This window comes from Myotis yumanensis, unplaced genomic scaffold, assembly GCF_028538775.1.
Source record: "Myotis yumanensis isolate MYYU_CA2020_CCGP unplaced genomic scaffold, mMyoYum1.0.hap1 SCAF_17, whole genome shotgun sequence".
Classification (NCBI taxonomy): domain Eukaryota; kingdom Metazoa; phylum Chordata; class Mammalia; order Chiroptera; family Vespertilionidae; genus Myotis; species Myotis yumanensis.
The window spans coordinates 17,057,871-17,202,049 of record NW_027223768.1 but is presented as its reverse complement, the minus strand read 5'-3'; the positions used below and the strand labels follow the sequence as shown (position 1 = coordinate 17,202,049).

Here is a 144,179-nt window from a genome sequence, read left to right as displayed (position 1 = left end):
TTCAGTGAAGATTCAGGCAAGTGATTGGAAGGAGCTCTGGTGTGAGCCAGGGATAGCTGCTAGGTTTCCTAGAGGGAATAATGCCTGGGAAGTGTGTGTGTGATGGTTAAGGTGATAGTAACAGACTCAGCTCAAAAACAAGAGCCTCAGGCTCCCAAAGGCCTATCATCAGTGTGAAGTCACTGCCAGAAGGAGCTGGGATTCCAGAATAATTGAGGGAACTTCTTTGGCTAACCCTGGAGCTGGTTAAGTCAAGTTAGCTCAAGAATGAAGTCTGCTCAAGGGAGTGGGCAGAGGCAAAGGCAAAGAAAGGAAGAGGAGTCAGGAGATAGCAGAGTGGATTTCTTTTTTAAAAATTTTACTTATAATAATAATTATTATTAATCTTTATTGTTGAAAATGTTATATACGTCCTTTCCGCTCTCCCCCAATTGACATCTTCTAGCCTGCCCCCGCCCCTGCCCCAGGCTTTCACCACCCTATTGTTTGTGTCCATGGGTTATACATATATGCATACAAATTCTTTGGTTAATCTCTTCCCACTCCTCATTCTTCCCCACCTGCTCTCTGAGATTCAACAGTCTGTTCCATGCATCTATGTCTCTGAATCTATTTTGTTCATCAGTTTGTTTTGTTTATTGGATTCCACATATAAATGAGATCATGTGATACTTGTCTTTCTCTGACTGGCTTATTTCACTTAGCCTGATACTCTCCAGGTCTCTCCATGCTGTCTCCAAGGGTAAGAGATCCTTCTTTTTTAGTGCTGCATAGTTTTCCATGGTATAAATGTACCGCAGCTTTTTTATCCACTCGTCTACTGATGGGCACTTGGGCTGTTTCCAGATCTTAGCTACATTCTTTCTGATTGGTGGTTTGGGTTTCTTAGGATATATTCCTAGAAGTGGGAGCAAAGTGGATTTCTTTAATGTGGGAGAAATATACTAAGAATGAAGAAGGGGCACTTTGGAGTTCAAAGGGTGTGCCTGTTTCTCCTTCTGATTAGACATTTATCTTAGAGGTATGCTTAATCTGTTACAAGAGCCTTTTCTCCTTTCAGTCATTCTCTGCTCTCCCACTCTCAAAAGGGCAATGGATACCTGAGCTTCAATGTTAAACCTTTAATAAAAATGGGATTTACATATTTCCCAAGGAGGGCATTGCAAATGCTTCAAAATAGAAGGAGACCCCCAACATTTTCAGTAGGATAATTTCATTTTTGCAAAAGCTGAAGAAATTCCTGGGTGACGTTAGGATGGTAAAGATTTTGAGATTAGGGACTATGTCTCTCCTATTAGTACCCAGAAACACTGGGGCTGGACTTCTTAAGAATGGGCTAGCACAGGTGATCTCAAATATGAAGAATCTTCTAACGAGTGACCAGCTGACTGTTCACATGACCTAACCTTCCTTGCCCAGCTCCGTCTCCTCTGACCCACCTTCTCAGGGTCATGGTCTGCCCATTCAGCTCTCAATTCTCTGTTTCCTTCCTACTTGGTCCTCCTGGTAGTGACCTACCTCCCTGACTCTAGCCACAACCCAGTAGCATTCCAGCCACCACAGATGTCATCCCAGAATTTTCTAAATCCAGCATCTCTCAACAGGACCTAACAGCACTTGGCACTTAAAAAGCTGCTTAAAAAACACCTAATGAATTAAATTCAACTCTTCTCCTTACTAGTAGCGAATGAAAGTGGGATTTCTCAAATTATCATATATGTGAATATATTGAAAAGACTTCTAAGCTATAGCTGGAGTCTGAAGACCTCTAGTCACTGTGGGGATAAGGTGACAGACCACCAGTTTTGCTAGCTGTGTCCTATCCAGGCTGTGGGAGGGATTAATGAAACCTCCGCGCCTTAGTGTGTGGGTTGTGGTGATCACCAGAACGAAACAGGGAGGACAAAAAAAAAACAAAACCAACAAAACCTTATCACACTTGATTAAATCATAGCACAAACCTAAATGTCATCTAAAAAAAATTCATTTCTGTGGAGTGGCCTGTTCCCCATAAAGCTGGATAAATGAGATATCTCTGTATCTGATTCTGTTTTACCAAGAAACACAATTTGGGACTTTTAAGGAAATCCTCTGGGCTTCTGTAGCCATGTCAAGACTGGCTGTGGGCCACGCCTGCTGCAGACCGGAATACTAAAACCCCTCTGCGTGGTCTATTCTCTGCCTTACAACAGAAACCGAAGCCAGGTCCCTGCAGGACCATTCATCGTCGTTGCTGTCGCTGCTGGTTAACAGAAATGTTTCCTAAAAGGAAGTATTTGGGAACCCCTCCCCCGCTGTGCCCCTCTGATTCTTCACCCTTCCCTTCCTGCCCTGTGCACCCCAGCAGAGGAATCTGTCACTCGCAGCACCCACTGAGGAAAGCAGCTGTGCCCTTAGACAACAGCGTCCCCCACACGCAACGGAACACTCACCCAGGAGAGCCTCCTCTCCAGTGCAAACGGAGTGTTTGCCTACTTTTCCCAGAACCAGAGGTAGCGTGGCTCTCCTGGGACTGACCTCTGGGCCCTTGGTGCTCAGATAGGCTGGTGCCTGTGTCCTGTGGACACTGCTGAGAGCCACGGGACCCCTCCTGCTTCCAACATACCCATCGGGAGCAGGTTGTCCAAATGCAACGATCTCAGTTAGTTTTCCCCCAAGCACGCAGACTCCAACTCTGCCCACACCCCAAAGCAAGGTTTCCCAGACTGGGCGTGCCAAGAAGATGCCTAATCCCAGGCTTCAGTATGTTGGCCGGGCACCGCTCGAGAGCATCGACGATTTGAAGTTAAAATGCCTGGAGGGTGTATAATCACAAGGGATTTTTGAAAAGAGCTATTAGTGGGCAGTGTGTTCCATCCTCACCCAGCCCCACTGTGACCCTAGGGAAGAGAGGGTTTGATCTGAGCCTCCGGGTTCTCAGGGTGTGGAGGGGCATCTGACTCACACCCAAGGCATCTGTAAGATGAGGGACTGCAGCTGATGGCTGGGCTACCCCCAAGTAGAGGCAAGGGAAATAGATGGCTGGCCCTGCTGCAGGTGCTGAGAGACGGTGGAATCAGAGGGCGGGAACCACTTCTGCTCCAGTGGGATTCTGGGACATCCCCAGAGACCCCTCTCATTGGCTTGTTTCACTTAGCCACTTTTGGGCGGCGTTCTGCTCTGAGAATTTCATCTAAGCTCCAAGTCTTCTTGCACAACATTTTAAATAAGAGTTTGGATGTTTGCTGACCTCTTTAAAGCTTCTGTGGGCCGCCACTCATCCTCCTCTGCCACCCATCCCACCGGGTGAGGAACCCCTGACTGAACCCAGTCACCCCGTGTAGCCAGCACCATTTACAGCAGGGTTATGACATTCTCTGTGTTGTTCAGAGCCTCCCCCTGGACCACTGGTCCTTGGACAGTAGTCTCATGCTCCCACTACCCAGCCTAGACCCCTTCTCCCAGCACCTGCCCTGGAATGTTATTGCTGTTGTCTCCCTTTGAGACTTGGTTTACTGCTTTTTTCCTTCCTGGACTATAATTTTTTCCATTTCCCCTGGTCAGATGCTAGTCACCCACCTCAAATGGTCTATTCCAAACGTCTGGGGCCCCTCAGCTTCCCACCCAGCGTCCAGCCATCTCTGTCCAGGGAGCATCCCTGTGAAAATATTTCTAAATCTTGCTTAAGGATAGGATCCAAGTTAAAATAAAAACTGCCTGTGGGAGCAGTAACCTTGAAACCATTGTCTTTCATTTCCATTTCCATGTTAATAAGTTTCTGGTCTTTGCCTCAGAGAAGACTTTGTCAAAGCAAGTTTGAGAATGAAATAGCACCGAGAGGAAATGCTCTGCTGACAGAGAAAAGGGGAGTTCGGAGGGTGGAGTGTAAAATTATTAAATTTTTTTTTTCTGTTTCTCATTTCTGCCTTGGACCCACACAAAATGGAATGTCTAAAATTTAGTACAGAAAGGGCTTTCCTGACAGAAAACACTTGGGTTACTGCTGAGAGTGTTTGGGGATGGTGTGGCACGCTGCCATGGCTTCAGTACCAACTGCCGCTAACAAGAATTGTGTGTTTATGGTGTTGATGTGTGCTGATCAGCGGGAGACTGAACCACGGTGCTCTACCCGAGTGTGGCCCCTCTAAAGACGGAATGGATGTTCTCAGGGGGTGGGTCAGAGACTTGGGTCAGCAAGCCGATCAAGCCAGACAGGCCGACGGGTTTTCATACCCAACAGAAACCCGACTTTCCAAAATGTATTCACATCTCATCATTTAGGGATTTATGCCTGCAAGTCCACTGCCATTGAAGAGTTATGTGCCTGCATTCCCCCCTCCCCATCGTAGGGATTACAAACCCCTAATGACAGTAAATTATTCTCCCCCACGCTGGACATGATGATTACTCTGTGGAATTTTCTAGGCTGTTTCGTAAGGCCCTGCGGCACTAATGAAGTGTTATTTATACTGCACACTGATTTTCTGTTTTGTTTTGCTTGAAGTTTCTCCTTGTCCCATCTTTCTTGATTTATCATACATTTAGCAGGCCTAAGTATGAAAGCCATTTTTCTGTCACTCTTCGGACTTTTAAATGAACAGGACTTTTTATGAAGTGTAATTTTCAATAACAATGAGATATTAGAAACCCCTCTTGGGGTTCCTGTACCGTTCCTGCCCGAGTTTCTCCTGTTTTCCCCTCCTCCCCTGGTTTCCCACCAGGACTGTCTACGATTGCCATGGCCTCTGATATATGGAAGTGAAAGGTCAGAAAAGCTTCCTCTTACTTTATTAATACCCAATACCGAGGAATAGCCCTAGAACGCGCACAGCAAGCTGTGCGTGCAAATTAATGAATTAATGTCTTAGCTTCATCAGAGGCTCTGGGAGGGTTGAAAGGCTAGGAGGCAGTGGACTAGTTTTCCAAAAGATGGCAGTTTCCTTTGATATTAGTCTCCTTTATACTTGTATGTACAGTGAATATTTTCCAATCATTATCCCTTAAAAACAAAAGACCATGTACTTTCTATCAATCCATTTGTATTAAAATCATCACTCCACCATTTTGGGGCTGTGTGATTTGAAGGCCCTTATAGAGCTTCTAGAAAGTGGGTATAATATAAGGAAGCACCATATGAAGAACATATGGTGAAGCACGTGAACGGGATGCACATAATTGACATAATAAATGCTCAGTAAATGTTGCCTTCCCCCCTTCCCCTCTCCTCCTCTCCTTTGCCTGCTTTTCTCTTCTCTCCTCCATTTCCATCAGTGGCATTAGAATGAAATTAGTTTCTAGAGCAATACTAATTGTTTGTTGTGTGGCAGACAAGTTTGCTTGCCTTCCCAGCTGCCATCACCTCCACCCCCATCCCCACCCAAAACCCTCTTCTTTCACTTGCTAAGGGATGTGGACCTTTACAGCCTCAGGCAGTGAATCAGGTTTGATATGAGCCAATCACAGTAATTCATCTCAGAAGATGATTTGATTGAGGCATAGACATGTGGCTTAACACCAGTCAGTAGTACATGCAGAGAAATATGGGGGGGTGGGGGGCGGCATTAGGAGTGTGGTTTCTCAATAATAAAGAAGAGATTTATGGAGACTATCCCCTTCTCTTTTTAAACAAATGTGGTCATGTCTTCAGGGGACGTCTGAAACAGCTGTGCCCTTGAACACAAAATAGCATCAGCACATATGGCAGAACAGAAAGAGGGACACCCCAGTTGTTAATGGTATCACTGTGTGGCTGAACACCCCTTCCAGATTCCCCGCTCCGTTAAACAACATGTGCCTCGGGATTTCAGGGACTTGGGGCGCATATTCTGGTATTTGCAGCAGAAATCGGCTCACCGCCAAAGTTTCTACAAAACTCAAGTTAAAGTTGTAGCTTCCTTTGTATAAGATCGTGCAAGTTACCTACACCCCCAAGCCTCAGTTTCCTTTTCTGTATCATGGAGACAGTAATTTTACCTACTCTGTAGATTGATACGAGGAGTCAATACATGCACACAGAATAATGCTTGAGGTGACATCCCCAGTAAATAATTGTTAAAATGATTTCAACGGTTCCCCCAATTCACACACAGAAAACCTAGGTTACACCTCCTGAGGCAGACACAGCTCGCCACAAAGGAATGGATAAGATGTCACTGATCTCTAATGTGTATTAAATTCTGCTCACTGGGCAGCTAGATAGCTGTTCTCTTCCCTTCTCATTTTCTGTGTGTCTGGGCCCAGAGAGAGGTTGGACACCCCATCACACACACACACACACACACACACACACACACACACACATCAAAGGAAAAATGAATGGGTTTAGTGTGCATGTGACCCAGTCAGGAATCTGTGGTCTTGCTGCGAAATGTGAGGCCAAAACAACTTTTTCATTTTGGAAGGAGGGATGGGCAAACTGGAACTCTAAATTTCCTTTCAGAATAACTCTTTTTGACACTGTACCCCAAAGTCTCTTTCTGTGCCCCCCTCTAAGTTCTTCCTGTAACGAGCCCTATTGTTCCTACCATGATCTCTAAATCAGGGTCTCCCACATGATCAAAGATTGACTCTGCTTTTTTCTTTTCCTTTTAAAAAATCTTTATTGTCGAAAGTATTACAGATACCCCCCCTCCCCCCCCATTGATCCCCTTCTAGCCCACCCCAGGCCCTCACCCCAAGTCTTCCCCACACTATTATCTGTGTCCATGGGACTCTGCTTTTTTCTTATTCCCAAATACTATATAAAACTAGCCTTGTTTTCTTAACCTTCCCTGGGATCCTTTCCTAGGCTTTTAGCGTTTGTGTTTCCTTTTCTTTTTCACGTTGCCTTGACTCTCTCATGCTTGAACTTTTCCTTAACTCTCTCATCATACCTGGAATCTCAGCCCCTCACTCTTTGTGCTTATTCCCTATCATCTCAGTTTCCCAGAAGTCCATACTGAAATTCCCAGAACTTGACACTGGCAAACTGCCTGTCTGCACTTACTAGTACACTAGCAGGTCGGCCCAGAATCCAAGCAGAACAGATAACGCCAGCTTACCTTCTCCTAAATTTAAAGTGGATTTCAAGCAGGTCAAACTCGTGGTTTAAAAAAGGCATGTGGACCGCCAGCCGCGAGTTTGACATGCTTGGTGTATTTATTGCTCTGGATCAGAAGGAAAGTCAGCCTGATTTCCCAAAGAAACCCTCCAGGGTGACTGGTGGTTGTCCGCAGCAGAAGCCCCTCCCAATGGTGGGAAATTTGGAACTATATAGGTTCAGCTCCCAAAGGCCAGATAACTGTTTCTTCTGGTCCCTACGTATTAGGAGAGTAGTCTTTACAGCATAAAACTACAGCCTTGTCATGAAGACACAGGACTCTTTGGAACGTGCTTAGGTGGCCATGGTGGCAGAATCCAGTGATCCAGACCGGAGGCCATGGCAGCATCCTCTGCACACTCGGCTTCCCGTCCCAGACCTTGCCCTCTGGTCATTCCATCAATCTGAGAACTACCAGCGACCCTTCCAATCATTCCCTTTTGGCCCAAGTTAGCTCATCTCCATTTCTTTTGTTTGTAACTGAAAAAACTGGAGTGGCACATTTTGCTGCTTCTTTTATTTCATTATGTCCTGGAAACGGCAGACTCATTGCAGTGAGAGGGACATGGGATCAAATTCTCCCATTTACTCGGTGGCAACCTTGGAGAGTTAAGCTAGCATCTCTGAGCCCCAGCCTTCCCATCTGAAATAAGGGAAAAACAACAGCAAGCTCACAGAATTATTGAAGGCGTTCGATGAAACTTTATGTGGAAAACACTTGGACTTTTCTTATAATTAAAATTTGGTTTTGACTTTCAGAAACTTCCAATGTAGTTAGGGAACTATGGCATGCACACATATTAATTGTAGGCAGTGTTTACATGGATGCCTAACAGTATCTCATGCTGTTGCATTTAGTGGCCCACTTCACCTTGGCAATAACCCTGTAAAGTAGGTATCAGTACTTACAGTTGAAGAAACGGAAGCTTGTAGACAGGCTAGGAAGTAGTGAACTGTCACACAGGTGGAATTCAAACCCAGAGCAAACCCAGGGACCTGTCCCCCAGGCCCTGTGACCCTAACTGGCTTACCCATATGACAAGTTATTCTGCTTCCTGAGGATCACACAGAAGGGCCAACAACAGGTGCAGGCGACTCATTCTGCTGAGTCCACAGCACAGAAGAGAGCACAACGGTACCACAATCCCAGACTATTGGGACAGATGTTATCATGTGTTGTTGTTGTTTTTCTTCTGTCAGTTCCTTCCCCCCTTTCTTATTTATTCTGAAAACTCAGCCAAGCATCTGATTTTCATGGACTGGGTCAGGTATTTCTTCTAGGTTCACCCACAATGTACACATCCCTACACACACGTCCTGTAAGTAGTGGCTCATTTCTCTGCTTATAGCCGCTAGTCAGTGGGCCCCATGAATACAGGGACCACATCTGTCTAATTAATCTCTCTACTCACAACTTCAAACACAGTACCTGGCACACAGGAAGTTGTCCATCAGTATTTGTGGAGTGAAATCCCCAGCAGAGAAAACCACACAGACAAATCTGGCTGTAGATAGACTGTTTGGAGTAAAAATATTTTGCAATTTCACAAAGTCAAAATATCCTGGTCCCTTCCAGAACTTGATTGCAAAAATAGAGATGATCAAGATAATTAGAACATAGGCCAAAGCAAACTTAGGGGAGGGTGTGTACAAGAGATAAGGAAATGAAGTTTTATGAGCGTGTTTAATCTGAAAATAGAAAGCTACCACTTTACCTCACTATGATCACAAACAGTCATTTTGAACAGATAGTGGGAATTATAAACTTAGTACAGGTGTGTGTGTGTGTGCGCGTGCACGCACGCGTGCGTTTATGTGTTCACACATTCTTCTATGAAATTTTGTGATTAATCATTGTGTAGACAATTGGAATTTCATGAGCCCTGGTATTTTTGTCCTAAGCTATTCTCCCGAAAGTCTCACACTCATAGAAATAATTTTGGCTCTTTTTTCGACATAACGTTTTGATTACTCTGGCTCCAGCAAGTCTGGGGTTTGTCCTCTATCTGCATGCTTTTTGAGGACAAAGCTTTTTGGTCATGACAGACCAATATATGCACCTGAAACAGTTTTTGAATAATTGAAGTGTTAGACTATGTGCCAAGAAGAAGGATACAGAAAGAGTTATAGGAGTGGAGACAAGGCAGGGCAGCCCTGGCTGGTATGGCTGAGTTGGTTGGGCATCATCCCATGCACTGAAAGGTTACCAGTTCGATTTCTGGTCAGGGCACATGCCCAGTTTTTGGGTTCGATCCTAGGTAGGGAGCATACAGGAGGCAGGCAATTGATGTACCACTCTCACATTGATGTTTCTCTCTCTCTCCCTCTACATTCTTTTTTCTATAAAATTCAATTTAAAAGTCTTTTAAAAAAGACATGGTAACTAGCCAGCAGGAATTATTAGGGAAGTCCTCCTGGGTAGGCGAGTAGGGGTCATGAATGCCTTTGTGTGGTAATTTAGTGAGACAGAGTACAACATGGCAAATATTCTGGAGTAGGTAGAAGAAGTGGGTGTGGATCGCTTTTGGAAAAGATGGCAATGTAGCAACAGAATGTAAGGACAGGATGGCATTTGATGACACAGAGAGCCTGGGAGGGTGCTGGTTCTACCATTTTTAATATTGTTAACACACAGTAAAATTGACTTTCTTCATGTGCAGTTCTATGAGTGTCACACATGCGTAGATTCATGTGGCCCCACGACAGTCAAGACAGAGAGCTGTTTCAGCACCCCTGCTTAACTCCTTGTATGGGATACCTCTCTGTCCCTACTCCCTCTCCGCGTAGCCCCTGGTAACCACTCATCTCTTTGTCACTACACTTTTGTCTTCTCAAGAATATCATACTGATAGGGTCACACAGTACGAGTATTTTGAAACTGGCTTCTTTCCATCAAATCATAAACAAAGGCTTGAAAGCCATCTCCCAGGCATCGTCTACCGACTGGTCTACAATGCCAGGGCATTCCACCATTCATTGAAGCTCCCCTTGCTCACTGGCATATGACAAAGTCAGAGCAGGTTCTGAATACAAGTCTGCTTGACCACAGAATCAATGCATTTTTATATAGCAAAGAAAGTGAAGCCGGAGACCTTGTAGCCACAAAGAACCCTATTTGAATCCTGCCTCTTTCACTTACTTTGATGGATTTCTTAAACTCTCTAAGCCTCACTTTTTTATGTAAGAAATAGGGATAATAAGAACTACCCCCATAGAATTGTTAAGAGTAGGAAAGGAGTCAGCATGCAAAGTTTTTAATCCTGTCCCTAAAATCCTATCCCTTCCTCAATAAATGGCAATTGCTATTGATTTATTAATAAATAATTATATTTTGAACATATTAGGTAATATATTAAATATATACTTGGACATATTAGATAAATTGTATTCAATATATCTTCTCTTTTATGAGCAAGAACACATTATCATGGGTAATAAGTTTCCACAATTCACATGGTCTCCAACATTTGCAATTAAATCAATTTTGAAAACGGCACTCAGGGTAGCTCCAAATTAGACTGCAGGGTAGGATTCAGGAAATGAGACATAAAGAAGAAAGTTTCCTCAAAAAATGAATTAAAATCTGGTTAGGATTTATGCCATTCAGGATGTATTGGAAATGATAGAGGGTTAAATCTCAGCCATCCTTACTCCAAAGAAATATATGAAGCAGAAGTTAATTTCAGAAACGTTTTCATTTCAAAGTATTATTTTAAAATTTCATTATTAGCATTCTCACTCTGCTGCTGGGAAGTAAAATAAAGCCATCAGCCCTGTCCCTCAGAATCAGCTGCTCACTCCCTTCCGGCAAATACTGTAAGCGAAGGCTTTCCCCAAGGTACGTGTCCTTTTTCTTTTCTATTTTTTGGAAGAAAACAACAGATGAAGAAACAAAATACCCCTTTTTCTAATAGTGATATTTAGTGACTATAATCATTATAGAAAGATAATGTTGAAAATCAATCTGTAAAGAATTTATCAGGTGCACTTATTCTGTGTTGAGCAATATTGTGAATTTAGATTAATACAATACAGAGCATTACTTTTTTAGTTAAGACAGGACTGGAACACATAAAGCAATAAGAGGAAGGTTTTTTAAAATAATTAAACACTGGAGATGAAACATAAAAGTAACACAAAATGGCCCTAACCGGTTTGGCTCAGTGGATAGAGCGTTGGCCTGCAGACTGAAAGGTCCCAGGCTCCATTCTGGTCAAGGGCATGTACCTTGGTTGTGGACACATCCCCAGTAGGAAGTGTGCAGGAGGCAGCTGATCGATGTTTCTAACTCTCTATCCCTCTCCCTTCCTCTCTGTAAAAAATCAATAAAATATATATATTAAAAAAAAAGTAACACAAAACGAAGGCCTCAGACCTCCATGAAGCTAACTTGGAGAGACAGAACCACTCCCTGACCAAGTATAACAAAACACATAATGTGTTTCTAAAGGGAGAAAATGTCAGTCTGAAGGGACAGTCTGTCAGATCATAGATGTCTGAAGGCACAATGGGCTGCATTGGCTTAGGGATCAGGCAACAATGCCAAATGGAGGACAGATACATTTCCAGGAATGACATCTTATCATATTCATGTCCGTATCTCCAGTGCATAGTACTTTAGAAGGCTCTGAGGATAGTGCTGGACATGAGAGATAAGTCCCAAACTCTCATAGAGCTTAGATAAATAAAGAACGTCTCAGATAGTGACGAAAGCTATGAAAGTCCATGTTATTTAAAAAAAGAAACAGAGAGGAGGAAGATGATCAGGGTGCCTACTCTGAGCAGATGACAGATGTCTCGACTGAGACCTGAATGACAGAAGAAGCCAGCCAATGAAGGATCTGGACAAGTGCTGCAGGCAGTGTGAACAGCTAATGGGAAGGTCCTAATAGGGAACAAGCTTGGTGTGGTGGTGGAACAGAAAGAAAACAACTGTGATTTTGATGTTGAGCAAGGAGTAATACAAAATGGAGTTGGAGAAAGAGCAGGGGCTGTATCTCTAGGTCCTGATGAGTGGAAGTAAATTATTCTAAGTGTGCTAAGGCACTGAACATTAACCAATGTCCTGATGTTACTAATCTTTTTGGAAGACGGCTTTGGCTGATGTCTGCAGAATGAATTGTAGATGGGCAAAAGAGAAGGTAATTGCAGTGTTCAAAGGGAAAGCTGATGGTAACTTGGACAAGGATGACGATTTGTTGCATAAATGAGTAATAAACACCATTGGTACCCAGACACATAAAGAAGAATCAAAGATAATGACAAGATGTGACACTTGGGTGACACACATTTGAAAGATTCTGTGAAGGCTAGGGTCACAAAAGTTGGAAGGGTGGGTGCCATCAGGGAAAAAAGGTAAACCTTGTTTGGGATATACTAAGACAGAAGTGGTGATGAGATACATGTTCCAAGGAGTCTGTGGTTAATACCAGATTGAAACTCACAAAAACTAAGAAAACAAATAGAAATGGTTGTTAATAAATCATTCTAATAAGTGTGGTGGTAAAATCAGGAGAGTGAAAAGGGATTTAAGGGACAAGAAGAGAAAGGGAGATCTCCTTAAGAATACTTTTAGACATTTAATAAAGAATGTTATAGTATTTCATGTAAAACTACAGAATCATTTCTCTAGCAGGTGAGGGCTGCACCTGTGTCAGCCGGGGGTGCCAAGCTGACCTTGAATAGGGACCTGCCATTTGTTGCCTTGTCACTCTTTTACCCTAAGAGACAGTAGGATCACATCAGTCCCCAATTTACATCAAAGATGTTATGTGTCCAATCCCCCTCGATGAAATGTTAAGTTCTTTAATGCCTCCATTTATATTTCATTCATCTTTATGTACGCTGAATTTTCTCACCCAGGGCCTTGCATATCAGGTGGGGCAAATGTAGGTTTACAGTCGTGAGTGTGCAAAACACGGTTTATTTATTAATGATTGTATTATTTTGCAAATTAACAACTGTAAATCTACTTTTGCCCCACCCTGAATATTACCAAACAAGATGCTGACTTAAGCTGACACAGTCTAGTCTAGCCACTCTTTAAATGGATAGTTCTCACTATGGATATTGCTGCCAACCTAGGCTATTTTTGACCTGATTTGTATGGATAACGGAACTTTATGAGGAAAGACATCAGGTTGTTATAGAAGTCCTGAATAGTTGGTCCTGGACAATACAGAAAAGGAATTAAAGGTCTGTCCTCCTAAAGGAAGGTCCCAAGAGAAGGTAAGAAAAATACCACACTAAATCAGGCAATACCGATAACCCAAGAGTCTTAAACACAAAGAATTGAGAAAAAGTCCAGGATGCCACCAATATCACAGTGGATGCAAAATCTGAAGACTTGGACTTGTGTCTTGAACTTGTGACTGCTATTAGGGACAAATAAATCCAAGAAATGGTCAAAAGTATGTCCACTGCTACTTAGGAGTACCACCTGAGAAGCACATCTAAAAATAAGGTGCTAACAGGAGACAGGCAATATCCCCATGAAATTCAGAGATCCAGGTGCCAGATGGCAGTGGCCACCAAAATGTCACCCAAAAGCACAAGCAACCACAACCCTTGGGCCTCCAAAGAAGCTATTCTTGCCTCATGGATTCCTTCTACATTCCCCCATATTCATTCCTAGCTTGTGACTCCCTGGGGGCCTTCCCATGATGAGTCAGGGAAGAACTTCCTCTTTTCTCTTGAGTGATGTGGCCTCACTCAGAGAGGATGTTGTCCAGTTACCTTACTTTCTCCTAATCCTGGCCATGCCGAGGGGTTCAAGTGAAAACCAGCCCAATGGTAAATATGTGTTTCATAGTCGTATGCCTGCCATTAGAAGGTGTGTTAGACACCACATTCGTATCCCATAATAGAATGTGTTTCTCTCCGCTGGTATGTGACTTAACCTTTCCCATTTCTCTGTGCTAGGAGCAGTTTATCTCCCAAAGAAAACAAATAACACTGTCAGAAAGTTTATCCTAATAATTAGCTTGAATTTATTGCTCTAAAAGCACTGAATCGTTCTCCTTCATAGGCATTGGGAACTTGAAAACATTCGTGCACCATTACCCACATCCCTCCTGAATTATGGTTTAGCCATGCAGAGTTGAATCTCTCATTATTTCCTCAGCCCTACTCCCAATCCTGCAAATCACTCCTGTTTTTCTATATGTTCTCCATCAATCACCAGCATCTCTGTGCATTGAGGGCCCCAACATTTAAACCTCTCAGATGCAGGGCCTCATCGGAAAGCCCCTATTTCTTTCCCAAAACTCAGCAATGCCCTTAATGATATATCAAATGTTGACTTAAAATTCTCTGTAATGTACTCCATGGGTGGTTCCCATAACTCAAATTTCTTGGTGGATAACACGATAAAAGGAAGTCTGCTTTACTGTAATGCCCGAGAGAAGGAACTTCTGATATACCCATCTAGCTCTTTTTCCATTCTGCTTTGTTCATTTACTCAGTGAGGTTCACATCTCTTTGTGTCTCTGGCTTTGAAATATTCCTAACACTCTTCCCTGAGCGATGCAATCAGGGGTATTTTATTTGTTTCTTTAATCCAGCTTCAGGCTGTGTCAACTGACGCAGCCAAGTGAAACTTCACCTTCAAGACTAAGCCATACTGATCGGGACAGACACTTGACAGTTTATCAGTTCACCAGTATTCTTGGAATTCTACCAATGGTGACTTTTCTTACTTAAAATGTATCCCTTATTGCTCAGAGCTCATTCATTTGATTGGCAACACTCCCCGCTGTGACATTATTCCTTAGTTTTGCTTTGCTTGGCAGAAGCTCTCACATGATTTGACACCACATAATCACTAATTTAAAACTTACAGTCAAAGATGACACACAAGGATTTGAATTCTGTAGCAGCACTCCAGTCATTAGCTTAGATCTTTGTTTCCCTTGGAATTCATCGAGTTCTAAATATTCTGACCAAAAACTTAAAAACAGAGAAAAAAAAAATATTCTCTGTGGTCTTCTTTGCTTACCAACAGATAAATGTTCATTTTAAATGTGTAAGTTGAATAATAGCTACCCAGCCAACAGTGGGATGAAATCTAAACACTGAGGGAAAAGAAAATCCGTGTCTGACCAGCTTGTCATCTGAGACCATGAGAACCTAGATTGTGCCAAATATGAAATTCTTACTAACCTTACCACATACCTGACATCAGAATAAGTCACTCAGAAAGAGTCTAGCCAACACCATGACTTTCTCTAAACATTTCCTTCAAGCATCCTTTAGTGGAAGTTTAAATTTCACATCTTCAGGCTAAAATGAAATTCCTTAAATCTTTCCTTGCATGACTTGTTTTGAAACACAATAAGCTTTCTCCTGATTGACCAAAATTATTATGCCTGTGTGCAGTTTCCAAGGTTTAAAATGGAAATAAATCTTAGCAGGATAAAATGTCTGGCACTTTTCTTTGCTGGGTGTACAGAAGGGGATGGGTGGGGAATATGCTCCTTGAAGATTCTAAAGGGCAAAGTCTTGGACACTGACTGCCCCGCCACCTCTCGAATACCTCCGCCATCACTAGCTCCAAATCACTCAGGTTTGAGCAACGCCTGAGCGTTCCTTCCCCCCAAGCTCACAGGGACATCCCATTGTCTTCATGCTTAAAAGACTTTTTTCATGCTCAGATATTTCCAATACTTTTTTTCTAATTTTTTTTTTATGGTTCCTTTTTAAAAACACTATCCTACCCCCTAACTGACTAGTATCTTTACTTTATCAGTATAGAGATTTTAAAAAATCAATAGTTGAGCCATCAGATTTCTAAGTGACCTACTAACATATCAATCAAAGCCTTTACTAATAAAATAATCTAAGTAACTACCTATTGGCACAAGGATGGTTGAAAAAGTCATTTAAGCCCTTATCTATAATAATAAAAGCGTAATATGCTAATTAGGCTGGAGGTCCTTCCGGACGTCCTTCTGGATGACCTTCTGGATGAAGCTGCGGTGGTGCGGGCTGAGGCAGAGGCCCCTGGCTGCCACTCTGAGGCAGAGGCAGCTGCGGCAGTGGCAGGAGCCAAGCCTCTTGCGTGAATTTTGTGCCTCAGGCCTCTAGTCTATAATAGTAAAAGCATAATATGCTAATTAGACCAGAGGGCCGAACGACCTTCCGGACAACATTCAGGATGACCTTCCGGATGAAGCCGGGCTGCCAGGGCCGAGGCCAGCCGTTGTGGCTGCGAGGGCTGAGCCCTTGCACGAATTTTGTGCACCGGGCCTCTGGTATGAATTGTAACTGTCCCAGCTCCTTTTATTAAATAGTTCCTCCTTTCCCATGGAATCTGTCATACCACCTCTATCATGTATCGAAATTCCATGCATACATGCTCTGTTTTGTGAGCCGTCTAATTTGTTCTATCAATTAGTCCATTCATATACAATACCTTTCTAACTTTAAAATAACTTTCTGATCATTATATTCAGAACCACAAATATTGCCTCCCTTTCTTTTAGAAACAAATTGGCTATCTTTTTGCCCTTTGTTGTTTTACATAAATGTTAGAATCAGCCTACCAAAAAATCCTGTTAAGATTTTTTTTAAATTTGAGAATACAGAGCTTATTTATCTATATTTATAATTGTTATACACTTATGTTATTTCATTAGAAACATTTTGATGAAATTTTGACACTATCACTAATTTCTTAGGACAGTTTCCTAGAAAATAAACAGTTAAGTAGAATATGTTCACTCCCACACCAAATAGTGTGCTATGAAAAAAAAATAAGTGTGAAGAATGGGTTGAAAGAGTAATATAATACATTTCATGCATCAAACATCTAGATGGAACAACTGGTAACATTTTAAAGTAAGATGCAGACATTGTGACACACCTAAAAATTAAGATATCCTGACATCTGTTAAAAATAAGGAAATTTTCCTTTATAACTATAATACTATTATTGCCCTCGATAAATTAATCATAAGTTTTTAATAAAACTTAATACCAGTGCATATTTAAATTTTCTCATATTTTCCACAAATATCTTAATATGTTGAGGGGTTTTTAATGAACAAAAATCCAACTGAAGTTTACCCATCATATTTGGTTCGTATCTTTTTAAAAAAATATATATTTTTATTGATTTTTTACAGAGAGGAAGGGAGAGGGATAGAGAGTTAGAAACATCATTGAGAGACCTGCACACCTCCTACTGGGGATGTGCCCACAACCAAGGTACATGCCCTTGACCGGAATCAAACCTGGGACCTTTCAGTCCACAAGCCGACGCTCTATCCACTGAGCCAAACCGGTTTGGCAGTTCATATCTTTTTAAATCTTTATTAATTGAGAACAGTCCCAATACCTGTTTTCTTTCTTTTTAAAAAATATATTTTTTCTTGATTTCAGAGAAAAAGGAAGAGGGGGAGAGAGAGAGAAACATCAATGATGAGAGAGAATCATTGATTGGCTACCTTCTGTGTCCCCTACTGGGGATCAAGCCCCCAATCTGGTCATGTGCCCTAAATGGGAATCAAACTGTGACCTCCTGGCTCACAATGCTCAACCACTGAGCCACACCTTGGGCACCTGTTTTCTTTTTAATAATATTGAATTTTGAAGAAACCGGACCACTTGTCTTGTAAAACACCTCCAATCTGAATTTTCTCGGCTAGTTCCTTCCATCTGGATGATAATTATCTTGCTTATTTTATCTCCTATATTCCTATAAACTGGAAGTTGGGTTTAAAGGAGTAATTAGCTTCAGGTTAGACATGTTCAGTGAAGATATTTTTTTATAGGGAATGCTGTGCACAACACCTCACATTATGCCAGGTAGCACTTACTATTGGTGATGCCAAATATGAGCACTTGATTAAGATGGTAAGGGTCAGATCTTTCCATTGTGAAGTCATTTTTTTATTATTACAAATAGAAAGTTAAATGTGGGAAATAATGTCATTTCTCTTTCAGTTTTATTGAACTATAACTGACAAATAGAATTGTAAGATATTTAAAGTATGCATGATGATTTTATATACATATGTAGCATGAAAGGATTCCCATCATCAAATCACTTAACTTATTCATCACCTTACATATTTATTTTATTTTATTTGTGAAAACAAAGTTCTACTCTCTTAGCAAATTTTAATTAAACAGCACAGTATTATCTACTATAGTCGCCATGTTATGTATTAAATTTTCACTCCTTATTCATTTGCTAACTGAATGTTTTTACATTTCTATCTGCTTCTCCTTTCCCCCTCCTCATCCAACCCCTAACAATAAGCATTCTACTCTCTGTTCCTATGTGTTTGACTTTTTTTTTTTTAATCCACAAAAATGATACCATGCAGTATTTGTTTTTCATCTGTCTGGCTTATTTCACTTAGCATCATGCCCTCCAGATTTATTCAGGCTATTGCAAATGGCAGGTTTTCTCTCTTTTTAAGGCTGAATAATATTCCATTGTATAGTTATACACCACATTTTTTTAATTCACTCATCTGTTGGTGGACACTTAGGTTGTTATATTTTATTTTAAAGAAAAAATACAGGTATCGGGACTGTTCTCAATTAATAGAACATGCCTTAGCAATTATGAATAATGCTACAATAAACACAAAAGTACAAATATCTCCCAGATAGTGATTGCATTTCCTTTGGATTATACCCTGAAGTGGAATTGCTGGATCATATGGTAGTTCTATTTTTAATTTCTTGGGGAGCCTGCATCCTGTTTTTAGTGGCTGCACCAATTTATATTTCCAGCAGTAGTGCACAAGGATTCCTTTTCTCGACACTCTCTCCAGCATTTGTTATCTCTTGTCTTTTGATAATAGTCATCCTAGCAGGTGTGAGGTGATATGGTTTTGATTTGTATTTTCCTGATGATTAATGATAAGTACATTGTCCTGTGCTTGTCTGCCATTTGAATGTTTTCTTTAGAGAGATATCTATTCAGGTTCTTTGTCCATTTTTAAATTGCGTTATTTGTTTTCTTGCTATTGAGTTGTATGAGTTCCATTTATATTTTGCATATTAACCCCTTATCAGATATGTGGGTTGCAATTATTTTCTTCCATAGGGTTCTTTTTCGTTTTCTTGTTAGTTTATTTTGCTGTGCAGAAATGTTGTTTGATGTAGTTCCGCTTGTTTATTTTGTCTTGTTGCTTTTGCTTTTGTTGTCAAATGCATGTTATCAAGATGCATATTAAGAAAATTACTTCCTATGTTTTCTGCTGGGAGTTTTAATCTCATCACTCTAGACATGTTTCCTTTCTTTCATAGCTTCACTTTCCATGTCTATGCTAATGGTTCTCAAATAATTTCCTAAACCAAGATCTCTTACCCAAATCTTAAGTCATACACCTAACAGCCTATTGGGCATTTCTATTTTGTGACTCAAAGACACCTCAAACTCATCATGTCCCAAATAAATTCATTACTACCTAAGCCTTCACCATTCCCAATCCTATGCATCCTCATAAGCACTGCACTGAATGGTTTATCTGAAACCATACAATTATCCAAGCCCCAAACCTGGTCATCGTTCCTGCCTCTTTCCCCTCTACCTTCCTTAATGCCTATATAATTCTTCCTCTTTGATATCTGTTGACTTTGTCCATTCATTAACATTATTACTGCCATTACCTGAGGTAATGTCTTCATCATTTTTCACCTGGATTATATCACACCCTTTATCTTCTTGTCTGCAATAATTTCCCCTTCCCAATCTATTACTCATACTGTAGTCAGAGTAAATTTCCTAAACCATGACTTAATCATGTCCCTCAACTGCTAACAATTTTAACGACTCAATATGCCCTCAGAATAACTTCCTTAACAGGAATTACAAAACCAGTAGTTTAGCCCCTTTCTAATTCACTACTCTCCTACCTCATACTCTACATTATAGTCATACTGAATCTTATACAGCATTTATGAACAATTCTAGGACTTCATTCGTGTTTTTCTTCCTTTTTACATAGTGAATTCCCCATAATTTTTTAAGTCTCACTTTAGATCTTCCTTTGTCTTTAAAACCCTTTTTGATCCCCTGTCTCAAGAATGAATTAGGTTCACTCTCTGTTGATTCCATTTACCTGGTATTTATTTCTCTCATAGATTTTTTTATCCTATTCTATTTGATAATGAGTTATTGGAGATAAATGACATCTTCACCAGTTTCCTATCATCTGGCACAGAACCTGACGTGATAAGTACTCAATGAATAGCTATTAAGTGAATAAATGAATGCATGCATACATATACAAATGAATTACTAGTCTTAAAATTTTATTCCCAGTTGGTAAGCTATCTATTGGTATGTCCTTTTATATATTAAAAAGTATGAGCATTATTTCAGGTTGATATGATTTATAAAACTCAAAATGTCAAAAAATTCAAAATTATCTTTATTTTGGACTGAAAGTTTTCTAAATCCTTTGAAGTTGCAGGAACATATTTTCAAATGAAAGTGGAACTTTGCTAAGTTCTACTTTGTAGATAATAGTAAGTAATACTTAATGAGCACTGTTTCGATCAATGTTCTTAGCACTTAATATGTAATACGTTATTGAATCCTCACAATGGCCCAATGATATTGCTGCTATGCAATTTTATAGATGATAATTTGAAGCAGAGTTAGATTTAGCAACTTCCCCAAAGTTACACAGCTAATAAGCAGAGCTGGAATTTGAACCCAGCCAGTCTAGATGTAAAATGCTTTTGGCTTGAGAGCTTTTATATGTGAATGCTCTTGCTGTCCTTTGATTTGTCTTCCAATCCTTGCTATAGTTACATATGTGGAACCTCTTCCATTTAGTCTCTATAAAACCAACTCAGAACTTTATCCTTTGAAACCAAAAGCACAAGTGCTAATATGTATTCATTATAAGGCAGAGTAACGCCTCCACATTCTTTTCCATAAATTTGAGCAAGCATGCATATGGCGCCGCATTTCCTTCCTAAGTCTCAGGACTGACTAAATAATTTGCAGGGACCCCTGCAAGATGAAAATGCAGGGCCCCTTGTTAAACAGATTGTGAAGAATTTCAAGGTGTGGACAGCAGAGCACTAAAACCAGGAGTGAGACCCTCCTGAGCACAGGGCCCTTCACAGCTGCACAGGAAGCACGCCCATGAAGCCAGCCCTGCGAAGTCTCCTTCCTAAGATGCATGGACAACAATCCCCTGCCTGCAGGTGACAGTCACCTCACAATGCTGCTTAGCGTTTCTGTGCATCAGACTAAAAATTCCGCCCTCCGCTTTAGAACCAGACCTTTAAATTGTTGGAGAGAGCAACCCCTCATTGCCACGTTCACAACACAGAACTTAGGTCATCTAGCACACATAAAGCATCTACATGTTTTACTCACCCAAGCACTTCTTTCACAAGTTGTGCGACAGAAATGTGTTCCCATTTTACAGATGGAAAAACAGACAGAGATTAAGTCACTTCTATAAGAGCACTTAGCTAGTAGATTTGAGGAGCTACTAGTGAAGCCCAGAGCACCTACCCTCAAAGACCATGGTTTTTCCATTATACCAAGTACTTTTGTGGCAGTGGAAAAGAGCCCACTCTGTTATGGACTAAGAAGTTGGGTTCTGAGGCAGTTGTTGTCCTAAGCCAATAAGTCCTTCCTCTTATTTGCCCTGTGTATCTTCCCTGTCGATCCCATAATTTTTAATCATGGGTGCCTGTGCACAAGACAATGTATGATTTTTTAAAAAAAGAGCAAGGCTACCTTCTGAGGTTTGGCGAGATCCCTGCTGGGGTGCTGTCACGGTCACTTGTAAATATCAGGGGCAAATGCAGACTATTAGGAATTACAAGGCCAGCTGTTGTGTTATATCATTAGACTTTTGAAACCAACTGGGAAAAACCTACTTCTGCCAAGAGGCAAGTCTCCAGGCTCTGCAACAAATATCAATTCCAATTTGCTTGAAGTTGTGCAGGGTTATTATTTCTTCTTTTCTGTTCCTCATGGTTCCAGAAGTGAATTCTCTGCACATTGGTGGAAGTTTAACCTGAACTATGTCACATTTTTCATCTAGATTGAAGAGGATGGGCATTTACGTGTGCCCTCTAAAACAGTGCTGGGCACACATTTTCCATTTAAATGGAGGAAAATGTGTGTTTATTCCTGCCCTCTAAACCACAGCTGGGCATAAAAGGAGAACAGTCCATAATTTGCAGAACCAATCATCTGGCCTTCGACAATGGAAAAAAAGGAATTGTAATTTGTTATTCTCTCTTGCGAACAGTTCTGTTGTCCAGTTAAGGTTATTAGCCATCCAGAAATTCACACGTGGTTCTCCTTGGCAAAACTGGATTGTGAGTCTGACGGCAACTCTGATGATTTCATAGTGTTTTAGAATCATGAGGTGTTACCACTGGAAAAGATCTTGATGATCACATAACCGAAATACCTCATTTTGCAGATGAAGACATTGATGTTCAGAGATGTTTCAAGGTGGCTGAAGTCATAGAGCCAGCATCTGAGCTGGTCCTGGAAACCAGAGCTTCTGAGCCCAGTCGAGTTCTCTTTCCATTACCCCAAAGCTGCCTCACTGGACTTAGCTGAGGTGTCAAACTCCATTTGCTTTTACTCTGCCAGTAATTTCCAGTTTAGCAGAGAAACCCTCTGAAATAAGAACACATAAATGAATCAAGTGTTATTGAGCATATACTTATTTTTTTAATATTAACATAGCATTCAGTATGGTGCCTTGTACATAAGGAGACTTCAATAATTCTTCTATTTATGTATTCAGTCCATGCATAACCCATAACAGGTGCTTATGAGGATGGAATTTGTCATGCATTTCTAGGAAGATAAATAAGACATGCTCCCTGCCTTAAAGGAGCTTACCTACAGTCCAGTGGGACAGAGGATAAGCAATTAATAATTGTTAAATTAATAATAATTACATGAACATATATCCAATAATAAAGACACAATAAAAACATCACAGGAAGAAAGATGAACTTGGCGAAGGGCTTTACTGAGTAAGTGGCATGTGGAGTCAAGTAATGTTCCAATCCAATGAGATGTGAGGAATAGCCCCGCAGACAGGAAAATGCACGGCCAAAGGCACATGGCATGGAGGTCACATGATATTCTGGAATCTGGGAGGAGGAGAGGCTGAACAGCAGGTGAGCTGGATGGTCCCATCAAGTTCAAAAATAGCTCTGATGTGGCACCGTCAGAATGATCGCTGGACACCCTATTCTAATCCAGGGCCCTTTGCATTCCCTTTCTCATCTTTCTGTAGAAAATAGGGCCACTCTTCAAAATAAAACCGGCCGCTGCAAGAAGACATAGTAAAACCTTGAATAATTTGCTGTAACTCAAGAGTGAGGGACATGACTGCTCAGAATAATAAACTATTCTTTTAACAGATTTTTAAACTCAGGTGGTAACAAAAAGTAAGTTTAAAAGGTGTTAAACACTGGTGCTTCAGGGTCTATTTTTAATTAATATGCTATTGTTAATATATAAATACATTACCTCAATACATAAATAGTTGCTATCTAACTATTCTTTCATAAGTAACTAAAAACTGCTTTCTTTCTTAAATTTCAAACCATTTCCATGGGCTCTGATCTGCCTCCTAGTCTAGCAGGTAGGTACTGATGTATGTATGTACCTGAATTATGTGTGTATCCCTTGTCTCTGAGCATGCCAGGGATACGAACTCATTTCCCAGATTCCGAGACTGCCCCACCCATGTATATTTATGGCCATCAGAGCTTCGGGCAGGCTGGGCAGGTCCTTAGCATGAAGCTGCTTTCCAGAGCACCAGGTTCTCCTCTCCTCTCTGGCACTAGGGATTCCACTCTGGCTGGGTGACAAACAGCCATGACTGCTACAAAATGGAAATGCAAGAAGGTAAGAATGGATCCCTGAGGACCTTCTCCTGGGGTCAAGTCTCTTGGGTGAAACTATAGCACAACACTAAGAATTATTAGTCTCTCCTCAATTAATGTTCTCTAGAACAAATCAGAAAAAAAATGCTTTCTTCTCAAATAGGCTAATGCACCATAAAGTGTTACTTATGGTGCACTATAAGGAATGTTTCTTGACCTCAAAAGAAAGTCGGCTTGGATATCTGCTTCCCTGGAATAGGGCATCTATCCATTTTTAATTTATATAATATGAATATCCTTAAACTCACTTGTAATTATATAATGATATAGTTGCACCATAATTATACAGTGATATAATTTTCCTGTATTTTGCACCTACTTGCTCATGGGGTAAAGACCTTTGGGGAGACTCACTTGTTTTGACAAAACTAAATAAACTCTGGCTCTGGATCTAGGACATAGAACTTTAATTCTTAAAAAACAAGTTTGTCAAAAATAAAATGATAATAATAAGATTTTAAAAGTCTAGGAAATGTAGTGATTACAATGTCATTGGAGATGTTCAAGAGTATTAGTTATTAGTATTAGTATTAGATGTTCAAGATGATTAGTTTCTGTAGTATAGTGGGTAATTAAAGCACTTTGGAAAGTTTAGAGTATATCTTCACAGTGAAGAAATGGAAGGAGAAATTAATTTGAGAATTTTTATAGTAAAATGAAGGAAGAGAAAAGATTAGGTTGATGGAGTTGCAGGTTAAGGAAATATTTTCAAGTCATAAATTTAGCAGCATATTGACATATGCAATAAATGAAAGATTGAAGAAAGGTAGGCTAGGACAATGACATAAACACAGTACAAGGTGTGTATCTTCCTGAAGGGGTGATAGGAGAGAAGGTCAGAATAAAGGACAAGGCCTGGCTGATGTTGCTCAGTGGTTAGAGTGTCAGCCCACACACTTAAGGGTCTTGGGTTCGATTCCTGGTCAAGGGTGTATACCTGGGTTGCAGGTTCAATCCCTGGTACTCTGGGGCGAGTGCGGGAGGCAACCAATCAATATGTCTCTCTCACATTTATGTTTTTTCTCTTTTTCTTTCTTTCTCTCCTGCTCTCCCTCCCTTTCACTCTCTAAAAATTAATGGGAAAATATCGTCAGGTGAGGATTGGCAAAAAATAAAAAATAAAATACAAAAGGAAAACATGGTATAGAAAGGGAAAATTAAAAAATACTTCCTTTTTATTTTTTTGGAAACAAAAATACTGCAATCATAAGTTTTAAAATAAAAAAAATACAAGCAGATGTTTGCAGATGCAAACATTCAGCAAATATTAAGTATCTGCTATATACTCAGCACTGTTCACCCATGAACTTATCTTCCTGGCAATGACTCTGAAGTATTTCTTTTGCTCCCCACTTTTCCAGTTAAGAAACTGAGTCTAATAAGGGCACTACCCATGGTTTTGCTTTCTGAAGTTTCAGTTACGTGCAGTCAACCATGGTCCAAAAATATTAAATGGAAAATGCCAGATATTTTGAGAGAGAAACCACATTCACATAACTTTTATTAGAGTATATTATTATCATTGTTATTATTGTTGTTAATCTCTTACTGTGCCTAATATGTAAGTATGAAGTTAGGTATGTGTGGGGAAAAACATAGTATATATAGGATTTGGTGGTATCTGTGGTTTCAGGCATCCACTGAGGATCTTGGAATGTATCCCCATGAGTAGGGGGGGGGGGACTACTGTACCTAATTTTCCTAAGGTCACACAGTTAACTCTGAAACAGGCTGGTGTCTCCCAGGAGCTCTTTCCCCCACACTAGCCTGCCTTTCAGAGATGAAGGACACAGTCCTGTCCTCAATGGATTCACCACCTACTGGGTGAGAAAGACAAGTGGGCAATTACTATACACACCAGTGCTGGGAGCTGCTAGCCACCTGGGGACCATCAGAGAAAGCCCCATAAGATATAATTGTTCAACATATTTCTTTGAAATATTTAGTAAGAAGCTATTTCTGCTCTTCAGCGCATTTTGATTTTTAGCTGCACCTGCTTTTGTGAAATTCTCGAAGCCTCGGAGAAAGGCGCCGTCTGGGGCAACTGGGTTAGACACCTTGTCCTCCCCATGCAGTTCTCTCTGGAGCCACCGTGTGGTATTGTTGTTCAATTCAAACATCTGCCTCTTTTAGCCATGTGGCCTTCCCCAGGACTGGTTCTCATCTAAGGAGCATCTTTTCTGAGTCGTACCTGTCAGTTTTGTATGGGCGCCTATATTCTCCCCCTGAAGTGGGCCTTTTAAAATCTCCGTGTTGTCAGATTTCTCTGGAAGCTGAGGGGAATGGCTGACCCAAAGTGTGTGTTCAGACAGAGCCAGCCGGGCACATTGGCCCACGTCACAGCTTCAAGGAAGGGGGCCAGCTCTGTATTTGTTGGCTGGCCACCTTTCATCATAGCAACCTTGGGATAGCAGCGCTCGGCCTGCGGTCCAGTCGGGGGCGCCCTCATGGCCGGGCCAGCGTAGCGCTATGTGGACGCATGGCCAAGCTGCTTCCTCGATGCTCTTCAGCTCTTCCCTCGTGACAGCCATGGAACAGCACATGAAAAATGAGGTCTCACCTGGTAACTCCACGAGGCAGGGCAGTGCAGTAAAAGGAGCACCCTGGGCTTTGGAATTGACATCGAAAGTCATGGAATCTCCTTGGAAAGCTCTGGAATATTTCAGGCCTCAAATTTCCCATCTATGCTCAAAAGATTACCATTGTTTCCTACCCACGGCCATCACCAAAATTACTGTTTATTAAGCTTTTATCAACATAGTATCTTGCTGTTACCTCTGACACCCAGGGGACAATTGCTCAGATGCCACCTCAGCTTGTTTGTGAGGAGAGCTGACACGTGCATGCACTAAGACTAATAATAATGACCCCTGGTACTCTGGTTTGACTCAGGAGCCTTCCAAGTGCCTCTCAGGCACCCTCCCAGCAACTCTGTAAGGAAGGTATTGCTAATTGCAGACCAGGACACCGAGCTTCTAAGAGGTTGAATGACTTCTCGAATCACCAAGCAGCAGAGGGAAGGTGGAACTCCGGCTTCCGATTGTCAGTGCGCCTCAGCCACACCAAGCTAAGAGGCAGAATGTTACAAACAAAACTCCTAATATTTCAAATAATGAACAAATGCACATTCAATAAATAGAGTTTGGGATCAAAGACAAAGACATAACAAGGGGTGGGAAATGAGGGAAACAGACTTCCATGAAATGAGTGGGATTTTAATAATCAAAATGTCGTACATGCTTTGAACTTCCTTTAAGCAGAATTCTTATTAAAAAAAAAACCCCATAGCTTGGGAGGCAGCAGGCAAGTTGATTCCATGGTTAAAAAAAACACACACACACAAAACCTCTCATCCGCTCATGTTTGTCATGATGTCTTCCATTTGAAAATGTGCTTTGCACATGTGAGTGCCTAATAAGTGCTCGTTGCTAATGACAATGAAGACTGATGAACTGAAATCACCTTTGGCACCAAACTTGTCAGCTTCCCCGTGAGTAGCACATGAGGAAGAACGCTGCATCCCATTAACGGCTTGCTGAGCGTTCGGGTCTGCAAGAGTCACTTTTTGAACCCACTGCGGTGGGGGTCCGAGGGCTGATAACACGAGGCCCTATACGCCCCGTGCCAATCATTCCGATGAAAACTGAAAAATTCCGTCAGTCATCTGGGGTTTTATCCACATGACGCAGAACATCTGGATGAGTGAGTGTTTCCAGTTCTCACCAGGATAGTGCCGTGTCCATGCTGACATCCACTCTCAGAGACCGGTATTGCTCCAAGATAAATAAACATTTACATAGCATGGCACGTTTGGGGCCACGAGAGGATGCTTCGTGCCTTCATTCCCACAATAAACATATTAGTACGAGGAAGTGCCATGTGTCGCCAAGCGTTCTGTTGATACAAGAGACCAAATGTGCACAAAGCACTCCAGCCTAGTGGAGGAAGACAGTGATGCCAATACAAGGTCATAAAGGCTGTGATAGAGGCATAAACAAAATGCCAAAGGAATGAAAAGCAGCGACAAACTCCTTGTGCCTAAGAGAGTTTGCAAAGCTTGGAAGATGGGGTGGCGTTTGAACAAGGTCATATGATACTAAACGGAGTAGGTGTGAGTGTCCTAGGTGAAGAAGAAAGGCAGACAGAGTGATGTACATGGAGACAAAGAGATACTTGAAAACACTTTCTAAGACAAAGGAGAAATTAGGAGGTGGGGAGGGAGAGCATAGGGTATGTCTGCTTGAGGGCCTGTGTGTTACACGGCCAGGAGGTCCATGGGCAAGAGGACATGCTCACTCTCTCCGCTCCCCTCTCCTCACTCCTGCCCTTGGCAGACCACAGTCTGATTGTTCAGTATCCACAATGCCTTGCCCAAATGGCCCCCCAAATATGCTTGAGGACCTACACAGTTCTTGTCCCAAAATCCATCTTCCAAAGGTAGATCATGCTACACAGAATTGAGAGAGATGAACGACCTTGGATGTGTGAGCTGAGTCCACATGGTGTGTATGAGGTCCCTCAGACATGGGCTGGAGCTGGATTTAGTGAGGGAAGGGGAGCAGGCTGGGACCTGGGCTGGGAGCCAGTGATCCCCACTCCACCATGAGCAAGAGTGGAATTCCCAGGAGTCAGGAAAGCTAAATTAGGACCTAGCCTTGCAGATTGTTATAAAGGTAAGATAATCAACATCAGTATTATATGACATGTATTATTTAACACTTTGTTACCTTGCTTCATAACTTTTAATTAGCAAAATACATGGTACATGAGCCTTCATTGATACCCTTGACCTGGGTTTTGTCAATTTTAGGAATAGTTTGTATTTGGGGAAACTGATTAATGAAGAGGTTGGGGAGATATGTTGGGACTAGTCTGTGAAGGGTTTTATGGGACAGGCTTAGCATAGTCATTTATAAAACTAGGTATGAGATGTTACATGGCTCAAATCTTTCCTTTTCATGTTCCCTCCAACTGCTCCTGCCCTCAGAGATACCTCTCTTTTCTAAACTACTGTTATAATTATTATCCACAGCATACAATTTGGTTCTTAATTATGGAATATCCATTGGATTAATGAATATCATCTTAATTTCCCAACCTGACTATAAGCTCTAATATAAGATAAGAAATATGTAGCATTTTTTAAATCTTCCATGAATATCTTATATAGTTTTAGGGTGGTGGTTTTGCTAATAACTGCTTAACAATTCATTGCAAAAAGTAGTTGATGAAAAACAAATTTCAGGGTCACAGCGGAGCTATGTTACAGTGTCAACCCTATTATATTCCTTTATCCCTTCTGGACTGGCTATATAATTTGCAGCACCTGGTGCAAAATGAAAATACGGGGCTTCTTGTCCAAAAAATTATTAAGAATTATCAAGGTGATAGTAGAGCATTAAACCAAGTCTAGGGCACTTCTAAGAGTGGGGTCCCCTGTGACTGACTGCCCCGGTCTGTTTCCCTTTATGTGTTTAAGAAAAGATGCCTTTCCTTTATGCTTTGTTAGTAAACTTGGTGGAAATGATCTTTATAAGTCTTTCCCAAAAGGTCCAGTAGGAGGCGAGACAATTTTCCATGGTACAGAGATGGGCATTTGTTTAGTATCATATTTATGTACCAATGTGTTATGATATATATAACTAGAGGCCTAGTGCACGAAATTCGTGCACGGGTAGGGTCCCTAGGGCTGGCCAGCGATCAGGACCAATTGGGGCCTTCCGGCTGCCAGCCAGGGCCTCCCTTCCTCGGCTGCCAGCTGCTGGCCGGGGCCTTCCTTTGTTCCAACCTGCCCCCTGGTGGTCACGCATGTCATAGCGAGCGATCAGTCTCTTGGTCAAACTCCTGCAGGGACAATTTGCATATTAGGCTTTTATATATAGAGATAGTTATGCAAATGTGCTATGGGGAAATATAATTTGCACATTAAGCAATAATTTCATGTTTATTATTGTTTGGGACAGGGCTACTTTAAAAAAATGGACTGAATTAAAGGAAAATATTAAGTAAGAGTACAAATGCTATGCAGATGTTATGGAGAATATGATATGGTGCTTGACTGACTGAAGTTTGGAAACAGTGGAAAAATTGCTTAAGTTAAGGTGGCCTAATGACCTAAAGTAATTGTGACGTGGCATTCTTGGGCCACAACTGACCTTGGATTTTCTGTTCTGGCTGATCCATTTTTTTGTGTTTGGCTGGTAAGATGTTTTAGTTTTGAAAAAAGAAAGGCCACTGAATCTAGGGCCTGGGGACGACAGTCACCAGACATCTCCAGGACCTCAGAGTCCATCAGCCATTCGCCACGCCCTTTCCTGATCCTATTTTGTAGACGGAAAAGACTAGGAGCAGAATACTTGAAACTAGTCACAAAGCTCTTCCTACCAATTTTCCAGTAAGCCCGCCACCCCAGTTTTTGCTCTTTCCAATTTTATACATTACATGCAAAATTTAGCAGAGATTATTTGAGATAATTGCCTGAATTGATACCTCTTTAAAAAATCTAAAGTGCATAAAAGGGTACAAAGTGAAATTCCTAATTGTATTTGATCTTATCAGCAATCCAGTAAAATATCAATATATTCATATTGCCAAGTGGCTTGCCCAAGGTCACCTAGAGGGCAAGTCTCTGAGGGAAGGCTTATACCTCGCTCTTTTAATTCCCACGTTCAAACCATTTTCACCATTCTTTGGTAGGCCACTGAGCACCAAGGCCCCATTATTCCATCCTAGAATGATGTTTCTTCCTAAATTCACCTAGGACTCGTGCTCCAAATTCCTAACAAATATTCATCTTAGGGATTTAGAAACAAGAAACCAGAATTCCTGGGAAATCTTGGGAATTCCCAAAGTCACATTATTCTTCAAATATTCTCAATATTCTTTATGTTCTTTACTCATCACTAGGGATGTCTTAAAAATATTTAATAAATTCACATTTATTATCAATTATGAATTTATTGTTAAAAATAATAGATATTAAGTCTGGTACTACTAAAAAGAATATAGCCTTATGCCAAATATTCAAACACTGGAAAATACCAGAAAACATAATTGGGTAATATTTAAATAATATAACATTTAGATCTTCTAACAAGGTTAACAGCAGTGTACGAAAATCACATGTCAGTATTATTAATTTAAAGACTTATTTTGCTTCCAAAACTCTGCTATTTTTAGAAATCCTACTCACAGAATTTGTATAATTCCATGTGATTAAACTTGCTATTATTTATTTTATTTCCAAGAATGACTCACTATTAGCAGCACACAGGGTCACGAGCAAACACTTGGCTTGGAAACAGCTACAAGCAAGACTGACGAGGCTGTGATCTCTCCTGTGCGCTCCTGTCCTGGTCCAAAAACGCCTGTCTTAAACTCCCACACCACATGTCACCATTTCCTGCGATTCTTTTGACTCAGCAACTTCTCTGTGTTGTTTATTAATTTTAATTCTCTCAGGAGATAATACTTTTCTTCCCATTTTCCTCATTCCTCAGCCTATTTTGCCTGGGATTCGGGATTTAGAAGAAACTATAAAGGTGTAAAAGAAAGGCTGGAAAGAAAGTTCCAACGCTACCTAGGACAGGCAGTGATGGGGGTCATGAGCGTTTGGATGGAGCAGTCAGGTCAAATTATTTGTGTTCCAACAAAGAGAGGAGGAACAACTACATAAGGTTTTTAACAGCACTTCCTCCGTTTTGAAATAAAGAGCCTTTGAAAACTTGTATGAGGCAACGAGTGTTCCACATAGACTTAAAATGCACTGTCTTCCCAGGAAGAACTATTATTTAGGAGTTAATTGCTAGTTGCTTGTTTAGTCTTTTCTGTGGCTGTCAGATTACTGCCGAGTCCCCCCCTCATAAACAAGACACTTCCTAGCATGTCCTCTGCCGACCAAACGGACATGTGTTTCCCATTTAGACATTTCATTACCCCAACTGAAAACAAATCAGCTGTGTCTTTGGGATCTTATGGGGAGAAGGTTGGGATTTATTCCTGGACAAGCCTGAGGAAAACATTACCCTAATGGATGAAATATGTTTGGACTAAAGGTTTCTTAAAAGTGTTCAATGGGTCTTTCCCAACTTGATCTGCTGTTCCTTGAAAAGGCAGAAAAATGCAGAAAAGTCCATTGGCATTATCCTAGCTTTGTCCTTAAATGAGGAGTAATGGATAAACCTTGCTTTGGTTTAGATAAGCATCAGCAGGAGTAGTCACTCTCTCTCTAGAGATTACTCACACACCATGGGCATCGTGGTCTAGAACTCCTGTTCTCTCTTGGCCGTCTGCAGCAACAGAAACCCACTTCCTGTTTTCCAAGGCCAAACTCCTTCCTCAATTCAGTTTTTCCCAAGAAGACTCTCACTGATGTCTCAATGCTCCATGTGGTCAGCAAGAAAATTAGTTCTGGAAAAAATATTTGACTTTCTGCATAGAAAATAATAGTCTCCTTAAGACTGCAAGCCCACTGTGGAGGAATTTTGGCTTATTTTGTGTTTTGTACCCTGATGGGGCACAGGAAATAGGAAAATAGATTATTTTCCTTGGCCCCCTGGCGTGTGTCAGGTTGAGCAGTTAGACAATTTTTAGAGTGCACGCTGGGGCAGCAACAACATGAAGCCACTCTCAAAACTGTGTCGGGGTCTGAAGCATGAGGAAAGTTCATCAATGCTAATGGTTTTATTCTGAAATCTATGTGGTAAGAATACCCAGTGAGCAAAATATATTGGTGGTGGTGGTGGTGGTGGTGGTGGTGGTGGTGGTGGTGTGTGTGTTAGTTTGATTTTGCCATAAAGAAACTTGAGAGCTGATATACTCTTCTACTGTGCACCTGAAGAACAGCTAGCTACCAGATGCTGGCATCTTGCTGGCATCCTGCTCATATTGGTGCCATGCCATTCAAGCACTGGAAATACATCGGGATGGTGGGAAAAGTGTATTTAAAAATGAACCTCAGACAGATATTTAATTCAAATTTAGAATGAAATGTAGACGTCCTTTCTCTGTCACTCACATTGGTGAGCATCCATCTGGAAAGAGTGGAAAGAGTACAGGATACAAGTCTTCCCACTTTAGGCAAGGCCCTATAAGGACCCTGTGTCTCTTAGCAGAGAACATATCAGCAGAACCATTTGTCTGTAGTTTTATCTAAACTATTTTCTAGCTTTCATATTCCATAGTTTGAAATCTATCCTTTTACATTTTAATTTTTAAAAGTAAGACCCTAGGTTTCCTTATAATTGTCATTCTGTGATATCAGGTGACACCTTACTTAACACCATGACTTGCATTCATGTGAAGTGTAAGCATGTTATCAAGTACATTAGCTATTCTCTCAAGGCATGGATCATTTGAAATTTTGACAAGCATAAAGTTTTTGGGTTTTGGTTTTTGGTTATTGTTTGTTTTTTACTTTTGCACAAGTAATTGATTAAAATATTGAGCAAAGTGGCCCTAGCTGGTTTGGCTTAGTAGGTAGAGTGTCAGCCTGCAGACTGAAGGGTCCCAGGTTCGATTCCAGCCAAGGGCACATGCTTGGGTTGTGGGCTCGATCCCCAATAGGGGGTGTGCAGGAGGCAGCCAATCAATGATTCTCTCTCATCATTGATGTTTCTGTCTCTCTTCCCTCTCCCTTCCTCTCTGAAATCAATAAAAATATATTTTAAAAAATATAGAGTATATTGAGCAAAGTGGACCTACCACAAAGTCTTGAAGTATGCTAATGAAGAAAGACAGTCTTTGGCTATAGTTATTCAGCCAAAAATTATAGCCAGTGATACTATATTATTATCTATCTCAGATTCCTTTTATTTTTTCTGTTGAGAAATGCAAAACTTACTCAAAAATCCTCTTGGACATTTTTAATTTTCTAGCTACCCACCTGAGGCCAAAACCATCAAGTAGAATGCAGAAGTCCTGCCATAATGAGTTTCCTAATTTTTAAAAGGCTTCCAAAAATGAAGATGAATGTGTACTTTAGAATATTCTAATCTACCAGTTTGCTAATCCTGACCATTTGAAGGGGCATAATGAATACATCCTATCTTAGGAACATATTCTCTCTCTCTTCTCCCCCCCTATCCCCCACTACCCCTTAAAAAGCACCCATTTAATTGTTTTCTAGGAAGCAAAGTTATACAAGACTTCATTTCAGCAGGGCCTTGGACTAACTGAAAGATCACAGATGTTACTTCAAGCTGGGTTCACTTTTCTAAAGGATCCTTAAGGAAGTTAGTGCTGTCAGGATGCACAACAGGACAGATGGAAGGACACATGTCCACACCCAACGATCCTGCACAGTCATGGGTTATAGTGTCTGAGTGTATGAGGATAGCAGCCTTTAGGAAGCCCAGCTGCTCAGTTCAGATTTATATAGACCAGAGCAGGCCTGAGCATAAGCTGGTCTGAATATTTGCCTGAGATGATCAAACTTATTGTTATACAATATATTATACAATATACTGTATTATTATTATTGGGTACAGTACATTCAGGCATCTCCCTCAACCTCCAAGGGTCAATGTCCAGGTATGTTCCCGAACTTAGTACAGTGGGATAAGGACAAGGGTCTTCCATCACTTTCTGTAAAATTTCTATTGGGGAAGGGGACTTCTAAACTTTGGAGGGACATTTTTGTATCCAGGCAAAAAAGGCGGGAAAAACCAACCCTCCAGTTTAAGAGTAGCTAGGCAACAGGAAAAACATCATGTGTGCGCTGCTTGTGGGGAGCAGGGCCATTGCGCACATTCTATACATCCCTTCTTTTCCTTTCTGCATTTTCCTCCTCTCGCTGCCTCACTTCCCTTGTCTTTGAGTTCCTTCTGCTCCGATGCTGCAGAGAGAAGCCTGGGCCTCCGAACCTATGTCCCAGGTCTCTTTCCTCTGCGACTGAGTGGTCCCTTGAGAGTACGAAAGAAAATGGAAATCCACGATGTGATTCAAGTAGTTCATTCATGCTTCGGGTAGGTTGTCTCACTTCTGATCTGTAGCCCAAGTATCATTTCACAAGAGAAGGAAAAAGACTCGTAGGGGATAAGTAACTTCCCGGGATTACTGTGCAGTGACACACTAAGCAGGGACTGGAAACAGGGCCATGCTTTCTTATTACATCACCGGATGCCCAGAAACCTCCTATAGAGCGCCTGCAATGTCTGCTCTGCAGTGGGACTCACACTTTTGCCGCAGCTCATACTTCACAACTATGTTCTTCCTGTTCCTTCAGGACCATTCTGGAATGATAGTGGCCAATAATAACTTCTAGGTACAGGTGCCTCTGCAGCCCAGGTAGTGGGAGACTCCTGGAAACCCAAACTGTGAAGGCAGGAATTCAGGTGCAGTAGTTAAATGCGGGAGATATTTGTGGTAGACGTTTTTCAGTTTGTTTGGGTGAGTTAGAGTATAGGCAGGATTCTTTTTTTTTTAGTCTTCTTAAAAATGTATTTAACATACTTCTTCCCTGCCTGACTAAGGCAAAGTTTAGGGTTACAAACACACCCATCCTGGCCTCACATCTCCCTCTGCGGAGGTTGCAAGGTATACATTACCCATGCTTTTTTCTTTTCTTTTCACATTTAACAAATTTTGAAACATCATAAGCACAGAAAAGTACAGGGCTGACTATCAGGAACATGCTGTGCTTACCAGCAGCTATTGTCAAACTTTAATAATTTGTCATCTTTGCTTCTCATATTTCTTTTATTTACCTTCTTTTTAAAAAATCATTTTTTGTTGATAGTATTATAGATGTCCCCCACCCTCCCCACCCCTGTCTTTGTCCCTCTTCCCCCAGGCCCTGCCCCACCCCAGGCCTACAGGGAACTATTGTCTGTGTCTATGGGCTATGCATATATGTATATAAATTCTTTGGTTAATCTCTTCCTGCCCCATCCAACCCCCTTCCCTCTGAGATCAGTCAGTCTGTTCCATGTATCCATGTCTCTGGACCTATTTTGTCCGTCAGTCTATTTTGTTGATTAGATTCCACATATAAGTGAGATTATGTGATATTTGTCTTTTTCTGACTGGTTCATTTCACTTAACATATTTCTGCTTCTCATTTTTTTTAAGAAATAAAACATTTCAGATGTATTTGAAGCACCCAATGTGCCCTTCCCAATCCTATCTCCTACCTCCTCACTCAGAAATGTTTTTTTCTGAAGTTATTATTCTGAAATTGTTTTCATTTCTATTGCATCTTTTTTAATATTTGTATTACATATATGTTTATGAACAATATATGATAACAGTGTGCATCTTCACATTTTATATAAATAATATCATATATCTTTCTGCAATTTGTTTTTTATTTTTTTTCCTTCAAAGTTATGTTTCTGAGAGATATCAAAGCGCATGTGGGTAGCCATGGTTCCTTTATTCATTTTTTAAATTTCTGAATCGTATTCCATTGTATGACTATATCCCAGTTTATTTATTTTCCAGCTGATGGACATTTTATTTGTTTCCAATATTTTGCTATTGCAAACCATTCTGCAATGAACATTCCTGGTCATGTGTTCCTGTGCACATGTGTGAGTTTCTCTAGTTGTCCAGTTTTGCTAGCCTTATTTTACCTCTGCTGAACTGAGTGACACTAAACAGATAAATATGTGAGACTCCACAAAATAGTTTTCAGATGCCTTCAATTTGTAGATGACCTGTAGAAAAAGGATTCTCTCTTTTTATAACTAGAATAATATTTTGAGCTATTTTGTAGGAACTCTAGAGTGTCAGGCATTAATTTATTGAAAGTGTTATTTATTTAAAGTGTTAAGTATTTATTTGCTATAACATTTAATTTTAATATCCAAAGGGCACAAGATGCCAACTAAATATTACAATATTTGAATATTCAATGTGGAAAAATTAGAATGTGTGGTCATTGAGAGTTGTAAGTCTATGAATTATAACAAGGATCTTGAAATGCAGGTGGTATAGAAGGAAGGATAAAAGGAAGGAAGGAAGAAAGGAAGGAAGGAAGGAAGGAAGGGAGGGAGGGAGGGAGGGAGGGAGGGAGGGAGGGAGGGAGGGAGGGAGGGAGGGAGGAAAAGAAGGAACAAAAAAGAGAGAGAAGAAAAGGAGGTGTATTAGGTTGGGATGAGTTGAGGTAACAAATAGATGTTGTCATGCAATGCTTCATCAGAATACAGCTTTATTTCTCTGTCATATAACACTCAAAGATGGTTCCAGGTCAGCGAGGGTTGCAGCTTTGCTTTCTGTCGTCACTTTTCAGGGTCCCAGGTTGCCTGCTGCTTTTTGTCTTTAAAATGTGGCCCCTAGCGTTGATCAGAGGTTGTCAGATCAGTCAGGCAGATGGAAGAAACAAAGAAAAGTTCAAATGGGAGCCAGGAGCCCGGGTTGAAATCATCAAATACCACTTTGGCTTGCATTCCATTGGCCAGACATGAGTCACAAGACCACATCTAACTATAAGGGATGCTGGGCAATGAAGTGTACCTGTGCGCCCAGAAAGATGAGTAAACTGTCCGAATTCTAGTTCTCCCTTCCACAGAAAAGAGGAAAGAAGTTGGTAGGGTTTTAATTGAAAATATTGCAGCCAACATTTGTAAGAAGAAATATTTAATACCAGTTGAGATGGAAATCAATTTACAGTTAAAGTGCTTTCTCTCTTCCCCCTTGCTCTGTGCTATTTTTGTCTGCCTACATTTCCTTTCCTTCGTCTTCTGGGCAGAAAAGGTCCCACTACTCAATCCACATAGTTTTGGTGAGAATGCATCTGACAAAAGAGAATAGAGCTTTATTTTAGCCTGGGCCCCATAGAAATTATAATTGGTGGTAATGGCTGACATGCCGGTAGTTTATTTGGGTAATGATCCCATGGAACAGGGCTGAGCAGCCAGGGGAATAAAAAGGTAAAAAGGGGAAACCAACACAAGGAGGTGTTATCAAGGTGGACACCACTGCTATGGGGACTGTAGTTGTGTGCCTATAGATCAGTGGTTCTCAACCTTCCTAATGCCGCGACCCTTTAATACAGTTCCTCGTGTTGTGGTGACCCCTAATTTCATTGTTACAAATTGAACATAATTAAAGCATAGTGATTAATCACAAAACAATATGTAATTATATATGTGTTTTCCGATGAATGACCCTGTGAAAGGGTCATTCAACCCCCAAAGGGGTCGCGACCCACAGGTTGAGAACCGCTGCTATAGATGGCCGTGGGTAGCATTTATCCATTGGTTCATTGAGGTTTTGTTTGCAAGGCTGATGGAAATAGCCTGGGGACTGAGGGCTACAGTAGCGCTACAATAGTGACTAGAACTTGAGGTGGCGACAAGAGGAGCTGCACTGATGCACCGTGGTGCCTGATGCAGGCAGGTAGCCCTGCTCTGTATACTCAGGACACCTCTACCCCCAGGGCACAGTGCTTGGGTCATGGGTGTGCAACAACCAAGCCAGGATGCTAGAGTTCTCTCCCAGCATTTCTATAACAGGACATTGTTCCTCAGATCTTTCTTCCAGAGCTGAATGGATGTCAGTCTGCATCTGCATCTGCACTTCCCCTCCTACATGGAGAAAACCTGCCTGCAGACGTGAGAGACAGACAGAGAGTTCTGTGGTGTCAAATCTCATCTCCAGCCCTTGAGGTTCTAGAGCTTCCATGATTCCTATAGCTCCTCCTTTCATTCTATGACCTACTCCCATCCATCTAATAAATCCCCTAATTAAACCATCTCAACCTAATTTGAATTGGGTTTCTGCCAGTTGCAATTGAAATGTTCCTGGCGGTATAGAAACTGATGGGTAAAAGTGGAGTGTTATTTATCAATGGCCTTCTATCTCTGTCCTTGGTTCCAGGCCCAACTTTCATATCTTCACTTATTCGATATTTATATTTCGGTTTTCAAATTCAATGATACATCTAAAACTGCAATTGTCATCTCCTGTTTTTGTTGATTTTTGTCAGTGATTCATTCTCCTACTCCCCAGGTTGGAAACCAGTGTTGCCTTGGACTCTATTCTCTTTTTCTTGCCATGAAGTCTTATTGATTCTTTCTTTGCAAGATGTTTCCAATTCATCTTTTTTTTGTTTTGTTGTTTTTGTGTGTGTGTCCCCTCTATGTTCTTCTGCTTCTAGTTCCTGTTCTAATCTAATTTGCCTTCATTTTTTACCACAATAATTCTGCTAAAAATTTTTTTGCCTGACTTTTTTCTGCTTAATAGCCTGAGGAAAAGTCCAAACTCCTTTGACACACAGCACCCTGCAAGATGAAGGCTCTGCCTCAGTTTCCAGTGTTTTCTTTCACTCTGCTTCAAAATTAGCTCTTCATCCCATTAGCCATTGTCCCCGACACAAATTCCCCATTCCTGTGTCTCTGCCTTCATCCCACTTCACCTTCCCACTTGAAAGGCCACCCCCGCCTCTTCTCCTGCCCAAATCCTGGCTGATGAAACTCAGGTCCCTGTGCTGCTCCAGCCCATAGTGCTTTCTTTCTCCCTCTTCTTCCCTCCTGTCTGTGTTATGTGTTTAATACATTTATTGTCTTGAACTGTGGCATACACTTTGTTCTTGCCAGAGTTGCCCTTTATTCAGACTTTAATTTGTATGAAAACAGCACCCATGTCTCCTAATTTGGGTTTTCTTTTCCTCCACTTCCACACACCCAACACTAGGCATAATAGGTGCTTAAGAAATTTTACTTTGTTATTTCTTTACTCTAAAATAAAAGGCTATGCTTTGTCTGAAGTCTGTTCTGTCATGTGATATCGGTATTGTGGATGATAAAGATGTGGGGGGAAAAATAGCTAAACACCCCTAAGTTTCTCTCTATACTTCCCTGCTGTACTAATAAATGTGCCCTGTTCTTCCCACCATTGCCTTTGCTTTTTAGGAACAATAGGCTATTTTCCTTTTTAGGAAATAATATCACACTCTGATAAAAAGTTCTCTTGTTTATAAATCTCTCTTCCATTCACTCTTCTCCAAATGTAATTTTAGACAGGCAGATCTGTTTTTGAAGTTCAAAGAGAAAAGAATCAGCAGACTCAACGGCACATAACAAAAGACAATGTGTGGTATCCTTGTTTCTTTTTATTGGAAAGGAATCATTTCTATTCTAGCGCAAACAATGTATATTTTACATCATAAAGCAAGATATAATTTACATATTACATTTCTTATGAGATCTTTATACCCTAAATGTCATTCCCTTTTTTATTCGGTCACCTCTTCTGGTTCCATTTACCGTGCCACATACCCCATAAATCAGCACCTTGTTTCCAAGGGATTGGGGACACAGACAGAGAGTTTGTAAGTATTCATCTGTATCTGAGTATAATGATGGTGAGGAGCAGGGGTATGCCTTTGAACTCTGGCTCTGAGGCCCTCTCTTGACGCCTGGCTCAGGAGCCAGAAGGCTACTCCTCCAAATCACATATGAACTCCTACTTATGTCAAGTCAATAATAAATGAACAACACCGAGTGCTTATACCATGGGTATACTTCTTGATCAAGTGCTTAGATAATAGATGCTTGTGGTATGCATTCACCAACAATGCCAGTTCCGATGGCTGACCAGTACTGGTTCTTCCATGATATTCCCAGACATCTCTTGCTCAGGGAATATTGCAATATTGGGTAAAATTGCCCAGTTTCACCTAACATTAGGGTTATGGGTTCAGACTTGTCTGTTCACCACTGAAAATGGATGTCAAGATAGAAGCTTCAAGTGACTTTACATGACCCTCTATCTCTTGGCTGCCTCTTCTAAGATTTCGTCCCTCTTAGCAAATTTTTTTTAATGTGTGATTTCTGTTCCCTGCACTGTAATCCAGATCCTCTTTCAGCCATTCTTCCCAAACCTCCAACTCTAAAAGTTTACCAATTTCTTGGGTTGCACTGATTTCACAAAGAATGTTTTAACCTGTTAGGATGCACTGTTCCCTTGAAACTCAATAATCCACAGCAGCTAATGGGACAAAAGAATCCAGGGACTCTTTGGGAAGCAAGTAATATGTGTTGTTAGCCAGCTTCTGTGAACCATTTGGTAAGAAATGTTTGAATAGTAGGTGAAAAGAAACACACACAGGAAATGGGTTGATGAGAACAAAATGCATCAGATGGGCTTCCTTCTTGTTATAGAGAAAAGTACAGAATCAACATTCAAAATACATTTTCAGATTGGGGGATATTTTGACTGAAAAAAATAACACCATGAGCTCAGTCTGGTAGGCCAAAGCAAGAAACAAATATGTTCTCAAAGTGCATCTTAAACCCCAATTCCTTGCCTGTCACTGAAAGTTGACATATTTGGCCAAAATCTATCTGAAGCTTTTAAATCACTGATAACTAAAGCTATTACAACCAAGCTGGCCAGGATGAAAATGTAAATTGAAAATGTGTTTGTTCTGTATATCTTAGATTACTTTGGTCTAATGATGTGAATCCTGAGAGGTCTATAAATATAAACCTACTTCTCATTTCCAAATGCAAAATTATAAGCATTAAAAGCAAGGTAGCATTTCCTTGCTAGAAAACAAGGTACTGTATCCTTCCATTAGCCTTGAAAACTTTTATAGTCCCCTTCCTTTCATGGCTACAAAGTGCTGGAAATACAGAGAATATGGGAAAGAATGAAGGAGCAAATGAATAGGGCCTCACAACACCCCTGTGAGGTAGGTAAGTATTGTTAAACCCATTTTACAAAAAGGTAAACTGAGGTGCCACTTGGTAATGGGGTTTGGTCAAGTCCACCTGACAAGTCACAAAAGCACAGCTGGAAACAAAGAGAAAGAAACAAAGAAAGGTCAGTCCTGGCTCCCAGCCCTAGCCACTAACCTTTATTTCAAAATATTAGAAAATAAAATAATTGCCTTTTTTGAAGTTTAGACAAACCTTTAAGTATTCCAATAAACATGTGTCTTTCAGATTCCTGTTAAGTAGAAAAAGGGCAGATGGCCAAATGGCTTTTCCTCCGCTCTCTAAGTGTAATTCCCATGATAGATCAGGACAGACCAGCATTCCACCAGAGCTCAGCCTCTAAACTCAAGGACATTCTTAAAGCTTCACATAGTTTCTCATTTATTTAAAGCCCTCCTGTGAAAACAAGACCTGTTCTCCAACAGCTGCTCTGTAAGTTGCTCTGTGGACCTTAATGAGAATTTTGTGGAGAGCAAGAAAGGAAACAAAATCCCCAATAAAAAGTCTCATCACTGTAGAGAGAAGGACAGCGGTGATGTTGTGAAATTTGCTTTCTGTTGTGTTTGAGAAACTGCAAACTTGAGCTTGCAGGAATATTTTATATATATATATATAAAATATATAAATATATACAGTATATATATATAAGTGTGCATCTGATGACCCTTAAGGCACCAATGAGATATAGGCTATGCCTTTCACAACTCGGTCTTTGTTTTCCAAGAGAAATTTCTCTCCCTCATTCAAATGAAAAATAGTTCGTCTACCAAATAGTCCATGACAGCAAATCCTTCAAAAACAACAAACATCTTTAACTTAAGATGGCTGATTATTAAGATAGGGATGATGGTGATATCATCTATAGTTTAGAGCTTAAATCTAGAGCTTATTGCTTAGAATGAGCCAGGCACAGCCAATCAAACTGGAACAGACAGGCCAGTGACCAGATGTTGCACATGACTGTTTTTCTCCCCCACCTACTCCCTAGTAGCTGATGGAAAAACCTTTCCATGACCAACAGAGATGGAGACAGGGAGAAAGAAAATCATGCCTGGCACAGATTCTTTAGAAAGACTGGCTTTTCAGAGCTTCCTAGAGCTTCTGTGCAGAGAACTGGGAAGAAAGACGGGGCAAGGCACTGAGGTTTCAACTCATCGATGAGGAGACTATAGGCAATTATTCTGATATTTATATATATATGGCTTCTTTGGCTATCATAGACTTTTTAAAACCCATATAATCATAGGGAGGGGTGGGGGGGCTGAACCCAACTGAAGAAGCTCGGAGTATATGAAGCAAAGCATGGAAAGAAGGGAAAACAAAACGAACACACCCAGAAACAAGTGTTGCTGGTGTCCCAGAGGGAGGAGGAGTGTTTGGTAACTAATTTTCATTTGGCTCCTCTCCTGTGCTTCTCTGCCATGGTCCCAATAGTTTAGTTCTGTTTTTTTTTTTTTTTTTTTTGGTCTGTTTATTTTTATTATTTTTTTCCAGCAGATGAAGAAATGACAGAACAGGATAGGTGTCTTATGGTTTTTTTTTGGATTTCTTCTTAGGCCTGTTTAATTATTTTTTTTCCTCAGTTGACTGTTGGCACCTGGTTCCTCTGTAAACTATATTCCTTGGCCTTCAGTCTCAGGTTGGCAATGCTGTTGGCCATGTTGATGCCCTGTGCAGGGCTATTGTTGGCACATGTGGCAGAATAAGTAGCCATGGCACTGTAGGGACAAAGGAGAGAGCAGGGAGAATAACAGGCATTAGTTTCACAAAGCTGTAAGTCTGTGCCCCAGATGGGTGTGACTCTCAGAACGGGGGCCGGCAGGGGCAGGAGGGTCGGACGAGATGACCTCTGCGGTCCCTTACAGCCCCAGATTTCCATTAGTCTAAGGCACTTGGCGAAGGGTGGCAGTGTTGGAAAGGGCAGGGCAGAGCAGTGGAGAGTGGACCAAGGGATGGGGGAGAGAGGCATTCGCTGTGTTGGACTCAGTGAGTCATGATTTATTTCTGGGGTGAGAGAAGAAAGCTGCTTGTGCTGAATAACAGGTGTGTGATCAGCTATCCAATTGAAACCTGTTCAAAGCCCTCTTCCTGCCTACATCCCTGACATATGGGAGCAACGAGAAAGAAACGGAGGCATTTGAAGAGAAAATTTTTGCCTCCCTCACTCTAGGACGCCGGCGTTCACTCTAACACATTTTAGATAATCAATAGATACCATACTACATACTATTCTTGGAGAATCAGTTAAACAACCCAAGGTAACTTTGTGCCGTTCCCTGCACAAAAGCACTGCCCAATCAAGAGGGACCCATTGCGTTTGGCCTTGATTTGATAACTTTTCAAAAGGATTTGAATAGCTCCGGACACTGCTTTTAGGTCAGTCATTCTGGAGATGTTTAAATCTCCTAGATGAGCTAGCAAAGGCTTCAGTTTTAAGATTCCCGACCTGTTTCTCACTGTTCGTATTCCTGAGAAAAACCTGAAGTTTTGTTTTTTGTTGTCAGAGATTGTAACTAAGACCTAGGAATACCACTGGGAAGAAATTTGTAATTGGTGGTTTTGTTACTTGTACCCATGAATTTCTTTTAAAGGAAAGAGGTAATGGTTTCTTTGACTTGGATGCAAATTGTCCATTACTTTATATAAACAGTTAAAAGGGTACTCGTTTTAATTAAATAGAAAGTGTTTCTAGTTGTTCCTAAGATTAACAAAATCCCTTTCTACTGAGATAGACTTACAAATAGAAAGATGTGTACTGCATTCCAGTGCAATTTTGTCAGCCACACAGGAGTTTGTGGTTCTGGGGATCAAGTGATAGACCAGAAAGAGAGAAAACTAAAGCTACTTGCACAGATTGAGCAACTGTTATCATTAATACTTATTTGGGACACCGCATTGTCAAGGCTTATAGTCAAGATCCACAATAGCCTATTTCAGCTCAGATACTAGCCATTAACCCAGGAAGACTAGGTTGAAGAAATATAATTAGTCCCTGGTCACTAGGTCTTTCCAAAAATACACATCCTTAATGTAAAATCCTTATAGCACTGGTGTGTGTGTGTGTGTGTGTGTGTGTGTGTGTGTGTGTGTGTGTGTGATGGCAGAAGAAAGAAGATTTAGAAGGGTTATAAAAGATCCTTATGTTCTTGTATTTCATATTAGCTTGCTTTGCTCTTACTCATTTCTGGATTGATGATTTTAACCATCTTTACAAAATTAGGTTCTCCTATAGCTCCCTGGACTTTTCCTCGTAGCACTTATTTTAATTCCTCAACTGTAAGTTCCAAAGATGAGACACCATATCTGCCTTGTTCACCTCTGTCTCCCCAGGTAGAGTTAACATCCTATCGACCACACATTTGGCATTCAAGAACGTATTTAATGAATAGATAAGTAAGACTAAACTGATTCCAGCTCAATGTCACTTTTCTCTGTCATCCTGCTGTGAGTAATGATTCTAAAAATATTTCACCAATATGCTTTTATTCTTAGGAACTTATTCCTCCCTGTTAATTTTGCTATCTTAATAGAATGTACAAAATCAGAAAGGACATGACAAAACAGGAGCTGGTGATTGCATATCCTTAAATCCATAACAATATCTTTTAAGAGAAAAAACATTAATACAGGTTAGACTAATAGAATAGACTCTCACTTCTACCACTGTCTACCAAAGGCAGAGGCAGAAAAAGAGTCCCAGTTAAAGGTTTCAATTCAGGAGTGAGATAAGTGACCAGAACAACCCATTAAAATTGAACAAGTTTTTTTTTGTCTTTCCAGTATACCAAGAAATTTCATTTATTTTCCAATCCCACATACGTATGATCATTTAATTTCTATATGAATTGCCTGCTTCCATTCAAGAACCTGCCAGAAATACATGTACATCTATAAATTCTCTATTCAAGGGTGTTCAAGGATACACTGAACTCTAAGATTTCAAAGAAATCAAAGATCTGCTAGGAAATTGGTAAGAAAAGAAACACTTGGATTGGGGACATGTACCTGAGTCATAGACCACAAAATCAATCAAACAGGCTTTCTCAACCAAGTTTTTGCAAGAGAAGGAAGCCCTGGAGATGGTACATAGAACCATTTTAAATGCATAGGAGAGGCGCTGGAATTGTGAGTTATCTGTGATATCCGTTAAGTACTGAGAATGGATTTGGATGGCTTCCTAAAACAGAAGACTAAAACTTCTTGAGAGAACACTTATAAAACTGAAATTGCTATAGTTGTGATTCCAATGTTATCTATTATAGAACCATGCTTGCTGTATTTTCTACAGCGTTTACTAGTGTCATCTGATAGTCTAGTCTGAAGACTGACTGTGGTAACAGATGTCTTGGAAATACTGAGATTCTCTCTCTAATGCAGGCCAGATATTCGTATCCCAAAGGAGGTGATTATTGATCCACTTTCCATCTCAATACCAAGTTAGTGTAAATTAGGGTTCTGTCTTGCACAGGAGACGGGATTTTCACTGAGATATTTCCCCTTAAACGGCAACCTGTTATTAGAGTTGAAAATAGCTTCCTGTCTGACTCTACTGTGGGCTGTTACAAGGACATCACTGTACCAATGAGGCCTCAAGCTAGTGGTTGATATTCATGAGTAAGTTTTGAACTTTCCTAGGAACAAAGCAAGTAATAGCATTTGCACTTGATAAGTGTTCAGGAAAGTTAGAAACTTTCAAAAATTGATCTAAAATATGCCAGCATTGCATAGCCATAAGAGGTAAACTAAGAGTGAGTCTTAATTCAGAGCCTCTTAACAAATGTTTAGACCATGTAACTGTACAAATAGAGACTACAGTGAGGGTTTTTGCTCATACAAAAGGATTGTGAATCTGTGTTCCCTGAGTACTTGGACATGGGTTTAGATTCTCAACTTGAATTAAAAGTGCCATGTAGATAAGTAGGGAACAGTCCTTTTACGTGCCAGTGAGGCCTCAAGACTTGTTACAAGTCAGAAAAGATAGAATTAGTGAGTGGGTACTCCAGTTTCGTCATGCTTTTAAAACGGCATTAGGAGATGGAGAGGACCCACTTGCAAAAATGACAACAGGTGCAAGAGAGCCTTGAGTGGCTGCCAGTCAGAATGTTCACGACCACCTGTTTTCCATGTCATCAAAACTTAGAATGCTCTGTGTTAGGCAAAGAAAGAGAACCCTGGAATGTTTTCTCACAAGACAGACACCAAAGGCAATGAGCTGTTTTCAACTAAACTTACAGGATCACTGGAACCATGTAAAGCGCCCACTCCTTCCTATACAGGAGTAAGCTTCCTGGGACAAAAAGATGAGATGGAAGCAAAGTGACTTATAGAGAGTAACCACAGGACCACACCAAGAGCCTGCTGACCAACACCCAGAGATCCTGCCCCTTGGTCTCGCTTTATGAGTAAGAAACATGTACTTTTTCTAACATGATAATGCCGACATGACCCTGGGACTGGGGGTTCATGGAGGTTGTTGGCTCAAGCAACATTTTATTTCATTTCAATGAATGTCAAGTTTGTTATGTCCACGACCAAGAAACTAGGTTGATGAATAAAGTGCACTGAAGAATTAGAGATGAAAAGGAAATTCCCATATCCCATCTGTCAACTCAGCAAGTCTACCCTGAGGCTCACACAGAGTGGACCCATGAACGTGAACTTGAACATTTTCCATCTCCTTATTTGGAGATGCCTAACAGATGGTGCTCAGCCATACAATGCAGCGTGCTAACCACCAGCAGGGACGGAGTTCTGTTTTCACTGGAGACAAATAATTTTTGATGACTTCAACCTACCCTGAGAGGTTATTGTGAGGAAAAATGTGTTACAGTGGCTGCCAAATACCAAGAAGTCCGGGAGATACTATACATAATATGATTTTAAAGCCAGGAAACTGGCAGGCATCTGCCTCTCTACTTCCTCAGCAGCCAGAGTGTAAGTCCCATAAGTCACAAAACAATTGAGGACAGTGGGGTGGGGGTGGGGAGGGACAATAATAACTGACTTAGTTTTCAACTCTAACTTTGTTTTTCTGTTTGGCCCTTTTGGACAAATGATGACAAGCTGTTGAGAATTCCATCCCAAAGACAGATCCGTTAGCCCAAGACATCTATGTGCTTTCTGAGATCCTAGGGTTTCCCAGCTCAGGAGTTTTCCAAAGGTTGTGGAGCTGGAGGTTTGCCCCGACTCTGTCTGTAATGTGTAGAGGTTGGAGACTGTCTCTTAGGTTTGTTCATTTGTCAGTGTAAGAACACGGAGGTATACTTGCTTCATCTAAGAAAACTTAGTATGAGTTTTTCTAGGGAAGTTTATCTTAGGAAACTAAAGTTCCCTTTTGGAAGTGATCTTTTGTGATTTAAATAATCATTTCTAATTTCTGTTTTCAAAATCCAGAAGTTAATTTTTGAAATTCAGCTTTTTAAGTGAATACACTTGGACCCTATTTCATTGATAAGCCTTCAGTTTGGACTGTGTGCTCAGGGATCCTTCTGCCATTTTTAACTCTTTTTTTCTACAGATGTGTTACATTGGAAGCCTTGCATCCCTCCTTTGTCTCAACAATTTTCGTACTTCCTTTTTGAAATGCACATTGCTTATCTACAGATTCCAAACGCCCCGGAGAAGTAGGTAATAGGAAAACTGTAACTAGCTCATTTTAGATGCAAGGTTACACGAGAGATAGATGATCCAACTGGCCTGAGAAGCACAGGAGCCAGGACAAGAACATAGTTCTTCCGACCTCTGCCCCACACCCTACGGTCATTTAAAGCCTCACTATTCCAATTATGTCCCAAGTGTCAACAGTGTGGCATGACATGAATGCCTGTTAGCACTGCAGAAGCTGAGTCTGCATTGTAACACTGTGCCTGGCAAGCCCTATACCCAGTCATTTTTGAGGAGCCCTGCTCTACGCTACAGACTTTACGGGCCCATTTTCTTGCCGCTCCGGTTGGTTTCCAGTGGTATCCCCCACTTAAGGACCTCTCTGCTTTCATTTCTAGAACCGCAAGTCCCGCTTTCTTAAACTCTTATTTCCCACTTAAACCCTACCCCCAGCAGCCACCCTCTTCCCCCTGACAAGTTACCTTTTCAGTGTCTTCCGTTAGAATCCGTTATGAAGTCCCTCGTGTAAACAACATCTTGGGAGGGACGAGGATCTATTTTTGAAAGTGTGAAAGGGAGACATGAGCCAAATGCGTTCAGCAGATGTCAGGCAGCACCGTGACCACGACCAAAGGAGGGGAGGAGGAGGAGGAGAAGGTTAGAGGAGAGAAACTGTGGACAAGGATAGCTGGCCTCCCTTTTGCTTGTCATAGGTTCTCTTGGAAGCCCAGCCCTCCCTCTGGAAATGGCCCTCCAGACCGATACTGCAGAGCCTGGCTCTTATAGAAAAGGGCATCTCTGGGGAAAGACTTCTCTACTATTCTATCTAAAACAGCAGCCCAAAGTCCAGGACTTCGTTAATTAGTGCTACCCAGAGGCAAAGCACTACAAGATAGGGAGTCTTATTAGCTCTGGTGCTGGTATGATTTTCACAAAGGAAAACAGTTCTGAGCTAAGCAATGGGCGTGTGTGCCAAAAACAAGCTCTCTTCCTCGGGCTGCGGGTAGGTAAAGAAGACACCTACTGGGCTAGTAGTGTCCGTGTGAGGGAATGCTTTGCTCCTTCTGGTAACTCAATTGCCTGCCTGACATCAGCACCTCTAGCACGCTCACGGGAATGAATGAGGTCATGACGTGCTAAAAATATAGTGTGAACCATATGTCCCAGTTTGCCAGGGACAATCCCAGTTGAATGCCTGTTGTTCTGGTGTTATTATTAATAGCTCACCCCTTTCACTCTCAGAAGTGTCCCAGTTTGGACGATAAATTATACAGCTACTACTCTAGATATGGAAGACACCCAGAAATAAAATGTGCTGGCTGTTTCCTATCCCATAATCCTGAACATATGCACACAGTTGCTTTGAGTCTTATTATTTTCCTGTCTTCTCTGTGGGAGTCAGCACACTGTCCCGTCCTGTCTGACAAAACTGCCCTCTCGCTGTCCCTGGGTTACATGGCCAAGCCCCATCAGTCATCCCAAGGGGATGTCCACACACCTCGGTGTCTTGTTAGACCCTGAACCAAAGACCATGTTTACGTAGTTTCCCAGTCTTCCACTGTTACTATTTTCAATATAATGTCCGCTTTAATTTAAATGAAAATATGGCCACGTGTCCTACAATTTTGGACAGAAACGGGGATCATGCGCTCTGGGTCGAATTCTGCTTGCTGAAAGCTTAAGCTTGGGCGAATGTTTAGTTTCTGCTTTGGAACCAGAACTACCACACTAGAGCATTCCAAGGGTTGACCAAGAGAAATGCCTTTTAATCAACATCACATGGGAGATAACTAACTTGACATAATAGTACCAACAGAAAGAGCGAGTTAATTTTCCATAACACAAAAGGTCCATCATTTGCTTTGCTTTTCACCACTTGTTTGTTTGTTTTTATCATCCCTTAACAAAACTTCTATTTCAAAAATGCAAAATCATAAAGTATTTTGTGTCTACTAAACATAGCAGAAAGATCTCCAAGAAACAGAATAGCTCTTTACCACTTTTAGAAATTAATCAAAAATAGGAACACTTCAGTCAATAGTGGGTCAAACAACATTATTATTGATTAAATTACTGCTTTAAAACATTGTTTTTTCTACTTATAGCTGGAGATTAACTTATTCTTCATACAGAATATGAACAATCAGAGTCTATAAATTTTTAATGAATTATATTTTACAAACTCTGTAGCTAAGAGAGAAATGATATAAAAGTATACCATGGAACGAGTAAAAAGTACTAGGTTATATAATTTTAAGTGAAAAAAGAGCAGAATACAAAATACTATGTACACGAAGTCTACACTATATAAAATACTGAACTCTAATTGCAAAAGTAAACAAAACTAGTTATGTCAAGATGGTGGATTTATGAGTATTTTTAAATGTTTCTAACATTTCTACATAATCTTTCAAATTAAAATAGAACATTTCCCAAAAAGGCACACATAAATTGTGTGTTAATAATTTCAGTTAGATGCCCATATATATAATATATATGATGCTGGCCCCGGGGTTTGAACTTCTGCTGAGGTCCGGTAACCTAACCCAGTATAAATTCAGGAAGGCTTTCATCCCCATTCCTGTAGGGGACTGCCCTCCGTCTCTCACTGCTAAGGACCACATACAGCCATCTGGATTGCTTACAGCTGGTATGAAAAGTTCCTAGGAGGACCCAGGCAGAAAAGGGAGCAGGACTTCCTGGCTGTGACCAAATTCAAAACAGAAACCTTGAAACATCAAGCTTGGAACCACATCCATTTCCCAAGACATTTAATGAGCCTATGAGCTATCAATATTTATCAGAGAAACACAGCAGTCTTCCGGGTATTTAAAAATATTAAAGACTAGGTGATTTCACAATGGTCTTCAAAATGGGTCTTTAGTAAATTCTATGGGAGAGGAGTCTGAATTTTAAATAGGACCAAAGATATGACTAATCTTTTGAAATCAGCAAGGCGTACCATGTCTGAGAGCAAGAAGAGTTTCCAGTTTCCTATGGGGTGTGTGTGTGTGTGTGTGTGTGTGTGTTGGGGGGGGGGGTGTTCTCTGTACTAAGACCAAAGTAATTCAGGCTAATTTCAACAATTCGGGGGGCGGTGTTCAAAAGAGATTTGCAAATGCATTTCTGGTGTTTCTTTCAAGAAACTGACTTGGAAGAGAAAGAACATTTAGGTGAGGCCTTTTGCTTTGATTAGAGTAATCAAAGTTTGAAACATATTTGGATTTCACAATGTGGCATTTTACATCAAGAGTTCAGCTTCCACTGGGGGATAATCTATAATTAATTTAAAACATCTCCTTAACCCATTAGTGAACTTTAACAATAAAAAGGTAACCAAAGCACAATAAATGAATTTGGAAATAGTTCTTTCTCCACTGCAATCAGCCAGAGATAATCTTGATCTGGTTTCTAAGAGTACCCAGGTTTAGGTTCAAAGAAAGGCACTTATATGATGACAGTGTGTTAGGCACTTGTATTATATCTCAGCTTCCCTCTGGCATTAACCTATAATTCTGAACAGCATAACAAATGGAGGTTAAAGGCCTCTCCAAGACATTGAAATAGTACTCTGTTATTTGCTTCTTTAAAAATAGTCACCTTTTTAATATAAAAGTTTAGTGTAAATTATACATTGCTTTTATACTTTAAAACCCCACACAAACAAACTGACCCCCAAAGAACTTCAGATAGTAGATAAGATTTAGCAATTGAATAGGAAGGCATTTTGGACCATAAGGCGTCCCCTACTAACAAAGAACTGTGACCATGAAACTGATCAAAATGATTTTGGATTTTCTTTCCTTCTCTCTCTGTGCCTCTCTCTTTCCTTCCTCCCTCCCTCCCTCCCTCCCTCCCTCCCTCCCTTCCTTCCTTCCTTCCTTTCTTTCTTCCTTCCTTCCTTCCTTCCTCCTTCCTTCCTTCAATTCAAAATTAGTTTTACTGTGAATTACAGCCTTACAAGTTCAATTCTTACTTCAACATAGAAAAATGGATCTATCTTAAATTTGGAAATGGAGTGAAGTTTTGTTTCAGAACGGTTGCAAGGGGGACTCTGAGCATAGCTTAGTGATCTTTTCTTTTAGATTCTTCCCCATCTTTGAAACCTTTGCAAGAGTTCCTGAGTTCAAGAGGAGATTGCTGATGGCCTGCCCCTCTCTCTTCTGCCCCAAACCCTGCTCCTGGGGCAACTAGTAATCTGTGAAAATCTGGGGATGTCAGCAAGTTGAGTGTCTCTGAAGAGGTTAACCCAGTAAGAAATGTCAGCCAGCTGCACAAGCAACTTTGAACGTGACGGAGCGCTGAGAAACATTGGAAGTAGAGCAAGGGAGAGTGGGCCAATCATTCACCTGTACGGAGAGGCCGTCCCCCAGGAGAAATAATCGGTGGGTCTTGGAGCAGGACGAGGTACGATGGGCTGCTCCACAGCAGTCACGTCTCCTGAGTAGGATTTGAGGAGGGAAGCGTTTTTATTGGCCAGCATGGCTCTCTCGTTCCTGCGGAATTTGGCTCTTCGGTTCTGAAACCACACCTGGAAGATGGTTGGGAGGAGAGGAGGGCATAGGAGGGGGAGGAAGAAAAAGAAGAGGAGGTTACACCAATGAAGTCCTGGTTGATTCTACTAGACTATGCCTTCCAAAGGAAGATGTAGGGGAGGTATGGACTTCTCCCGAGAACAATAGAAACATGCCGTAATCTTCCTGAGGTGAGCCATGTCACAGAGCTCTTAAGGACTTATAATGGGACCCTGAGGTACTTCCACTAATCAAGACTCCAGAAGTGAGACCATGGCTAACCCATGAGATAGCAAAATATGGTTGTAATCCCTGTTGTAATTATAATCAAGAGAAAAAAGAAAATCTCATTAGACAACTGCCAGAGACGATGATATTTTTTAAGTTCCTTCAAAACGTAAAAACTTCCTCTGCTTTCATAATACGTATTGGCTACATAAAGAAAATTCATCTTCCCCCAAAGTGGGCCCTGCAACACACTTTAAGAAGGAAATGGTTTATTTGAGAAATGCAGGGAACAGCAGTTGAAGAGTGAAGATATAGCAGAGAACAACAGCCATGGAACCGTGTGTTCAGCCCCGTGGGACAGAAGGGACAAACCCAGGACACAGACTCCCACTGAGGGACACAGACTGCCACTGAGGGGTCAGGGAGCTGAAGATTCCTACACTGTCATTATTGATTATTAATGTTCCAGCGCCTCTGACATGCTGAACACAGGCAGGGCAGCTTCCTGAACTTCTAGAGAGAAACTTGTAAACGGAAATGAAGGTACTGAAGTTTGGAAGTTGAATGGAGTACATTCAATTGTAGGGTTAGAGGGAGATGGCTGGTGCTGACAGCATCATAATCAACCCATCATTTATTAAGTGCTACCAGGGCTAGGAACTTATAGAAGCACATTGCATACATCGTTTCTAGTTATCATGACAATTCTATATATTAGGCTTTATTATTTCTATTTCAGAGTTGAGGAAATAGGTTCAATGAGATGAAGCCATCTGTCGAAGTTCACACAGATAATAAATGGCTGAATTTTTTTAACTCAAGGACATCAGACTCATGACCCTACAACTCTCCAGATGGCCATGGGATTTTATTCATTCATTTACTCATTCAAGAGATCTTTATGGAGTGCCTGTTGTGTTGCAGACTCTGTGCTTAATGCTGGGAACAGAGATGAGGCTTAAGCAGCACACAGTCTATTAAAAGAAGGCAGACATGGAAATTTGAAATACTACAGAATAAGAGTTTTAGATGCAGTTATAGAAATGCATGACAAGGTATGGGAGAAAGAAATTCTATGGTGTAGAGTGGAACATTTGCAAAACTCTGGGGGGTAACCTTCACAGAAACTACTGTGGGACGGGTGCCCGGTGGAAGGCCTGGGTGGAAGTCAAGGCAGAATCTGGACACATCTTTCCTGGCTCCGCAGACTCCTAGCTCTTGTGCTTCAATGTGCCCTTCACATTGCTAATAGAGCTATCATTTTAAGTGCACATATAATTGTACTAATGCCCTGCTGTGTACCACCCACTGGTTCCCCATCACTTGAGGAATAAAATCAAAAGATCATAGCATAGAACAAAGACTGTTCGGGAATGACCTCTTTGTCCACCAATCTGACTGCACCCTACACAGCTTGGATCATATGCACTGGCCCCCTATTTTTCCAACTCCTTGCCCAGACTCAAGTCTATTGACATATTCAGTTATTTCCCACCTATGTCTATTCACATCCAATGCTCCCTCTGCCTGTGACATTCTTCCCTTTTGTCCAGGTGTCAAAAGACATATCTTTCAAGATTCGACTTTCACATCACCTCCTTTGTGAAATGTCATGGAAAGAATATGACTTTAACATCTTACAGAGTTGGATAAAATATTGGCTACAAAATGTTAAAGATCTGTCCTTGGATATTTATTTAATTTCTCTGATCCTTTGTCACTCAATCAAATGAGCATAATGATACCTACTCAGAGGGTCATTGTGACAGTTGGCACAGTTTCAGTGCTGAATATATGTGAATTCTCTCTCCTTTTTTCCCTGGTAGATTTGATCATTCCTTCCTCTGTTCTATCATTAATTCTTTTGTTTTGTTGCTTTTTTAATCACGATTTTTAAAATAAATGTTTATTGATTTTTTAGAGGCAGGGAGGAAGGAAGAAGGAGAGAGAGAAACATTGATGTGAGAGCAGAACATTGATTACCTCCTACATGCCCCCTACTGGGAATCCAGCCTGCAACCTGGGCATGTGCCCTGACCGGGAATCAAACCAGCAATCTTTCGATGCATAGGATGATGCTCAACCATCTGAGCCACATAGTTAGGGCTTAATCCCTAATTCTTGAACATTTCTTTAGTATGGGGATTATCTTACGACATCATAACAGTATGGTATACACATCTGTTTTGTCTGCCCCCAGTTCGTGATATCCTGAAGGGAGGTCATTGTCTTAGTCATTCCCGGAAACCCAAGAACAGTTCCAAGAGCATAATAGGTGTTTGATAAATGTTTGAGGGGAGGAAAAAGTAGAAGAAAAAAAGATGAATTGTGCAAAGATGATAAGATATGGCTTCCATCCAAGAAAACTTCACAGTCTAGTGGGGGAAGTTGGCTCACATACAACTCAATATAATACATATCATGTTGTGATACATGCTGTACTTATAAAGAAGACCAGAGTCAGAAGGGCGTGGTTCAGAGGGAAGGGGTAAGACTTCCTGGAGGAAGAATAAAGTCATGGAGGGAGAATTCTGGCCTGCTGGCACAGGGAATGTTCACAGCTCCAAAAGCCATTAGAATATAGTCGGGTGAGAGAGGAAGAAGATAAGGTAGTTTCTACATAGAAGAAAGACATTTAATTATGGTTTTGATGGGGCAACAGAGCTCTCAACCCAACAATTGTCTTTTCACTTTTTCCCCCTCCTATTTCCAGCATTGCTCTGACCAGGTTTCTTTATGTAAAATTGAGATCAGCACCGTAAAAGGGGCACTTTCCGATACTGTGGGTTAAGCAGTCTTCACGGACGTGCTCTGAGAGGGGAGGCCTGGGCTTACCTGCACTCTGGCTTCAGTGAGGTTCACCCGGCGGGCGAGGTCTTCTCGCACAAAAGCATCGGGGTAGTGGGTCCGCTCAAAGACACGCTCCAGAGCCTGCAGCTGGCTGCTGTTGAAGGTGGTCCGGTTCCTCCGCTGCTTTCTCTTTTTCTTTTCCTCTGAGTTCAGCTGATCATCTGGAATGGAAGACATTGATGATAAGAAGCGAAAGTCATGTTGAGGAAGGATGGGGTCCCCCCTTTATACTTCTTCTCTGTGTATCTACAGTGAGATATTGTTTCCTTTGCTCACTGCTTTACCAAGGTGCTGGAGCCAAATGCCACCCATAGGTGCTCATTAACATTCTGTGCCCAGAACCCCAGCAGGTCTGATGCTTGGTTGCTGCTTTGAAATCTGAGACCAGACCTGAGCTGTCACAGGGATACTTCTTGCATGTTCCGTGAAGCCTGTTTGTCAAAGAGGCTAAAGGAAAATTTTACTGTTGTCCATGTTCTCTAGAGCTGGGGGAGGAAGAGTAGATGGCTTTGGACCTTATTTATATCAGACAATATTGTGTTCATTCAGATAGTTTCACAACCAAGGAGACCAACTATCCCCTTGGTCTCTCTCCTCAACATACCCACCTAATCACACATGCAGTAACCTGATTAGAGAGGTTTCTGTTTTACCGTATGTTCTCCTAGAAACAGCTAGTGATTCCTAATTGCATTTGCTCAAGGCTCTGTGTCGTTTCTAAGGCCTCAGCCTAGAGCAGAACTAATGCTCACAGCACCGTCCACCTAAGCTGACAGTGGCCCGGGACTTGTCCTGTCACCCTGTGATAACTCAAGAACAGGGAACAGCATGAAAAGATCTCTTACAGTTTCACCCCCAAATTGAGGTCTAGGGTCTGAAGACCTTATGGTCCTTTGGAGAAACATGACCCCAAGTTTTCACTGTCCAATTCCCTCCTTGGTTTCCTCTGAGTTCTCCCCAAAGTATACTGGCAAGCTGATCACCCAGCCGTCTACAGTAGGCAGAGAGTCGTGTGCTCCTGTCTTGCTGCCACTGCTCAGCCCAGGAATGATGGATGTGCGTACTGAGTGGAAAACCAGCTGTGCTAACACCCCATCGAGCCGTCACCCGAGGCCCACGCCACTGCCAAATCTGTGTAGCAGAGACCTACAGCATGAGCTGCTGAGGCCGAAGTCCCATGCCTGGCCTGATGAACTGGACATCCACATCCAAAAGCTCTCTGTCCCCAAAGAGATTGGCCCAAAGAGAATTATGAGGGTAAGAGAGGATGGAGATAGAGGAGAGCTTGGCTACTTGCTTCACATTCCACAGGAAGGAGCTCTTAACTATTTTTCCAACATGTAAAGTCTCCTGATCTTCTCTGACTGTATGTATACAACACACTCAAGAAGACTACTAGCTCCAATTATCATGTCCTAATGACACCTACCTGAGCTCTAGTATTATCCTTATTACAAATCTAGGGAATGTTCTAGATGTGGATGCACATTCAAAGTGTAGCTCAAATCCAGGAGCTCCTGGTCTCTCAGTGCCTAACAACTGAGGCTTCTAAGTCCTTCTAATCAGAGACCACTTCCTCATGCAGGTTGCCTTATCAGCAATGCCCTTGGAACTTAGAAGAGAGAAGGCACATTTCTTAAAGTATCTAGATATAGCTTGTTGAGTTTGTTTTCAGGGGAAATGGCAGACTTTTCTTTTCTTTACACACTGTTCTGTAGAAAAAACAACCACCTGTATGATCTCAACCACTTTCCTCCGGGTAGGAAGCCCTGGTAGTCATTCTCTTGACTTCATGGTTGGTCAGGCCCACCACCTCTCTGGTATTGTTTTTAAAAAATATATATATTTTTATTGACTTTAGAGAGGAAGTGAGAGTGATAGAAACATCAATGATGAGAGAATCATTGATTGGCTGCCTCCTGCACACCCCCTACTGGGGATCAAGCCTGCAACCTGGGCATGTGCCCTCACCGAGAATCGAACCCATGACCTCTTGGTTCATAGATTGATACTCAACCACTGAGCCACACCGGCTGGGCATCTGGTATTGTTGAACCTTGACCAGGAGCTCTGCTTCCAAGTCACTGCTGTGACACTCAGTAGCAGATCGGTGGCATCTTGAGAATGGAACCAATTTAAGGGTCATGATTTCTGGGATCTCTCAAGCTCTGGAATACTCTAACCAACATCCCAGTTATACCACTGTTTAGTTATGAGCAAAATTCATTTACGACAATGTCAACACTAGAATGCAAGCACCTAGGATCAAACACCTGTGAGCAGTTAATTGCATTGCATTTGTATTCTTCTTCCTATTTGCATATTTTGTGTCATTCCTAGTGTTCCCATTCTCTTTCCCAAATTTCTTTGTCTAAAGTTCTACATGTCCTATACTTCAGGTCTTTCTGGGTCATCCAGGCCTTTACGACAACACCACAACCTGCATTTTATGTTCCCATAAAACAGAAGTCTGCAAAAAATCCTTAGCCTCCATACCTACCCCAGACGGAGACCAACCAGACCAAAGACTATTTTTTTTAATCATATAGAGGAAATCCTTTATTAAGTCAATGACATGATTTGTTTTCTTTCCTCAGAAAAAAAAAATGCTTCTCCGATATAACCACAAAGTCTCAACCCTTTGTGCTGTTGTGGAAGCTTGTTTCTTCTTGGACTGCCAAACTGTGATCGCTAACAAGAGTATTTTATGTTTTGTTCTTAGTTCTATAACCTGCTACAGAATCCTTGGTAGTTCTTTGTCATCTTCCACTGTTCACTCAAATCCCACTGACTGTCCACCGTCAACCACCAGCTCCCCTGGCGTGGGAGCCAGGGAAATGAAGAATTAGAGTTTCTGACAGAGAGTAAATAGCTATGATGACCTGAGACCATTCCAGCAAAAGTTTCCCAGCGAACATTCTTGTTGTTTTTAACAAATGAAAACACCAGTCCAGATCATGTCGAAGGTGAGAAAAGACACACGAATGACAGGGGTCCAGGGAGTCTGGGTCTGGCCAATGTCCTTCGAAGTGCGTGGATAATAGAAAGAGACAGTGAGGGGGCAACAGGGACCGCTTGAGCGGCAGCCCTTGGCTCGTCTGTCTTTGCTCACGAATCACCAAGTGCGAGTCCCCATTTCCCCCCCATGGACGCGCAAGCACAGGGTCCAGCACAGTCTCTGCAGCAGTGTGAGAGGAAATGTAAACACTGTAGAGGTTTAAGAATGAGGGCATTGGCTCAGCTGGTGTGGCTCAGTGGTTGAGTGTCGACCCAGCAATCAGGTCACTGGTTTGATTCCTGGTTATCAGGGCACATGCCTGGGTTGCCAGCTCGATCTCCAGTAGGGGGAGTGCAGGAGGCAGCCAATCGATGAGGTCCTCTCTCATCAGTGTTTCTGTCTTTCTATCCCTCCCTGTCCCTTCCCCTCTCTCTAAAAATCAATAAAAGCATATTAAAAAGAAAAGAAAATAAAGAATGGGGGCATTGGAAGGACCTGTAATAAGTTCATCAGTTTCTAGACTGAACATAAGGGAGAGAAAGCAATGTGTTTTTATCATTGCCAGAAGATCATCTTGCTTGTGCAACAGCTACAGTGAAGGTTGATTTTGAAATATGTATTCAAGGATATTGACATCTAATCAGGAAGCATCTCATTCCTTGGAATTTGGAAGTGAGTGGGATTCACCAAGCTGCAGAATAACCAAAGGGGACATGAATGCATATTTACCAAAATCATAATGCTTCAAATCCAAGGTGTTTACAGGTTTTATGGATGATTATGTATGTTATGGATGACAACTAATTGCAAGCATGAAGTTATCAACAAGCTTTCAAATAAAAACAAGCCAAAATGACCTCCTTAACTAGGTGCAATCATAAAATATTAGCACCAAATGAAACCGGAGAAATTGTCTAATTCAGCCCTCTTATTTGACAGATGAGGTGAATAACACCTAGGAGAATAATGTGACTTGCCCCAAATAACAATACCAGCTGTGGCTGAGCCAGGACCCCTAATGCTACTCCATTCTCCAGAGCAGATGACAAGTGCGTGCTGTGCATGAGAGGAGCAGGGGAACATTAGGGATGTAAATAAAAAAACAACACTACTCTGGGAAAACTTTATGGGGAAGACAGGTTCTCCATCGTCTATGATAATAAAAGCATAATATGCTAATTAGACCAGACAGCCAAACAACCTTCTGGACGACCTTCCGGATGACCTTCTGGACGAAGCCTGGGCTGCGAGGGCCAAGCCCCTTGCAGGAGTTTCATGCACCGGGTCTCTAGTAGTTATATAAAGAGGGTCTAAGAAAGAGGGTCCATGTACATCACATGATGTCATTCCGATCAGAATAGCCATTAAAAAATGCAACCATTCTCTTTCTTCCCCCATTGAAAACATAGGACACATCCATAATACTTTCAACAACAAAGATACACTTAAAAAAAATAAAAGCCCCGACCCAACTAAAAAATAAAAATAAAAGCTAAAAAATGCAACCATTCTCATCTAGAATAGCTACTTTGATCCAGATGTTCTTGAATTTTCCTTTTCAGTGGCCTCCATAGGTCTTTGCTTCATCAATTAAATATGTGCAAGGTTATTTCATATAGTAGTATACCCCATCTTCTCCACACACCCACATTTGCACTTTTTTTCACGTTAGGACCCAGTTCAAAATCTGTTTGCTATGACACATCTGAATTCTTACCTCCTCTATAAAACTTCACTGATAAGTCCATTCTCTAAATTCCCATATATATATTAGTATAGAATCAAATACTTGTTTAAAATTATGGTTCAGTTCTTTGTCTGTAAATGTTTTGTCACCTCAGGTATTCCTATAGAAAAGAAAGAGGGTGTCTAGCTAAGTTAAATGACAATAAAATGTGAAGGAGTTATGACAGGATTGTGGTATAGAAGCCGTTCCAGAAAATCAGAATCTTGGTGATTCATCTGAATGATTTCTGAATTCCAGTTATTCTTTTTAAACAATGCATAGCAAATAATTGGGCTAACATTATCTTTTATCTGTGTATACTTGTACCTGGGGGTGGGGAACACCTCTTACCGTGTTTCTTTTTCAAATAGGTTAGTCATATCAGATCTAGAGATGGGTGAAATTGTGATGGTTCGGATCCCTTTGCAAATGCAGGAATTGGCCCTTCATTTTTATTCCTCAATAGAAAAGCAGTCCTCAGTCAAGGATGGATTGAAGCAAATAGGAACACACATAGAAAGAGTTATTTTTCAGTGGGTCGGGATGTTAGCATATGTGCCAAGCACTTCTCCAGGAAAGAAGCCCTAGGTCCCAGGTAGGATGCCCCTGGTGCATTCGATTACAAGTTTAAGAGAGCAGTAGCTCTGACCTTGGTTCTAGCATGAAATTCAATCTGGACTCCACATGGGGCTGCCAGAGTCAGTGGAGAAGATGGTGCGAAGTGCCATCCTCAGGACTGAGGACCAGGCAGCAGGCCATGATTCCCTCCTCACAAAGGCCTTGCTCTCACCACCGGGCTTGGGTTCACTCCCCCAGACCCTGACCCTCTTCTGCTCTCTGTTGCGTGGGAGGAGCCTTGGAGGGTCCAAATTGGGATGCCCAGTGTAATTTCAAGGTACAGCAAAAATATATTTTAAGATTAAAATCCGAAGAGACATGTGTTGTGTGTGCCCAAGTCCCATCAATTTGGGAAGCATTCTGATGCAAGAAGGTAAAATGCCAGCTTCAGTAGCAGAAACCAACGGCCACATGAAAGCCTGTCTCCTGCCTTTTGGTTGAAAACATGACAGGCGAGCGGATCTAAAGAGCAGCCCGCTGATCATTTTATGGGCATGGAAGAATGTTTTCAAAGGACCTACATTGCACAACAACTACTTACTTTAATGGGATTTGTGTGGTTCAGGCCCTGTAACCTTAAGAAAATTGAAGGGAGGTATAATTGCAAAAGCCACTAAGAACTGTTTTAGCTTTTATTGCAAGCCCTATGAAAAGCAGCGCGATAGAGCTGCGGCATCCACTTGGCGTTTCTTTGGTTACACTGAGTTCCAGTTGCAATTAGGACAGCATCCTTTTAATATGGGCCCCGGTAAATGGCACATGGGTCGCCAAACGGGGCTGACTGCTGCATTGTAGACCGAGGTTAGTGCATCACAATGACCAAAGCCAACATCAGCAGCACATCCATGCCTTCTCAACAGCATCGTCTACCCATGAGTCCTAGCATCTGTCAAAGGGGGCCAGGCCTCTGCCTCTACAGATGCCTAGCTGTGCGGCTATTGTCACCCCAGGGGATATTATCACCTTACAGCTGCCAGACCCTGAATGTTACCTGGTAGTCTTTGATATGCATTTTTTTTCTTCTTACTGTCTACTTGGCCTAGACATGGTTTATTTTTAGTCAAGTATTGGTCCTAAACCTTATAAAATAGCATTAAAACACCTTAAATGTAATTTGGGTAACATATTTTCTTTGGAGAATAGCATGCTCTAAAAGTGTAAAATAACAGTATTTTAAATGGTTTTGACCAAAAAGATAAGTCAGTGGCTCCGGCTACTGATGTAGATACAGCTCACAGTTGAGCTCTCTCAGTATAGCCAGCCTTCCTCTAAAACAGGTAACACTGGAGAATGTGAGAGATAGCATATTGCAATTGGTACTGTGTTTGACTTCTTCACCTCACATTTCCTCCCACCTCTCTAGGACCAATAAGTTCCACAGAGCCAAAATGTTAACACAGTTCATATCACATTTTCCACTTTAACTCTCTTAAGACATTTTTCTGAAAGGATTCAGAAAACTCCAGGACACCCAACCACATAAAACAAGCCTTTCCAGCAACCCTCTATTGGAGCCCTAACTTTCTTCTGGGGCTACATTGATCATTTCCCTCGTGCTGACTTATTCCATATGACTCTGAATCTATTTTAGACTGAGAGTACAAAGTTGATGTTTCTATTTAATCAAAGCTCTTAGCAATGCTCAGTAAATATAAATGAATAATCAGATATAAAATATTCATATATTGAGATTATTATTATATGAGTTGAGTTACTGAACAGAATACCTTCCCTTTTTGATAATAATCAAATTCTGGCTTTAGACATGTAACCTACTCCCAATTTCTCAATAGATGAATCACTTATTGACTCACTTTTCAATTCATTTCTGGAGGTCAAAAAAAGTGAAAAATGAGAATGCTCTAATCAGACCCAACTAAATTGTAATTGGGGGGGCGCAGAGGAATAGAGTGGAAAGTTAACTGGTTTGGAAATCAGAAAACCTGTGTTTTCCTATAGACCCTGCTACTTACTAGCTGTGTGCTCTTGGGTAAGATACTTCACTTCTCTGAGCCTCAGTTTTTGAAACAATAAAATGGAACTAGGGTCATTTGCAACTTTGATGAACACATAGCGGGCAGATAGTCTGACTCGTCATAGGCATTTGGTCAGATGTGCTGCAATTTCCCCTGGGACAGGGACTCGTCAACGTCCGTCGCTCCTTGTCTTTCTGTTCCCTCTGCTGGTGTTTAACTATTCACTAAGCTTTCTATCACAGCATAACTGGGGAGAAAGTACGACAACCATTTAAATTTGTTGAGATGACAGCTTGGATGGAGAGCATAATTGATATCTAGGGAGTTTGAACAATGAAAAAAAAAGCTTTAAAAATCAAGAACTGAAACATGGAAAATTGCACATGGAAATTATGCCTAGAAGTTTGTCTAAAAAGCCCCATTTGGGACACCTCTGCTGCTAGTCAATTCCTGGCTTTCTGACAAGCCAATTTTTTCTTTCTCAATTTAGGTTTTGAAAAGAAACATTCAGAAAGCATGCAGATTCTAGCACTCAAAAACAGGTAAGCAATTGGTGCCTTTAACAAGTAACCTCATGAGAAATAAGTTTTTTTTTTTAAAAAGGCAGGAAAGAGAAAGAAGGCCAAAGGCTAAAACCAGGCCATGAAAATTCAATGGTTTCCCTGCCTATTTGCTTTGGGTTGACTAATTTGGTTGCCACATGTCTGAAAACACAAAAGGTGGGTCATATTACTCAATATTTGCTCAATGAGGGGGTTTTTCTAAATGTCAGAGTGCTTTAATAAATTCTAACGGGATACAAAGAAACCCAGGAAGGCAAAGTTCTGGGAAAAAGAGTGCCTTCTGACTGAGATTTTAAAACCTCTCTAAATTTGTCGTATTCCAGGTGTGTGGTCCCCTGGCAAGTGCCTGGGGTTTGACTAAGATTACAAACAGAGCTCTAGATGAGCCATGCGCTGCTGCCTTCTTCTGGTAGCGGGTTCCCTTTGTAGTGAGGCTGTTGTCATTTCCTACAAGACATAACATCAATCTTGACATCAGCAGTAGAGATTGGTGTCTTCATGGGAGGTGACCGCCCTAAGCCATTTTGTTTTAATGATTCCTTTTTAAGTAATAAATGTTAATGTTCTAAAGACAAATCTGATAAAGAACAGATTTTTTAAACAAAAAAACCCACAAAACTGAAAGCAGATAGCAACAAAGGAGATGTGTGTAATGAATGAGTAAGCTCAGCTTTTGGAAGGCCAGTGGTGACAGAACAGGACTCTCTTACTTGCCTATAAGGACAAGTATGAGGCATCTGACCACTTGAGAATAGAAGCTTGACTTGTGCTTCCTTGTATGCCTTCATCTCAACATAAAAGGACAAGATGCCTATAGCAGAGAAAGCCACAGGGAACAGAAAGTTAGCTTTTCATCATAGGAAGAGGTGGAGCCAAGGGAAATTCTGTATGGAGTAGATGAGGAGGGCTGGAGAGGAAATGAAAGCCCCTTCAATCTTCTACACCAAACTAATGAGGACAGAAAAGTGCTAAAATGGTCAATGTAAGAAGCTTGGTAATTTGTAAATAATGTTTAAGTGACAGGAAATTGAAATTCTCTTTCAAGAATAAGAAAAGCCAAAGCGTCAACTGTGGTTGAAAGCCAGACATTTTTTTTGAGGAATATATCACCCTGTAACATCTCTGGGTTTCAACTTTTTGGTCTGCCAAATGGTTTGCTTTAAGAGAGAAAAGACACATGGTTTTAAAAGTGTAATGACGGGGTATAAGCATTTTCTTGAGTTTTGCTTTAAATTCTATTGTGAAACAAATGTGGAAAGAAGTTTGGATTGGCAATCAGGAGGCTCAGGTTCTCATTCAGAAGGATCACGGACCAAATCTGCAATGTTAGGCCACAGTGGCCTTACAGGCAAAAATTATAGGTTGGGCTAGGGCCCTAAGATCTCTTTCAAATCCAGCATCTGGGTTTTTAGGATTGTTTTTATGTTTTCAGCAGAAGACTTTCAATAATTATTTGTTTAACAAAATGACTGAATCATGCCCTTCTGTTGCTATGTTTTTGGTTTTGCTCTGTTTTGTTTTTGTCTTTGTTCTAGAAAACCTTTGGCTAGAAAATATATCAGATGAGAACTGTACTCTAATTATACATGCCTGGAGAAAGCTTAAGTGACTGACCTATTCCTGCATGCCCCAGAGCACTCTGCACTGATAAGTCTCCAAATTGAAATTAATATGAATCTTTATTTTAAATTAGTTTACCTAAAAGCACAATTGAGAGCAGGAGGAAACCAGAGAGGTTTCTAAGAGACAGATTTCCAAGAGAAAAGTTATTCTAACCTTTAAATTGACTAAATAGAAATAGAAATAACTGCTCTTTCTTTGCTTTCTTCTACCAGCCTTGATCTTCTTTTACTTTGTCTCTTTTTGCCAAACAACACACTGTAGGCCTCACCCTATCCACTGACTCATTATATTGATGGCTCCTTCTCCTGCCCCAACTCTCAGTTTACTGATCAGCTCTTCACAGGCACCTTCTCTGATCAACAACCAAAAGTATCCTTTCCCTCATTATTCTCCTTCCAGCAGCGGAACCATCTGCTTTGTAACACGTGTGAATTGGTAATTATTGATATTGTCTCACACTACAATATGCATTTCATGAGGGCAGGAGCCTTTTCTGACTTGTTAACGGCGGTATCCAACATCTAACATTAGTGGCTGGCCGCCTTCAGGTACCTTTCTGTGAATGGCGAAATAAACATGTTAACTGTGCTTGGTGAAAATGCCTATTGCCCACACCAGGGGTCCTCAAACTTTTTAAACAGGGGGCCAGTTCACTGTCCCTCAGACCGTCGGAGGGCTGGACTGTAGTTAAAAAAAAAAACTATGAACAAATTCCTATGCACACTGCACATATCTTATTTTGAAGTAAAAAAACAAAACGGGAACAAATACAATATTTGTATTTGCATGTGGCCCGCGGGCCGTAGTTTGAGGACCCCTGGCCCACACCCTGCTCAATTCATGCTCAACCAAACCCGGCAGTCCTTTCAGGGATGCATTCCTGTAAATTCTTGGCACACAAGTGTCCCTGTTATAAAGACCAACTGCATTCTCTCTAAGGCATGTAAGTTCCAGAAGCATGTGTTACCCAGGTCTTTCATGCACCTTCCTTGTGCATGATTTTGCATCAGTAATTATCTCCCCAATGAAAAGGTAAGCCTGAGGGCAGGTGAGCAAAGTATGTGGAAGAGAACCCCATCATCTTAGTAGCACTCAGTACATCCTTGACTTGGATAATGATGACACATTTGGAATTACTGACCATGTAGAGATGACCCAGTACAGTTATTTCTGTTCCAAAAAAATATATGTTTAGCTTTAGGTTGCATCCTCTTCTATTAGTCATTTCAAATCACTCTGTCTTTTATCCCCTTTCACCAGCAAAGGAGCATGGGTAAAAATGCCTGGCTAATTCTTTCTCCAGCATACAGGAACATTACTGCCTGTCAACCACACCTAAACCTAATTATATGGTGATTTCCTCTCCAGGGATATATGACTGTTTAAACTAGTAAGGAAGATGATGCACTAAAATCACATGAGAAAAAAAGCTTTTGGGCAAAACACCCCACAATCCATGTGGAATAATCTTATTCCACTGAATCATGTCCCCTGTTGCTGAACAGCCCTAAAGACCTCCTTGTTAGGTGGTTCTGTCTGCTTGGAGTGGAAACCTATGAGTAATCTATGTGTCACTGTGACTCATGTCATGACCACCACTTCCAACTCCCCATCATCTGCAAGCTGGCACGAAGAATTCATACTGCTCAACTCATAACAGGAAGAAGTCAGGATGGAGGAAAAGTTTGGTTAACTGTTCTAGTTAAAACTTCATTAAAAAGAAGATTTAATTAGAAAAGTTAACCAAAGCTAAGAACAATGACTTTTTAGTCACCACCTAAATCATTCTTTTCCTTGGCATCTGTTTCTATCATGCCTCCAATGTCAGTACAGGGGTTCTTCCTTCCACATTCTTGCATCTTTGCTCAGATGTCCACTACTTTAAATTTTTTCCAACTTTTAAAATTACTTTCAAAAAAGGACTTTGATGATAGGAGGAAGAACAAACTGGGACAAGCTAGTGTGTAATTCCACTATCCAACTATTCCCCCACCATCAATAGGACTTCCATTTGCCAGCCTTCTTCTCATTTCTTCTCTGTTCCTCTGTAACTCCAATTAAAATGACACAACATTTGATGGCATGGTTAACCTACTGGAAGTCAGCACCTTTAAAACAAAGTATCTTAGGAATACTCAGCGGTTCTCAACCTGTGGGTCGTGACCCCTTTGGGGGTCGAACGACCCTTTCACAGGGGTCACCTAAGACCATCGGAAAACACATATATAATTACATATTGTTTTCGTGTTTAATCACTATGCTTTAATTATGTTCAATTTGTAACAATGAAATTGAGTGTCACCACAACACGAGGAACTCTATTAAAGGGTCACGGCATTAGGGAGGTTGAGAACCACTGCTCTAGAAGATTTTACAAACTCAGAGACTCATAAGAATTATCTATGGATTAGGTATATAGATGGAAGAAGATATTTTAAAAATCAAATTTTATAATAACAATGTTGCCATAAATCAGTTAAAGTAAGTGTGTGTAGTGGTAACTGATTTAGACAAAAGTGGGGGCATAGTAAGCTGCAGTTTAAAACATTTTATTTCACCAAAGAGGGAGTTACCTAGAAGGAAAGCTGCCCCCTTGTAACTATTCAGATGTATTTCAAAGACCCTTACTGGGGTCCTTCACTTTATTCTATGTGGTTATTTCCATACTAAGGTTTTCTAGGGGTAGCAGTCAAACCACCCTTTATAGCATTATTAAACATCTTTCTCTACTACAGATCTATTAGTTTGGGGTAAATCTTCTTGGCTAGAGGATTATTATGATTTTATTTCCTGGAGACTTCCAGTTTCAGCCCCATTTCCAGCTCTTCTCAAAGCCAACAGGGCACTAGCGTTGGTGGCCACAGAGCCTGGGTGCTCACCAACTGATGTGATGTCAGTATGGTTTACGTCTTGACTTGAGAAAACGCATTTTTTATATCAAAGGTTATTTCTAATTAGTCATAGGCCACAGATCAGATTTACATAATAGTGATTTTATGCCCTTTCCTATGTTTTCAGCAATCCAGGGTTTATAAACCAGTGGATTAGAAGTCAGACAGCCTGGGTTCTCACTCTGTCTGGCCCTAAAAAGTCATGTGATTTTTTTTTCTTTCCCAGTCATGTGATTTTAAGAATATAACTTTGCCAGTCTGGATTTCTATTTCTATAGCTGTCAAATTGGGCATGGTATTAAACTGTTTTTAGTATCTCTTTCTGATTTTCAATTATAAATTCCTCTTCAAATACTTACCAATTAATAAATCTGTGCACTCTAAGAGGGATATAGTAAAAAATATAATAATCTATTTACTAATTATCTCTGATTTTGGAATATATGAATTTAACAGTGGATTGACTAGCTATTATATAATTTCATGGATGCACATTTCTGCAGTCAAATCTGCAGTTTTCTTGATGTTTTAAATAACATTACTGATGATCTTTGTGGATATCAGGGTTATGTCAACATTGCATGGATGCTTATATTCTTTGAGATATTTTTAAAGAAAATGTTCAGATTTAGCAGGTGTTCAAACAATGGAGAAGAGAGCAAAGATGAAAAACTGTTTTATAGTGCCCTGGAATTTTAAAATAATCCACCGTTTAAAGATGGGGGACATATTTCTCCTGAAATGTCTGTGTGCGTGTGTGTGTGGGTGGGTGCGGATGTGTGTCTCTGCGGGTGTACGTGTAACTCAGCTCAGAGAATCCTGGGTTGAACTGTAACAATGCTATAAACATGAGAACCAGAAGCAGACCCGACTGCCCACAGCGGAAAAGACCAACCTGTGGCATTGGGAAACATTTCACTTGTTTGGGCTTTCTCTGTAGCCCACTAAAAGTGCTAGGGCATATCATCGTTACCTAGTCTCATGCCAACTCTCTCTGGTAACTCACTTTGACATATCAGTTTCTAGGCAGGGACTCCCAGTCAAAAACCCATGTGATATCAGTGCCAGTTGGCCTCAGCTGCAAACAACAAAAAAAGAGAAGCATTTTAAAAAGATATTTCAGATGTTTAAAATTTAAATAAACTAAGGCAGAAAGTGTAATGTTCCAAGTGAAGCCAATTCCCAAGCGGTGTTGGTTGGTACAAACAAGTACTATATCAGTGGGGTCTTAAATTGCAGCATAATGCAGACATGGAGGAGGAAAAGTGGCAAAGAGAAGAAAAAAAAAAGAAGCAGGACGTTAAAGATGAATCACTAAGAATGATCTTCATTTAAACTCAGAGTTCATACATCCCTCTAGGACCCGAGTAGTATGTGAGACTTTGGAACCATTGCAGTATATGTTTCAAAGTTCAGGGCAAAGCCACTAGGTAAGTTTTATGACTCCCTCTACAAAAGCAGCTTCTTGTCGGAGCTGGAAAAATAATGTTACCGAGGATCCAGTAACAACAGAATCTAGGCCTGTTTGTTAGATTCCAAGTTGCTGCCTCCTGCAAAAGGAGAGCATCCAGAAAAACAATTTATTTCCCAGAGCAAGAGAGAACGTCTAGTATTAAGGATTAGGGAAAGTTTGGTGTATATCTACTAGGCACAGGCTGCAGGTCTGCTGGGGCAAATCTGTCTGCCATTTGTTTCAACAAAGACATCACGAAGGTGAGTTTCTCCAAGATCATTCCTTCTGGGGGCTCAGGACAGGAGACAGGAAGATATATGCCACCATCTTTCCAAAGTCTCTCTTGCTTCTTGAGGTTCCTTTAAGGATATAGCACAGCGGAGAAGGCAAGTTAGCATCCAGTCCTATACAATGACTGCAGTGACCAATGGCCAATAAATCAGTTCCATCTTGTGTACCCTACTTAACCTTTGGACATGATGAATATGTGGACTGTGTTTTTTGTGGTTTCAAGCCAAAAGTTAACCACAGCCTACAGATTTTTGAACCTCAGGGAAAGAACTAGAAACCTATGTTCTCTACTTTATTCTCAGGGCAGTTGAAGGGAACTGAATTCCATTAGCCAGAGACAATGTAATTGAGTTCATAACTTCTGAGGGTTGTGAGGTTGCATTTCTATGGTGCCTTTTTCCCAAGGTCATAAAACACCTCACATATGCTATTTCATTTATATTCCAAATGTCTATGGCATAAGGAAAAAGCACTCACTGCAATTTTAACCCAAAAATAGGTATTAATGATTTAATACAGATTAGCAAAACTAAGGAAAGCAACATTTATCTAATTCAATGTACAGGGAATTCAGTGTTTAGTAACATTTTATTTTTAATTAAAATTTTATTTTACGTTTCCCAACTTCTCTAGATCACATTAATTATTCTAATTAATTAATAACTATAATTGTCCCAGGTGCTTGATTTATGTAATTTAGCACATTGTTATACACGGCCATATTGTTGTCTTTGTTTTCTATATATTTCAGTCTTAATAGCTATCCAGAGGGAGAGACTGCATGTATCAGGAATGACACTAGGTAATAGACAGAGCCCTGAGACTGTCCCATCTCTGTCACTCACTGTCAGCAAACTCACATACCCTTCGTAAGCTCCAGTTTCTTTACTAACAAATGAATAAACAAACTCCTAAATGTCTTATAGCAGTGGTTCTCAACCTTCCTAATACCGTGACCCTTTAATACAGTTCCTCATGTTGTGCTGACGCCCAACCATAAAATTATTTTCGTTGCTACTTCATAACCGTAATTTTGCTACTGTTATGAATCGTCATGTAAATATCTGATATGCAGGATGTATTTTCATTGTTACAAATTGAACATAATTAAAGCATAGTGATTAATCACAAAAACAATATGTAATTATATATGTGTTTTCCGATGGTCGTAGGTGACCCCTGTGAAAGGGTCATTCGACCCACAGGTTGAGAACTGCTGTCTTATAGGATTGTTATGAGGCACAAATAAGATGATTTTCTAAAAGCATTATACATAGAAATAAGACATTATTAGATAATTATTATAGAATGTTATTATGTAATTTAAATTATATGATTATACCAGTGGCCCAGTGCATGAATTCATGCACATTGAAAGGAAGGTAATTAGAAGAAATATTTTAATATTGCTATTTGCCCTTTCTCTGTAATGGAAGTGTCAGCACCTCCCCCTCACCTCACCATCCCGCCTACGGGGTGATCGATCGGGGCCGGCCCCCCGCCTGGCTCCCTCAGCACCTGGGAGTTGGGTGGCAGGCCTGGAGCCCACGGCTCACCTGCTCCACCATCCTGCCGCGGCCCAACTCTCATCAGGGCCCATTGGGGCCGGCAGTGCCTCCACTACCGCCCACTACCAGCGTTGCATCACCAATGCCTGCCATGTTCTGTGCCACCCCCTGGTGGTCAGCGCACGTCATAGCAAGGAGTCAAACTCCTGGTCGAGACAATTTGCATATTAGGCTTTTATTATATAGGATAATTATCATATAATGCCATCACTCTGTGAAGGCAGAGGTAACATTTTGTACCTTTCTTGCATACTTTCCAGCTAACATGATGTTAGGTCGACATGATTTCCCAAGGAAGTACTTAATACATATTTCTTAATAAAACAGTTTCAGAGTATGTACTCTTTGCCAGGAACCACTGTAGGCATTTATTTCACATTTCACTATCCTAAGAGGTCATGTTATTATCATGCCCATAATGCAGATGAAGAAACCAAGGCTGAGAGAGGTTGAGCAGCCAGACCAAAGGCGCACAACTAAAATACGTGACTCCTGGTCAGCTGGCTACAGAGGCCAAGTTCTGAAAAGCTTCACTCTACTTGCCTTTCATAGAACCAGAGATCCTGAGGAAATGCAGAGCTCATGAAATTTCCTTCCTAAAACTATTAAAAAAATGAAAGAACTTTTAAGACGTGGATAGGGATTTGTGAGAGTGTGCTTGGTGTAATTTTAATGCAGAAATTGAAATAGATAAATAGACCAACTTCTTGATATGATTGGGTTGCAATCATGTGATTTTCACGAGGAGTGTTTCGTTTGGAGAAACGCTTCTTAGCATTTGATTTAGCAAAAAAAATGAGACTTGAACTTATAGCCTGCAAGCTATTTCTATTCTTCTCCTGATCAACTAGTTTTAAAAAAACCCCTCCCAGAATGATGGGAGCATAAATCTGCTTATGCATGAGGCCAATGGGAACGAGATAACTGTGTAGATCTAGGACCCATCTGATACACTCAGCATCATCAATCACTGAGCTGCTACAGCCTCAGCTTTCTGGAATCCCCAAGTTGTTTAGAATATTTTACTATTGCCATTTATGGAAAAGCCACATTATACCATCTTTGAGAGCTATAAAAATAAATAAAATTTGAGTGTTATCCTTCAGAGGGTGCTCATGTGACAAAACAGTAGGAAACATGAGAAAACAAATCAAAAGTTGGTATCTTCTGACATGAACATAGGCAAGCACCTCAGTGTAAAGAACTGGTTAGCTCCGTTCAGAAATTAAGTTGGGTACTTCTCTTTTTAATCCTTTTGTGATGGAATTTACATTTGTTAGCAGAAACGTGAGTCTGTTTTACACACACACACACAAACCAACTCCATGGGGGGAGTCTGACATATGTATAAATCTTGAACGAAACCAGCAAAGCATTTGGCCTGAGTAGAGATGGAAAAGTCAGATGCCCACAAATAAACTGACTTCATGCTCAAAGCTTATTATGAGCCTTTAAACCAGGGGTGGAGAATGTCCGGCCCTTGGGCCATGTAAGGCCCATGAAATCTTTTGATCTGGCACTGCCAGGGCATGAGGGGTGAGTTAATTAAGTGTTTGACTAAATATAGCAGGCTAATGTTTAACTTGATAATTTGGTATGACCTGTGAATGATGTTATAAATATTCAAATGGTCCTTGGCAGAAAAAAGGGTTCCCTACCCCTACTTTAAACCATGGGATTCAAATTAAGTCCCAATGATGAATCAATTCAGATCTCCTGTCTTGTGTATCCTTTCTATTCCTATAACATATGTTTATTGAACACCTACTGGCTGGTGTATATAGAAGGTCAATGGCCTCCACCTTCCCAAGGAGCTCACCATTTAGTAAGAAAACCAGGTATATAAACAAGTCATTTCAGAAAAAAAAAAATGAGCTAAGTGAAATAATGGAGGGCACACACTCTAAAGGATAGCACGAAGGAAGGATCAATTGTATTTTAATACGTGAGAAAAAAGTTACAGAAAAGGAAGGCCTAATTGCACTGGATTTGGAAGGAAAAATATACATTTTGACCAGGGGGGAAAGACTGTTTGTAATGGATGGAGTAGAGAGATAGAAAGCAGAATTACTCGTTGCTCAGAGGGGATTTTCACCTCATTTATTCCTCACTGCAGCCCCACGAAGGAGCATGGGCTCATTTGAAAGGTAAATGTCTCAACAACACAGGGCAGGCAAGTGACACGATCTTGACCCTCCTGTGTTGTCACAGTCCAGTATTTGGGAGCGTTGAGAAAAGAAAGACCAAGCCATGGGGAAGGCAGGGCCAGGTGGTGAGGGTCCTCCAACAACACGCACTTGGACTTCAACCTTTTCGTGCGGGGGAGTCAGGAGAGGCGTTTTTCAGCGGGAGAGTGGGCGACTGGAGCAGTTTTGCCTTTCAGATAGCATCCCGGTAATTGCATGGAGGTTGGTTTTGGCTGGGCATGAGACAGACGATGCTCTATAGATTCAGAAGGTCCATGCTAATAATGTGGCCCCGCCTGCTCCTTTCCATGGTCAGATCCTGCGGCTGCTCTGATTCTTAAACTTCCACCCTGATATTACTCTGTCCATCATCTCCCACTTTCTCCCCTGTCCGTTCCTCTTTTTAACTCTCCTGTTCATCAATCTATGAAGTCTGTGTGCATCCGAGTTACTAAAGATACAAAGTGCAAATTCAGAACATGAAAAAGTATGATTTTTTGAGTGTTTGGGAGACCTCGGAAGGACTTGCCAAATGGGCCAAATATACACCCGAGAAGTCCAGGCAGCCCTCTGTTGGGAACCTGCAGTAACTCAGCCCACCAAAGGCTCTCTCTGAACTTCCCAGGCTCCTAAGGAGCCTCACTTTAAACAACTTGATGCGTAAAAAAAAAAGGCAAGTTTCCAAAAACGTAATACCAGATAGGACCCAAAAAACTGAACTTAGGATATTTTTTAAATTGCTAACTCCACTGGGACATTTAACATATTAATTACATATACAAAACTCCCAGAAATGCGTTCATTTGTACTTTGAGGCAAAATGGTATGTCCCATCGTATTTCTGTGTCATCCCAATCAAAATCCAAGCCAGGCTGCGCCCTCTGGAGCTCCCAGGAACCTTATTTCTCTCCTGTTGGCCATTCTCCAGCCCCTTTCACTACAACTTTCCCTTCCCTCTTTAAGTGGGCAGGACCCTCCTGACCCTCTTCCCCAATCTTATTGCTCATCATAGAGTTTTCTTCGCAATGACGAGAGTCCCCTTCTAACTGTGTCCCTGGAGGAGCTGTGTGCAGACCAGAGCTCCAGGATGGAACAGAGAAAGAATTGAGACATTTAAAAACTCAAAGAATTGTCCAGGAATCAAACAATTACCTCTCTGAAAGAATTTTATAAAAGAATAAAAATTAAAAGCACAGCTTTTTTAAAAACCTTATTAATGTTTGATGGTGAAACAGGAAAGCTTTTTCCACCAGAAAAGTTCTTTCTGTACTAAGTTTGGCAGCCAGACGGCCTGAGCATTTATCTCCTGCACAGAAAGTGCTCTGTCAGGCAGGCTGTGACTAACAATAAGCTGAAAAACACGCCACAGACTTCCACTGTATTTTATTTGGCACGGAGGAATTATTCCTCAGCACAAACTATTTGCAACTGGCATCGGTTAAACAAGAAATTACAACCTTTAAAAGGCCTATTTATCATTAGCTGCAAAAGTGCAGACTTCACCGTCAATTACTCTGACAAAGGATTATAGACCGTCAACACCGCACACAGGATAACAACAGTCTTGGCGGCCAGCAGGCCCCTCTGAAGGGAGGATTAGAAAATTAACAGCCTGGAGCCCCTTCTCCAGAGACCCCCTCCATCCTTTCTCGCCCACCCCCTTCCCCGCTACAGGCCGACTCTTCCATCTCTAGCACGCTCCCTCTGTTACCTCGGCTAGCAGAGTCTGGTAGACCAGCAAGCTTTCAACAGAGAGCGGTCATTGTTGTGAACGTTGTTGCTTAAGAATCATTAATCGGCAGCAATGTTGCCCCAATTCTGCTCTGAATGTGTTCTGTTGATAAAATGGAAATGACAAGATTGATTTCTGAAAGCTAAAGAAATAACACAGTGTTATTTCTCCCTGCTGCTTCATTTAGAGGCTAAATGGTCAGAAAAATTGTGATTTTAATAAGCCAAAGGCCTCTACTGTGATTGTAAAACACCCACCCAAACCCTGAATGGTGCCTGTGTGTACTGGAAGAAGCCTTTTCTCATTTCACTGGGCATTTCACTGGGCATAACCCATCTTTAAATGATTGCATTTCTCAGGAATAAAAAGACCGATACTTTGTTTCCCAGACATTAAAATAAAATTTTAAAAGTATTTTCAAGTGCTTATATAAGTGATAACACACACACACACACACACACACACACACATTCTTATTCTGCTTTAACTTTTCAGAGAAGTATGAGGTCATTACCCATGTTACTGTCACCTTGTTGCCAGTTAAATTAGTTCAAATGGTCCTGGAGTTTCTCTTGGAGGCTTACTGATTAATAATATCAGTCTCTTCATTCAATGTTTGGCTTTATTGGCTGTATTCATCTCATTATACAAACATCTTTCATGAGAATGAAATAAAATAACATAAACCTATGTACACCACTTACCCTAGTATACATGGTTCATAGTGTTCCATTATTGCCGATGATAACATTGACTATAATGTTGATAAAGATGATGGGGGAATGTGTGTTACTTAAAGTCATGTTTTATAGAGGGTTTTTAATGATATGAAAGAACACTCGTGAATATACTAGTAAATGTTCATATATATGAATGCAAGTTATACATATGGCATATTATGAACAATATTGAGCAAAAAAAAGACTTGAAGGAAATGAATTGAAATGTTAAGTGTCCACTTTTGAGTGATGCAACGATGGGTTATTTCCCCTTATTGTTTTGTGGAGACTCTTCTCTAATTCTCTATGATGGGCTTCTCTTACATTATTCTGAGAAAAAAATAGAAAAGGTACAAGTGAGGAAAAAGCAAGACTATAATATTATATGTGTAAAGTGATTGTGGGTGTATAAACTGTTCACATCCAATATGGCAACCCGTCAAGGGAGACAATCATTTTCCATTTCCAGTAAAGTAACCGAGGTTCAGAGAGGTTAAGTGATTGGAATGGAAATGTGTTAGGTGCAGGACGTAAACCAAGTCACCACTTATTTTACTTCTAGGCCTCTGTGCTTTTCCTTTGTGCTTGCCACTTCCTGGACTGGTTGTGTGTGTGTGTGTGTGTGTGTGTGTGAGAGAGAGAGAGAGAGAGAGAGAGATTAATGCATGCTTAATAAGTGGTTCTGTTCATACCTACTCTCTTTCTGGTTAATGTGTGTTTAAGAAGTGGGTCTATTCATATATGAGGCTCCTGATCTCTCCAAATCAGAGGGTGTTCCTTCACACTGGGGCTGCTGGGTTCACAAAAACTAGCACAAGGGCTATCGCTTGTGGGTGACCTCCAGAAACTACAGGAGTTTGCATCGCTTTATTTAGCTCTATTAGGTTCAAAGAATGTGCCAGGCAGATTCTCAGTCCAAAAATAATCTCCTTTTATTGGTGCTCCAAATGCACTCGCGGAGGACTGAGCTGAGCTAAATGAAAGCTTTCGAGCCGCCAGGCGCAGGGATTTTTACTGAGTGGTGAACGTTTTCCCCTCTGTGAGAACTTTACTGTTTCCTTCCTCTGAGAGAGCCTGTGCTTAGATGCAAAGAAAGCTGCTCAGAGCAGATCTTCCAGAAGTCATTTTATTTGACAAAGACTCTTAGTTTAAGCCCCCGGTGTGGAACGTTTAAAATTTTTATAGGTTTTTCCTAGCTTTTAGAGTAATTTGCATTTAACTAAAGAGATACTGATCTCTAGCGCAAATGCCAAAATGTGTTCTTTGCCCTCTTTTTAACTGGAAAATTTGGATTCATATTTTGTCACTGGGTGAGGTAATTTTCCCTATAAAGTACTTCTAATAGCTTGACAAATCTTAACCATATGCCTTCTGGACCAGGAGCTACACCTTACGTTATCTTTTCCTGACTATTGCAACGCTGTGGTACATTCCTCTCGGAGAGCTGCACACTAGGAAATAGGCACCGTAAGACATAAGAACTGGAGATTCAAAGTGGCCCCTTTGTCTCTAACATGTCACCGCCGGTCGCGGCTAATGATACATTTGCCATCCTTCCTGCCGCGTGGGAGGAACCCCCACTGAATTTTCCAAATGCCATCGATGCAGTGAGCGTGTCTTACTGCCGGAGACCTAGGATTTCATGTCTCTCCCTCCTTTGCTCCTGCCCACCTTGCACCTGGATAAGGGACCAGTGCAGGTGTGAGGTGTGGGTCCTCTCTGTCTCTCTTTCGGACTGGATTTTGGACGCCACGACAGAGGCAGGGAACCCAAGCGCCCAAGTCTAGCGGCAAGTGTGTGCATATTTTATTTCCCCACACTAAGCACCTAGAACAGTGGTTCTCAACCTTCCTAATGCCGCGACCCTTTAATACAGTTCCTCATGTTGTGGTGACCCCCAATTTCATTGTTACAAATTGAACATAATTAAAGCATAGTGATTAGTCACAAAAACAATATGTAATTACATATGTGTTTTCCGATGGTCTTAGGTGACCCCTGTGAAAGAATCGTCTGACCCCCAAAGGGGTCGCGACCCACAGGTTGAGAACTGCTGATCTAGAAAGTCCCAGAAAAATCCTCCTAAGTGGCTCTAAGCTGTGTTTTCTACTTCAATGGAGGTTCCTACAAAGGTCCCAGAGAACAGAGCCTACGAAAAGTACCTCAGAAAAAAAGAGTGAAGAGACAAGATGGGGTCAAGATAGTTGGGGGGAAAGATGTTGTCCCTACCTTTTATAGGTTTCTTGTTGGCTGGGAAATGTAAGTGACTGGGAGTTGGTCTGTCCATGTGAAAAGAACTCATGCACAGCTGGCAGAATAGGGGGGCTTTTGGTCCTGACTCTGAGGAGGAAAATACTCGCCTCTAACGGTGTCTGAGAATCTCATATGTGTACATAGTCCCAGCGTGAGAGAATGACCTCTCCCCCCAAGGACATGTGAACAGACAGAGGACACTAGCATCAAATATATTCCATAAAGGTTTTGCTTTGAAAAAGGGAGGGGAGAACAAATGATTGTAGAACTTACACAGCATCTTCATTTGAGTGGTGAGAACCATAATGCAGGTGTGGGAAAGCCGTTGGTGGGAAGTGATGGCATAAAACAGGAGCTCGAGTCCTACACACAGTTGTGCAACTAGTGAGCCGGTCTTATGCAAATCACCTTAGTTTACTCATTTGCAAAGAAGAGGTTCAGAAGGACACCCTCTCTAGCCGCTTCCAGCTCTAATTGTCCAACGGGCGCAGCTATCACACCGAGCCATTCTAAGGTCAGAGTTTAGAATCAGACCTCTGGAGACCTCCCAGTGGGTGAACTGGACCCTTCCATTGCAATTTCTTACAACTGCACGCAAGGTCAGAGTGTCTCAGTAGCTCCCCCCAGTCATGGGATTGTTGGGTTCTGCCCGTTTCCCAATTTATTGCATGAAGAGGCTGAATGATAAATTAGAAGAACTGATGCCTTTAGCTACCTCTTAGTTCCTACAGTCATTGTTATTCTAACAGCAAAAAATTCTTAGATGCTATCACACTTTAATTGGTATCTATAGGAACGCTTCAAATACAGCTGTTACTCATTAGACTCCAATACTACGGGAAAAGGGGAAACATGAGTAAACTTTTATTTACAGTCAGCTTTCATAGTAGAAGTCCCTGGATCAATAAAAAGATGCGCTTGGTACTAAAAGCAAAAATAAAAATAAAAATGCTTTCTTAATACAGTGGTAAAGATGGTGGGCACCTTTCCCAGATTGTAAGTACCATTCCAGTTTTCTTATTTTCCTCATAAGTATGCTCACTCTTCTTAGCCCACGTGACTGAGTTTTGAATAACAAAATGCAGTTACACAGGGACCAGGCCTCTCCTAACTGGGCATGTGTGCTATCCATGCACATAAGCATACACACACATTCCTGTACATTAAAGATAATTTCCACCTGCAAAAGAAGCAGCTGTTCTGTGAGTGCACTCCCTAGCTGTGAAAATCTTGAAGCAAGCCTGGATTCCGTCTGCCAGGAAGACCGGAGGAGGAATTCCAGATCCCAGAAAAGGTTTGATGCCATCACTTAGGGGCTTCTCTTTCAACTCTGAATCCAGCGATGGTGTGCGTTACCGTTTTTCCTCCCTAAATTCATTTAAAAGATTGACTCGACATTCCTACTGTGTTTCATGTGTTGGCAAGCACTTTAACGAACACAAGAGAGAAACCGAACGACACGTTAGGAGGTTTGCGGTGCTGACATTCGGATACATTTGCACCTGGGATGTTGGACACGCTTGCACCTGGAAACCAAAGTCCATGGTAATAAAATCCTTCATGGCAGCGAGCGTTCTCCGAGAAAACTGCACATGCTTTGGAAAACTAAAACTCTGTTTGCCTCATGGAACCTCTGTGTGGTGAACAGTCCTGTTCCCAGGTTTCACAGGCAGAACACATGAAAACGAGCGATCAAGTATTTGTAAATAAGATGGAATTATTGCTCCCAACCATTTGACACTGGGGACAAAAACCCACCTGAGTTTTATACTCTGTAGACTCATCACTTAGTTCAGTGATGGCGAACCTATGACACGCGTGTCAGAGGTGACACGCAAACTCATTTTTTGGGGTTGATTTTTCTTTGTTAAATGGCATTTAAATAGATAAAATAAATATCAAAAAATATAAGTCTTTGTTTTACTATGGTTGCAAATATCAAAAAATTTCTATATGTGACATGGCTCCAGAGTTAAGTGAGGGTTTTTCAAAATGCTGACACGCCGAGCTCAAAAGGTTCACCATCACTGACTTAGTTACTGACGCCGGCCTTCCTCCAGGAAGATCCGATTTCTGAGAGAAACGATTTCCCTTGATCCCTTGTCTCATCTCAACACTTAGTTCAATTCAAGACTTGAGTTCCTCGCCATTTTTATTTCATCTCCAAGAAACAGCAAGGAATAAATTGGCTTGTCAACCCATTGCTCATCCTACACCATACTGTGCTTAGGATCAGACTTCTTCTTCCTAAAAGTTTTCCCTTTAAGAGCCTGGCTGAGCAGCTTTTACGTAGCAAAACAAAATTTCAAAATTGTTTACAATGGTGAATGTGGAGTTTAGTTGAGGGTAGGAGATAGGGGAAGAGGTGATTGCAGCCCAGCAAGAAAGTCCCCTGTTGTTCTTTCCCAGGCCCCTTCCCAGGGAAGGCAGTTCTGCCGTATTGAATATCCTGTTTCCTGAAAGCCAGCCTCTGAGATCAGTATGCTCAGGAAATTACATCATCGCAGAACTCACTCACACTGACCCTAGGTGCACCCATATTCCAGCATTTGCCCTCTAACCCCATCTCCTTAATCACATTTGCATGCTGTCTCCACTCTTTTTAGTTATATTTAGAACCTTTCTATAGCACATTCTATTTTGCAAGTCATTTATCAATGCTAATTCATCTCTTCTCACCTTTTTATTCCTTTGGGGTAGAGCCCTATGATTAGTAATAATAACAAAACCCTGGTATTTGGCTTTTCTATAGCTTCTGTCTCCTGAGAACGCTACAAATATTAACAGCACATAGTGGTGTCCCAGCACGGCTTAGGTCACAGAAGGAGTTGGGAAGAAGGCAATGACTTGCCCAAGTGGGGTAAATTAAAGGTTGGGTTGGACCTGAATCAAGATGCCGGTGTTAATACCCCTGGCTACTCTGGAGAAGTTCCAGGGTTGCTTAATGATGAAAAGCAATAAGGCTGTCAAAATTCGCCCTGAATATATATGGGATTAGGCCAGCTCCTACAATTCTCCAAGGTGCCTTGGGGTCAAGGGCTTTCGGCAGAAGGTAAGCCTTTTTGATGATATAAAAATTCCAATAGCCCCGGATGCAGAAAATGCAAGATTGGTAGGGGTGTGTGAGGTGGGGGGAGACCGGGGGGGAGAAATCAATCCATGAAGGTTTTCTATTACACTCATTTCAATCCTCAATACTTGTAGATTGTAATTTGTTATCTCGAGAGAAAAAAAGATTCTACAACTAAGACAAATCTGACTCTTATAATGCTAATGGCCTGATAAAAAACAGCTTCAATTTTTCATCAAACAGTTGTAATACAGCAACTTAATCATATGGAAAGGTTATGATGGTTATGAAAATGTAAGGTTATACTTAATAACAGTGTAAGGATATCCTTTAACTGCATTCTAGAAAGACAACTACACTCTGACATATAATTCAATAGTGAAGCAAGGAAGGATTACCGACAGGTTCGTTCACGAACTCCATGTATAGAAATTTTTAAGGCTCTTCTTTTGAGTGAAACCTTTCAAATTAAGAATTTAATCAAAATTGTTGAAACTATGGGAAAATAAGAAATAGATTCTTAATCCATAAGGATTAATGTTAGTTATTAGGAAGAACTTCCTGATCTTGAACGATCGTTCATATAAATGCATACTCTTTCCTGGAAATGTGAACCTGAGTAGATCCTACTCCCATGTGGACTGCCAAGATAAAAATAACTCCTGCATCATATACTTTGTTCCTCTGTCACGGTATCACTTTCCACTTGATATTATATTTATTAGTGTGTATATCTAATTTGGAGTCTAGGTTCTAGACCAGCCGTGGGCAAACTACGGCCCTCGGGCCGGATCCGGCCCGTTTGAAATGAATAAAACTAAAAAAAAAAAAAGACCGTACCCTTTTATGTAATGATGTTTACTTTGAATTTATATTAGTTCACACAAACACTCCATCCATGCTTTTGTTCCGGCCCTCCGGTCCAGTTTAAGAACCCATTGTGGCCCTCGAGTCAAAAAGTTTGCCCACCCCTGTTCTAGACTCATCGATCAAGTTCAAGTTTCTCCAAGGACAGGGAACTTTGTACCCTTCAGAGTACTTAACACAGAACCATGCATACACATTGAGTAAATGTTGCAATAAAGCAGCCTTGCATGCCCCTCACCCCCAACAGAAGGTGCCAGAGTCTCCAAAACTTGCTGTTGGAATTCTGATTGCCACCCAGAGAATAAGGGGTATAGTTTTCCCACTTTACATTAACCCCTTGGGATTATGTTTGTCACTCAAACAAAAGTAGGGGAGGAAAAAGAGGGGAAGAGAGGAGGAGGAAATAGAGGGGGAAGAAGAGACGGGGAGAAAGGAGAGGGAAAGAATGGAACAGAGGAAAACATCACAATTCAATATTCCTGAAATAAAAACAAATGCATACAAAAGAAGGAAAAGAAGGAAAGGAAGAAGAAGGAAGGGAGGGAGGAAGGGAGGGAGGGAGGGAGGGAGGAAGGAAGGAAGGAAGGAAGGAAGGAAGGAAGGAAGGAAGGAAAGGAGGAAGGAAGGAAGGACATTTCTTCTCAATGATGCCAGAATCCACTTGAGTAACTCTATAAAAACTAGTTGGTTCTCAGGACTTAGTTAAGTTTGGCCTGATTAAATCCATCAGCAGTCTCTAAAAGACGTTACATTATATATCATTCCTAGATTGGTTAATAAACATTTTTTACCCAAGTTTTGCTTACTGGCTGGCACCCAACCCATCTACTTTATTTCATTTATTCATTCAACAAATACTTTTTGAGCACTGACTTTCCAGATTTGTGATTGACACTAGAAAGACAGTGCTCAACAGAACACATCTTACCCTACCCTCTCTACAGTCACCTGAACACCCAGTTAGTGTTATCATCCATCCCCAAATGGGCTTGTCAAGCAAGTCCCTATTCTTTCTTTTATAAAAATATTTGTATTGATTTTGAGAGAGAGAGGGGGGGGGAGAGAAACATCAATGTGAGAGCATAATATTGATCAGCTGCTTAACCTAGTCATATGCTCTGACCAGGAATCGAACCAGCAACCCTTTGGTGCACGGGTCGACACCCAACCAACTGAGCCACAATGGCCAGAGCAAGCAAGCACCTTTTCATTATCTTCTGTTGCCTAAACAAAACCATCAGTACCTTCCCCCTGACACCCAGCCTTTTCTAATGGACAACTTCTGATCCACTCACGCATCCTTCGTTCTGATGCTGATGGCAGTGCCTACATCTAGCCAACCTACTCACTCCCTAGGCTCTTTCATTTCCTGAAATTTCCATCTTGCTAAATAGTTTCTAAAATTTTATTCCACTCATACTCTTCCCAGAATCACACTTCCAGGACCTCTTTGGAACATGATCCAGGTGGCCCATATCTAATCTTGACCCAATAAAAAAACATTTGAATATTTAAAGTCCAATATATATTATAATTACTCTTATCACATAAATTCTTATATATAAGGAGTGGTGAGGAAGTCAAGTTTTGCCAAATGTATATCTCTCACATTTTCACATTTAAACACTAGGTTACTAATGGTAACTCCTGATTGTGTTTTGGATGTTTGACTATAAATCAAAGCTAAGACCCAGCCCACCTTTCTCATCCACGCCACACACTTGAACTGTTCTTGGTGGCAAAATTGACTATGAGAATAATTCCCCTTCCCCAATCTATTCGCTATTCAGCTCAAAGTTCATGGCTTCCTTTGGCGTGGCAACTTCATCCTTTGTAACTCTTCTTTATCTTGCCCTGATCATGACTCCATTCTGGAACTCATAATACCTTGCTGATTTAGGGTTCACATGTCTGCTTCTTCTAAACTTTGAGCTCCTAGCAGGCAGGGACCAGACCTTATATGACAGTATTTCTAGTGCCTAGAACACTAAGTTCTCTGCAAATGTTGAATTAATGGAAGGGATGAGAGGAGGAAGAATGAAATATTAAGCAAAAATGGCTAGCAGGAGCTAGAGATTTCCTGATAGCTCTTGAATTTTCCAAGTGAAGTATTGTCCGGAATCTGGTGACAAAGGTGTTTCACTCTGGTGATGAATGCCAACATGGTCTTTCTCAGCCAAATGTAACCACAGCTTCCCCTTTTTGGATCTCTCTCTCTCTCTCTCTCTCTCTCTCTCTCTCACACACACACACACACACACACAGTATTAAATCTGATCACTTTGCTCTCCAGCTCTCCACTTTTGCTTCCTCTTTTGCTAGGACAGGATCCAACCTCAGTGCCCCAAGCTCCCCACACCTCACCCCATATCGCCACCTGGTGTCTAAAAGCAAGAAAAATACCTAATAAGTGAAAATTATTTTTTTCTTTATTTTTTAAAATTTTCAATTACAGTTGACATACAATATTTTATTCATTTCAGGTGTACCACATAGTGATTAGACATTTCCATACTTTATGAAGTGGTCAATAAGTCTAGTACCCACCTGGCACCATACCTATTACAATATTGACTATGTTCCCTATGCTGTACTGTACATCTCCATGACTATTTTATAACTGCCAATTCATACTTCTTAATCCCCTCACCTGTTTAAAACAATAAATATCAGAACCCTGGAACTATACACTGAAAGTTTTAATTGTATCAGTCTGCAGTACCTTTTAGCCTCGGATAGCCAGGAATAGCATCATTCATTCATTCTGCTCTTTAATGAGCTCCTCCTGTGTTCTAAGAGCTTTAGACTTACCCTAAATTAATATCAATCCAATCAAAATACCTTAAAAATTTTTGTCTACATATATATAGTAAATATATTTTTTCATTAGGCTTTTGAGATAACAGAAAATAGTAAAGGTTCCCTTTACTGTCTCCGAGAAGCTGTGAAATCTGAGATTTGGTTACCAATGGACTAGGGGGAAAGTCTCCTGATGGATTCAGTACAACTTCAAGTAAAATATTCCTGGAGAGAAAAAAAAGCTTTCAAATGACTACATTTATCTCAGATTATAATTCATCTGATTTTAAATGTACACTGATGATAATTTCATTGTCACACAACTAAGAACCCAAAGATGCAAAGCTAAAGAATAATATGGATTTTGCTTGAACTTGAGTCACCACAAAATCATCAGAACAGTTTGAATAATAAAATCAGCAATTATACAGTGAAGCTATAGGAGGCAAAACAAAACCATAACACCTCAATCAGAGATTCCCAGTCAATAGTCCTCAAAACAAAGAGAGTTTTCAGGGTTCTAAAATAAAATGGGCAGGGGGGGGGGGGGGGCGGGAGGAAAAGTACAACACAATGAGGTTTTCATAAGTTAAATGCACCCATTGGCTTAATTTGAGATTACAGTCATTATATTATCTTGTGTTCTACTGTCCTTTCTTTTATGAAACAATACAGTCAGAAAATGGTAGGAGGTTTCTTCAAATGAACTTACTTGGCTAAATAAATAAGGGTACCGGATTTTTTTTGAAATAAAATTTTACTAGCAAATACATTTTTAAAGTCTGGATAACCCTGAGCAAGACTCTGACATTCATGTTGAAGAGCTGAAGTTGGAAACCTTTGAAACATACCTGATTTTATATTACCTTGAAGATCAAATTTAAAAATCCAATTGCTCTTTCAAATGGATTAGTGAAATAAAAGCAATTTTTAAGAAAAATAGAAAAAAAAACCAGATACCTTAAATTTGCCACAAGTATAGCCCGATTCCAGAGATATCTACCAGCACCAGGTAACATAACATTTTTCTGGCCCAGATTTTACTTTGACTTTTATTGTTTCCTTTAATTCTTATTTTACACTGCTCTCTGGGTCCAAAGTCAATAGGGGCTTGTAGGTTTTATCTCCCAAGATCTCTAGGTTCATAAATTTAATACCAATAATTATAATTAATTTTTAGAGAGGTATCACAATGGATCTAGAGGTCATTCTACAAATCAATGTATGTAGAGCCTAGATGCTTTGGCTACTAAAGCAAAGAGTTAGCAACATGTTGCTTCTCAAACAATATATACTTCAGCTTTAAGCAAAATCTATTTCTGTCTTGCCCCTTCTCTTTTTTCCCCTCTTTGTTTTTTCCCATTCTCTCACCACAAAGCTTTCTGGATTGAGTAGAAGTATTTGGTCACTTGCTCTTTGACCCCAGAGTCTCCTGAGACTATATATTCATTTTAAGAATGAGTCCCTTTAGTTACCTAAAGTGTCCTCAGACTAAATCGTTTCCAGATGCTTACAAATATTTCAAGGACACAGCCACACAGTTTTTATGGCTGAGTGATAAAGGACTCCACGGTGTCTGGTCCATTGTAAAAAAAAAAAGGATCAAGTACTTATTAAAAAATAACTTCCATTTGGTATTTGCTACATGCCAGGCCCAGGGCCAACCATGCTGGATACATTATCTCATTGAACGCTCACGACAACCCTAGGTGGGTGGTGGTGTGACCTTCATTTCTGAGAGAAGGAGGGTGAGGCTTTCCACGGGACAAGCAAGTGAGGGAAGGGACGGCTATGCCAAGTCTGAATTCTTAGTCCCTGGTTTCTGCTGCTGTATCAGAGCAAAACTCTTCTAATGTTGGCTTAGAACAGCCAAGAAAGGAAAGAACTCACCCGAGTCATGGGGTAACCCTGGGCATCCAAAGAAATTTCCTTTGAGAGACGAGGGAGGGAAGTCTGTAGTCTCACCCAGTACCTCCAAAGGACTCACTCACCGAATGTGACTTCCACAGACGGGGAAATATCCAACGCCAAACTTTTCCCATTACTTAACACCAGCTTTTGCATTTGGCATTTCAAATTTGCCTATTTAGCGCTTGAACTGCTCCTTACACTATTCTAAATGATCGAGGTGACCTTTTAAAAAAAGGAAAAACCCTCCATGTCATAGAAATTTGTTTGTGTAGCTCTGTGTTACTCTGAGAAGAAGCTGCTGTAAATAAGAAAACTTACATGGCTTGCACTGGGGGTGGGGATGGGGAAAGGTCCAACCAATTCCTGATTTTTCTGACTAATGGAGAGAAGCAAGCCATAACTGTTTACAAGGTACTCAAGCAGTGTTAGTTCCATTCCCCAAAACACAAGGTAGTCAGAAAGCCTTCTGTATCTATGCTTGGGAAATATTCTACAGTTTCCCTGTTTCCATGTAGCCAGGAGACAGACAATTCTCACTTGCTTCAGCTGGGCTTACTTTCCAGGGGAGTCCCTCTGATAATGAAGTGAAGGGACTCGAGTGTGCGAGTTAGAGATACAGATTTTAAAAGAATCCACCATGTGGGAACTCCATGTGCAGGCAATTAAGGGGTGACTGTTTGTCCTGGACATGTCTCCCCGGAGTGGACTGAGCGAGCCTCTGCCGCCGCCGCCCCCTACCGATGTTAAATGTTATCTACCCATGCCACTTCTTCCTCTGTTCTCATCACACAGCTACCCCCCTCAGGCTAGAATCTGAATAAGTGTCAGACATCGCTGACCTTGGAAAGTTATATTTTCTTTAGTCCCCTCCCCAAGGCACCACAAAACTCTCAGACATTTGACCTTGCTGAAAACCATGGGATTGTTTGAATGAGAAATTCTCTTGCCCGCTTCCCTTCCTTCCCCTTCTGCTCCCTCCACCCCTCCCACCCCCCCACCCGCCGCCAGTCCCCCACCATGGCCCTTTTTAAAGAAAAGCTGGTTATAAAACACAGAGCAGCCTGCTTTCGCCCTCCTGGTCCTCTAAGCCAGCATTTTTTCCAAGCTGCCATTCTCCACTCACCATACCATATTTTTAAAAAATGCCTGGAACACAAACAGCAACTTGTTTTTTGTACCCTTGACTAAAAATCGACCGGGTAATTTTTTTTTTCTTTTTTTAAGACGTCATGTTATTTCAAATCATTTTTAAGTGGGTTTAACGCTGGTGAAAGGTGCCAGATTGACAGCCTGGAGGCGGAGGTCCGTGTTTTTAACTGTAACCGAGTGAAGCAGCTCCGGCCAAGGAAACTCACAGGCCTCCCCTCCTGCTTGGAAGGGCTCTTCTGGGATTGAGCAGGTACATTTGACATTTGCTTGCTTACTGTTTGTATTGTTATTAACTCACACTATTCTGATTTGTAAAAAAGAAAAGAAAAGAAAAAAAAAGTTCAGGTCTTGTTCAAATGCGGCCTCTTCCCCGAAGCTTTTACTCGTGTATTCCTGCTCAGTATGAAAACTCCGCCCTCCAAATCCCTACTATTTTATTACCCTCTTGTAGAGTTTTATAGTTATGATGATCAGGCCTCAAACCATACACATCCATTTTCCATACTGTGCCCCCTCCAGCCTCCATGGTTAAAAAAAGATCACCATTCCACTTACAGACAGGTAACAGAGGCCCAGCGTGGTGCACGTAGGCAGACATGCAGGCCGAAAGCAAATCTATGATTTTCTGATTCCACATTCTTTTATTCTCCACCCATGAAAGCAAGTATTTTCTAAACTTCCTCATCTGGGTCCAAGCACTGTAATTCCCAAATCCCCTTCCCTCTACAGGTCTTACAGGTCACCTTCACAGCTCCCCAGGCCTGGAGTCCGCCTGCTGAGGGCTGCTGAGCTGTGCCCTAGTCCACTGCTGGTCCAGATGTGAATCACCCTTGCACAAGACTTCCCAAGCCCGAGCCGACCATGACCGGCCTTACCCACCACCCCTCAGTCCCCGGCATCAGGACATGTGCTGGGCTGGTGGTTCCAGCCACAGTCAGTGTAAACTGGTTTATCCTGACCCAATTTCCTCTGCTCTGTTTTTCAGATTCTTCACAAAGACTTTAGAAGAAGGTCAGAAGAAGAGGTAAGCCTAATGAAACCTCAAGTAACGTTCTGTGGTAAAGCCAATATTTCAGGAGAAAATACCGATTAAATTCCCTGTGCTAAGAAATTAAGACGCTGATTGTCTCCGAGTTGGCGTCTGGAAGTCAGGGGACTGTCGTCTTGTTCCAAGATTCATTTTATATGAAGTCCAATTTTTCCTGTCGAATACTGAAACTTTCTGCATGATCTGCATAATCAATTGCATAATTATATGCTTATGCTGACTCTAACCTATCATTTGCCAAATTACTTGAAATATCATGAAAAATGTTGGAGTATTTAGAATGCTGAGAAAGATGAGCTAGGAAGGAATTTCTTAACTCTCATGGTGCTGCAGGTGTCAAGAATTGGGGGTTCGAAATCTTCTTTAAAAGCAAGAGGTATCTATTCAGAGTTTCTTCTGATAGTTTTCCAACTAGTGGTTTCTAACAGGTTAGGAATTCTTGCAGAAGCCTGGAATCAAAAGTTCCATCTGTAAGGAAGTACAGGGAAGGGCCAAGCCCCTATGAGACAACATGCCATAGAAGCAGGGGTGCAGAATGAAAGACGGGAGGGATTGGGGGTCGCTGTTACAATTTTGAGCTGGTTCCACCCGGTAGCTTGAGGTACCGTTGAATGACTGGTTTGGAGGGTTGATGATGTCAGGATTGGACATGCTAAAATTACACTGATGGTGAGCTATGTGGGGGCTGGTATTCATCTCCCCAATTCGGTGATTGGCTCTTTTGGCAAGAGCCCATCCTTCGGAATGTTTGGCACATGCTGATCACAATATTTGTTAATCCAATGGCCGGTGTAGGTAAAATGTTCTGATTTCAGCTCATGAGGTATGATGACTGTTTCATTGTTTGGAGAGAAGATCCTTTAGCTGTGTCCTGAAGACACACATATGGGGAGGCACTGTGACCTAGGAAATACCCAAATCACTTTTCGAGGCCTTTCCGTTACCCAAGTCAAGTCTGCACAGAGCTGAATTGTAGTCGTTAGCAAAGCTGCCTTCCGATGTTTTGCTAAATTACAAAGAGGCCACTTTTGCAGAACTTAAAACAGAACCCTTCCTTTCTGGGCAAATTATAGGCAGTACCTGAATTACAGGCTCTATCTTTTCAAATAACAAACTCAAGACAGAATTGCTTCCATTTCACACCCTACTACATCCACCCGACTCCTCCTTTGGCAGCTGCTTCTAGGGACCCAGCCAGGGAACAGCTGCAAGTTTGAGCGAAAACCTGGGTGCTGAAACAAAGAAAAGATGAGGCTAAGAAAAGTAAGTGTCCGGGGTCAGTCCTCCAGGCACCTACCAGTGCAGTGGGCTCCTGTCCACTGCTGTCACGCTGAGAATATAAGCCCAGCTCCTCACTGTTTCCTACATGGTCCCCATCACCTGACCTCTCCGTATCTCTCTGAACTCATCTCCCAAACTGCCATCCCTTGTAACCTTCTAGTCACACAGACCTTCTTTCCTGGACATATCAAGTTTGTTCCTGCCTCAGGGCCTTTGCACGTGCTGTTCATGCTGCTGCCTGAGAGGCTCTTCACCCTGATCTCCTTTTCATTCCTATCCCTGCTCAAATAAGCCCATTTCATTTCTTTTATGGAACTCGTCATTATTTACAGTAGAATTCTTTACTTAGTTGCTTGTATGTTTTCTTGTTTAGGGCCTCTCTGTCCCAGGAGAATGTATGGTTTATGAGAAAAAGCAGTTTGTGTTTTTCACAGAAACGGAGGACTCAGTCTGTATTTGTCAGACAGATGAGCGAATGGGCGAGAAAAAGGGAATGGAATATGAGTCTGTCCTGCAGTCATAACAGACGTAAAACAAAGTTTCCAACTGTGTTCTATCAGCAAATCCCAGAAAATGGGGCCTTCGGGTGCCCAGGACTTATTGAATGTTCGTCCCAATGATGACAAGTCAGTACATTGTTTTCCATTCAGCTATTGTTCTAAGTGTCTATCTTCCTCCCTGGGACCTCTAGGAAGAGGGCTGAGTGGGATGCTCAAGGCACCAAAACCTTAGTGGCGTCTTTAAGAAGCCAAGCAACATGATCACAACACAAAGGGAGACGTGAGAGCATATGGGAGGAGGGGTGGCTTCGGACATTGGTGGCCCTGGATGGGTGTTGAAGAAGGTTACCCAGAGATTAAGTTCATCTAGTTCTAAATTTTTCCCAGCAGAGGTCCTATACCAGTGATGGTGAACCTTTTGAGCTCGGTGTGTCAGCATTTTGAAAAACCCTAACTTAACTCTGGTGCCGTGTCACATATGGAAATTTTTTGATCTTTGCAACCATAGTAAAACAAAGATTTATATTTTTGATATGTATTTTATATATTTAAATGCCATTTAACAAAGAAAAATCAACCAAAAAAATGAGTTCGAGTGTCACCTCTGACACGCGTGTCATAGGTTCGCCATCACCGTCCTGTACCAATAAAGAGGAAAAGACATCCCTCACGATTGAGCTGCTTTTAGGATTCAACACTCCGGCTGTTTGCATTGTCACGAGAGTTCTTCTGTATCATAGGTTGACTTGCCTTTTGGAGGCTTCCTGGGAACCTAATCACCACTTACAACATTGCATTTGGAAAAATGTGGTTGAATCTTCAACCGACTTGTCAAAAATATGTTGCTGTTTTTCCAATTTCATAGGACTATTGAGTAGGGGGCGGGGTGACATGTTCAAGGCCAGAGCCATAATCAGCATTAACTGCTGATCTTCAGGAAAGCTTTCTGGCTTACCTAGTTTCTGCTCTAGGACTACCTTCCAACTCACTCTTTCATTCAAGTTCACTGAGCCCCATAATTAACCTCAATTTTGCTGCTTAGCCGTCACTGAAGTACCCAGTGCCATCAGGGCTTTTCTTGGCAAAGGTATAATTTTCTGAAGGATTATTTGCATTCTTTTCATTTGCAATCCCAATACTACAGTTGCAGGAGTTCCGTGTCCCACGGAATAAGCATCACAGAAAGGCCATTTAACTCAATCACCTCCTTCCAATTTTATAGCCACTAGAGCAGTGATGGCGAACCTTTTGAGCTCGGCGTGTCAGCATTTTGAAAAACCCTAACTTAACTCTGGTGCCGTGTCACATATAGAAATGTTTTGATATTTGCAACCATAGTAAAACAAAGACTTATATTTTTGATATTTATTTTATATATTTAAATGCTATTTAACAAAGAAAAATCAACCAAAAAAATGAGTTCGCGTGTCACCTCTGACATGCGTGTCATAGGTTCGCCATCACTGCACTAGAGGTTAAATGAGAGGATAATGGAATATGGGGTAACAGCGTAGTGAAGACAACTTCTAGTTTTGTCAGGAATAACTTTGAGGCTTCAGGCAAGTTGCTAAGCCTCCTCTGAATCTCAAAGCCCAATTTGTAAATGGGGCAGGGGGCATAGTACCCACCACTGAGCATTACTGTGAACATTTAAAGAACGTAGGTAGTATAAATCACCCAGCACAGTACCTGGTCAGGACAGGTGCTCCATACATCGGAAATTCTTTCTTTTGCTCTTTCCCCATTGGAAGCCCCAAGGGCACTAGATAAGTAGGGTCATCTCTGAGCTTCAGGGCCAAACACAAAAAAATATATAGAAACCAATATCGGTTCCCTTTGCTAACTCAGAAACCTTCTTTGTTATCTGATAGCATTTAGGCATTCTTCTGGGTTAACAGGAATAGAACCACACGTTCACAGTCACATTACAGAAGTCAAAACCACATGGGGAATGATCTTTCTATGGAAGCATTATGCTTAGTACTCGGAACACTGTATTAAAACTAGGAAGCCCTGCTGTCTTTGATAACTGTTGCCCCACCATCACCAACCACCAAGGCCAGCATCTGCAGGGATGTTATGACACTTGGTGAATTACTTCTGATGTACTCAATTTTGCAACAACAGGATTTGCGGGAGCATAACCCACAAAGCTCCCCTGGGTACGCTGCCAGTGTGCCCCACGAATGATGAAATACAAAATAAACAACAGCTAGCTGGGAATTTTGCAGTTGTCATTCCACCAAGGGGGTTCCCATGATGTCATAAACCACCCAAGCAAAGATCACGTCACAGAAGGATCCCAGGAGGACCTGGAGGCCAGTAACTCCGCTGTGGTCTCTGCCACAGACGTGGCCCTAGGGCAGCCTTTCCCCATGGGTTTGGCGCCTCTCATCTCTGCGAGGGCCCTCCTTTCTCGTTCTCCCCCTCGGGGCTTTCCAAAATCACCCTCTCCCTGCTTCCTTAAATGAAGTTCCTTTCTAATTAGTTATGTGGTCTGTTATTGAAGAGGCCCAAGCACTCTTTGGACAGCAATCTAGGAATTGCACGTACTTCATCCAAAGAAACACACACCAAAGCCTGATATTTAATAGAAAATCCATTTAGGACAGAAACCCTGGAACATACCTTAAAAGGAGATATTTTCGGTGGAACGTTCGTGTGAGCCAAGCCTAGTACCCCTCTCATGGAATAAATGTGCCTTTAAACATGGCCAACTTGGAAAGGTTAGGTTGAGGTTTCAAATACAACCTTCCCATAGTCAGCGTTTGAACAGGGGGGGAATAAAAACTTGGCTTTCTCAGACCACATAGAAGAGAAATCAACCAAATTGCGGACATATAAGAAAAAATGCTTTATCAGCCATCAGAAAGGAAGGAAGGACTCTGTTAAAAAAAATACGACACCAAATACTGAACTTTAACTTCCTAAATATGGCGCACTTTCATCTGAAAGCTTACTTAAAACTAAAGGTCAATTGCAAATATTCGTACCTGTGTGATGATTGCCCCTTCGTTGATACGTGCTTTTTCTTCTAGAATAAGGGCTGAGATAATGATTACCTAAAATTGGTCATAGGGTTTTTACAGTCCCCAATCATTGCCTCCATCCTCTCTTCTTTGTTTTATGTGAAAAACTTAAAACAGGGCCCGTCACCTAGTAAGTGCTTTGTGCAGGCTCTGGTTTTATCTCCCATGGGTTTGTTCCCTCATTCATTTATCCAACAACTGCTTATTGAGCTGTCTGCAATATTAAAAGCACCAGGATCACTGCTCTGAAGTATCAAATGTCTGCCTCTTTGCCCTTGTCTTCACAACCTTATGTATCTGGTGGAAGAGAAAAGACGAACACTTGCGGGGGTTGACAATGAACCGCAGGAGGCACAGTGGAGGGCATGAGGAAATACATCCTTCAGTACCAATTACTATGTGAGAACATGGTCTAAGAGAATGTTTTCAAACTTTTCAGTATGTAAAAATCATCTGGGATATTTTAAATGCACGTGGTTTAGGAGATTCCAATTCACTGGGTATGGGCCGGGCCCTGGAATCTGCAGGGGAACTAGGCATCACACTGTAAGATATATAAGATCAGATTGTAGGCACATCAGAGAAAGAGTCAGCTTATCTGTCATTTCTTTTATCCATTGTTTCTCAATAGTTAGAAATGAACCACATGTAGGAGAGACATAGAAAGAAATGAAGGCAATAAAGGCCAAGGGGAAGTTTTCCTAGATGAGGAAGGACTCCATGCTCTCTAATGAAGAGTCTATATCCCCAATTTAGAAACTCTACAGAATCCCCTAAAACACAGACAGCATTTTTAGCAAGCATACGCTTTCCCATACGTCAGAATTCATCTTCCCAACAGAGCTGTGCTCCTGGTTTCTAATATCCACTGACTTTGTCTTGCATAAGGCACATGAAACACACGGTAAACTGCTTCTCTAGACACAGGCACACTAGTTGTGCAATAAACCGGTGTCTAACTGCTCCACCCATGGTGATCCATTTCCTTCACATGTACCACAAGTGTTAGGCATGCTGACGCATTACCGAAGAACACCGGGAGATTTAATTGTTAATTGCTTGACAAAATAATAATAAAGAGTCCTAGATGCTTCATGATATAGAAATGCAGCCTGTATGTCTCCCAGGTTTATCAGATTTCAAAGCCATCCATATGAAAGCAGGTCACATGTCAGACTGAGGACAGAATGTTTATCTTACTCAACTGGTTAGGAAATCTAAGTTGGCAAAACAATGGCAACTTTATGTATAATCACAGTTAACATGGTGAGTATTATTCATGTACAAAAATTTAAGTAAACCACACAAAAATCTCAGAGGAGTGGTAAGACAGTGCTATGTTAGAGACATTCTACTCATGGAGGAAATTGAACATGGTTGGTCTCCTGGAAACTTGCTGGCTGTGGTAGGTGTGGGATAAGAAGTCTTGACACCTGGTGTCCTAAGCACAGGCCATATATCCTCCACTAAATTCAGTGACTAAATTGGGGGAGGGCATTTATCTTCAGTCACTACGAAGTCCATGGTGATGGGTAAAGCAAATGGAAATATGAAAGGTTGGTGCCATCTCAAAGTTTAAAAAGACGTGCATCACTTTCATGCTCAAGAGGGGAAGGGGGACCTGAAAGAGAGGACCATGGCCAGGAACTCCTGGGCCACACTCCTGGCTCTGCCGGGCACTTCTGTGTGGCCTTATGAGCGTCACTAAAAAATCACAAGGCATCAGTTTCTAACTGTAGATCAAAAATGGATGTCTACCGAGTCACTCAGTGGGTGACATGCTATAAGAGTGTGACTTTTGGGGTAGGGGAATATTTCCAATTTTAGTGACATTAAGTGGCATTAAACATTGGTTGGGAAACCACATTGAATATGTATCTGAGCCTGGAATAACTGATTCTTGTCAGAGATGTTGTGGCAGTGGGGGCAGGAAAGGGGAAAGCATCTAGCTGATGCCTTCAATGGGAGCAAAAGTAGAGTATTGAGGTCTTTGTTTACATTATCTCATTATTCCAAACAAAGTCAACCAGCAAGTACAGTGTCCCCGCCCCCCCCCCCCCCTTATCCACAGGGGATATGTCCCAAGACCCCCAGTGAATGCCTGAAACCATGGATAGTTCTGAACCCTATATAAACTATGTTTTCCCCTACACATACATTCCTTTTCTCTTAAAGGAAGCACTTCCTAGCTTCTGGTTGGCATATCCAAATAGCCAGCATCACTACTCCTGTGCTTGTGGGCCATTAGTAAGTAGAATAAGGGAGACTTGAACACCAGTGCTGCAATACCAAGGCAGTGGATCTGACCACTTGGAAAGCTGCTAGGTGCTAACAGTAACATCAACAGTGTGGATGGATGCTGGATAAAGGAATGATCACGTCCCAGGGGCACAGAGCACAACCAGTGAGATGTCACCCCACTACTCAGAATGGCATGTGATTTAAAATATATGAGAATTGTTTGTTTCTGGAATTTTCCATTTAACATTTTTGGACCACAGTTGACCATGGTGAACTGAAACTAAAAAGTGAGACAGTAGATAAGGGGGTCTACTGTGTATTGTGCAACCATAAATTCACACAGGATTCTCTGAATAGAAAGTGCAGTGCTTTGAAACCCCTGATGTCCTTAAATCTAAAGATTCTTGCCTTTTGAGGTCTGGGTATATATTTATTAAATTGTATTCTTGGGTTTTGATCTTTATATGATAACTTAATTTAGAAAAATCTTCATTTGGTTCCTATGGTAGAATAACATACACAAATTCAGTCCTTTATTTCTCAAATATTTTCACAGATGCACTATCTTTTTGGCCTCCTCCATTCCCATGAGGAAGCTAGACAGAGCAGTGACATGCCCACTTTATAACCAACAATATGAGCAAGAGGCATAAAAAGAGATTGTGTAGCACGGCCATGTGTTGTGAAGTGGCAGGCTGGTCTCCCTCTTCTTAACTCTGTATTGTTTCACTGGACTATAAGGCATCTCATAGAAGTGAGCTGACGTCCAAGATGGTGGGATATAATGAAAAGAGTTACAGTGGGGTCAGGACAGAAAGATGCAAGTCACCTATCAGCCACAGACTTCTTATCTGTCAAGAATCCTGCCATCTCTGCTGGCTTCTAAGAATTGGCCTTTTAAAATGTAATCACATATGTAGATGTCCTTAGCGTTTGTGAAGCAATTTCATATTTAATCTCACTTTGTCTTTCCTATTATAATTATTAACCCTTTCAGACAAAGTAATGCATCAATTTATTAAAACAAATCAGGGGAGAGAATGAAAGAAACCAGCAGTGAGCATATGAATTCAGCTAAAATGCTTGTCCTTAAAGGCCTACCCAAACACCACTGAAATTTCCTGGCTGTTCAAGGTAGCCCGGAATCTCCAAAACAAAACAAAAACAAAAACACCCCTCCTCCCGCAAACAGCACAGACAACAGATATTCTCACCGCCTTGGGAAAGAAGAATGTTGGAGTGAAGAAAAAGGAAAAGAAGACATAAATGTAAATAGCACTCCATATATTGTGAGTTAAAATAACCAAACCCTGGGGAAATCTCCTTCCCCGAGGGACGCTGAGAACAGACGCGGAGCAGTCAAACTGGAAGGGAGATAATTTTTTCTCTCGTCAGAAGGGAGTCAGCCTTTAAAATGTGTCTAGCAAAACTGCAGATTTCAGCTTTTGTGATTAATGCACTAAATTACGTTTTATTTCTAAAATGTGTTGAGGATTCACCCCATGGTCTTTCCTCGAACTTGAGGATTAGAGCACTGAACAGCACATCTGGGTATAAGCAAAGAGCTCACTGGGTGGTTCTTTTTTCTTCCCTTAGAAACAGGCAGTGAGGGGACCAGCAGGAATTTTGATTAGGCAAGTGTGGTTTTTTAATCCTCAAAAATGATGATTACGCTCTCTGTTCCCCCTTTCTCATGAGGAGAAAGATGAATTATTACAACATCTAATTCATCATTTAAAATTTCTTTCTACATGATTTCATACCACTTGTTAATACTCTTCCCTAAAGAAAATATTTGCATTCATCAGGCAGATGTTTTAACCTCAACTAATAACAAATTATATTTTCTCCATAATTATCATGTTACCTAAAGGCTAGGGTACTATAGACTTTCGTATCTAGATAAATGCATTGTCTTTGATTTTTATAAATGCTCCTTCCTCTGTGAAAGCGTACTTCTGCATCCTGGCATCTGTTCCTGTCCTACCTGATCATCATTCTACCAGGAACAGAGAAAAAACATGCCATTACATGTTTGAGTATTTTCTTAATTTGGGGGAAACACAACCTTTGAAAATGGGATTAAAAATTCCCCCCATCAATTAAAGAAAAATCAGGAATTGAGAGTGTTAATAAGAAAAATTGGTAAAAATCAAAAGGAAATATTTTAGCACCAAACTATTAACTGTGTCTCCCACAGTTGAAATATAGATGGCATTATTTTCCTACTTAAACTTTTAAGTGTGAAATAATACAATTCCTAAAATGGGTAGTACTGCACTTGGATATTACTTTTATATTCAAAAAATTACTTGCAGATCGAGATTGCAAAAACAGCACAACCAGACTATACCAAAAAATTCTGTTTATTTGCTTACTGCAGCTTTGCTATATGCACTGTGGAACATGGCCCCCCCCCCCCCCATAAAAGTCTCTAACCTTAAGAATTTCTCAAGATAAATTCATAATCATAAATATTTAGAAAATAACTAAGCAATATTTGTTGAGGTGTTGAATATTTCTACAGAAAGCACCGAGAAAGGAGTTTGCTTGGTCTGAGATGAAGTAGTCAAGGAGGGTGTCACACAGAAGTGTGTTGGGAACGGGTCTCAGGGGTAAGTTTGAAAAAGGGGCAAGGAGCCAGGCCATTTCATATCAGAAGTCAGAGAAGCGGAAAGGAGACTAGCGCCTCAAGAGCATATTGGGGCAAATGGGGACATAGTCAGATCTGCACATGTGTGACGGACAGGTTACTAGGGCAGGGATGGAAACATAAAGGGTGATTAAAAAAAAAAAAAAAGAACAGGACAAATAATTTGGTCTTGCTGTAGAAAAGAATGAAAGCAGTTGTGAGTTCTAAAGAAGGGGAGACCCATGGATTTTTAAGAGTATGCAAAAGAACACACCATCATTGATCATCCATTCATTCAGCAAATATTCTTTGAGGACCTATTATATCTGCTCGGTTTGCCACCTGTACACAGAGGAGGAGTAGCATGGATGCAGGGAGTTAGGAGCTGGTACAGCAGAGCAGGTGAGCTATCGTGGAGGCTTGGAAATAAGATGGATTCAAGTGATTTCAGAAAGTAAACTTGGGATCAGGGGATGGCTTGGTCAGAGGTGTAAAGGAAAGAGCCAAGAATGAAATTTCTAAGTTTTGTGCCCACATGATGTGGTGCAGGAAGATGGGGAAAGCTATAAGAGGATCAGATTGGGGAAAGGGAGCTCATTTGGTGGCATGTTTTCTTGTTTTTGAGGTCTAAGCACTTTTATGTTTAAATGGAAATGTCCCCTAGGCAGGTAGCTGCTATATGAATGTATAATTCTAAGGGGACCGTGAAGCTATAACCTGGGAGTCATCAATATAGGGATGGTTATTGAAATGGGCGGCCTCAAGGAGATCTCCAAGGCAAAGGGTATGAAGGGGGAAGGGGAGGGAAGAGGGCCTAGAACTTAGGCCAGATTGGAAAGGGGGTCCACTGAAGATAGGAGCTCATTCTATCACTAGGTGAGCATGTATGGAGCACAGACAACAGGTTGACTGCGGTCCAAATGATATATGACCGCTGTAATTCAGACAAGGATTTAGGGAAATAGCACTGGTAAAAATGGAAAGAAAAGCCACAATGTACCTAGTTATTTAATGCCCCCTCCCAATCTGGATTAATGGTGATATATATGTCAATGTCCAGATATAAAGGTTTTGATTCAACACCTATTTCCTTTGGTACTTTCCACTTCATATATTTGGGTGTTACCTGGAAAACAAATTGAACGGTATCCAGGTCCCCAAACCTCAATTCCCAAGAAGTTGCTAACCAGGCTATTGTAAAATAAATTACCAGAGCAGAAAAGTACATGAAAAGACCTGATACATGACATGTCATTGAGCTCAGCAGCTGTCTCCTTTTCTGAGAACTCTGCAAAGACAGTCTTTAGGGGGCTTCTGTGGCTTCCAGGCACCAATTTCTCTGCAACAAGGAGGTCTTGGACAACCAATTGGGGCACAGAAAATGCAAAGAAGAGGACAGTAGACAAGGATGGGAGGCTCGGGCACCGAGTCCCCTACCACCTGCCAGGCCCTACCCAATGCTACCAAACCCTTTGCAGACTAGCATGAATTTGTGTGGGTAAATATAATGGAAACTTGAGAAAATGTGGTTCTCTCTGTACATCTGAAATGCTGGCTAGGCCTTTCACTTTGCCCATAGTCAAGCTGATTAAACTTAGCATATCCTGGCTCCAACTTTGATTGACGTGGGCCCCTTAGCCTTGAAGTTGTATATCTGAATCCCCTTTGAAAACATTTGGCCTCCCCATATGTATTTAGAGTACTGGGAGAGTGCCCGTCTGTTTTTATGCTTATTTATAACTACACCACCTTCCAGCACTGTGCGTCCTCTAAAATATAATGACATGACTAATGATGAGAAATTAAGTGACTGGGGTGAGTGTTTTTACTCCCAGACAAATGTTTGTGGGAAGGCAATTTCCTTTACCGTCCTGGCCTTGTGCTTCTGTTTCTAGTGAGCACCCAAGCTCAGGTTATCTGGGGAGGTCTGTAGTAACCACCACCTACACTAAGAAGACAAAATTTTCATCCTGCCGCTTTGCAGCTCCCAGCGATGCTTTGTCTTGTGGGCCTCCAATGTCAAGGAGTGGTAAGAAGAGAAGTAGAACGTTCCAAGATTTACAGAGAGGGATTAAGAATTTTAGTCTCTTATGTCCTTTGGGACTTTTGAAACTCTTTCCCCAAAAGGGAGGATCAGTGGAGGCCAAGAGTAAGATTTGGCATTTGCAAATGGTTTTGGTACATCCCACCTGTCACACCCAAGAACTTGAGGCAACCTATTGTTCTTCCTTTGAGGGAAAGAGGGTTACCCTAACCCCAGGGTTCATCTCTAGGGCAGCTGGTGTTCTGCCTTATCTGAGATTCCTGGTACTGTGAGGGTTTCTGTGGAAGTGTGGCAGCACCTCACTAATACTGCAGCTCTCCATCTCTCAAATCTGTCCCACTTTCTTTAAATACTGGGAGTTCGTATGCACAAATGTCTACCTCCCTCCTCAGGGACAAACCCTCTCCTTCCCCAGGGAACCCAGGCACCAGGCCTAGCACCCACCAAACCCAGGTGGTCTACTGCACTCCCCTCCTGCCCCGTCCAGCTCACCCTGGAATCCTGACACCCTCATTCCAAAGAGAAAGGCAGACTGCCTGCCCGCTATCTCCATGTCTCTGTAGCTTCTATTTATGCCGGAGTGTCTTCACGATATTGATATTTTCTATATTTTGCTACTTGTGTAGAGGGGTCTTCCAGCATGCCCCTCTTTCCTGCAGGAGGCCAAGGGCTTTTGAAGGTAGGGTAGGTCCCAGCCTGGCCTGGGAGAAATTCGCCCCCTTTAGGTGGGAGAAGGCAAGGAGAGGTGTGCCTGGCCAGGTTCGTGGTACATCCCACCCACCCAAAGCTATGCCCCAGTGCCCTTGGAACTGGGAGGCCAAGGGCAGACAGAGGTGGGCTAGGGCTGCTTGCATCTTTTCCTGCCCAACATGAAGATCATTAAAATCTAAGATATTATGGGCTGTGTTTTAAAAGTTAAATTCACTAAATTACTGAATTAATTTCCCCTCACCCTATTTGACTCCCTTCCCACTCCCACTCCCCAAAAGGTGAGATTCAAAGATGCCTGCTGTTCAGGCCCCAGAGATATCTATCCCCGCCTAGGAATTGCCATGTAGTCTCCCCGTGCCGCCAGCCCTTAAGAAAATTTCCAACCACTCGCAAACAACTCCAGGAAAGGAGACACAATAGGAACCAGAGAACCTGTCCTTGCCCTTTCTCATAACTCGGATTCGAATGAATACACATTTTTACAAATTTATTTCTCATTTGGAGCTGGGTCTGGGGAAATCACTGTTGGTAAAAATAAGCCCCACGGCTCTTGGGAATTACAGCTCCCTCGTTACTTGGTGTAGAAAAGGGGCCAGGGCATCCCGTAGCTGGGGCTGCATTTTGGGCATAACTTAGACCTTTAAGGAGTCCTATATGTGAGAACTTCAGGAACAACAGAATCCTTCAGAGTCTGCATGTCCTGACTCTTCTGAGAAGTCACATGTGTGTGTGATGGATTTGTTCTGACATGTTTTCTTTCTTTTCTTTCATAAAATTTCCTTCGCCGACCACCCTTTGTGTGTTGTTCCCCTCCGGTCCCCATGGAGTGGCCATCGTCCCTGTAATCAGCTTCCCAGATATCTTTTTCATCAAGAAAAGTGGTTCCAGGACAAGTGAGTCGTGGTGATTTTTTTAAGTCTTAAACCTAAAATCGATAGATAGCCCACCATTCTCTGTAAGACTACTTCCCCCGGGGCTGCCTTCCGAGATTAGACAAATGACACCAAGGATCGACTAAGATTAAGACCATTGTGGAGACTTCTTGCTCAAAGACTTCTCTACACATGGAAAACAAACGCTGACACCCCCCCCCCCCCCAACACGATGACTGTCCCTCCTCAGATGTCTCCTCAATGCGTCTCCGTATTGATTGGTTTAATAAGAAACAGCCTATGTAGAGAAAAGGCGGCCGTGGCACTTTGTGGATATTGTTCTTGTTGTTTGAGACGGTTGGTTTTTAATTGGGTGTTGTTAGCTTGCTCACTGAGCGATTCGATTTTACAAGAATCCAAATTCTAATAATGCTGTCGAATGCATCCTCTTAGTATTATTGAAAAGGGAGATTAAAGGACATCTACGCGGTGGGATTCGGGCCCCTGCATTAAACTAAACCGCAGAATTCTCTACAGAGAGCCCCAGTGATTGCAAGGACAGCGTGTGCGCTCAGGTGAGTGTTTGGATACCAAGAGGCCGCAAGGAGTTGTCCCCCTATGAAATAGTTCCTGGGAATGCCTGCTCTCTGGCTCAGAGGAATACTCCGAGGATCCTGTTATGTGGATTTAGGAATCGCTTGGAGGATGCTGGCCCCCCCGTTTCACTTTTTCTTCAGGGAAGATTCTTTCCCAAAACACTCTTCTACTCCTTGCAAAAAAAAAAAAAAGAAAAAGAAAGGAAAGGAAAGAAAAAAGCAGAACGCAAGCCTTGTCTCCTTCCCGTCTAAAAATTGTACCGCCTAAAGTTTTTGCTGACTCCTCTCCAAAAGGGTAAAAAAGAAATACGTATTTTGCGAACCGTGCTAGCGGGAGGCAGGCGGGGACCCTCGCGCGCGCTCGTGCGTCGCGCAGACTTGCAGCATCCCGGTACCCGCCGCGCCCGCTGGCCTCTGTGATGGAGATTTTCCGGGAGTTGGGGTGTCAACTTTTGGTGGGGTTCCCTGCTGCAGGAGGGGGGGAATTTGTAAAAGAAACAATGTCTTTTAAAGTATGAATCCAATTCGTTTGGGGGTCCTCCTGGTTGGAAACCTACTGGTGCCATTTAAATGTGAAAAAGCATCCGGGAGGTGGCTGCCGGCGGGAGCGGTGTTAGGAACTCTGAGCCAGTGGGGTAGGAAGAGATGTTTCTGAGGTTGCTGGGGGGCGTTTCGCGTGGAGTGGGGTGGCGTGGGGTGGGGGGTGGTGATACCTTGTTGGTTTGGAGATGATTTATTCGCTCGGGTTGTAAAATCGAAAATGAGGCCCTGGGAAGATCAAGAAACTGCAGGGCCCCTTGTGACCTAGCTGTCCGCCTGACGCCGCTGCGCTCAGGTCACTGCGCTCTGACCTGAGCGCGCCCGGAAGGCTGGGGTCGCCGAGCGGCGGAGCGAGCTTCGGGCGCCGGGACTGCGGGAGAGGCGCTCCAGAGTCTTGGAAAGGGCCTCAGCGGAGAAATGAACGTGGAGGCCCGTGACTGTTTCTTAGTGTTGGGCGATCTGGAGCAAGGAGCATCGGCAGCCTGGCGCCTTGGACTTTGTGCCCCACCTTCCCGACACTGCAAACTCCAAGCGGTGCTTGGCTCTAAAGCGGTGCAAGTCACCAGCCTGTCCGTTTCCCCAAAAGTAATGTAAGAGACGGAGGCCACCCAGCCCCTGCCCCTGCGTGTAAGATGAACAGGATTCACCACCTCTTCTCTGAACTTGACTTTGGACTTTGGGGACTCAGTCACCCTCCCTCCCCGTGATCCTGGATTTCACTACCTCCCTCTATAGATAATTTTTTTCTCAGGCTACCCTTAAGACGATGTATTTTTTCTTGACTCCCCATTGAGTGGAGATAATTGAGGCCCAAATTCAGAGTGCCACACCGGCTCTAGGTCCCAGGACGGTGCCCCATAAGAAAACTTCTTGCACCGCAGAAGTCTGTAAACGCCGAGACTCCGGGGAAATTGATATTCTGATGCAATTCCAACTGCAGTGCGCCTGGGGAATGTTCAAGCTCCCCTAGGAGTTTATCTCGCGAGGAATAGTTGGTGGAGGTGGGCCCCCCGGTGTGTGGCGGAGGGATTGGGGGAGCGATTCCTCTGCGCCGCGTTTACACCTCTCCCTTTGTGACAAATCAATTTCCCGGGCCTCTGTGCTGTATTTGCATCCGCCCTGGCCGGGCCCCAGCTGCGTCCGGCGCACACTTAGCACCGGCCTGTGCGTGTGTGCGTGTGCGCGCGCGTGTCTAATTGACTTTCCGTCTACCTTTTTATGACTACATGTGTTTCCAACAAAAGGTCTTATTAGGACAATCTGGTTTCACTAATTTAGAGGCTGGGAACGTGGAAGGCAGGGTTTTTTTTTTTTTAAGAGTTTGCAGAAGTTCAGATTAAGAAATGACAGCGGGATGCACAGTCCTCCTAGGAGTAGTCTGCCTGTTTTATGACCTCTTTCCTTTTCCCTGACCGCCCCTGATCTAACACCACCCCCCCTTTACACTCCACACTCCCCCACTCGCCACTGCATTCCTAACAGTGTTAAAGAACCGTTTCTTTAAACCCTTCAGGTATTGGAACCTAGAAGTTTTAGAAATTTACAGGCTGGGAGAATCCGTAGTGGAGGGAAGAAAGGGGAGCGAATCTCAACCAACAGGGAAACAGAATTTCAGAGGGTGGGTGTGCAGGAGGTCAGCAGAAGCCCTCACTGTGGACAGGATACTTAGCAGCTCTTTGCCAAGGCTGGCCCAGGTTGTAATTCAGCATTTTGCAACATGAATGATCTAAAATTGCAAACGTAAATGGAGTCTGTTTTACTAATTTCAGCCCTAAAGAAAATTAGGGATGACTTGTTTCCATATCGCTGGAAGAATAAAAGGTGTCTCGGGAGGTTCCCCATCCCTCCGAAGCCACTCTGCAGTGGCCTCCCAGCAGGCTGCAAGAAGCGCCTGACTCTCGGTGAGGCCTCTGGCTCTGGCGGGCTCAGAGCCCAGCTCTAGTCCTCTGCCTGGAGACTCCCCTGGTCTCTGATTCACTGTCTCCAGCCGACTGGAGACCCAGCCAGTGCCAGCTGCCAGGTAGCCCACAACAGCCTCCTGGGCAACTCCTGAGGGAGGCCGAGAACCGAGGGCAAGGGTCCTCCTGGACACTTGCCATCGCCCAACTTACCAGACCCTTCATTCCAGAGATAAGGCAGGAGGACGAGGGAACTTTATTTCTAAGAGCAACAACTATTTGTTAGACTAGGCCTTTCGCCATCTCTGGAAAACCAGGCCTGCCGTGTGTGTGTGTGTGTGTGTGTGTGTGTGTGTGTGTGTGTCCAGCTACTTTCCCAGCCCCAGGTGAAGGTGATTTTGTCCCCATCACCTCAGCTCTGCTTTCTGCGACCTCCTTTCGTAACTCTATGGACCATCCTTCCTCAACGTCCTTTCCCTGGCTGGCCTCCGAACCTCCCTCCGTTTCCTTTGCGGGTCCACTCCCCACTGGGCCTTGTTACTCCATTCTCTGAGATGTGCACACTTATCAAGCAGGCAGGTTACTGCAGTTCTCATCCCTTTCCCTCCGACACACAGTCCCCAACGGAGCCCACTGCTCTTTGCCGGTCCTCATGCCCGCAGCAGATGCCATGTGGGCAGCAAAGCCCGGGCAGCGGGAGGCCTGGATCCCAGGAGCTGTCCCGGGGTCGCCTTCCTCTACCTCAGGCACAGTCTTCGCCTGGGTTTGGGGGCGCTTCCCAGGCAGCCTCCTGGGCCCAGCCTCGCTCTATAGCACCCTGTGCCTGCCACTGCCGGCCTGGGCCCTGAGCTTGCTGTGGCCAGGAGCCTTGGGCCTGCTTTTCAAGCCTTCCGCTCACACTTCGGGCTGGACACACCCGCCCCACCCTCTTCTAAGCAGCGCTTTCTTCACCCTCTGTTTTCTGTTGTGGGTCCAGCCTCCTGGGCTCCGAATGGTTCTAACTTTTAGAACAGAGCATTAGCCATGGGGAAACAGGGGCAGAATCACTGAAGCTGGGCAGTAGGTACATGGACGTGCAGAAGACTGTTCTCCCTGTTCTTCGTGCGTTTAAATTTTCCCCAGTAAGACCTTTAAAAAGAATGGTATTTCACAGTGCATTTTCTTGGAGCTAAAAGTGTCTATGCAAACAATTAACGCTACCCGTGCGTGTCACAAGAGCAGTCCCCAGGACCAATACCCGCTGACGAGGAATCCCCTGCCTCTGTGCCTAGCCCTTGGGGACACCCGGTCTTCATTCCTCAGAGTGGGCCATCTTTCCCTAGGGCCAGGCCAGGCCAGGCCAGACGCCCCGTGGCCCTCTGCCTCTGCAAGTACCTAGGTCCCAATTTCATTTTGGCTAAAATACACTGCAGGGAGCCCACGCCTGGACCGAGGAAGAGTGCGAGGGCAGGCTTCCTGTGGCCGGTTCTACCCCCTCGGGGGCTCCCACTGCTTTGCCCAAGGCCTTGCTTCCAGCTGTTTCTGGGTCTGGTTACTTTGTCTGTTTTCTCAAAGTCTGACATTGGCTATGTTTTTTGAAAGTCACAGAACGCCTGGTTCCACAAGTTCCAAATCTGACGGCAAAATAGCAGTTGGCAAATAGTGACACGGAAAGGGATCAGCCCTCATTTTAAAACTTCCAGCCAAGTTTAGGCTCTTGCAGACCTCAAGGGGGAAATCTCCAGTCCCATGTCACCTGGGATGAGCGAGGTGTCAGGTCTGTTACAGACTCGGGACGTGCGGACACACTGGGAGTCACGCTTTAGGACTTGGTTAATAACAGCCGGCGACATTCCTGGGGGCGCTGCTACCGTTCGGGAGGATAGGGGAGGGAGACCGCGCTGGAGTTTTCTGGAGGTTTTGACGCCAATAGGGAGAACTCCTCCACAGTGACACCGGGCTCCACACGGGAACCCAGCTTGCCCTGCGGCGCATCTCGTGCGTGCGGGATCTTGCGGGGCAGGAGCTGGGTTTCACACCAGAGGAGTCATCAGGCGTTTGACTCTGCCAGGGTCTCCCGCCCATTTGCAGGTAGAGGGGGCCCAGGGCAGCTCAGGAGGCCGTCCGGGCTCCAACTCAGCCCACCCTGCACGCCAAGCCTCCAGAGCCCGCCACCCCGGGCCACCACCGGCGGCGCCGAGTCCGGCTCCCTCTGCCCCTGCTGCCCCCTCGCCCGCACACACCGCTGGAAGAAGCCCCCCTGCCCTCCCCGCCGCGTCTCTAACCGCTGCCTTCCCCAACAGGGCGGGCTCCCCGGGTCTGCACCCCTCTAAGCCCCTTCCCAGCCCTGCCGCCTGCCAGCGGGGAGATCGCGCCGCCTTGCTCGCCGGGGACGCAGGGACGGCGCAGGCGGCCTCAGCGACACTCGCGCGGGCAGTGCCCTGACCCCGACCGAACGACCACAGGGCCTCGGGGTCTCCCTCCGGCATCTGCCCTGGCGACGCCCGCGGAGGAGCCCTCCTCTTCTCATCCGGCTTCCCATCTGGGACCGGCCCTTCCTCCGGCCACTGCCGCCGCCTCGCCTGGTCCCCGACTCCCTCCCCTGGGCCGCCCCGCTCGGCCCCCCCGCCCTCGGTCCCGGACACCCCGGCCGCCCCGGGGCAGGCGCCCCGCACTCACTGTCCTGCTGCGGGGTGTCGCTGCCGCTGGTGAGCCCCGGCGACTCCAGCAGGCTCCGGCCCGCCTCGCCCACGCTCTCGTCCGCCTGCGCCGCCACCATGTCCCCGGCCTCCTCCAGGTCTAGCAGGTGACTGACGGAGAAGTTCTTTTTCGCCTGCAGGGTGTCGAGGTTGCCCGGGCTGTCCAAGCGGCCGCCCAGCGCCGGTTGCCGCTCCAGAACGTGCCCGTAGCTGGAGGTCATGGTCTCCCCCTCGGATCCCACCCACCCCCCTCTTCCCGCTCGAATCAACACCAAACGCTGTGGGCGCGAGGGGGGAGAGGAGCCGAGTGGGGAAGAGAGAGGGGGAGTGGAGAGAGAGGGAGAGAGAGAGAGAGAGAGAGAGAGAGAGAAGGAGGGGAAGAACAGGAAAAAAAAAAAGTGGAAAGAGGGCGGGGGACCCCTGGTGCAGAGCAGAGCGCTCTCCCACAGCAGCTCTGACAGCCCCGGCTGCCTTCCCGAGGCCAAGTCCGGCGCGGTCCAAAGAGATAACCCACACCAAAAAGTAACGTCCAAAAGTCACCCCGCGTTCAAGTCAGGAGAAAAGAATTTCTTCCACCTCTCTCTCTCCAAAAGCGTCCACACGCACACACTAAAAATAATAGTAAGGGGGAGAGGAGAGAGGGGAAGCCAGCAGGGCGGGGGAGTTAGGCAAACACAAGAAGAGAGGAGAAGGGGTGGGAGAGAAGAATCAAAGTGGGTGTTTTTTTTTTTTTAAGGTTAAAAAAGTTATTCCCAGGCAAGAGTTCAAGCACCAACAGAAGAAGGCTTGTTCCAGCTTTAAAACATCTTCAAGAAAGCGCGTTCCCCCTCTCCGCACTCCTGTGGATTCTCAGGAGTGACTAGAGTTTCAGGAGGAGAGGGTGATGTCTTGCAGATGTACTGGAGAGCAGGATTCTCACTTTACTTTTCGTTAGGAGGAGGGAAAAAAAAAAAGGGCTCCAGGAGTCCGAAGGAGGGTGGTGGTGGGTTTCCCCCCTCTCTCCTCTCTCTCTCTCTCTCTCCCCCTCTTCTTGCCCAGCTCCTTTTCCTTCTCAGTTGGATCAAGAAGCTCTCTGGCACTTCAAAAGGCACAAACTGGCATGCAGAGGACGCTTTGTAGGGAATACAAGAAAATTGGAGACCCCTGGGAGGGCAGATCTCCACTTAATAGGAGCCTGTAATTACGTGGCAAAGCCTTTGTGCGGTGCCTGACGATTTACAGACCCCCTTTCTCCATCACAATCTCCTTCTTCCTCCTTTTCCCTCGGACCAAGAAACAGTCTGATGAAGAAAAACCCCTTTGCCAACATCTGAGCCAGAGAGAAAGAAAGAGGGAGGGAGCGAGAGAGGGAGAGAGGGAGGGGGAAGGGAGGAGGGAGGGCAGAGAAAGCAAGCGAGCCCCTTTGGATTTTTTCAAGTAAAGGTCTAATTATCATTCCCCTGCAATAGTATCACAGGGAGAACAGACAAACTGAAACCCACAGTCACTTCAAACGGGAAGATTATTTTGCTCCGGCGCGTTAACTCCTCCGGATTCGTTTAAGATCCTGTTGGGGGGAAATCTCATTTGCATGTTTTGATAACAGCTGCAGGAAAACTTGTCGGAGAAAAATCCACAACGATCTCAATCAAATTTTCTCCTCTCTCTGCCTTTAAAAAAAAATTTTTTTTTAACGTTTCCTGCTGTTCTAACAGTTTTTGCGGTGGGGGTGGAGGAGCGCCTCAGAGGGAACGCGGGAGAGAGCAAAGCCCAGGAGGGCTGCGTTTGGCCCTGCAGAGACAACCTAGGAAACAATGTAATAAAGTCACAGGAGCGATCATCATGGGAGTCTCCCACGCCTCTTCCGCGGACTAGGGCAGATTGGGGGCGATCTGAAGGCGCCGAATCGATTCGAGGCTCTCCGCGCCGCTAGGATTCCCACCCCCACCCCCGCCGGGGCGGTAGGAAATTTACATATTTATTTAGCTGGAGGAAAGGACTCTAGGAGTCTATCACACATGCTCCCCGTCTCCTAGCCCCCCCTTCCCTCCCCCCCCCGCCCCCCGAGTCTGCCCAATTTCGTAACCTTGTTGGTGCGGCCAAGGTCGCTTCCGCAGGCAGGGACGCTCTACCGAGAGGGTCGCGCTGCCCAGATGCGGAGCCGGCTGGGCGCTCCGCGGCGGAGGCTCCTGCGCTGTGCAGGGTCCGGCCGGTGCCTCCCGGCTTGGGGGAGGGGAGGGGAGGGCAGGGGGCCCCACCTAAGCTGACAGATAACGCTCTGTCGTCTGTCTGCTGAGCCCTAACTTGACAGAGGACAGGGAGGTGCTGAGCGATTTTTTCATGACCTGTTGGAATTTGGTAACAGCTTTAATAGTCTCATTAGAAATGAGTTACTATATGACGAGTAAGTAAAATATTAAGTGCTTATTTGTGGCGTTTTATGTTCTTTAAACACACACACACACACACACACACACACACACACCATCTCCCTTGATTACTAGGTGTGTGTTTTTTCTTCTTTCTTTTTCTCCTATAGCCGAGTCTCGACTGAAGAGAAAGGGTCCTAGTGTGTGTAAATGGTTTCTGGGCTCCAAACGACCGTAGTTAGCCCAGAACTTCCAGCCCTGATCTGGGAAAAGAACATTTGATGCCATCAAAGGGCTGCAGATTGAAACCAGATGTGCACGCCTCGGTTCTTTCCATGCATTTAATTAAGGAGCCGGGATGGAGGAGACTTTTTCATCATTAGTCCACCCACTCCCCCCTCCTCTTTCCATCCCCTCGCCCTCCCCACGGCCCGCTCGCACCCCCGACCGGGAGCCCAGAGCCCCGCCAGCGCCTCGAGGAGCGCCGCGCCCACGCCCGCCGCTCCGTCTCCCCAGCGGTCCGGGCTCCGGGCAGTAAACATCTGTCCTCCGCGGGGCCCTGCGAGCGGGATGCCGGTGGGAGGCGGACGCGCGCCGGGTGGGCCCGCGCCCCGTGGGAGTGTTGGGGGGGCGCTTCCGCGGGGATTTCCACCACGGAGCCTCCATCAAGCGTCACACGTGTCGGTGCCACCGGCTCCAAGTGAGGCGACTTAATCACACGGAGAGGTTTTCGCCAGGCGTCCTGCTGGGTGAGCCTGGGCGGAAGGCCGACCGGCCGCTCTTCCCTTCCCTCCGTGCGCGCGAGGCACTGGTGGTTTTGTCCCCAGAACCGGAGCAGACCCTCGCCAGTCTTCCCTTCTCCACATCGTCGTATTGCAAACGTTTCTTTTCGTCCCTAACACCGACTGAGCTGCCTTTTGTGACAAAGGTCTGGGTAAGGGGCCAGGGGCTTCTGACACCCGGGTGTGCCGCTTCCTCTGCAGACCAACGACCTTCCCAGTTGGGGGAGATGGGCCTTCAGAGGAAGTTGCCTGGTCCCGGGTCCAGCGTCCGCCAGGTTGGTGACGAGGGAGAGGTAGCGCCCCTGAATTCAGGCCGGAGACGCAGGGTTGCAGACAGAAGCGGACATCACCACTTAGATTGCGCCGCGTTCCTTCTGCAGAGGAATCAGGCGCCCCCTGAGCACCGTCCACTGGGCACTCCTGTGACAATACCAACTGATCTTACCAACACCACCTAGGATGCTAGCGGTTTCAACACCAACACCAATACCAGACCCAAACTTCTATCAGAACGAAAGCGCAAATACCGGTGACTGTGTGGAGCTGGTCCAGTCTGGGGGCCCCTTTGAAGGAATGGGGGTGGCCATTGAGGACTGCGGGAGGGAGAGGGGCAGGGTGTTCTCCAAGCCCAGAAGCTGGGATCTGGGGGCACACTCCCAGGGCGTCCAGGGAAAGGGGAGAACCGGTATTGGGACAGGCTCTCCAGGCAGACAGCAGGGCCCCTCTCGCCGGCCCTGTCCCTGAGCGTTTTTTTATTTGGGCATGGGGGGCGGGGTAGTTGGGGGAATCCTGCGGAGGCCACAGGAGCGCAGAAGGCTTGCAGGGATCTTAACCCCTCCAGAAGGTGTCTCCTTCCCAGGGTGTCCCATAGGCCTCAACTGCAGGGACAGAGCCCCAACATCCTCCAGCTCCCGCGGAGATCACCAAAGGGAGTCGGTGAGGCGGGGTGGTTGGGGGATACACGCTGGGAGGCTCCCCAAGAAAGCAGAAAGCTCCAGGCATAGACCCTGCAGGATTGATTTGTGCCCCCCCCCCTTTCTTTTTCAATTAACAATTACTAGTGGATTGAATCCACATCCTGATTATGTTTTCATACAACATTTGTAATTTTTTGAGATTCTGGAATGTAATAGGGAGATTCACCCAGTAAATAGCAAAAGGTGAAAGATGTGGGTTCCTGCTACCAGCTGGCCTGAGGGAGAAGGCTCTCTCCATGCCCTGGAGCCAGTGCTTTAGGTCCAGAGCGCCTTCTCGCCTTCTCGGGGCACCAGCGTTTCCCTGCCCAGGCCCTGCGCCTGCGTGCCGGAGGGGTGGAGGGAGAGGAAGTTTGGTGAACCAACGTTCTCTGGCTCAGGTTGCATGAACCATGAGGGCCAAGCACCTCTAGAATTTGAGAGGGACCATCTGGCAGAAAGATGTCAGGAGAGAAGAAGCTGTGCCTGGGGCCAAGCTTATCTCCCTGCAGGCCTGGCCTGGGAACTTGGAAGGCCCCAGAGATCCCTGGCCTGTTTCGTTCCTTAATCACTACTTTGTGACTTCCCCAGGGGCCTTCCTTTAAGAAAGAGATGGAAGGAGAGCATTTCTAACTCAGAATCTCTGGACACGTGTAGCTCTTCCCTTGGCATTTGCTTTGACTTCCATCCATCAATCAGTACTTATTAAAAACGTGAAGCTCTGGGTGATGTCACTAGCTAGAATCCTTTTCCTTACGATCCTTCCCGCATCTGCCAGTGGCTGCCCATCTCTTACCCTCTTTAAAATAACTCCTGTTTTTGGATTTCTCCTCAAGTAAGTGGGAACAAAGCTGGGACCAAGGGAGGAAACTTACCAAGAGATCAGACCAAGGTAGGAAGGTTTGGTTCCCTGCCACAGGCCCTTGGGTAGTCCTCTTCATAGTCAAGTTCCGTATTGGTTACTGTCCAGGGTTTCCCTGACATTGGAAACTGGTAGAATTCTGCCCCCATCTGGCTAGCAGAATGTTCCCCACCCCAAGCAGTTTCCCCTCTGAGGTGGAAGCCAGGAGTTATACTCTCACACGTTAATAAGCTGACATGACTATCACATGTGATAGGTCATAGATTCCATGACACATAACAAGACACTACCACCCTCGTGCACATAACATGCTTTGGGGTAGGAACGCTTTTCCACTCACGGTTGACAATCTAGTGTATACATTTCATTAACAATAAAATGGGATTCTGCAGGGTTTCCCTAGTTTAATGTTTTCGAGGGCACTTTATGCCAGACTTGAAAGGAAACTCTCCTTTGCCCTCTACTTGTGGTTCTTGTCATCATAAGCGGCATTTTAGGAACGTTCCTCCTATGCATGGGTGAATGCTCTTCGCCCACCCCATCTCCATCTAATGGTCCTATTGAATTATTTTGATATTTTGCAATAATCAAATGAAATAGGACTAAAACCACATTTCCAAGCAGTGAGCTGGTGATGCGTACATGCTGTAACAGGCTGAGAGGCCCAGCAGGCTGGGACCTAGTGGCGTTCACTGGGACTTTCTGCTCTTCTATCCACTGGGCGCTAGCTTTGTGTCCACCACCAAGCCAGCTTTAGCTAAAGACATCGGTAACCCGTATATTGGCAAATGCGATGAATATCCTCCCACCTTATTTTACTAAACGCCTCTGCTGTGATTGACACCATTGAGCACTCTCTTTTTGAAATTTCATCTGGTTCTCTATTTCTCTTATCACTTCTCCTTGGTCTTCACTCTCTGAGCCTTTCCCTCGGCTCACTCCTTAAATATTGATATTCTCCTATGTTCTGTCCTTCATCCTCACTCTCTTTTCCAATAAACTGGTTGTTAGACGATCTCATGCATTTTCATGGTTAATTACCATCTGTGTCAATAAGTCTAAAACCTAAATCGCCTTGAGCAAACGGGGCAGGGTACTTACTTCTTGAAGTCTCCGTTTGCTCATCTTTCCAATAAGGCTACGCATGGCCCCTACCATGTACATTTGTGGGAATGAAATGAGAATGCATGCAAGTCGTTTAACACAGTGCTTAGCACATGGTCAGGCCTGAGAGACAGTGAGGAGGAAGACAGCTATCTTCTTGCTGGACACGCACATTCATTGAGGAACTTGGAACTCAGTGTGTCCCAAACTGAACTCGCCTGCTCTCCCATGCTCCTCCCTGCCCCACAGTCGGACACCTAGGCATTATTCCATCTTCCTCTCTCTCTGACACTACCTCCAGCTCATCTAAAGTAATCACTAAGGTTTGCCTATTTTATCTAGTCAGCATAACCTATCATTAAAAAGTCAACAAGTGCTTGTCAAATTGGAACCGAGGATTCAGTAACACTGGAGCAAAGGAATAGGCAAAACTCCATGTGAGTGTGTAGCTGTGGTGTTAGAGTATGCTCATAACATTTAGTAATCAGGTTGCCCTCAGGACATTTGTATGTGCAGGTGACATACCTCTTTGTCCCGAGGAACTCAGCAGGCAGGCTCAGAGGGATCACACATGGCTGTTGGGAGGATAAGAAAGAAAACAAAAGTAAAATGCCTTGCCACAATCAATATGCAACAAATGTTACTTCCCTTCCTTTGCTATTCCCTTACACTCAGGTTACAGGTTCCTCTGGAAAACAGGAGGCTAAATTCTTGCTACCTACCTATTTTAGAAAAATCCTTTAGGGGTGGACAAATGCATGGAACTAAGAAGCTTAAAATTGGGAATGGCAACCCAGTGCTGCCAGGGGGAAGCACTCTCTCAACCCTTCAGTCCTGTGCTGGGAGAGCTCAAGTCTGGGGGGTTTTGTATCACAGTCTGAGAATTGGAGAACCTGCATGCTCACTGGATTCTTGGCCCTACTTAAGGTATCTGAGCCAAGGTCGTGAGTTGGCTCCTTGCCTCTGTGAGCTCCCCAACTTTTGGACCCGAGAGCTCTGTTTCTGGGCTGACCAAAAGTGGGGTGGGATTTTAAGATTAGGTACAAAATGCTTTGGGCCTGGGTAAGTTGGCCAATTTGAAGTCCATAAGGTGCTTCAGCTGACTTTAATGCTCATTTTTTTTTTTTTTTTTGCAAACCCAATGGGTGGGCCATGTAGAATATAGGCAAGACTGTCTAGAAGAGCAGTTGCAGTTATCATTACTTCTAGTGTCACGTTTTTCTGCCATTCTTCTCTCACTTTTCATCACTACAGATAAGAAGGATGAATTTACGTAATGGCATTTAGAAACCTGATTTTTTTTTTTAAGAAGTCTGAAATAATGTATTATTTCAACACATTGCAGATCATGCACCTATTACTTTAACACTTGGTGAAGTCACTGTTCACCTCTTTTATGCCATATATACCTTGGCTTGTCATGAATCTGGTGTCCAGCTCTGTATATAAAGCACCAGAGCCACCTTTCCCCAACATACAGGCTTAAGAAACAACAACAACAAAATTCCTTTTCCCACTCATTGCTTTAGCCTTTCTACTTTCTGCGTTTGTTTTTCTTTTGAGCATCTTCTTTAAACCAGAAGTCTGAATTATTTCCTTCATACAATTTTTAAAATATGTTTTTATTGATTTTAGAGAGAAAGGGAAAGAGATAGAAAGATAGAAACATTGATCAGCTGCCTCCTGCATGCCCTCTACTGGGGATTGAGCCTGAAACCTGGGCATGTGCCCTGACTTGGAATTGAACCAATGACCTCTTGGTTCATGCATGGATTGACACTCAACTACTGAGCCACACAAGATAAAAGGATAAGAAGAATAGCATAATGGGAATAAAAATAAGTCAGAGGTTTTGACAACCTGGAAGACCAAAATTGAAGTTCGTGACATATCAAGGAGGAGAATCCACAAGAAATACTGCAGGCTCCCTGTTAGGAAATCCAGAAAGCCACAGCCTAGGAATGCAAGCAAAATTAGATGTAAACTGAGCCTTACTAAGACTGAGTTCAGTCCCAGATTGAATTGAACTGATTTGCCTCACTGTTGTCTTCACGAGGCTGAATCCTCGCTGCAAGAATATAGCATTCAGGGTCACTATAATTTTCATACAAAATATCCAGCATTTGAGTTTCAAGAACCCATCCATATGAAGAAACAAGACCAAGAGAAGCAATGCACCACAGAAATAGGTGGCCCAGATATGGGAGGTAGCAGACATGGACTTAAAAGTAACAATAATTAATATAATCAAAGTAATACATGATAAGATGAGAATTTCACTGTTGAAACTCTGAGAACCAAATGGAATTTCTAGAACTGAAAAAATATATAACAACAGAACTTAAGAAAATAGTAGATGGCTTTAATTGGATATTTGGCACAGCTCAGGAGAGGATTGGTGAGCTTGAAAATAGATCAGAAGAAAGTGTCAGACTGAAGCACAGAGGGGAAAAAATAACGGGAAGTGAAGAGGATTCTAGGAAGACGGAGAAGGAGGAAGCACCAGGAAACTGTCTCCTTACCTAGACAACAATTGCACTGGCAGAATCTGTCTAATGTCATTAATTTAAAACTCTGGAGTCTATTGAAGGCTTGAAACTTCCAGGGAAAGGCTTGGACAGTAAATTGAGGTTAATTTTGGTCAATTTCACTCTTAGCACAGTAGCAGCTACCCATCCTCCACCTTCAGCCCTGTGGCAGGCAGCTGTGCACATGTTTCTGGAGCAAATACAAACAGCTCCTGGGAGCCGGAGTAGGGAAAAAAAGGACCCTAACCTCCAACCATCAGGGATCTGTGCTCTAACTGCCAATCGTTGTTTCTGAAGACAGATGTGCAGCCCAAGAGGAGGGTAGGAATGGTTGTTAAACTTCCCCCGTTGCTGCAAGCCCCTCCCCTTAAGTTGAAGTGGATTTAAATGGCCAGTACCCTACCAACCCCTTCATTTCAATCTTTTTTCCATTTTTTTTTGGAAAGCCATTAAAAAGTAGAACATTCAAAAGCAACTGCATATATGGTGAAAATTAGAAAGTGCCCATGCATGCCCAGGGAAAGGTGTGGGCTCAGAAAAGACCTGAGAAGATCCTAAGTTTATACCTCAGGCTGATTCTTGGACTAGAGATAGTCCATAACAATGAAAACTAGCCAACAGTGGGAAAGGGAGAGAATCTGATTTCCAGAGTTACCACATTATTATATACAAATGTCCAGTTTTCAACAACATAAAAATATACAAGGCATACAAAGAAAAAGGGAAGTATGGCCCATCCAGAATGAAAAAAAATAAATAGACAAAGATGTTTAAAAACTGCCTTGAAAGTGCTCAAAGAACTTAAGATGAGGAGAAAGTCAAGAGAAAAATCTGTGAACAAGATGGAAATATCAATAAAGAGATAGAAAAGATAAAAAGAAACTCTAGGGAAAGGTGGGGGGGGGCGGGGAGGACACATATGTAATACTCTTTGTAATATCTTAAGCCAGTGGTCCGCAAACTCAGTAGTCAACAGAGCCAAATATCAACAGTACTTATTCAAAATAGACTCGTCCAGGCCGAAAACTGACTTCTGCGCATGGGCCACGAAGTTTCATTCGCACTGTACGTGCACCCGCACGTGGTATTTTGTGGAAGAGCCACACTGAAGGGGCCAAAGAGCCGCGTGTGGCTCGGGAGCCGCAGTTTGCCGACCACGGCCTTAAGCAATAAAACAAAATTTTTAAAAAAAGAAACTCTGGAGCTGAAAAGTACAATAATTAAAATGAAAAAATGCACTAAAGGGGTTTAAAGGCAGTTTTGAGCAGGTAGAAGAAAGAACCAGCAAATTTGAATATATGACAATGGAAATGATCAAGTGTGAGGAACTGAAAGGAAAAAGACTGAAGAAGAATAAACATCCTAAGTGATCTGCAAAACACTATCAGGCAGACCATTTTTGCACTGGAGAGTCCCAGAAGAAAAAGAGTAAGGGGCAGAGAGACTATTTGAAGAAATAATGGCCAAAGAAACAAAAAACTCCCCAAATTTGATAAAAGACATGAATATAAATGTACACGGCAGTCAATGAACTCCAAGATGAGCTCAAAAAGACCTACAATATTACAATCAAACTTTCAAAAGCCAAAGCTGTAGAGAATCTTGAAAGCAGCAAGAGGGAAGAGACTCATCACATCCAAGGAATCTTCAATAAGACTGTCAGCAGATTTTTTTTCATCAGAAACTTTATAGGACAGAAGGCAGTGGGGCTGATATAGTTTAATGGCTGAAAGAAAAATAAACTGCCATCAAAAACGTTGAAGGAATAACGTTCCTTCAAGAGTGAGGAAGAAATTAAGATATTTCCAGGTAAATAAACGCCGAGGGAGCTTTTTATCACTAGAAATGACCTGTAAGAAATGTTTAAAGGAATCCTGCAGGGTGAAATGAAATTAGACAATAACTTGAAGCTGTAAGAAGAAATAAAGATCTCATAAAGTTACATAACCTTGGAGCTGTAAAAATAGTAATAATAGTATTATCATTTGATTAGTATTTTTTAATTTGTTTAAAATTTATTTTAGAGAGAAAGAGAGAAACATCAATTTGTTGTTCCACTTATTTATGCATTCTTTGGTTATTTCTTGTATGTGCCCTGCCCGGGGATCAAATCTACAACCTTGGCATTTTGTGATGACAATCTAACCCACTGAGCTACCTGGCCAGGGTTTGATTACTTGCCAAACACCATGCTAAGTGTTTTATATCTGTTATCTCATTTAATCTTCACAGTAACTCCAGATAAGGAAACCAAGGTTAAGCAATTTCATGAGGGAGGTCACCCAGCCTTGATTAGAATCTGGTTCCCTCTGATCATAACACATGTGCTCTTCACTACCTTGCTAAATATGTTGGTATGCATCAGTGATTTAAAGAAACACGAATTCAATGGTCTGAAACTATAAATGTAAGCTTTAGTGTAAATTTAGCCCCAAGAATGTGTTTCCCTTCCTTTAGCCTCTACTTTACCTTCACTTGACCTTCTTAAGTCACACTACATTATAGGGGCACTTTAAAAACTAGAAATATCAGGAGGAAGAAAAGAACATCGATCCCTTTGATTACCTCACCAAGGGTCCATATCCAAAAATAGGGTTTGTCATTAAATGTTTGGGACCCTGTCTTTGCTTCCTTCTCCTGGGGATGAAGACTTACTATTTTCCTTGGTAGAACTATGGAAAAGAAAGAATCATCACATATATGTTTAGATATCCTATAAATCAGAGGATGCTTGAACTTAGATTATTTTTTCTCTTTACCTTTCCATCCACCCCCTTTTTTGGGGGGCGGGGGGAATGGTGCCAGCTTTTTGTTTGCTGTGAAAGATCCTTTGCCAAGTCACAATGATATGCATATTGTCATCAACATGTTCCTCATCTGCCAGGAGCCAGACTCCTGTTCTTAAACCTAAGGAAGGCTTGTTATCATGACTCTGCCTTTGGATTGTGTTGGTGAAAATGTGTTCCTTCTGGAGATAACAGCTTTAGTTGCAAAATAAATTTGTACTTACACAGGTTGAAGAATTTTAGCAACCCTGCTGCAGCAAGAAGACAAATAAAAACCTTGAACCTATTACACATGAGAACAAAGGGAGCTTTATTTAAGAGCAAATAAAAAGTACAAATAGCTAGTTAGTCAGCACCTGAAGGGAAGATTCCAGCATTTTTTTGCCTATATTATTTTTATTAGGATTTGAGATTAAATATCAAGTAGAATTCAACACAATGGCCCTTGTTAGGATTGATGTTTCTATATGTGCAGATTCTAACTATTCACCTCTTCACTCAGATCTTCACTTCTCAACAAGATGTCTCTCTTCATTATACTTTTCAAGTCTGTTATCTCAAATACTAACCAGCAAAAGGTCTACTTTTAAAACAGTCCCTCAGATCTTTCTGCATTAGATGCTCATTCATTCACTTATGTACTCACTCAACATGTGTTGAGTGCCCACTAACCCTGAGGATTTAAAAAAAAAAAGGTCTGAGCACAGTATGTTCACTGTCTAAGAGAGGAGATAAACCATGATATTTAGAAAATGATTTGTGTGTAGAGCTTACTATTAAACACTATATTTTTCAAATTTTAAAAAAAGTATTTTCTTTGATTTCTAAAATTGATATATTCCCCTAGCCCTTCATCCATCAGGGCCAAAATAAAAGTTTAAATTCAATAATTAATGGTATCTCAGCTTCCCAGGGTTTGAACGGTCTTTCAAAGAGAACTCATGTTTTTGAGGAAGTCGATGCTCAATATTTCCACTTGTCTCCACCCTGCTGGCTTTCCTCTAGGATAGCATGTGAGTATATCAGGGAGGGGTTTCAAGTCTCAAAGAGTAGACTTGGGCAGAGAGAGTCTTAAGTCCACAAGTAAGATCCATGATCTTATATCTTTTGAGTTTAGTTGCCTCCATATCTCAGGCAGAAGTGAATTAACTTGTTAATGAATGTGTAACATTAATTAATAGAAGACCAATAAGTCTTAGACAGTCAAAGAATAGTCTTTTGGTTTCTGTGATTGGTTGAATAAAGAGGAGTTGAACTGGTTGTGGTTATCAGAGTCAGGTGCCATTTATTACTATAGTAGAAGCCTGTTGCACGAAGATTCGCGCAATAGGCCTTTCTTCCTCTGGCTGCTGGCACCGGTTTTCCTCTGGCACTCGGGACCCAGGCCTTTGGTCTGGCCGCAGTGGAGAAGCCAAGCCTCTTCAGTCTTCAGTCTTTATTCCAGCCAGAGCCTTCAGTCTTTGCTCCCCGCCTACATATGCAAATTAACTGCCATCTTTGTTGGGTTAATTTGCATAGTCGCTCTGATTGGCTGGTGGGCGTAGCAGAGTGACACCAATTTGCATGTTACTCTTTTATTAGTGTAGATTGTAAGCCAAAAAGAAAGTCACAAAACTAAAACAGATCTTTTCAGACAATAAAGTTAGAAATTACCTTTAAATAAGTATGAAAATAAAGTAAAGCTAATGCAAAACATTTTAAATTTGTAAAAATATATGAACCTAAGTATAATTAAAACTAGAATTACAAAATATTTAGAAAATTGTATAGACTTTGGAGAAATAAGGCAGGTTGAGTAGGCAAACCCAAAACCAAGGAAAAGGAATCCCTAGACTCAGAAAGGAGACCCTGAGGAAGTCCCATGGCCTGGCCGGTGTGGCTCAGTGGTTGAGTGTCAACCTATGAATCAGGAGATCACTGTTCGATACCTGGTCAGGGCACATGCCCAGGTTTCAGCTCAATCCCCAGTGGGGGGCATGCAGGAGGCAGACAATCAATGATTTTCTCTCATCATTGATGTTTCTATCTCTTTCCCTCTCCCTTCCTCTTAGAAATCAATAAAAATATATTTAAAAAATAACTTCCAATGATTTTTGTTTTTTTAAATATCCTCCCTGCCTTAAATTTTCTTAATTTCACTAGAGGTGGGCTTGTTTTATGCACCTACTAAGGATTTTATATGTTCCTTTTCAATTCTAGAAAATTCTTAGTTGCTATCTCTACCATAGTTGTCTTTCCCCCACTCTCTCTGTGCCCTCTTTCTGAAATTTGTTTGAAATGTGTATAGGAATTTGTGATTGCATCCTTCATGTTTTCTAACTTCTCTGTAATATATTTTCTCTTAATCTCTCTGTGTTCTGTTTTGAATGGCTTCCTCAGAGTTATGTTCCAATTTATTCTCCCTTCAGTAGGATCTGATGTATTTTTCAACCCATCTATAGAGTTACTTTATTTCAATGACTGTCTATAGGAATTGATTCTTTTTAACTGTCTCCTATTCTTTCCTAATGATTCCTATAACCTTTTATTTTTAAAATACTTTAAACATATTTATTTAATATCTTTCAGATTGCTTTTTCTTTTTTAACTGTAAATGATTTTTTAATTTTTCAACTACAGTTGGCATAGAATATTATATTAGTTTCAGGTATACAACCCAGTGATTAAACATTATATACTGTACTAAGTCATCTCCTGATAAAACTAATGCCATCTGACATTATATATAGTTACTAAGATATTATTGACAATATTCCCTATGCTGTTCTTTACATCTCTATGACTGTTCTGTAACTACCAATCTGTACTTCTTAATCTCTTTATATTTTTCACCCATCCCTCAAACCCCTCCCATCTGACAACCATCAAAATGTTCTCTGTGTCTATGAGTCTGCTTTTGTTCTGCTTGTTCATTTATTTTGGTTTTTTAGATTCCATGTATAAGTGATATCATATGGCATTTGTCTTCCTCTATATGACTCGGCACAATACCCTCTAAGTCCATCCATATTACAGACGACAAGATTTCATTCTTCTTTATGGCCACGTCATATTCCATTGTATATATGCACCACTTCTTCTTATCCATTTATCTATTGACAGACGCTTAGGTTGCTTCCATATCTTGGCTATTGTAAATAATGTTGAAATGAACACATGGATGTATATGTCTTTTCCATTTAGTGGTTTGGGTTTCTTCAGATAAATACCAAGAAGTAGAATTGCTGGATCCTTCTTTGTCTCTTGTTCTATAGTCTTTGTCTTACAGTCTATTTTGTCTGGCATAAATATTGTTATCCCAGCTTTTTGTTTGTTTGTTTCCATTTTCATGAAATATGTTTTTCCATCCCTTTACTTTCAGTCTGTGTGTGTCTTTCACTCTGAAGTTAGCTTCTTGTAAACAGCATATATAAGGGTCATGTTTTGTGTTTTGTTATCCATTCAACCTTCATATGTTGTTTGATTGGAGCATTTAATCCATTTGCATTTAAAGTAATTGGTAGTAGATATGTATTTATTGTCATTTTATTGTAAATATTTTTTTCTTCTCTTAAAGAAGCCCTTGAACATTTTTAAAAAATAGATTTTATTGATTTTTCACAGAAAGGAAGGGAGAGGGATAGAGAGTTAGAAACATTGATGAGAGAGAAACATCGATCAGCTGCCTCCTGCACACCCCCAACTGGGGATGCACCCACAACCAAGGTGCATGCCCTTGACCGGAATCGAACCTGGGACCTTTCAGTCCATAGGCCGACGCTCTATCCACTGAGCCAAACTGGTTAGGCAACATTTCTTAAAATACCGGTTTGGTGGTGATGAACTCCTTTAGCTTGTTTTTGTCTGGGAAGCTCTTTATCTGTTTTGATTCTAAATGATAACTTTTCTGGGTAGAGTAATTGGTTGTAGCCCCCCACTCCCCACCCCCTGCCAACAATGCATAAGCCTTAGAATTATTTAAGTTCACATTCTTATTTTTCATGACATTATTCTTTAAATCTTTGGTCAAGTTTGATTTTTAATTACACCAGTTTACTGATTATTTTTATAGTTACTCATAAAAGGGTCACAAGCACTGAAAATAAATAAACCAACTTGAGGGAAAGTCACTGGATCTAGTGGATTCCCACTCTCTAATCTAGAGTTTGCTAAATTAAGTTAAATTAACTTTATATGGTACAAATTTGCGGTTCACCACTAATTAATATAAATAAAATGTATAATTTTGAAACCACTAGGAAAAAATTAAGAAAATTCAATAAAGTCAGTAGAAAGGAAAATACAAGAAAGTGTAGAGGAGTGTAGTAAATATAAAACACAAACCCAAGTACATCAGTGCTCACATTACAAACAGATTAGACTCATCATTAAAAGTCAGAATTGGTCATACAATATTTAAAGGAAAATTTCAGTGATATGATACCAAGAATAAACACAAAAAAATTACACCAATATGATAAATAAATCCTGGGGATGTAGTGTATAGCCTGGTGATTATAGTTTACAATACTGTGTTTTATATTTGAAAGTTGCTAAGAGAGTTGATCTTAAAAGTTCTTATCACCAGAAAAAATTGCTGGGAGAGGTCAGTGAGGGAAAAGGGAGACACATGTTATCCTTTCAACAATAAAGAATTAAAATAAAACAAAAAAGGAAAAGTTATAACTAGTTGGATGATGGGTATTAACTAAATTTATTGTGTTAATCATTTCACAATATATACAATATATCAAATCTTTGTGTTGTATGCCTAAAACTTATACATTGTTATGTCAATTATATCTCAATTTTTAAAAAGTAAATTGTACTTAAAGGCTGAAAAATGAGGAGGATGGAAATATTAATAAAAGAAGAGATTAAGTGAACTCTGATTAGCCATATGGTAGAATACCACACAGAAGTTTAAAACAAATGAGCCCTCCATATCCATATGTATAAATATATCAATTAATTCATAGGTGCATTGGCATAGTTCTTAAAAATACACAGGACATAAAAGATACAGAAGTATTCATCAGTGTGGTAGTATGTATGTACTTTAAAAACATATAAAACAGCCGAAACCGGTTTGGCTCAGTGGATAGAGCGTCAGCCTGCGGACTGAAAGGTCCCAGGTTCGATTCCGGTCAGGGGCATGTACCTGGGTTGCGGGCACATCCCCAGTGGGAGATGTGCAGGAGGCAGCTGATCGATGTTTCTCTCTCATCGATGTTTCTAATTCTCTATCTCTCTCCCTTCCTCTCTGTAAAAAATCAATAAAATATATTAAAAAAAACATATAAAACAATACTGCATATTAGTCATGAATTTGTAGATTTGTAAGGTTTAAAAGTGTAGAATTGACTGATTCACATCAAATTCATAATAGAGGTTGCCTTATGGAAGGAGGGGAAAATTATCATGGAACAAAAAAACAAAGATAACTTCAACTTTAAATATTTTATTTTTTGCCATGAAGTAAAAAGTGTAGAATAATAAATACACTATTTAATAAAGTAGCAATAACAATAATAGGTACACTTAAAGAACACATTCTGTGTGCCTAATATAAATATAGATATATATGTAATATATGCAATATTATAATTTATATATGTTAATAAATTTATAATAGTTTATATGGATCTCAACCTGGATGCAACCAAAGCTATATCCAAAACAAGTTTATAGATTTAAATACATTTATCACTAAGACAGTAAGAATTAATTGCCTACAAGAAGCTAGAAAAGCAAAATCTAGCATAGCTAAGGAATACAGAAGAAAAGAACTTCCAAAATAAAAGCAAAACTTAACAATTTAGAACAGAGACTTAATAAATAAATCCAGGAATCATTGTTTTTGCAGAATAGAAAACAAAGATAAAACTTACTACCTCTATATAGGAAAAGGTAACCATCAAAAGGAGTTAGAAAAATGTAAAATAATTATAAAAGAACACATCCAACAAGCCTATGTTAATGACTAAAAAATAGGTAGGCAATGTTTCAGGAAAATAAAGATAAGATGTATTGCTCCTAGAAGAGGTAGAAATATTTACTCGATCAAAATTCATGGGAAATTCAAAGAAATTTATTAAATAACTGTCCCTTCAAAAGACACTAGAGCTAAATAATTTTATGGGTGCATCCATCCAAACATTTAGGAACGTGTAATTCTAGGCTATTTGAATTGTTCCAGAACATAGAGAAGGAAGGAATATATATTGCCAACACAACCCTGATAACCAAATTTTACGGAGACAACACAAAAACCAATGTACTCACCAATTTCCTAACAAAAATACTAACTAGATCACCTAAAATATTTATTCAAAGACGAAGCTACAATGACAACATAGGATTTGTTCCAGGAAGAAATGAGTGCTTTGATATTAGGATATATATTACCATTATTCATGAAAGGAAAAGCACCAAAAGAGAAACTCAAGAGGTATTTAATAAAATTCAGGACCTATTCTCAATCGAACTTTTAAAAATAGGATTAGAGAGTGATTTTTTTTTTAACATGTAAGATGCATAGCTTAAAATAATTGAACAATATCATGCCTCATGATGTAACCCTCCAGAAATTCCCATTAAAGTCTGGAACAGTGAAACAAGCCTATGATCGCAAAGATTGTGTAAGACTGTTCAGGAAATGCCAGCGACACAATTAAATAAGAAAACTATGTAATGGCTTAAAAATATTGGAAAAGAGAAAGCGAATTTATCAAATGTTATAAAATAATATAATTTTCCACCTGAATAGCCTGAGAAACTCAACAGAAAAAAAAAAGCTGTTAGAACTAATGAGTTCAATAATGGAGCCAGTTGCAAATTAAATATTAGAAGTTCCACAGTTTTCCTATATTTCAAATATAGTCAGAATATTTAGTGTTTAAATAAAATACACCATTCATAATGGTAATAAAATGTCAAATACCCAAGGATAAAATGAAAAAGAACTCCATAGGGCTCACAAAAAGGCAAACTGTAAAGCACCATTGAAGGAAATTAGAGTCTTGCTTTGATGTGTAGAACCATAGCTCGTCCCCAGGTAAAAATACTCAATAGGATAAAAATGTCAAGTATACCTAAATTAACCATAAATTTAATGGAGTCCCAACACAAATTACTTTTTTTAAAAAAATATATTTTATTGATTTTTTACAGAGAGGAAGGGAGAGAGATAGAGAGTTAGAAACATCGATGGGAGAGAAACATCGATCAGCTGCCTCCTGCACATCTCCTACTGGGGATGTGCCCGCAACCCAGGTACATGCCCTTGACCGGAATCGAACCTGGGACCTTTCAGTCCGGAGGCCGACGCTCTATCCACTGAGCCAAACCGGTTTCGGCAACTTTTTTTTTTCTTTGCAATTTGCCAAAATTGTTTCAGAGTTCAGCTAGATTAGAACAACAAAGGTACAAGAAGAATTCAGTTTTCAGAAGGGTATTCTGGCAAACTGTATCAGAAGCACTTAAAAAATTGTATGCTTTGACATAATAATTCAGCTTTGAGGACTATCTCCCTGAAACATAATTGGACAGGAGCACAATGATCTACATACTATATCCATATGTTGTAGAATATCCATAACAACATTTCTAATAATGCAAGTGTGTGAAAAAAATAATGGGGTAATGATTAATGCAGCTATTAAAATAATAAAGTCACTGGCATATACTAGTTTGGAAAATGTTCACAATGTAGGTGCTTTGTGAAAAATTAGGCAAAAATATTTATAAACTATGTTTTCATATAGAAATGAGACTAGAAGAATGCAGACAAAATACTGAATAGTCATCTGTAAGTGCTGGAATGTTTAGTGATACTGTCTTATTTTTTGATTGGTGTTGTTTATGTCTTCCAAAATTCTGCTGCTCTAAGAATTTAGGTCCTGTCAGTTTCCTTCCTTGATACAAGCACTTGCATCAACCCTCTCTCCACTGAGGAGACCTGCAGTTTCTTAGCCGGTGGATAATACCTCTCTACTCTACCAAGAATGTGGATTTCCTAAAATGCAAAAATGATCATATTTGTCTCTTTAAACATTATGCTGTGGTTCCTTATTGTCTAGGAGAGAGAGGATAAACACCCTCATATAGTGATGGCACGTCCATTCACTGGGCTAACCTCCCCTCCCACCCTCCTCTCCACATTTCAGGACGCTGCCATGTGCCTGTCTATAGTGATCATCCCACCTACTTCATTTAAGATGCTCATTCTTCGGGTGTCAGTTTCAAAGTCATCTCTCACAAGAGCATTTCCTGACCTTTAAAGAATATTTCTGCCCCCCTCATCTCCCTTTCTCTAGTTTATATCGTAGTCCTCACTTTTCTCTTTATAGGCATTAATAATTTGTAGTTACCCGACAAATGTATTTACAGAGTACTTACAAAATCTGCCTCTATCACTATAAAGTAGTCTCCAAGCAAGTGTGGACTGAACGTGTCTCGTTCACTATTCTGAGGAATTTGTTTAATAGATGAATACATGAATATACCCTTGTTCCAAATTCAGCCAGCTTCAGCTCTCTGAATGTATTCAGCCATTTCATTCTCTGCCTTCCTATGTCCAGTTTCCTGTCTGGAGCATTCTCTGGAAAGTCTGGTGACTATCTGGTCATGTTCCATGACTCAGCTCAAGCACTGCTTCCTCTAGAAAGGTTGGTGGAGTTGACCACTCTTTGGGCCCTGCTGGAGCATAGTTCACCCTCTTATACTAGGATCTGTCACATTCTATGCTTTTATTAGTTCCTATGACTATGTCCCCCTACTAGAATGTAAGCTCCTACTGGGAAGGGATTGGTCCTTGCTCATCTCTAGTTCCCAGCATTTAGCACAACACATGGTTGGCCTTCAGCAATCAGTCAGAGCTGGTTGGATAACTGAACAAATGAGTTTCTCCTAAATGCTTCATAGCATTTGTAACCGATAACTTCACTTGATTCCAAATTATTCCTATTAAAAATCACCACAGGATTATTTAATCTATAGTAGGAAGAAAAGACAAAAGCGTTCCAGAAGAAATTTTGAAAGACAATCCATTTCTCTGTAATCAATAGGATTTTTAATTTTTTTGCACCATTCCCGGAGGTACTGCAATACTGGGTCAATGTGTGGAGTGGATGAAGCAAGCTCCTATTCCATCTCCCTGCCCACAAAATCCATCTATAATAATAAAAGGGTAATATGCTAATTAAACCAGACGTCATTCTGGATGTCATTCTGGATGAAGCCAGGGCCAGAAGGAGCCTGGCTCTCAGGTGCCTGCGGGTGGCAGGAGGGAAGCCAGCCCGGGTCCCGGGTGCCAGCGGGAAGCTGGTGCCAGCAGCTGGGGTAAGGAAGGCCTACTCTTGCACGAATTTTTGTGCATCAGGCCTCTAGTTTAATATATTGTCCTCAGATAGAGGACGTATTAGATATTAAACTGATAAGAACAGTTGCTTCACTTTTGATCTTAACCAAAAGGCTGAGAAGTGATCATCAATAGGATTTTTAAAAATAATACCAGGTATCACATGGTCCTTGAGTAATACCACCAATAATTATAACAAGAAATATCAGTTGAAGGAAAGGTTAAAATCATTGACCAGCCTCAGCCAAGCACTCTACTGGATTGCAGCTGCATGGCCCATTGAAAGGATTTAAATTGGTCACTGTCTGGAATCCCCAAATCTTTGGTTTATATTTCATTTTTTAAAAACTGCACTTTCAATCTCTGCTCACCACCTCCAAACTGAAGGCAGTCTTTTTAAAAAAAAATTTTTATCTTTAATGTTGAAAGTATCACATATGTCTCCCCCATTGACCTCTTCTAGGCCACTCCCACCCTCTGCCCCTGGAGGCAGTCTTGACCCCTATGGGATCAAGACTCAGAAAACTGGCTGTACCCCAGTGGGACTGGATGCCTTGCTCTTCTGGTTTGGGGATCATCATTGTGCTTTCTGCCTCCAGCCCACAGTCCTCACATGGTTACGCACAGACAGCCTCTGGCGCACAGATGAGCATAAAACAACCATCGCTGCAGGTGCAGAAATGCTTTTATAATGAATTACAGCCTCCTTACTGGGACCCAGGAGAGACCTGCTGTGTTTGTCACTTTTTAGTTATTAGGCCACGTCTGCAGGCACCCACGATTTCTATTCCATGCCTACCCTCATCTGGAACAGAAAGCAAGTGCTGTAGCAGCTGTGTGTATATTTGTTTTCTTTGGGGCAGAATATAGAGGCCAAGGAAACCACAAAACAGACTGAATCACAGTTCTTCCTTCTCTTACATAAGGATACAGAAGCAGGTGCGCAGTGCTTGTTTGTTCTGGATGTATAATAAGGGCTGTGAGCTTTCATGTTAATAAGTTGTATCCAGCCTCTCATTAGTGTCATATGTACAGTCTGAGTGCTGTCTTAGCTCCGGGATTGGACTGCTTTACGTAAGAGACACGCCTCATGGTCTCTCTGCCCTATACGCCCGATTCATACCAGCATCACTCTCCTTACTCTCACATTTGAGGACACACAACGTGAAGAGTCACAGCCACATGGACGGGTGAGGTCTTTGTTTGACTGAAACCCTCATTCCAAACATACTAAAGCCTAAGGAGCCCAAAGGGGCAAACCTTTTGAAGGATCATTTCACTGAAGAAAGAATTCTAAATTCGTAGATCTTTTCTTTCATCGCATTCAATATCCACTTTCCCTCTACTTTCTTCTTGCTTCTGAAGTCTTAGTAATTCCTATCCTTGCTCATCTGTGAGTAAGGCGTTCCCCCACCCCCCTTGGTTTTTTTCATAATTTTTTTCCCTGCGTCTTTGATTTTTTTATAGTTTGATATATGTGTTGCTGTAGTTTGGGGGATTTTATTCTGCTTGGGGTTCTCTGAGCTTTCTGAATTTTTGTTTGATGTCTATCATTAACTTTAGGAAATTCTGAATCATCATTGCTTCATTTATTTCTTCTGTTCTTTTTTCTATCCCCGTTGTCATATATTACTCCTTTTATAGTTCTTGAATCTTCTGTTGTCTTTTGTCATTCTTTTTCTCTTTGCATTTCAGTTTTAGAAGTTTATATTTCTTCTAGCTCATGGACAGTTTCCTTGGTTGTGTCCAGTCTATTGAAGAGCCCATCAAAGGCATTCTTCATGCCTCATACAGTGTTTTTGACTTCTAGCATTTCCTTTGGATTCTTTCTTAGAATCCCCATCTCCCTGCTGGTATCATCCATCTGCTCTTGCCTGTTGCCCACCTTTTTCATTAGAGCTCTTAGCATATGAATTACAGTTGTTTTAAAATTTCAGTCTGATCATTTCAGCATCCTTGCCATATCTGACTCTGGTTGTATTGCTTGCTCTGTCTCTTGAAACTGTCTTTTTTGCCTTTTAGTATACCTTATAGTTTTTTCTTATTGAAAGCTTGACATGATGTACTAGGTAAGAGTAGGCCTTTTGTGTGAGGCTTTATGTTTATCTTACTAGGAGTTGGGCTATGTTTACTGTTTATTGTAGCTTAGGTGTCAGAAGCTAACATTTCCTCTGGTGTTCTTGTGTTTGCCTCCTCTGTTGTATTTGGGTTTCCCTAGAGATTTCTTCTTAAGTAAAGTCTGAGGCCTGCAGTTCTTTCAGTTATATTTCCTGGTTATAATACCAGAGCCCTAGTGATGTGATGGTGAGGTAGAGAGAGGGAAAGGGTTCTGTGGTCCTGCGATTAGGTCTCAATCTTTTAGTGAGCCTGTGTCCCGGGGCAGTGACTTTCATGAGTGCCTCTTAGTCAACTCCTCCCCTCCCCGACCTGCTTAGGTGAGTCTTTATGAGAGAAATACCAAAGAGTTTGCAGCCATGTTTTAATAACTGCCATACTTATTAAATGTGTTGTGAGAATAAAATGATTAAGATACACCAGCTATACTAGTATATTATGGTACGAACTTCACTTAGAAAGACTTGTGCTAGAATTAGGTTTCCAATGTTCAGAGGTTATGCAAAGAACACCTCGATTCATTCATTCATTCCAAAAATACTGACAATACTGTGGTGAAAAGACAAGATCCTTGACCTCATGATTCAGGACACTGGTATACTTCTGAAGAAATCACATCAGATTGATAATGATTCGATATGTTAAGTTCCATGCTAGAAACATGGGTCTAGCTTACCACAACCACGAGAATGTTACGTGAGTTATATAAGATCCAGAAAATCTACAGAAGGAGGAAAAAATGGAGGTGACAGAGGTTGAGTGCTGAACAACATTTTTGGGGAGCACAGACTATCAAAACTTCTAAATTCAAATGTCATATAAAAGACCAGATCTGGGGCCAAAGCAAGAAAATGAAAACAAGGATCCGAAGCAAGTTATCTCTGGACTTGAACAAGAATGGGGTTGATAGGAAAGCAAAATGAAGTTTCTGTAAAATTTCTTTGTGTTCATTAACTGTGTATGATGGATGTGTCTGTCTTGAAGAATAAAAGTAGGGTGTTATAGTAAGTACAACTACTGACATATAAATACCTTTTTAAAGAGGCATAGTAAAGTTATTTGTAAGGCATATAATTGTCAAAAAATTGCTAACTAGAATATACCAAGAACTCCTACAGATTTTTTAAAAATCAAACAACCCAGTGGAAATATGGGCAAAAGATATAAATAGGAAAATCACAGCAAAGGAAATCAATCTCACTATAATCATGAAAATGCAAAATAAAAATAATAAAATCAGCTATTATTAAAAGACCCCCCCCATGAATACACTAAATTTGGTGGTTATAATGATGAAACTAGATACATATACCAATTTGTATAAATGACAAAAACAATGAGGAACTGCAAAATGTAGACATGAATGTGAACAACATTATACCATTTGGTTCAAGTTTTAAAATGTGCAAACTGCGTAATGATTTTCAATACATCCACATATAATGAAGTATGAAAAAACAACAGAAGACACAAACCGAGTTCAGATTCTTCTGAGGAGAGAGTAGAGGAAATTGAATTCTGGAGTAGTTCCATTGTGGACTTTTAATGTATCTATGTCTTCTTTCTCATAAAAATTAGATCTAAAGCAAATATGACAAGAAGCTAACATTTGTAAAATGTAATGGTGACAGTACCATTTTCTATGTACTGTTGGAAATATTAAATAATCATTTTTTTCAAATATTAGGATCACAAACTACATGGAATATTAACATTGAATTCCTCTTTGCGGGACAGTTGGGGAAAGCAATTTGTTCAGATCTGGCTGAGGGACATGCGTCTGTCTTTGTCCAGTTTGGGATATATTCTCCTTTAGTAGATTTTTCCTTTATCCACTGAAGGTTTTGTCCTGTACCTATGATTTCAATATTTACTTCCATATATCAGGACTGTAATATTAATTATAGAAAATTCTCAGTTTCTCCACTTTAAATATTTCAAAGTTCATATAGGAAGTGCTTGGTTGGCTTGTTTGCTTTAAACCAACTATATAAGCAGATTCACTTACCTGGCAATAGACACCTTTTGAAAAATACTGATTATAAGTGTTTCCCTCATTTGAGTTTTCAGCTTTACTCTCTTCTATGTTGTGGTGATAGATGGCTTTAAAAAATTTTTAAAAACTTTTTATTGGGAAAAGAACAGCTATCAGTTTGGGTAAGATTTGCAAAAAGACTCATTCATTGTTCAGAAATTAAGGACTTCATGATATTTCATTTCTAAAACTGTTTGAACATCTGGTTCCTACAGTTACGCAGCATGCTGGCATAGAAGTGTTGCTTCATCCCGTAGCCATGTGGACTATGGAAGAATATACAGGAATATATGGAAGCAGCCCCCTGCAGAGTATGATGAAGAGGTCCTACCCTAGCCTGAGCTTTTATAATGATTTTGCAAAGGGTAGGTTGTTAGCTAAGAGTAGAGTTTGCAACAATTTAAATGCCAAATCCAATGTCCCAGTATTAAAGCCAGTTCATCCTTACCCTGTCTTCCTCCTAGCACTCACAATCGTAACAATCATTTTGGAAATTGCTTCTAAATAAGATTTTGCTCGAGTTACTACTAAAGTTTAATTTCTTCTTCTTGGTGACATCACATGCACATCAAGCAAGCACTCATGTTCCTGAATAAGCCCGAAGCTTTGGCTGGGGCAACCTGAGCCTTGCTTTCTGCCAGGCTCACTGGAATGCACAGCTCACAATGGTTTCCAGATATATCAGTTCCCTTCCTGTCTAGGACATTGCATTGCCACATGACCTTTGCCAAGTCACTTCTTTCTGCTCCCCCATAACATAAGGTTGTAATTATGATGATCTCCCTCATAGAAATGTGATGAGAAGCTATTCATAACAAAGACTGTAAAAATCGCAAACATGATGGGAGAGGCAGATATGAAATGTATGAAAAAGCTCTAAATTGAATATTCATTTCCTCCCTGGCTCAGTGCGTCCTCAAACTTTATTTGGAAGGACAACAGCAGTGAGAGTGCCTCATTAGGTCCCCCTGTTAGTGCCATCCATGTAATATATATTTTTTAGCCGTGAATATGGCCTTCATTTTCAGGCAAATGAACTTTGTCTGAAAGTGTGCGTGCGTGTGTGCGTGTGTGTGTGTGTGTGTGTGTGTGTGCGCAAGATATCTTTTCAATTGTTCTCTCATCAGCCACATGCTCGCTCTTTTTTCTTTCCCAGGAGAACTGTGGTCATTTAGTTGGTTTTAAATTGGCAATGCGTCGTGTTCAGTGCCAGACACATGACATGTTCTAGTAGCCCTCAGGACCTGGGCCTGGGATCATATTTCCCTCCATCCCCAATCTATGTTCCAAACACTTGTGAGCGCGCTGCAGGGCAGGAGGCGGAAAGAGGTGAGACCAGGCCAGGCTGGCATGCACTCTGTGGGGTTTAGGGATAGAGTCATACTTCAAAGTAGCGCGCGGGAGTGATTGACAACACACCAGGGCTGCTCATGGTAGGCGAAAGGGCAGCAGAACACAAATCAGCTGCCTTGGTACATTTTTTCAAGTTTCTGTTTATCTTCCATCTGTAGACTCTTTAAGCTGCCTTCATATTTGGATGTGGACATTGAAGTATTGCTGACCAGTGCCAGAGTCACAGGGATATCCCGCTGTGCTTTTGATCTTCCCATATGATTAGATTTCCTGGATCATCCTGTTCCAGTGTGCGCGCACATATGTGCACACGGGAGTCTTCTGGCACATCTCCCAGGTGCGTTAGTGCTGGGACAAAGGGCCTATTGGTGCTCTCAGAATGCAATATTGATCACTTTGGTTGGCTGAGAGCCAGACTGAAGATGGCTGCCAAGTCCGTAGGCTTTCCTCATTGCAAAGTGATCGACAGGGCTTCCTGAAAAGCAGAGTAAATTTTTAGATGCCTTGAAAAAAGTTGTTCCGAAATGGAACTTTGTATTTTGCCAGCTATGGACAGTGCTTGGAATTCGGCTCTTGTCTTTCAACCCTTATGATCTGTGGTACATTCTATATTTAGTTACATTATACTTTCCAGTATTCAGTGGAGTTCCCCCCCCCCCCCCCACCCCATGATTGTTCACAATTTACTGTCTAGTACTGGGCTTAGGCAAATCCACAATTTTAGCTTCAAACTTAATGATAGTTCAAAGGTCAAATTCACCAGGATGAGGGGGAAGAAATATCCTCCTAAGTCTTCAAAGTATACCTTTTGTGTACAGGATTATGAAAATTACAAATTCAGTTAATTCAGAAAAGACCTTGATGCCAATGTTTGACCTTTAAAATGATACAAATCATCAGTGACCACTAGAATAGAATAAAAAAAAAGTATGACTATCTTCAGGATGACTTCCTTCAATCAAGAACATGGCTGCAAATTTCCAACCCATTCATTGCAAGCTTCTGCATTACCCAAAGAAAAATACACCAGAATTTTATTTTCTCCTCCCCCAACCCAAATACTGTATCTAAAATTTGACCTACGCAGGCGATAAACCAGAGTGTCCTCTCATTTCTGGAGTTCCATTGTTTTCAGCCCCACCACCTTCCACACACCAAAAATGTGTTGACTGCCTGCTCTCTCCTCTCAGAAGAAGGCACATTTGAATAATCACAAAATACCTCAGTTCAAATTTATTTCATGTATAAACCTTTCCTGTCTTCTAGAGAAATCTTTCTTTTTTTTTTTTAACAAAGAGGTTATAAGGAAGGAACACTCAGAGCAGACTTCAGATATCATGGCATCTATAAGAGAGAATGGCTGAGGAGAGAGCTTTGAGTCCCGTCATGATTTTTATTCCAATACTGACACCCTGTCCCTTACTACTATGGGGTGTTCTGCTGTGTCAGGTGGCGAATCGGCTGTTTTCATTAGCTTTCTTTCATTGGACTCCTGAGAGATGCCACAGAGCAGGTCCTTAATCCAGGCTGAACAGAACTTCATCTGAATTCCAGACATTCCAGTTGTAATGGAAAGAGCTTCAGAACCAGGTAGCGTGGGTAAGCTTCCTCATCCCATCTCTGACCAGCCGTGTGATTGTGTGGAGGGTAGCTCACCTCTTCAAACCTTCAGTTGCCCTCGTATAGAGTAAGGATAATGGTACTTAGTTTACGGGGTTATTATATGGAGGTTAAGTGACATAACGGGCGTGAAAGGCCTGGCACAGTATTTGACAGAGCCGATTTCTTTAATATAGTAAAGAGTGGTGTGTTCTTGAACGTGAGTAGTGTCCATCAAGCTCCGTGGAGCTCACTTCATCAGGACAATTTATGAAATCTAAAAGCTCAAGCGGTGATATTTTTAAGCAACTATTTTCCGTGGTTATGATATCACCAGTGTCAAGTGGAAACTTGTGATGACAGCACAGCTGTGAGCTCTTTGGTTGTCATATCCCTGGGAAGTAGGGCGATGTGACAGTCCCGGAGGAAAATTGCCACGTTCGGCCTTCTTTAGGTTCACTTAGATTCTCAAATTCCCAGACAGGGCTGATTGAATCTCTTTCATTTACTCTGAATAACACACCTCCAATCCTTTCTTTGAAAGCAGACATATTATAAATAAATGTGTAGTATGATTATCCACTCGATATTTCTATCATGTAGAAGTGGATCTTTTTTTGAGGTTAATAATAGTCTGTTTTGAAACTCATGTTTCAAACTCTCTGAGCAAGAAGCTTAATAACAAAGAAATTTGAAATTAAAGTGAAAAATGAGAGGGGTTCAATGACAAGTCCAGGACAGCCCGTTGATTCAATAGAAGGATGCTTCCCCCCCGCCCCCAGAATAGTAACAGCAGCCTTGAAAGTCTAGACATTAATATTTTGACCCAAGGAAGCTAATTCCTCTCCACACCCTTGAGGGAACACAGTGCTTTGCCACAATTGCTCTGCAATGTGCCTGGTACTGTCTGTTAATCCTACACATCTTGATGTCATCCAGGGACACTAAAAGCAGGTTGTAATTAGGAAGAGGGCTCGGGTTAATATAGGCAGCACTACGGTGAACAGACCATTAGAGCCCAATCAAGGATTAAGTAGGTTTGCAATTCAAAACCTGGATTTATGGCCTTTCTCCCTCCAATTTTGAAATCTCATGTTGGAGTTCTCATCTCAGACAATCACTTCTCAGCATTTATGATATTAAGACTCCATGCCTGTAAAACACAGGACAAGGATTTTTTTTGTTTTTCTTTCCCTACGAAAGTCTTGTAGAGAAACACGGCAAATGGAAAAAAAAAAAAGGGAAAGCCATCATTCTGAGTTCATCCTCAGACTCTCTACTTTATTAGGCACGGCTTTGCGTTGAGGTGGTTGTTTGACTATAAAACCTTCAAATCCACATGGTTGAGACAAAACTTCCTGTCTTCCTCATTAAACAGTATTCATTGCTCAGCTAACTCTTTGCCAAGAAAAGTTGAACGGTTGAGATTTTGAAAATATTCTGGTCTTGTAGAAAACTCATAATGGTACAGTCTACTGACCCCACCACATGCAATTGTGGGGAATTTTGCTTTGAAGACTCCATGCCTCCTCCCTCCCATCTTTCAATCACCACATTAGCAGCTTCCTTTACTGCATGAAGGTTTGTGTTCACCAACGCCAGACCAATGACCTGTTAGACTGACAGTGGCACCAAGAGTGCCTCTCTTCATTTGTAAATATATATTGAATGTCCCATGTATACCTTGTGCTGTGCGTGGAGCCCTGAGGAATACAAAACTAAGTAGAGAACATGGCTCTGCTCCAAGGAGCTTGCCTAAGAGAAAGCAGGATACTTTCCCTCCAGGAAACAGAACTTAGAAGCCAGAAGTGACCATCTATCCCCCAGCATACCGTCTACTCCTGTGGTCCTAACCTGGAGTAATATTTACAGAACAGTTTTAACAAGTCCTCAATGTTTTCAAATGAGAAGATGTAGCATAAAGTTCTGGATTTATGACTTCTCTTAAAAAATGAGGAGTTGTGGCAACACAGATTCTTCCTTCCCACATGGCAATCATGGGATAGAGAGCACAGTTTTTCACAGTCCCCATCAAAAATATGTCACACACACACACACACACACACACACCCCAGAGGATAGAGAAGTTCACATGTGAACGATGGAAGTTTGGAAAAGGCACAAAAGGAGGTGAAGCAATAAAAAGAAAATTAATAGATTTTTCACAAGTTCAAATAAAGGGCTAATCTGCAAATACATAAGCCAGATAGGTTTCTGAAAGAAAATAGTAATATGACTAAATTTTTTCACATAACTGCTAAAGGAAAAAATAAAGCAAGAATAGATAATGATCAGGACTTTTAAAACATTTATAAAAGATGAACAGAATTATGAAACAGTATTTCATACAACTTTTAATAACAGTAAAAAAGGAATAATTTCCTAGCAAAATAAAGTTACCAAAGACAACACAGGAAAACAGTAGTGGATTAATTATCACAGACGAGATTGTCAAATGATTAAATATTTACCATTAAAACAGTACCGGAAACAGATGAACTCATAACTATTTTTACCTAACTATTTAAAAATAGGTGATTCCAATGTTGGTTTTACTCTTCCAGGTGTAGAAAAAGATGGAAAATTCCTCCAACTTATATTTCAAAGCCTGCATGGCTTTCATATTAAAATCTAACAAAAATAGTGCACAAGAGGGAAAGTAAAGGCCCATTTCACCTACAGATAATGTTGCAAAAAAGTCCTTATAAAATAGAAGCAAATAGAATCTTGCGATAAATGAAAAGAATAAACAGTTATTTTATACATACAGTTTATATGGCATCTTATCATTGTTTTATAAATTGGAATATATATAGGTATCTATGAATATATACATTTGTATGCAGAGGGATGTGACTATACAGGAAATGTATAGTAAGTTATTAGCACGGTATGGCAGAGCTCATCATTGTGTCTCCCTTGTTTCTCCCAGTTTCTTCCTCGTGTCTCCCAGTATTTCCCAGCTATCTCTGCAGTTAGGTTGGGGCCACGTGACAAGTTCTGGCCAATGGACTTTGAGTAAAATGGGGAACTTAAGAAATAACGTGCCTTCATCATCTCTCTATTCCCTGCCTTGGAAAGCTAGGAGGAGACATGTTCCAGATGTCATTGCTATAACTTTGAGGAAGACTGCCAATCCACATTAAACATTGCATGAGGGAAATGAAACTTATTTTGTTAAGCCTTTGAGATCTGGGCCTTTTTCTCTTATGGAAACTACATTATCCTAATCCAGAGATTAATATTTTGAAATGAGGTATTGCTGAAATTAAAAACCTAAATTATATGCCTTGTATTCATGTGAAGCAGGCAGTGATAAAATTGACATCAGAGGAAAGAAAGGATGAAATTGTTGTTATTCAATGGTCGGGGAGAGAGACCACTTGTGGTAACTTGGGCATTAGGCCAGACCACATGCATAGCAGAAGAGATTAGAAAAGATAACAGTTACAAATAAATATTGGCTATTGCTGATTGCTTCTATCTAAATATTATAAGGAAGTAATAAACTCAGGAAAAAAATGGCCAATATGCAAGCAGAATTTTTTTAATGACAGAAAAAAAATAGAAATTTGGGATCATACAGGGCTGGAAAAACTGTTTATCAATCTCAGAAAGTATGAGATTATAACAACAAAAGAAAATATAAGAGTAAATGTCCCATCTAACCTTCTTGTTGGCAAAAGTGATCACATTGTGATCTCTTACCTTGAAGCCTGAAAGCCTCCAGGTGGCTCCGTTAAGTTAAGAAAGACAAGTGTAGCCCTAACCGGCTTGGCTCAGTGGATAGAGCGTCGGCCTGCGGACTGAAGAGTCCCAGGTTCGATTCCGGTCAAGGGCATGTACCTTGGTTGCAAGCACATCCCCAGTAGGGGGTGTACAGGAGGCAACTGATCGATGTTTCTAACTCTCTATCCCTCTCCCTTCCTCTCTGTAAAAAATTAATAAAATATATATTTTAAAAAAAGACAAGTGTAGAGATAAGAAAGCAACGATATAAAGCAGACTTGAACACTATGCTTCAAAATGATTTCGGGTGTGGTTCCTGACACATGGCTCTGAGTACGTAGATGAGAAGCCTACTCCTTTTTTTATTCAGTGTTAAGCCTACCAAGCTTTCAAGGAACTACATTGCCAAACAAACTAGTGGCTTAGACTACTGTGGGACTTTGTTCACGACATGGAGACATCTACATCCCGTCAAAATGGATTACCATCCCATGGAAACAACCAAGAAACAAGAGAAAAATACATAGAAAAATGTTTTTCACATCAGACACAGGGCAATGAATGATCCTTGAGAGATGGGAGACAATCAAGATGAGCCTTATAGGTATACAGTTATTCAAGTTTACAGGTCAGAGAAAGTTTCTGGTCAAGGCACAGAAGGGGGAATTTAGAAGCAAGGCAGGTCTCCCTGAGTTGAGGAGACCGAGCGAGGAACGGGGGATTGCAACATGGCTAGACTTCGCAGCCAGAGTCCCAGAGAGAAGAGAGCTGCACAGAGAGAAAGTGCTAGACATCTGCAGAGTGCTCTTCCTGACTATTCAGCTAAATATTGATCCGCACATGCATGGACTGAAATACCCAAGCCTGAGGAAGAGACCACCTGAAAAGATTAGAGGCAATAAATAACCCCACCAGCCAGCACGGGAAACCTCATAACACATGGAGTTGCATCCATGGTCCCGTTGTATTTCTTTGTTTGAACAAAAGGGAGAATAATGCAGCAAGTTTTTCCAAGTGTTTAAAGAAAACACAGAAACAAAGGAAATGATTCCAAGAGTAACATCGCAATTTTTAGTCATCAGATGCTGATTAAATAGTCATTCATGATCCATTGGGCCCTCACCGTTGCCTTATTAAGGATTCTAGCCAGTGTGAGAATGACTGACACTCTAGACCAGCGGTTCTCAGCCTGTGGGTCGGGACCCCTTTGGGGGTCGAATGACCCTTTCACAGGGGTCACCTAAGACCATCGGAAAACACATATATAATTACACATTGTTTTTGTGATTAATCACTATGCTTCAATTATCTTCAATTTGTAACAATGAAAATACATCCTGCATATCAGATATTTACATGACGATTCATAACAGTAGCAACATTACAGTTATGAAGTAGCAATGAAAATAATTTTATGGTTGGGGGTCACCACAACATGAGGAACTGTATTAAGGGGTCGCAGCATTAGGAAGGTTGAGAACTGCTGCTCTAGACCATGGTAGTATGGAGAAAACTGCCCGGCTCTTGGGGAGCCTGTTATTTGGAGATGAGGAATGCCAAGGGCTCCCCACAAAGAGTATGGATCTGATCCAGCTCCAGGGTCACTGAAATGGGGACCTGACCAGCGGGAGGTGGGAAGGGTGCGTCCTTCTCCTGCTCTGTGGGCCTCTACCGCGGTTGTCCAGATCTGCATCCTGTTGCCCAAGAAGCCGCAGGTAGCATCTTACATAACTGAGCGGAGGGCCATCTCTTGGCGAATTTCCAGGTCGCATCCTCCTGCTCCAGCTCAAGGATGAGAACCGACCCTGCTGGCTTATTTTCAGACTTTGTGAGTGGGAATGGAATGGAAAGCATTTCTGATTTCCAAGCGCTAAAACTGGATTTGATGCACACATAGACATTCAGCTTTCGTATCAGGGAAAGCCCAGGACTTGGTATTTCAGGTTTGCAATGGCACCTTCTCCTTTCAAAGGTGACTTCTCTGGTCTCTTCTATAAGCATTGCCGTGCCTCACCCTGGCCACAGAAATTCCCTCCACAGAGGATGGTGAATATCACAGATTGTGTCTCCCTTCGGCACCTGGCAGCCAGGAAAACAAACGGTTAAAGTGAGCCAGGCGGTAAGTTGGTTCCTGCTGAGCCATGGAAGGATAATAATATATATCTTTACCTAGATGTAGAGACGCATAGACATACAAAAGCCTCTAGCCATGGTGTGTTGCTTCCAAAAGCCAAGTCCATGTTTTTCTGGGAGACATTCAAGGAATATCTTGGTCTCAAAGATGCCTCATGCTCCCCTGTTAGTCATGCCTTGCTTTCCCCTGGCAAGCTAGTTCAGTGCCGGCATCATTTTAGGACAGTGGTTCTCAACCTCCCGAATGCTGCGACCCTTTAATACAGTTCTTCATGTTGTGGTGACCCCCAACCATAAAATTATTTTCGTTGCTACTTCATAACTGTAATGTTGCTACTGTTATGAATCGTCATGTAAATATCTGATATGCAGGATGTAGTTTCATTGTTACAAATTGAACGTAATTAAAGCATAGTGATTAATCACAAAAACAGTATGTAATTATATGTGTGTTTTCCGATGGTCTTAGGCGACCCCTGTGAAAGGGTCATTCGACCCCCAAAGGGGTCGCGACCCACAGGTTGAGAACCGCTGTTTTGGGGGGGGAGAACAAAGCACCAAAGGGTTTCTCTGCCCCCCTCTTTCCTTATGCTTCTGCATCTCCATGTCCCACCTGTGCGAAGTTGATTCCCTCCAGGACCCGGGGCCAGCCTCAGCTTCATTCTAAGGGGTTCCCTCCCTTCTGCCCAGCGGCTCCCCACCATCGACAAAGGCTGTGTGCAAGCCCTCTGCCCTTCCTTTGTGCGCTTGTTTGTTTTTTCCCTGCCTGAGGTTGGGCTAACTGTGGGGCTTTCCACAGAAGAGGCAGGAGTTTGGATAAGCCAGCAGTTTAAGCAGGTTTTATGACCAGCCAGCGTAATAAAATGCATTCAGGGGTCACCTGAGGAACTTTAATCAGCACCAGGGGTCACTGGATAGCACTTCTAGACAGGAGAGGCAGAAAGGAGGAACAGGGATTCGTGGACGAGGCAGAAGAGCTGGGGGAGGGACCTGGGGTCACAGGTCGCCAAGTTATCAGAAATAACGTTTGAGAGAAAAAAAAAATCAGTGTGTTTTGCAATCAGAAATGGCAAAAGGAGCCACTACAGCCCAGTGGGAACTAGAGATCTGCTGCAAGTTTAGATGAGGATTTTACCCGAAGACTTAAATGTTTCCCCCTTGTGCAGCTTTGCACAAAAGTTTGGCCTTATGATTGGTCTCAAGATGGATATCAGATATCTCACCCTGAAGGGAGAAACATTCCCACCAAATCCTCCCCCGAAAGGAGAGAGAGAAAAAAAAATTCTGCGTCCAATAATCAGAGCTTGGGCAGACAAATTGGCACCACTGTTCTTTTTTTCCCCCCTCTTCAGCCTCACTTTTATTTTCTGTTAGAAATAAGACTGCAGACTTGAGTCACAATTCACAAATATTTGGTAGTATTATGTTGCAAGGAGCTGGGGGGGTGGGAGAGGGGAGCGGGTAGAACCCAGAAGGTAATTCTTAAAAGCTTTGCCTTCACTCACGCAAACAAACTTTATGCTTCTCAATAAATCTCCTGTTTTGTAAGTGGCCATTAAAATAACAGATCATTTGATTAAATTTTTGTTTCCTTTTCACAACAGTCATTTGGAGTTTTGGGGGACCTCCAAATGTGGCCTTGGCCATGATGTCATTAGCATTTTATTAATGCATTCAAAAGGTTAAAAGCTCTTACTTTTTACAGGGCTTTTAAAAGCAAACATTTGATTGTCTCTTGCATAAACTGACTCTGAACCCATTAAAATGTGACAACAACTTTAGAACTGACCCTGTTTAAGGGTAAAAAAAAAATTGATCAAGGATTTGCCACATTTTTAATTGCTTTGAATGATACGGAAACTGAACAGAGGCCAATATTTGGGAATGGAAAGAATTAAATCCAGGCCAACACCTTTTGATATAATAATGATATTTTTTAAATTAGGGGTTTCCCCCCCCCCTTTTAGAGTTGAATGATTCTTTATGGCACAAAAATAGTTTATAGTTTGAAAGGTTTATTTTTTTTCCTCTCTAGTTCAGTCACAATGTAGCCAGTTTGTCATTAAAAATAAGATGGAAATTTTAAAAATATATGTTTCAGGTGTCCTAGGCTGAAAAAAAAAATATTTTAGGGTGGCAAATTTGCCTTTGTTGTTTATTTGGCTGGAAAAGCATGTGTGGCTGTGTAGATTTGGAATGATGTTATCAAACTTTTAATTTTAAATT

At 41.9% G+C, this 144,179-nt stretch overlaps 1 protein-coding gene and 1 pseudogene across 3 annotated transcripts; both read right to left on the bottom strand.

Moving 5' to 3' along the window:
- Nucleotides 1–37,116: 37,116 nt before the first annotated feature.
- PRRX1 (paired related homeobox 1) lies at nt 37,117–109,484 on the bottom strand. 3 transcript variants are annotated; one of them, XM_070396957.1, is made up of 5 exons: nt 108,267–109,484; nt 55,809–55,984; nt 52,581–52,762; nt 48,714–48,785; nt 37,117–37,239 (listed from the first exon to the last, which is right to left on the bottom strand). In XM_070396957.1, the coding sequence occupies exons 1-4, from the start codon at nt 108,505–108,507 to the stop codon at nt 48,731–48,733; spliced, it is 654 nt and encodes a 217-aa protein (XP_070253058.1). In that variant the 5' UTR covers nt 108,508–109,484; the 3' UTR covers nt 37,117–37,239; nt 48,714–48,730. The 3 variants fall into 3 exon arrangements, with proteins under 3 accessions (XP_070253058.1, XP_070253055.1, XP_070253057.1); XM_070396956.1 differs by lacking the exon at nt 37,117–37,239 and adding an exon at nt 43,259–43,346 and having other exon boundaries at nt 108,267–109,478; XM_070396954.1 differs by lacking the exons at nt 37,117–37,239; nt 48,714–48,785 and adding an exon at nt 40,002–43,346 and having other exon boundaries at nt 108,267–109,453.
- A 19,510-nt stretch (nt 109,485–128,994) lies between these two features.
- LOC138996520 (U2 spliceosomal RNA) lies at nt 128,995–129,115 on the bottom strand (annotated as a pseudogene).
- Between the last annotated feature and the right edge of the window lie 15,064 nt (nt 129,116–144,179).

What these genes read in the sequence shown, in the direction of transcription:
- PRRX1 (XM_070396954.1), bottom strand. Translation starts at nt 108,507, where the DNA reads ATGACCTCCAGCTACGGGCACGTTCTGGAGCGGCAACCGGCGCTGGGC. An exon ending in CGACACCCCGCAGCAGGACA is followed by an intron (nt 55,985 to 108,266) that starts GTGAGTGCGGGG and finishes CTTCCATTCCAG; the next exon opens with ATGATCAGCTGAACTCAGAG. An exon ending in GGGACGGCCTCTCCGTACAG is followed by an intron (nt 43,347 to 52,580) that starts GTGAATGATTGG and finishes TTGTCCCTACAG; the next exon opens with TGCCATGGCTACTTATTCTG.